The sequence below is a fragment of the Brienomyrus brachyistius genome, chromosome 8 (assembly GCF_023856365.1).
Source record: "Brienomyrus brachyistius isolate T26 chromosome 8, BBRACH_0.4, whole genome shotgun sequence".
In the NCBI taxonomy this organism is placed as follows: Eukaryota; Metazoa; Chordata; class Actinopteri; order Osteoglossiformes; family Mormyridae; genus Brienomyrus; species Brienomyrus brachyistius.
In genome coordinates, this window is record NC_064540.1 from 17,552,792 (window position 1) to 17,674,687 (window position 121,896).

The 121,896-nt window shown below is 40.6% G+C and overlaps 6 protein-coding genes and 2 long non-coding RNA genes across 19 annotated transcripts in view; 2 read left to right on the forward strand and 6 right to left on the reverse strand.

Annotated features, from left to right (window-relative positions):
• Nucleotides 1-4,197, forward strand: part of ptpn11b (protein tyrosine phosphatase non-receptor type 11b) — a 33,443-nt gene extending 29,246 nt beyond the window's left edge. For 2 of the 4 annotated variants that reach the window (XM_049022971.1, XM_049022973.1), the window contains 2 exons: nt 269-393; nt 1,300-4,197. In XM_049022971.1, coding sequence (XP_048878928.1) covers nt 269-353 — 85 coding nt within the window. In that variant the 3' untranslated portion in view covers nt 354-393; nt 1,300-4,197. Of the gene's footprint in view, nt 1-268; nt 394-1,024; nt 1,058-1,299 lie in introns of all 4 variants that reach the window. The other 2 variants (XR_007399340.1, XM_049022972.1) reach the window with 2 other exon arrangements.
• A 3,378-nt stretch (nt 4,198-7,575) lies between these two features.
• LOC125747606 (RING finger protein 223-like) lies at nt 7,576-10,480 on the reverse strand. Of its 4 annotated transcripts, none has more exons than XM_049022995.1 (3): nt 10,293-10,480; nt 9,648-9,711; nt 7,576-9,289 (listed from the first exon to the last, which is right to left on the reverse strand). In XM_049022995.1, the coding sequence occupies exons 2-3, from the start codon at nt 9,682-9,684 to the stop codon at nt 8,538-8,540; spliced, it is 789 nt and encodes a 262-aa protein (XP_048878952.1). In that variant the 5' UTR covers nt 9,685-9,711; nt 10,293-10,480; the 3' UTR covers nt 7,576-8,537. The 4 variants fall into 4 exon arrangements, with proteins under 4 accessions (XP_048878952.1, XP_048878951.1, XP_048878953.1 ...); XM_049022994.1 differs by having other exon boundaries at nt 9,648-9,746; XM_049022996.1 differs by lacking the exon at nt 9,648-9,711.
• Nucleotides 10,481-17,756: 7,276 nt separating this feature from the next.
• Nucleotides 17,757-27,217, reverse strand: c8h1orf159 (chromosome 8 C1orf159 homolog). 2 transcript variants are annotated; one of them, XM_049023001.1, is made up of 9 exons: nt 27,061-27,217; nt 26,129-26,214; nt 24,983-25,067; nt 24,514-24,609; nt 24,214-24,270; nt 23,871-24,005; nt 23,562-23,587; nt 23,424-23,454; nt 17,757-19,506 (listed from the first exon to the last, which is right to left on the reverse strand). In XM_049023001.1, the coding sequence occupies exons 2-9, from the start codon at nt 26,195-26,197 to the stop codon at nt 19,403-19,405; spliced, it is 603 nt and encodes a 200-aa protein (XP_048878958.1). In that variant the 5' UTR covers nt 26,198-26,214; nt 27,061-27,217; the 3' UTR covers nt 17,757-19,402. The 2 variants fall into 2 exon arrangements, with proteins under 2 accessions (XP_048878958.1, XP_048878959.1); XM_049023002.1 differs by lacking the exon at nt 24,514-24,609.
• Nucleotides 27,218-56,023: 28,806 nt separating this feature from the next.
• Nucleotides 56,024-65,237, reverse strand: LOC125747611 (uncharacterized). Of its 2 annotated transcripts, none has more exons than XR_007399343.1 (3): nt 64,997-65,237; nt 60,578-60,724; nt 56,024-57,488 (listed from the first exon to the last, which is right to left on the reverse strand). It is a non-coding gene; the product is annotated as an uncharacterized LOC125747611 (long non-coding RNA). The 2 variants fall into 2 exon arrangements; XR_007399342.1 differs by lacking the exon at nt 64,997-65,237 and adding an exon at nt 60,906-61,102.
• Nucleotides 65,238-70,587: 5,350 nt separating this feature from the next.
• LOC125747605 (tumor necrosis factor receptor superfamily member 9-like) lies at nt 70,588-76,191 on the reverse strand. The gene is made up of 7 exons (XM_049022993.1): nt 75,379-76,191; nt 74,923-75,042; nt 74,690-74,824; nt 74,292-74,379; nt 74,051-74,112; nt 73,322-73,459; nt 70,588-73,071 (listed from the first exon to the last, which is right to left on the reverse strand). Exons 1-7 carry the CDS (start codon nt 75,515-75,517, stop codon nt 72,935-72,937), a joined length of 819 nt encoding a protein of 272 aa, XP_048878950.1. The 5' UTR covers nt 75,518-76,191; the 3' UTR covers nt 70,588-72,934.
• Nucleotides 76,192-84,085: 7,894 nt separating this feature from the next.
• On the reverse strand, nt 84,086-89,667 carry si:ch73-361p23.3 (tumor necrosis factor receptor superfamily member 10D). Of its 3 annotated transcripts, XM_049022991.1 has the most exons (8): nt 89,179-89,664; nt 87,755-89,097; nt 87,523-87,633; nt 87,205-87,333; nt 86,866-86,944; nt 86,499-86,755; nt 86,272-86,385; nt 84,086-86,169 (listed from the first exon to the last, which is right to left on the reverse strand). In XM_049022991.1, the coding sequence occupies exons 2-8, from the start codon at nt 87,831-87,833 to the stop codon at nt 86,087-86,089; spliced, it is 852 nt and encodes a 283-aa protein (XP_048878948.1). In that variant the 5' UTR covers nt 87,834-89,097; nt 89,179-89,664; the 3' UTR covers nt 84,086-86,086. The 3 variants fall into 3 exon arrangements, with proteins under 3 accessions (XP_048878948.1, XP_048878949.1, XP_048878947.1); XM_049022992.1 differs by having other exon boundaries at nt 86,272-86,337; nt 87,755-89,667; XM_049022990.1 differs by having other exon boundaries at nt 87,755-89,664.
• Nucleotides 89,668-95,945: 6,278 nt separating this feature from the next.
• Nucleotides 95,946-119,808, reverse strand: arhgef19 (Rho guanine nucleotide exchange factor (GEF) 19). 2 transcript variants are annotated; one of them, XM_049022967.1, is made up of 16 exons: nt 119,174-119,808; nt 107,633-108,237; nt 107,055-107,492; nt 106,768-106,894; nt 106,015-106,100; nt 105,263-105,519; nt 104,570-104,730; nt 102,493-102,645; nt 102,210-102,339; nt 101,812-101,886; nt 101,402-101,491; nt 98,882-99,024; nt 98,163-98,321; nt 97,823-97,902; nt 97,047-97,151; nt 95,946-96,951 (listed from the first exon to the last, which is right to left on the reverse strand). In XM_049022967.1, the coding sequence occupies exons 1-16, from the start codon at nt 119,176-119,178 to the stop codon at nt 96,794-96,796; spliced, it is 2,772 nt and encodes a 923-aa protein (XP_048878924.1). In that variant the 5' UTR covers nt 119,179-119,808; the 3' UTR covers nt 95,946-96,793. The 2 variants fall into 2 exon arrangements, with proteins under 2 accessions (XP_048878924.1, XP_048878923.1); XM_049022966.1 differs by having other exon boundaries at nt 98,882-99,045.
• Nucleotides 100,157-101,788, forward strand: LOC125747612 (uncharacterized). The gene is made up of 2 exons (XR_007399344.1): nt 100,157-100,273; nt 100,480-101,788. It is a non-coding gene; the product is annotated as an uncharacterized LOC125747612 (long non-coding RNA).
• Nucleotides 119,809-121,896: the final 2,088 nt, after the last annotated feature.

The window sequence follows — 121,896 nt, forward strand, 5'->3', positions numbered from 1 at the left end:
CCTGCGCATATGCTGACACAGAAACAGGACGTGACTCTGCTACTGTAGGGCCCCTTTGAACTGAGCGTGCAGTTAGTGGCTGAGCTCCGAGGGTGTTTTTGTCTGGGAGCTTAACTTTTAAACCCTAAGTGTATCTGACGGTCATTTTCAAAGACTTAAAGCAAATATCTGCCCATAATATTGATTAGAACCTGCATTGTTTTCTTTGATGTGTTTCATCCACCAGCAGTTTGACAAAGGAGATTGTCTCCCATGTTTATTTGTGCAGGATGAATGACAGTCCATCGGGAGTATATGAGAACCTGAATATTAAAAACCCAAAGGCCACTGGGCACATCAGTACCCGGAGATAAGACACATGACTGCTGTCCATCTCACGCCCTTACAGCGCTTGTGAGTATTCTCTTATAGGCAGTTATATGCCCTTATAGGCAGTTATATGCTCTTATAGGCAGTTATATGCCCTTATAGGCAGTTATATGCTCTTATAGGCAGTTATATGCCCTTATAGGCAGTTATATGCTCTTATAGGCAGTTATATACCATTATAGGCAGTTATATGCTCTTATAGGCAGTTATATGCCCTTATAGGCAGTTATATGCTCTTATAGGCAGTGTACAGGATAAGATGGCAGGAAACAGGGGCTTAGCTACTGTAGGGCAAAAAGGAGGAATATAAGGTTTGTCAGTTATGTTACCCCACAGTGTGAGGTCATGGTATGGGGCATCATGTTATTCAGTGAGCTAAACCTCTGTGGTTGTGATTGGAAGGTTGCCGACTGGAGGCCGGACTCTGCAGAATAGCTGTATCTGTGGGCCATTCAACAAGGCTCTTAATCTACAGGGACCGCTGCAGGTGGTTGCCCTTCACTGCCAAGCTCGCTCTCACCTGCATATGTGTCATGGAGAGCAAGACGGGGGAGGCAAACAGAGAGTATCCCTACAGGGGATCGATAAAGTGTCATTATCGTTATATCAGGTGCAGTGAGTGTATGGTTATGCTGACAGTGTACTGTATTTGCAGCTCCACTGCTCAGAACTAACTGGTTGTACTTAGGTATGTATGTGATTTATATGGGCTTTATTCACTGGGAAATGAATCCCAGCCTTGCTAACAGTTTGCACATGGAAACATGGTTTAATTTTTTAAACATTATTTCACGTAGCATTATTAATATAATAAACATTTAGAGCATACCTTGCTTGTTTTCTGGAAAAAAATATAATATTCTAGCTAATAAATCCACAATGTGCGCAGTGAATTAATTTTTAATAAGGTGTGTGTGACTGTGTGTTCAGCGTAGGTGCTGGTGCTTGTCACAGTGATGGATTCCTCACATGATGGATGATGGTGCCTGTTCTCTGACCTCCAATATCGCTGTGATTTGGAAGAGGAGCAGAGGGTATCGCGCTGCCCCCTGGTCAATCATGGAAAACAAACAAGATTTCGTCCAACTCAGTCCCTCGCTGTCGCTTTTCTGTTGGTGCCTCACACCATTGTTAGTGCTGTAACTGGCTTTTAAATGCAAATTAAGTGCCTCTCCGAGCAAAGTTCTAACGACCTTGACCTCATTCTAGTCCACTCTGATCGCACCTGTTTCTCCAGCCTGACTCTCACGTCCTCACTGGGTCAGGAGTGGCTTACTGGAATCAGGAAGATGTGTTACTGACCACCAACATTTCATGGACGGCTACTGGCTTTACTGGTCATTCTTTTCTTGCTGAATTTACTACTGTCTAAATGTATGAATATTTTTGTGTTTATGTTGAGTTTGAATATATTTTTAATGTCGATAGTTTATCTACGGGAAGCAAAAGGAGTAGCAGACTTCTTCCGCTTTGTCTGCTTGGCCTCCTGGACAGATCTGCCATAACCAAAGACCTCAGACTTGATGGACTTCCAAATATTGCGTAGGATGTCTGTGTGGAATCACAGTTTTGCACTTTTTGTGGGATGAATATTGTTGTATTGATAGAGCGTAATGAAGATATTTGTCATTTTATTTTGTAACCCTGTAAGGCACTGTAGACATCGGAGTTTTTGTGTCTTGCCTCACCAATATCTCGGCCCCCACAGTGATATCCTGTTGCACTCACTGCCTTTGTCACTGAAGCCGTCTTTCTGCACCACTGACACCGACTTCCTGTGCCCCCCCCCCCCCGTGTTTTCAACTTCCTTCCTCTGTGTCATTGACACTGATTCACTGTGCAGTACACACCTTCCATTTGTGTCACTGATGTAGACTTCCTGATGTAGACTTCCTGATGTAGACTTCCTGATGCAGACTTTCTGCACCACTGGCACATTCTCCTTTTGGCACCAAATGCCGGATTCACTTTTTCTTCTACGGAGAAAGTGTAATCTTTCCAGAAGGGCCTTAATGAAACTTCCTTGAATGCATTCTCTTCTGGACGTTCCCCGTTAGCTCAGCATATAAACAGGCTCAGAAATCTGAATTAATTCAGTAATAGAGAAAATGGATGAAAGCTACGTCATAATAGCAATGGAAATATTGAAAATAATTCAGCATTTTAAACATCCAATGGAAAGCTTGGAAATTATTGTAGCTTTGCTACTAAGAGTCCTGCATACTGAGCAGTAGGGGTCCAATGAGAGAGCAGGAAATACTGTCTAATGCCTAAAATATGTTACTGCTACAGGAAACCTGGCGAGGGCTGTTTATCTCTGAACTTTTGATGTTGTCGTTCAGAGCCCCATTCATAGGAATGGCACATAATGGATTATGTCATAATGCTGCAAATTATTTATTAATCTGCATTACTTTACATCATAGTTGCATAATTTCAAATGTGATATATGGCTGACAATATGCAGGTTGTATTATTTATTTAAAGGATGAAAAATATATATGATCCGTGTTAGAGAAAATTGTTTTATTTATTAATTTATGAATGAATAGAGTAATATTGGAGACGACTGCAGCAGTTTTCATTGCTGGGTGTTTTATGATCTTGCTTCCTGCCACAGGAAGATTAAAATGCTATGCTTACATTTTTGAATATGTATTTTTATATAGCTCCATTTAACTTGGTTTTATTTCTATATCGGAAAGGTTGTTTTTTCACAGTGTCCAGGGGATGTTGCTGAGCAGTGACTATAGACGTGTGCAAAGGAGCAGGCATCCATTCTTGTACATTGAGAAGATCTTGTAGGGCAGACTTGCATTCAAACAGACTTGCCCTCTCTATAAATGGATAGCATGACAATGTGAATTCTCTGCTGTCAGAAATGAACTCTACAGACATGAATGTCTGGAAGACTTGGAGAGCCGTGATGGATGCCGGCCCTCCTAGTTTACATTGATTTGACAATGATGGAGTACTGGCTAGGGTGGAGGCTGAGTATTGGTTGTGGGTGGAAGTGACAGGTAGTGATGGGGAGGGCAGTATTGCACTATAACTGAGACACACAGGGGCTTTTTCTGTGTACTGAAGTCTTTGGGTAAAATAGTGTATAATGAGCACTGTGAGTGAAAGGCAGAGGATTTTCTACCTCTGTCACGGAGGAAGAGCTTATCAGAATTTTTTTTTTTTGAATTTTTTTTTTGTTTGAAAACTTCGTATTTTTGTACTTAATCTCTGGAATAATATGGCTCTGGTGGTAAATGTGGAAAAACCATAAATACTTGAAATGCTGTTTGTATGGAGCTGTTCAGAAATATCTGCGATATAATAACCTTTAGTGACCAGAATGGCAGTGTTTACCATGAAAGAGCAATCTGAGTAATCTACTTGGTATTTGCTTGCCAGTGTCAATTTTTAGATAACATTTGTTACATTGTTACGAACAAATGTTCATTGAGTAGTAAATTAACATTTTTGTATTCTTTAGCAATGTTTTGACTCCATCCCTGTTTTTATTGTTATTACTATGATCATCATTTTGTTGTTATTATTATTATGTTTGACAGGGACACTGCATCTAGTTCAGGTACAGTGTCATTGAAGCTATCAGTATGCAATGCAATCAGATGCATTTCTTTACTGCATTTCCTTAAAGTTTAATGGCATAATGTTTTTGTCTTGCCCTTACCTGTGGTTACCATGTGTCTATTCTGCACCGGGTTATGCCAGTTGTCCTGTTCAACTGTCTGGCTCAGTCCACCATGCCGTCATGACTAAAACTGCAGTGTTACAGGTCATGAAAGATTATATTAAATAAGTAACATCAATTAATCTTTTGTCTAATTTTGTCTGATTTTTTTTCGATAATGGCAGACAATTTTCCAGTAGAATTTTAGTAACATTAAAATATGAGGGCGCTGGGTGTGATATCGACATGTTCTCATGTTATTTCCATAGATTTCCTTCAGTTTTCTGTTACAATCCAAGGAATTCTATTCAAGCTGTATTTTAAGTACCTGGGGCTTTATAATGGCTCATTGACTGGTATTATTTAATCAAGGATAATCTGTAAAGCCCTAACAACAAAGGTAGTGCTTATCACATACTACTGCTAAGTTATTTTATTGGCTAAATAGTCCACAAAGAGTAACCAGAAATAAATACCAAGTAAACAATCAAACATGAAGCGGCTGTGTGGCCACATTTTGTCTGGGTTTTTTGCATAGGATGGATTACCCCTCTGATCACAGCACTGTTGTGTTGGTGTCCTATTGATGGATGGTATTTGAAGACATTATTTCATAGTAATAGGTTCAGAGCTGCTTGTCTCTTGCTTGACTCCTGATTTAGTTCCCAGACCAATGCCTAGACTTCACAGCTGAAAGTTGCAGTTACGTCATGCATCACCTCAGTCATTGTTTTTTTGTCGCCATTGTATTTTATCACGTCCTGCCAGTCATGACCCAATAATCAGCCACTCTTCTTCTAACCATGGTAACCAAAATAAAGGAAACACTTTCATGACTGAAACGTATGACTGAAGCACATATACCTGGAAACCTGCATTTCATTATACAGTGCGCCCCCCGCCGTATCCATGGATGGTACGTTCCAAGACCTACTGCAGACAGCCAAAACTAACGATCTGCGGACCCTAAATATAATGTGACTTTTGTCTACCTGGTTAAATGATAACTAGATTATCCACAGCATAATATTAAAACATTACATACAGTAATAATAGAGTACATTATGCATTATTATGCGATACTGTTAGCCTTCTCTCTGTCTAATGAAAGGGATTCTGACATTTTAGCCTAATTCTCGAGAGACAATAGAGCAATGATAAAGTTCTCTCACGTTCTCAAGGGATGAGAGTAATGAAAATCATGCTTTTTATACCCCTCAAAGGATGAAGGAACAATGAAAAAACATATAGTTACACATTTTACAATTATTTTTTTGCAGTTACAGAAACTGTTGATATGGGCGGACTGCTGTATTTTATGCTCATAATTTTTCACGTTTTTTTCTTTATTTTGAAAGTTATCCTGAGGATGACTAAGAACTCTAAGGAAAACATTGATATTTTCTCACATTGTTACTACAAAATATACAAATAAATCAACATGGAGCACAGACTTACATTTATTCTTGTCTATGCTCTATAAGATATGGGATAAATATAAAAACTTTATACCTGAAGGTAAATTAAATATATTACTTGTATCATTACTGAACAAAACATTTTCAAACAATATCTATTAATGCATATAGAAGTGTTTCCAAATTATTTGTCTTGCATACATTTTCTTCTCTTAAATTCTTCAGCTGTTAATTACTGTATATTGCTAAGTTATCATTTATAAACAAGTGACACCTAATTTCATCACTGACCAGTAAGCTGATCAATCATTGTGGACAAAATATATGTGATATGTGACATAGCGTGCCTTAAAGGATGATAAATGCCATCGCTAATGCAAATTCTTCAGGGTAATAAGCACAGAAATTTCTTATACTTGTGTTTGCCTAATATAACATAATATTATTCAGTAAACATATAACATTACTACTGTTATTTCCTGCAATGTTTTACTTTGTGGAGATATTTCTTGTTCCATACAAAGTTAAACTTGATAAAAATCTGTGACTGCAATCAAAAAACTAAAAGTGCCAAAAGTCTTTTGTTTGGTTACTTATGGTGAAGGTTCGGGCTGGATTGGGGTTAAGGTGTCATGTTGGGATTAGTGTTTTCACAAATTGCAAACCTCTGTGTATGTGTGTGATAATATTACTTTCCATCGCTAGAGAGTAGTTCTCCTTAATTAAGAACTGATTTATTCCCTGAATCAATTTCCAACTCATTGCATCAGGATTTATTTTAAGACCTAAAACCTTTTGATCTCAAATTCTGTGCTCTACTCTGTTCTACTAGTAGAGGAGATTTCTTACCACCAGGAGAAACTTATTAATTGTGTTCTTTAGAATTTATGCCTCTGAACGAGACACTTTTGCTCATAGTATAAATTAAACAATGAGATATATGATGTAACCTTCTTTTGAATCTGGCAAATAAGAAAAATCCTTGCATCCTATTGCTGACTGGTGCATACAGTAAGTACCTCATTCACAGCTGTTCCTTCCTATTTTTGCTTACTTGATGGGCACGCTTAGCTTCACACATCAACATGAGCTCTATTTTTCAATCAAATACTTACTGCTCAACACCAGCACTCTTCCTGGGTCAGGTCCTACAACATCCTGTCTCAGGTATTTCCTTCATAACATCCACACGATGACTATTTACTTTCAGATATACTACTTTTTATTACTTTTTGGCCTTTTGTTTTCTTATAAAGAACATTATGTTTTAAATCAGGATCAGTTTAATACTCTCAATGTGCAGCACATCCACTCATGAGTACCAAATAGCTTTTTCTGTCGCTGTCCAAACCATGAAGTGTTACACACGAGGGCTGGTTTTGGACCTGAAATTCAGAAGAAACTTAAAACATATCAAACCAATAAATGTGTTGCTTGTTGCTTTGTTTGTTATTATTAATCTGGCTATGCAGCATACAAGAACAAGCCTAAAACACCTTTACAAATTCAATATGATAATAATACATTTATTTTGCACAACAATGTGTGTCAACTTGTATTAAATTTTAGCTATCAGGAAATTAAGGAGGAGATGTTAGTGTATAATTCTCTTACACATTTCTTCTGGTTTCTAGTGAGCATAAGCATTTCATACTTAATTAAATGCATAACAAATTAGTATTTAAAACCATTATGAAATATGATATGGAACTGTTACCAAATATTAGATTTTTTTACAATAATAATTTACTATTCAAAGTTACTCATATTAAATGCAGACTGTCTGAAAATAACTAGGGGATACTTTAAAGATATGGGTTTAAATTACTGTATATACGAGTTTACAAATTTTCCCAGACAGCACAGACCCCGTGGGAAACACTGGATAGCATTCCAGTCCTGGCAGACATTATGTACAACTTGGCCACTAATTAAACTACATTTCAGGAGGAAACCTGCACAAACAGATTTAGTGAAGCAATCAGACCAGCAGACTTGAACCTACACTGTTACCCTTTGAGCTATTAAGTGTGGAACAAAACTGCTCTGTCCCTTTTATTTGCCACTGGACGTTAATTTGAAATGCCGAAGATGGAAGCAAAATTCCAGAATTCAAATTTATTTGTTCTACTGTTGCAGACTATACATACACAACGTAAAATAGATGCAAACGTATATATCTTTCAATAGAATGTTTTTAAAAATTAGTACTTTGATTTTGGTCATGGAAAACAGTTTCCTATTTGTATCATTGTTCCATATACAAAACAGTCTTAGAATTTATTAAACAAACACGTAACATGAATATATTTGTTTGATAGTTTCAAAGTCAAAGATTTATTAAGTGAGCACAGTTTAGGTTTAGTAGGTTTGTTCTTGGTTTGTAGTCAGTATGGTACTGATGTTAGTGAAAAAGAATTGTGGCGGTTATTAGATTTATCATGTAAGTTTTATGTTTGCTATACATGTGCAGTTCATTTTATTGCAGGCAAACGAACAGCACAACAGTCTTGAATTTAGTGTATACTGAACTAGTGTCAAAACCCTACCATTGTAGGTGGATATTCACAGATCAGTTAATTACTTTACTGTAGTTTGTCTGCAGCTGCATGTATGCGTTCTCAGATCAGTCTGTTAGTATGAGCTACCATATCCCCTTGGATCACAGATGGGTGTTTGCATATACACTATCAGATCCTTACTATAATGTACCATACTTACATACGTACTTATAATGCAGGGCTGCCAACTCTTTCATCTGGTGTGACACTTACGCTTTCATGCTCATGCAAGACATTTTCAGAAAATCTATATTATTCCGGTATAAACATAAAATTAGCTACATCAAAATTGTTAGGGGAGTTTTCAAACCGTATGGACTATAAACAAAGTAATAAAACTGTTATACATGTAAATGCGTGTGCAAATTTGTCTCAAATTGAAAATCTCATGCCAGCCAGCTGACCAAAGTTAGCAACCCTGATAATGTGTTCGACAACCTGAGAGTTCGAAGGTCGACATACGTGTTCCCAGATCACTTAGTGCTGGCCATACAATGTCTGTTTTCAGTTGGATGTATGTGGTCTCTGAAGGACGTGCGTAATTGGAGGTATTGTGGTAGGGTCATCAAATGGGGAATCATCTTCGGATACGCAGCTCAGTGAGCCAGTGAACAGCACGCAGTGCATTGGCCACAGGACAATGCATAGCACTACCATTATCAGCAAGATTAGAAGCACCAAACGCTTCCAGTGTTTGTGCAGCCTCAGTGGATCTGGAAGTCCATTCTGCATCGAGCCTGGAGACTGTTCCTGCTCCTGTTCTGGCTTATCAGCGCCAATGTCAATGCAGATGCGACTGACAGTATGTCCAGTGTCAGGAGGCCTGTAGTAGCAGAGCTTCTTACCTTCCAACCACACACGCTCTTCCTGCTGCTGGTGGGCAGGCAGCTTGTCCAGGACTTCCTGGCTTGTAGCCAGAGCTGGTGGACCCCTATCTGGTATGGAAGTAGTAAGTCGGCAGAAGGGACAGGGAATCTGGCCATATTCTCTGCTTGGAGACTGGGCCATGAGGCGGGACATGCACTCTAAGCACAGGGTGTGGGTGCAGTCTAGCAGCTTTGGTGTTTTGAAAACATTGTCATAGGTGCTGAAGCAGATGCTGCACTCGGGTCCCTCCGTAGTGTCTTCATGCTCCTTGGGGGGCGTGGCCTGTGTGTGCCATACCTGTGTCGTCTGCGTCATCTTTAAACAAGGCAAAGGGAGGCGGAGCTCCGGTTTATCTTCTTCCTTTGTGCTTTTTTTTTCTGTAGCAAGTACTAAAAAGCAGATACATAGAAAAAAAATTGATCTGTTGACAAAAGGCAAGACAAACTTCAGTCTAAAAAGCATGGCTCACAGAGTTATGTGCTAAGCATCCATCCCTTATCCCTTGACATTAAAAGACATGTATAATAAAGAGCTTTGAGGATATTCAGACAAAAAGCCATTCAAGTGTTCGCTCTCAGTTTTTAAATTAGCTTCATGAACACTCAATTTTGAAAAAAATATGCTATATATGCTATTTAACTTTTACAATGGAAAATGTATAATATCTAATATGTATATAAAAGGTTATATGCAAACTTTATTTGGAAATAATCCTGTGTTTGCCTGATGAGAATTGTACAAACAGACCTTGGAGAGCTAAGCTTTGCTTTATGGTGTCCTTCATGGTCCATTTCAGGGGACATCTTTACATCTTTATAGGCAAAGTGTCAGATTCTGTCAACATCTCTGCTGACCAACATGAAAATGTTGGCAAAACATTAAAAATGACACCCGGTTAAAGTGCAATGAAATACACTGTAGTATTGTGTCCAGCCGTGCACTTAATTAATGCCATTCACAGCTTTCCCTCATCTGTAGTATGTCCTGTTAGCGACACATCAAAATTCAGCCATTTTACACGCCTAAAAATGCAGAATGTTTGTGTGCTTGTTGCATTTTAATTTTTAATGCTGTGAATTTAGTTTAAAATTCTTTAGATATATTTCACAGTAAATTGAGAAACTGTACAATCACTAATACTAGTCAAATCTTAACAATTGTTAGTGTAACATTTGAAGAACACTAAATGACTATGTAGGGTAATAATGCTACAAATGTGCTACTTACCATGCACTTATCTTATATCTTACATTTATGTTTTATATTCATTCATTTAGTGAACACTTTAGTCCAAAGTGAGTTACAGGTACAATAAGTCAGCAGGATGTGAGCTTAATGAAGGCTGTTACACAGATGCTCTAAAGTACTAAAGAATAAAGAATTTTTTGGTACCTGTGCTGCTGCTGGATACAAATTCCCCCTCTTGCAGTGTGATTTCCCAGTTCTTCAATCAACAGCAGATCTTGCCTCCCAGGTGGATGTGAATGGAGTTTCTGTTGGTTATTTACATTCCCTATAACTCAGAGAGTCAGAGTAGATGTTGTCTCATTAGCCTGCTGTGGGGTCTAAAAGTGTGTTGGCCTTCTCCATGTAAATTACGGTAATAGGAAGGACACAGACTTTTAAGAGTGGATTGGAGGGCGGGGACAAAGAAGGAAACAGAAATAAAATATGCTTCCTTAAAGCCCTCATGTATGTTGTATTTTAGCAAGTCATTCTGTATTTACGGCTCTGCATTTCACAAGCGGGCTACTGTATGATGTCATAATTCCACGATGGACGTGGTGTTGTCTACTGTCTCCATGCTGATGGATGTTTGACATGGCTCATCATTTTAAAATGATTCGTCAGCCTGTTTTAATGGGAATACGTGATGTTATGCCCACTACACCATTATCCTATTAAAATAGGTTTTATATTTCACAAAATGTTTACATAGCACTAACCTGCTGAAGTAGCTCATAAATTCTATACAATTAGTGAACTTATCACACTGGTGATGTGATGCATAGTGCCTCCATACAAAAGTCTGAGAAAACTGTATTATGGCAATACTTATGAAGATATAGAAATGTTAGTCAAGTCAGGTTTAATAGTAGTTTTAAAAGCAGGGGTAGACAGTTTTACTCAGAAAGGGTCGCTGTGTATGCAGGTTTTCACTGCAACTGCCTAATTAGATTACTAATTAAAAGACTAATTGGCTGAAGAGTCCTCACACCTGGGTTTGAACAGCTGAGCTAAAGGTTATCCCAAAAACCGGCATACACCCTGGCCTTTTGCGGACAAGAGATGCATACTGATTGTACATAGGATATCTGTGTTCAGGTTGACTCAATCCACTGCCATTTCCTTGTTTGATTAGCAACAGCTACTGAAATTACCAGTGCTGGTACCATGTGATTATTCAGAAAGAGTATAATATAAACAAGGAAAGAATCTGTAAACAAAGAAAGTGCTTCCTCTTTTCTCCTGCGGGAATAATTAAGAGGGGTGTGATCGTGGGACACATGCTTAACGTGCATCTTTTAGATATAACTCACACGGATAAGCAATGAGTGCATGAGTTCTTCCATGGATGGACACTGTTAAATGAGCATGCGGCCCGTTTAGTCAGATCTACAGTAGCTGGATACACGGTCCTGTTTACCAGCAGACTGCCTTTGCCAAGCAAAAATGTGCCCTTGACAATGGAGGCCAACATAAAGTCTATAGTCACAGCTGCATAGCTACAAGCCAACGCTTTAGAAAAAAGATTAAATAGGCAACGATCACCACTTTCTCTGATAATAGTTAACACATTGCTTTTAGCAGCATCGTGTATAATTTGTGGAAGAGCTAAGCAATAATCCCATGGTCTCAGCACTCCATGTGAGAGGGAATTTCATTCATAATGACTGAGACAGAGGTGTAGGTGCTCGGTCTGGGGAATGGTATCTGATGTCCATTCGGTATAAGGCATTTTTTACACTACCAACATTCCGAGTAGAATTATGTGACATCATTTGTTTCCTTTATTCTGTGTTGCAGCACATTTTCTCTTTGATATTTGGCATCGAGCCACAATCCTGCTTCATCCAGGCCAAAGAAGTTTAATTTTTCTATTCAAAATTTGAAATACCTAAAATTTTATATTGCAATAAATTTTGTAAAAATGTATTTGTTTAGTTATTAAAAAAAGTTAAATAGTGTGGCTGTTAGAGATCAATGGGAAAATGTATCAGAAAGTGATTGGAGACTGAGCTGAGGGGTGTAGCAGGATAGGGCCTTAACCCAAACCTTGTATCACAGCTCCAAATCAGATGGTCCATTGATGCAAACAATCATGTTGAGTACAGTGATATACAGCTTTGGAAAAAATTACGAGTTGGCTCTATATTTTTCAAAAATTTATATTCTTAAATCCTGGTTTAATCCTGGATCTGCTGGCAGAAGGTTACACTGTGCGGCAGGCTGCTTCCAGGCTCAAGGTTTCTAAGACAGAAGAACAAGATGAAGCAGGAGACACTGGCAATGACCAAAAACCAGCCAAGTTAAGGGCAGAAGCAACTCATAAATCAGAGGATGACCTCAAGTGACCTTCAAAAGGAATGGGAAACGATAAGTGCAGGTGTGAAGTGCACTGCTAGGACAATTCATAACAGGCTCCTAGAAGCAAGACTGAAGACGCATAAAGCAAGGAAGAAGAGCTTCATTAATGAGAAAAAGGAAAGAGCCAGGCTGGAGTTTGCAAAAAATTGTATACCCAGTTTCATCCAGGTGGTTACCCATAAATTGAGAAATGAGTGAAACTGAAAGTGTTGCTGTGGTCGCTAAATTTCTGGAGCTATAAATTCCTTACTTGTTTATAGATTGTTATTGATATCAGCTGTTCTACTATGTATTATCTATTTTTACAACAAAAATTTACACATGCATTATCCTTTTAAAGTATTTCCCGTGCAGTGAAAATAATAAATATTATGCACTCCCTTTCCAGTAACAGATATATCAGTAAAGCTCAAAGGTCTCTTTTACTATTTTATTGCTGAAGTATAACAATTTCAATGGTCACAACACAGGAGTAGTAAAAACAAGGATCATAATATATGTGTGCAGCTTGATTGATTTCACTAATGCATAACAAATATGCCGCTTATAGATTTTTGCCTAGATGTTATGAATTTTAAAAGGTTGAAGCTGTTTTAAGCTATCGAGATTTACAAAGCACATAGGCCATTTGCCAATCTCAAAACGTAAAAGCATTTGGTAACACTTTAAGGTAATTTTTTAGTAATTTATAAACATGTTTATAACAAATAATAATGAATTCATAAAGCATTATAAACATGGCTAAAATATTTATAAAAAAGCATAACACGCAGCCATGTTTATTATGCATTGTTAATTACAAATGCTCTATGAAGCTGTCTTCTATAATGCACTATAAGTACCTTTATAATGCATTATAATGGTCGGTATAAGAATTAAGGATGCTTTATACTGCATTATGAAGGCATTCAGAATGCATTATAGATAAGACCTTCATAGAGTATTCATAATTCAAGCAAACACCCACTTTTTTCAAGCCGAAAGTCCTCAGAGTATAGTGTTAATACGGGTATTTTAAAATGACTTATTTGATGGATAACTCCACATCAGTTCATGCTGACGAGGTCCTGCTGGATTGTGTGTATGTATGTGTTTGTATACAAAATTATATATATATATATCTTCAGTCTACTGGGTGAAATTTGCTGATGACACCAAGGTGGGTGGTGTAGCAGATACTGAATTAGCGGCTCAGCAGCTACAGTGGGATCTTGATTTAATTAGTGACTGGGCCGATACCTGGCAGATGAAATTTAACATAGACAAATGTAAGGTACTCCATCTAGGGAGCAGAAATATAAAGTACAGGTATTTCATGGGTGTCACTGAAATAAAGGTAGCTGATCATGAGAAAGACCTTGGTGTGTATGTTGATGCTTCCATGTCCCATTCTCGCCAGTGTGGGGAAGCAATAAAAAAGGCCAATAGGATGTTGGGGTATATCTCCAGGTGTGTGGAGTATAAATCAAGGGAGATAATGCTAAGATTATACAATTCCTTGGTGAGACCTCACCTAGAATATTGTGTGCAGGTTTGGTCACCATATCTTAAAAAGGACATTGTGGCCTTAGAAAAGGTGCAGCGTAGGGCCACAAAAATGATTCCTGGTCTTAGAGGAATGTCATACGAGGAAAGGTTACTTGAGCTAAATCTGTTCAGTATCAAGCAAAGGAGACTGAGGGGGGACATGATCCAGGTATATAAGATTCTAACAGGTTTGGATGCTGTTCAACCAAATAGTTACTTCAGCATTAGTTCAAATACACAAACTCGTGGCCATAGGTGGAAATTAGCGGGAGAACATTTCAAACTGGATTTAAGGAAGCACTTCTTTACACAGCGTGTAGTCAGAGTATGGAATAGTCTTCCTAGTAATTCCTAGCTTCCTTGCAAGCTGAATCCTTGGGTTCCTTTAAATCAGAGCTAGATAAGATTTTAACTCTGAGCTATTAGTTAAGCTCGCTTGGGGAGAACTTGATGGGCCGAATGGCCTCCTCTCGTTTGTATAGTTCTTATGTTCTTAATGCATAATAAACATGGCTATATGTCACACCTCTTTATAAATATTTTAGCCGTTTATAATACTTTATGACTGATTATAAATTTCAAAATCATGGACGCAAGTGTTACCAAGAATTTCTTTTCTTTTGCACGGTTCACAAGTCAATATTGCAAATAATTATTTATAATGAAGTATTGTTTTAAGATCTTTCAATAAAGTTATCCCACTGCTGTGCAGAAAAAGAGCATGCATCATGATTATAAATAATGTCGTATCAGAGAACAGTAAATAAACACAACAGTCCTGTAAACTGAAACAATCAAGTGTCCAGGGCGGGAGGGGGAATGGATATTTTTAGGCTTAGTTATGGAGGCCAGCAAGGTTTTGAGTGTCCTGACAGCCTTAGGGGGGGGAAGCTATTGAAGCTGGCAGAACAGGCTCAGACATGGCAGTACATCCTGCCAGACGGGAGCAGGACAGAGTCCATGGGAAGGGCAGACTGCAGCATGAGGAAGATGGGAGGCAGGACCAGGCATTTTCCTGAATGCAGTGCCCGGGACTTGCCATATCAGTATACAACAGTGAGGTAGCCGATCAGAACATTCTCCATGGTGCCCAGTAGATTTCAGTTAGGACAGCGGTGGTGAACTTGCATTTCTCAGTCACTGTAGGAAATGAAGATGCCTCTCTGCCTTCTTGGCTAGGGAGGATGGAGTGAGAGTTAAACCTTCCACCAAATGTGAAACCTGGAGCTCCTCACTATCTCCACTGCAGATCCCGCTAATAAATTTCAGTTAATAGGGCAAAGTTGTGTAATGAATGCTTACAAAGCCTAAGCTGCAGTGGACAACCCCAAACACAATAGAAATGACAATATATACTTGCATCGTGTCTCTTTCCCACCTCTTCAGCTATTGAGTGTGTCCCATTGCATGAAAAAAAAAATCCCTGCACACTTGGGCTCTACAAATACACTTTGTGTCTTACATCAACATACGTCAAAGTGTTATGAGCACTTCAGACAGGCTCAATACGTAGTCCAAGAGGGAAAAGGGACCAGACATAAGAGATTAGGCTAAAGAGAACCTAAACATCTTGTCCAGGAAGAACACCAGCACAGAGCCAAGTGATAATCGGGACAATTTTTGGGAGAAAACTCCCCTACTCCACAATTGGAACACAATAAAGGGCCAAGCCAAACAAGTCATCTGCGCCTAACTAACTACACTGATATCTACACCAGACAAAAAAAAATTAAATTAGTGCAACACCTCTCCCAACATCTAAATAACACAAGGATCTCAAAGCACACCCCTAAAAAACCAGTCATTCATGACTCTTAGGGTTCACAAGCAAACCAACAGCAAAAAGAGAGAGTCCTTACTGTGTGGGCTATTTAAAGCCACAGAAGGTGGAGTCAGCCATGAGGGTGATTAATTCCGGCTGTAGTTAATCAACCAAATTAGAACAACTGACACAGCAACCCAACTTAAACAAGAGAAATAAAAACACATAGGTGAAGGACTGTAACGTTTCTTCATTCCCAGAAGAACATTTTACATGCTAAAATGGATAAAAACTTACCAAGACCTTAACAAAGAATCAGCTAGGGTGGTATCAGACCCCTTTTTATGCTTAATCTCAATACTGTACTTCTATAGCCCATCTCATTAGTCTTTGGCTATGATTGTCCATCCATCCATCCATTTTCCAAACTGCTTAGCCTACTGGGTCGCAGGGGGTCCGGAGTCTATCCCGGAAGCAATGGGCACGAGGCAGGGAACAACCCAGGATGGGGGGCCAGCCCATCGCAGGGCACACTCACACACCATTCACTCACACATGCACACCTACGGGCAATTTAGCAACTCCAATTAGCCTCAGCATGTTTTTGGACTGTGGGGGGAAACCGGAGTACCCGGAGGAAACCTCACGACGACATGGGGAGAACATGCAAACTCCACACACATGTGACCCTGGCGGAGATTCAAACCGGGGTATGATTGTACATGTGATTTAAAATCACTAATGGATTATGATCTGTGCATAGAACAGCTGGAGAAGAACTGCCGTTAACATAAACATCAAAATGTTGAAGAGAAGCCAATCATGCAAGGCTCCCTTTTCTATAATAATTATTTTATTATATTATATTTAAGTTAATTAGTGTGGCTGTTAGAGGTCAATGGGTAAGTGGATCTGCAAGTGAATGGAGACTGAGCAGAGGGGTGTAATAGGGTCGGTATTTTTATCATTTATAATAATGATAAATTATTAAAAAAAACATTTTTGCTGTTTATTAAATTTGCTTGTATAATAACATACAGGACGACTCACACCGTCTTGGTCTTCTTGTACAATAACATCTCCAATACCAATAGCACTGACATCCACTTCTATTTTCAATGGCCTGGAAAATTCAGGGGCAGAAATAATATCCCACCTTCCCTAGAAATGTTCTCAGCTACTGCTTGGTCTTTGGCACTGGAAATCGAGACACAGTAGATACCTTTTCTGGAACAGGTTACGCCTCTCCCTGTACTACAATTTTTCCCCAAGTATGTTACTATGTCTTTAGGAAAATCATATTTCAATAGTGAAGTGTCTCAGTGATCTTGCCTTTTAGTGGGGTAAATGGAACAAAGCCAAGTGTCAAGCAGACAACATGGACCTTCCTGAAGTCAATATTCATCTTTGTTTTTTCCCTGTTGTTCCACCTCCAGTCTGTATGCTTACTCATCATGGTTTCTGGTGAGACGCACCACTGTTCTGTTGTCAGCAATCTTGGTGATTGTGTCTGAGCTGTATTTTGCTGAGCAGTCATGAGTCAGCAGGGTGAACAGGAGTGGGCTGTGCACTGAGACTTGAAACTTGAGCCCTGGGGAGCTTCATTGCTCAGTGTGGTGGTGCTGCTGGCAATGTAAAGATGTTGTTGCCTATGAGGAATGTCTCTCAGTCCAGGAGTGTCCCTGGAGCTATTGGGGTTAAGGGCCTTACTCGTAACAGTGAAATCACTTTACCAACCACAGGATTTGAACTGGTGACCTTCTGGTTATGGCCGTTTTTTTCACTAAGAGCAGTGGCCTTCACAGCAACTGTGTCACTCAGTGCAGAGGAGCAGACCCTGCACTGTGACCCCCCCCAAGCCATGGAAAGCAAGATGGAGTCAGCAAAGAGAAGCATTCCAATATGCACGTACTTGTGCAAATGGCAGCTAAAGCATGCTTGCTTGTTACTCAAAATTCCAGTTACACAGTAATAACAAATTCATATGCAAAATGTCACTTTATTTGAAAGAACTTCCTTCACCTTTTAAATTATACAAACCCATACAACCAAGACTTTTTACATATTTGTACACAACAGCATTTCTCATACAAAGTCCATACATTTTTGTAGAAAAACTATATACAAATGTACAGGTTGCTGCAGCTGATATATTACAAACATAATAAATTAATGTGCTTGGATTTCAAGCCTAGATCTGTTTCTTGAGTTCATTATTATGACAACTGCTCAGTTTGAACTGTAAATATCTACATTTGTCTTCTGCACCTGTTCAACTGCTTCACAATTACTCGCCATGAATTAGACAGCAGGTGTACAACAGTCACAATTATTATGAAATACCATTTTTAATTTTTGGAAAATGTTTAATTTAATACACAAAAAGCATATAAAACTATTCACATCCTTGGAGACTAGTCACAACTAGTTAAACCACAGGCTGGCCGACTATCACCAGAATCCTTTTTACTAGGCACTAAAAGACATTCATTTCATGTGCAATGATTTTCTTTGGCAAAGAATGACAAATATATCTGCCAATAAGTACATTCCTGTGGAACATGAATACAAGCAAAAAAAAAACAAACAAACCTGCAAGGGACATTTAATCCACAACCTTCAACTTTACAGCATTAACATACAGTATGTTCCATAAATACATCATCACTGGAAAGTACAAATGTTCCTCTAGACGGGAATAAACTGATTACTTAAAACAAAGGAAAACTGCTGGTATTTTGTATACTAATACATATATTATTACAGATAATTACTTTGTATTTACACCTGTAACATATTTTTTACAAACTCGGCACATTTATGCACACCCATAGCTGGAATAGGGAGGAAAATTTCATTAGATATTTATGTTGAGCTAAACGTTGAGCTAAATACACAATGTAACCCAAGCCCTGCAATACTTTCAGCAATTTTTCCAACATTAAGACAATTCTGTTGAACTTGTGGATTTGCTTTTGTCCCATTAATATTAAAACGTTATGGGTTCTAGAGGAAAAACGTGTAATTACAATGTTCAATTTGGTTCATGGCTCAAAACACCACATTTTTTTTTTTTTATCTCAAAATCAAATAAAAACAAACAAAGCATAAATGCAAAATTAGAAAGCCCAAAATGTAAAAAAAAATGTTTTAGAGATAGTGCTACGAAGATCAGAAGGCACAACTCACTTCAGTCAACCCAATTGTGCTTGGTCCTTGACCACCAACAAATTGCTTTCTCTGAACAATTGCACATTTTTACTGATGGAAAATATTTTTCTTAATGTTTACTAAAATCAATAAATCAAAGAAAGCTTCACAAACAAAAATTTGGCACCAAGTCTTCAACCAGCATAATCACATAATTCATATTTGGCTATATATCAAAAATGAACAGGAATATCGGTCTAGAGAGGTACAGAAGCAAAAGAGAGCCTTTGCCCATGCAGGTATTGTTGGCCAGACTGCAGGAAAATTACACAGAAGTTATTAAAACTTACTAATGAACGACCACCTCTGGTCGTGTGAAGCAAGCACCTCCAAGACCACCGGCTCAGTCAAACTCTCCGTCACAGAAAATGGTCACTCTTTTGGCACCAGTTTCGGCTTGTTCATGAGTTGCTCCTCATACATTGCTGACCTTGGTTATGGCTGTCGTAGAGATGGTGACAGCGGTTGATGCTGTCGTCACAGAGGGCCTCTCTCTTCTGACGTATCTAGGTTTGCGCCCTTCAGACACACATAAAGAAACCATGCTGGACCACCAAAACACTGGACCATCAGAATACTGATATCTCCACAAGTACTGAACAACTACTGCAAGGTACAGCATTCATATTACAAACAAATTAAAACAGAACGTCCCTCTGATTTTCCTGCATTATGTTTAACAAATGGCCTTTGCATCATCATTTCTGATGTTATTCGAATTTGACATGTGAATTACCTTGTGCACAGAAGATATTTATCGAGCACACTTCTGTGAAAAGTAAAATTCTACTTCACTCTTAGAATGTCATTCTTGTGACACCGTGATAAAGTTAGCCTCATATTTGATATTCAGTTTTCTAGGTAGTTTTTAATCACAGATCCTTGATGCACAGACAACAAGGTACACCAATCATGTTTGTGATTCAAGAACTTCCACCATTTGTGATTAATCTTGTTAATAGCTACGAAAATAATCTATTCCAGCTGTAACCAAGATGTGGGTTCAGCATTTAGACTTAAGGGCAACTCTTGCACACCACTTGTGTTTCCAGATAAGGGCAAAGTTACTTAAAAAATTTGAATGAATTTTTGAGTGTTGGCATGTGCACTTCACATTCACTTAGGTACCCAGAGTGTCCATTCATAGCACAAATGGTGTAGTAACTGTTCTAATAACTCTAAAACAACATGACAGAGACATCTAGTAAAGTGTGCCTGGAACCGCTGACTTTGTCACACCAATGCACACCCATTGGATTTTCAGATTATGTATTTACACATGTAATTATTACTAATTACACTGTATATTCAGTGGGCACTGGAATAATTAATGGGCTAATTACTCTAAAACTAAATAAGACATTCATGTAAAGAATACTGTGCTTTAAGCAGTTCCTAATGGGACAGTGCACAAAATTAAAAGGTCAATGCATCTTCAAGAGCAGAGTTGGTGACCATTGCTTTAATGTTTGGATAATTTCTTGTGCGCACAAGAAAAACTTTTTTGTGACTTTGCGGGCTCTATACTTACATGACATAAGCATTTGAAAAGTGTAGATATTTAAGAAAGAAAGAAAGAAAGAAAGAAATGCTACTTTTGAGCCTCAAAAAAGGCTGGGGGTCACTTTATTCAAGAGAAAGTACTCTTTGCATGCTTTCAAATGAAAAAACTTTGTGCTGATATTCAAAGGGGCATAGGGGTTACAAGGCTAAGAAAAAAAAAAAACGCACTGACACAAAACACTGATCCACCTCTTTCATAAAAACAGCTCAAAATATACCTAAAATGTAGCCTAAAGCATGTACATTATTTTTGGGGAACGTTTCAGAGAATTTATTCTTTGTTGTGCAACATGACGTCCGGGCAGATTACTGGTCAGGTTCACAGGCCACATAACACAAGTTTACTGTCTACTGGAAAGAGAAGCGGAGACCCAAACGCACAGTTTCCGTTTCATTACTGACTCTCTTGGCCACACCATCACGTTCTATTCCTTTCAGCAAACCCTCACTGATAAGATGAACTCAGATCATCCCGGCTTTACCAAAACAGTTTATTTTTCGGATGTCTCAGCAGCACAAAGTAAAAACAGGAAAAACTCATGTCACCCGGAGCAGGACTTTGGGATAAAAGCAGAGCGGCATTTTGTGCGACTCCCCATGGAAAGAGTCCCGTGTGATGGGACAGGAGGTTCACTGAAAATGGTTATCAGGTTGGCTAACTTGCCATGATCTTTAAGTTACCAGATATCTTAAGGGTCTACTGTGATTCTGAACCACCTAACAAATCCACACCGAGTCACCCAAGTTGGTTCTGTCAGGGGGAGAGGTAAGGAGCGTGCACTGATTACACTGCATTGTCATGCCCACCACATGACAAACCACGTCAGGGATGAGAACCTGAGTACAGCCATGTGGCAGATGATACCTCAGCACCACACCAGTCCAAATGGAGCAGTGTGAGGTTTTTTCCAGAGGGTGAGGTGTAAATGTATGTTTTTTTTTCCTTTTTTCTGTAGACTAAAAATCACTTTTTTAATTTTTACTTCTGTAGCAGGATCGAGAATTATCATACATGCAGGAAATATAATCTGCAAGTATAGTGTGTTTACATATTCACCACCTACAGTAACCTGGAAAATTCTGACTTTCAATTAGGGTGTGTTGGAAAGTCTTCTCTATCTTCTTAATTTTCCAAAGAACAACACAAGAGAAATGTTATTCCATGTATCTGATTAGAGCAAAAAACTTTTACATATCAGTAGGAGTAAAGAAGAGGTGTGATATGGCCTGTGAACCTGGACATTGTAACACAAAGTAGTTACAAATTCTGTAAGAAGTCTCCCAAAACATTTACGCACTTTAGGCCACACTTTAGGCACCTTTTTGGATATTTTATAAAAGAAATTAAGAGAAAGATTAAGCTGTAGTTTCAGTGATTTTTTGTCAGAGCCTCATAATTGCCACACCCTTTGCATTTGAAATTTCACTCAGTGAAGTGAAAAAATTTTTACCCCAACACCCCATGTCTTTTTTGAGGCCCAAAACTAGCTTTTTTCTAACTTGTACACTTTCAGGGAGCTTAAGTCATGATGGGGACCAAGAAAAGGCACACGTATGTATGTATGTGTGAATGTATGTGTGTTTGTGTTTATAAAAAAAAAAAAAATAATGACTTGAAATTCTGAGCACTTCAGTGTTTTTTAATAATCAAATGTAGTATAAAAAACAAACTTTGCCTTTGAAAAGAGTGAAATTTATCCAATACAGTAGTTGAATTGTAACTGTAATAGTGAAAAAATAAAAGTTACAGCTCATAAGAAAACTCTGAATTGCCATTATCTTGCTACCCACAGGGTAAAAAAAAACTTGCTATATCACAAAAGGAATAAAAAATAAATTTAAAAAAAACATTACTGAACTTGGGAATGTCCGTGTAATTCACATGTCAAATTTCAAAATCAAAACATATGAAGCAAAAACGTTTTTGAATATTTGTTGAATGGAAATGGAATGACCCCACAGACACTGAAAGACTTGTGTCCCTCTTTTTCTTAATCATTACTTCAGTAAGTGGAAGCACTCGGATCAGCAGAAAAAAATGACAGTTAGCTGATATGCCAGTTTAGCAAGTTGGACGGGGCATGAGATTGGAAAACAGATAGCAAATAAAATGAATACCTAAAGTCTAAGGACATACTATGTATGTCAGCTTCCTCTAGCAAATAACCATACATGAACACCCTATTAATATTTCATGAAAAAAGTATCATTTACATTTATCTACACTGCTTATGTAATTATCACGGCACTTAGTGTATGTAAAAAAACTGGTGATCTCGCGCATGACTTCCCATGCATAGCTGGCCTGGGTACAGTTACTGATTGTCATCTTCTACGATGGCCGCTGCTCAGCTGTCAGGCTCACAGATCATTTTAATATAAACTGCAGCCAGCATTCTTTAACCCATCACGAATTTAACAGAAAATAAGACTTCACTGAGGGGGAGCCGTTGCTGCCTAACAGCATCGTAAAAGCTGCTTACCGAAATCCTAGCAAAATACTCTCCACGAAAACAAACAAATTAAGGAAAATTATAGTACAATGCAAGTGGCAAACATGGAATAAAGCACATTTTAATTACTAAAAGCTAAGCAAGAGACTGTTCCGTCACTCGTCAGATTAACCAAGCTGCATGGAGCAGCCTGATAAAATACCCTGTTCCCATATGTCTCTCTCTCATAAGAAAGAAAAAAAAAACGAAACAACGCATAAATTTCAAGGTCCTGTTCAAAATCATTAAATGACAACTTGAATCAAGAAACTATGCTATTCAGAACAATTTCTATTGCAGAGAAACACCTTGCATACAGGTGTTAGATAGCAACATTTATTCAGCAGAACACAAAGAAGCAAAAGCAATATTTATTCTTACCAGATGATGCAGGGCTAGGTATCATGACAGCCTGAGGGAAAAAAAAAAAACTATAATACACCGTGTACTAAAGGTAATTCCTATTACCTGATCATTAAATGTAGCAAAGTTTAAAACACTCAATTTGAAAGAACTTACCGTCTCACTTGGCTGGAATATAAAAGCTGGGGAAAAAACAGAAGAGAAATATTTCATCTCTATAAACAATAATAAAACCAAATGTTTCATATATTGGCAGAGTTATTTGCCTTATTGCAAAAAATTACATTTCCCTCTATACCATAAAATATATATTTTGAATCCAGGAATCCATTCATTCATTCTAACAATTTCTCATTCTGTAACTAAACCACAGCAGTCTGGACTTATATAAAGTAATATGGTCAGAACTGAATAAACAGTACAGCTGATCAAAAACAAACAAAACGAGAGCATGAATTCTAGTACCTTTATTGCGTCTATAGAAAAGGCCAGGGAGTCGGTTGGAGCGTTTGAGGTAGAAGAAGGAGGCAACAGACAGGATGAGGAGCAAACTGAGCAGCAGGGTCCCCAAGAGGAGGGAGGCCGCAACCCCAGGGCCACCTGTTCACACAGAACCACCACAAGTTCCACCTTCTGTTATCGCCAAACGGCAAAAACGAACGGGTGGGCTCACGCTAGACATCAAATCAAATACAGACTACAACAAATTCATGGAAAATGTATAGCACAATGCAAGTGCAACTTTAAAAAAATGATAAGTGCATACTGTATGTAAGATATTAAATTTATCAATTGACCGATTATTTACCAATTTTGGGCCCAACGGTCGCTAACATGGTTAGATTGACTTCTGGCGGAATGTGTGCTGCAAGGAAGAAACACAAGAAACAGCAGCAGCATACGTTAATTGGAGGTCAGCTGAAATTTAGAACTAATTTGTGCACACAATGTCATATTATCCAGCTTCAAAATGACAAAGACAATAGTTGTTCTCATCAGCATCTCATACAATAAAAAAAAAACAAAGCATTAAGATGATAAAAAGACAATCAGTACAGCAGTTAAAAAACAAAGCAGTGTGCATATTAGTGTCAACCAACAAACTCACAGTAGTTGCAGGTGGTTAAGTTTTCATGTCTGAAGACCACAGTGTCACACTGCACACACAAAGCTGAGGCATTCTCCAAAATTTGCAGAGAGCACCCTGAGAAAAGCATATTTACTCATTTAAAACTTTAGCTTCTGTGGAAATAAATGCTTTTGAACGTTGGATCATGTAACTGCAAATTTTACTTTTTAAAAGAATATACAAGGACCGGGAACCAATTTAAATGCACTCTCCCCAAGTTATGTAATGCTTTATGATCGAATCAGGACTATTGTTCAGGTGGCGCACCCACAGAATAAATGATTTCTTTCCGATGCAGGAGTTAAGGATGATTGGTTGAGGGCTGCCTCAACTACCAGCACACAGCTCCAAATTCTACAGCTGACCAGACACTAAACGCCGTGCTACAACACAAGGTGAGTATCGCTGTGTCTACCTCCTGGTGGAACGGGGTAAGATCTCTCACTACCTGGGGGACACCAAGTGCTGTTGAAACAGGTTCCATTTCTTGGCACGGCCTCTCCACCATTATCACTGGGAGCCAGCATAAAAGTCTGAAATAATATGGCAGAAATTCAAACACTGCAGTACTCAGAGTGGTCATACAGTACAGCAGTTATAACAATATATAGAGATAAAATACAGAAATACTTTATTAATTGAAGCTATACTAAGGAATATGTTTCTTAAATACATCTACTTAATAAGAAACTGACAAATGTCCAATTTGATTTGGAATACAAAAAAACAAAAAATCCAGACACTATTCTGGGGATTTTGTAGAACGTGAACATCAGGTTTCCCAAGCTGTCATTACAGTACTAACGGCATTTTGAAACAAGTTACATACGGATCCACACTGTTGACCTTAGCTATTATATGATGTTTAACTAATGGGGAAGAAAAAAGTTACCCTTGAAAAATAAAAAATAACTGATATGAACACTTCAGCAACAGATAGGATGCATTAAACAGACTAGTGACTTTCTGTGATCACTACCATCGTAAGACAAAACTAACCTAAAACACAAGTAAAAAAAAAAAAAAATCTATTCTGATACCACATTACTTAGTTGTCTCTGAATTCATTAAATACTGAAAAGAGTGCCAAAAATATTTAGCTACCTTTCACATAGGGGAAAGTTTAAATCCAAATGATTAAACAGAAAAAGAATGAAACCGGAAGCCCTTTTCCAGTAAAAATATCGTCTTCTGTAAATTATGATTTAAGATTGGGAAAATGCATCCATGTTAATAACTATGTGTGTGATGGCAATATCGTTACACCATGAACAACATACACTAGACTTGTTTTAAACAGCTCGGACCTGTTGAATATCTATCAACAGCTATGCAAACCACATAAAATATCAGGTAAGAATATTACATAAAACATACATTTTAAAATGTAATACAGATGGAACCATAGCAACAAGGTCTGAATTCAAAGTGGATAGCCACATTATTTGAGGAAGTATGCCCTCTCCTGGTGTACAGTGGCCAGGCCAAAGCGTTTTTATTTCACTAATTCGAATAATCCATGTTAATACATACAGAACATGAAATACCGCAACGTGAAATAACGACGATGCATTACTCATCAAACTATATATACCTTGTTTACTGAAGTTTCACAGACAACTTGAAGCAAGGCTCCTGTGAAGACCAAGTATGGCAAAGCCATAACAAGCCCCAGCTCCCCTAGAATAATCAACAGTGCAGTAACATCATTAGTTTTTTCACAAGAACAGACGTAAATGCTTTCTAGAAATGTTGGAAAAGTATATATTTTTAGAAATAACTTTAGTGGTGTAAAACGTGCATGTAGAATGTTAAAATTATACTGCTTTTCACATTAATCTCTATATCTCGTCGTTGTACAATACGACATAAAAATAATCACTTGGGCGATTTATTCCTTTCAGTTATTTCTCTGGTGTGTCCAATAAGAACTTTAAATGTATTTCATTTTACTGTCAACAATATTTACGAAGGCAAAGGTACAATTGTTTCAAAGACTGATCAGCAGACCTACCCGACTAGCCAGGGATTTTAATAGGGTTAGTGAAAAGTGCTTACTATATAATAAATAACTAAGATATGTGTTTAAAATCTTAACATTTCACGAATGAAACATTGTTCAGTTTAGAAGCTTTTAGTTGCTATAGACTGGTTTCGCTGTAAACTGTACAATCAAAATCCGGGTGCGTCACGGTTTATATATCACTACTACTTGGACTTATAGTTTTTTGTTAGACTTTTCATACACGATTGCACGACACATATCATAAAAAACTAGCTAAATATATAAAACGTGTTATTAAGAGAACGCCAGCTATGTAACGTTAAGCATCACCGGTAGCTAGCTCTCTAGTTAGCTACAACAAGGCTAATACAACAAACTAAGCGCTCACGCCTGATCGCTCGCAAATAAATTAAACAGTTAAATTAAAACCTCTGTTGCTATATCTGATACGCAACAGTAAGTCGTGTTTTTGTTAGTTATATTTTTGAAGCAGTTCAGTTCCATCAAAGGTAGCGTCTTACCTGACCATAAGGAAGTGATGTTACGCCGCTAAGGCACTCGGCCGATGCAGTGTCACACTGTAGCGAAAGCAGCGCCAGGCCCAGTTGGTCGTGAGGCTGACAGCAGCCCTCCAGTGCAGGGAGAATCAACACCCTGAGCACGCGCCTGACCCATACATACTGCGCTTTTATCCTATTAAATTATACGTTACTTTTATTTATTACTATTTAAATAAACATATATTATAAATTGAATATACAACAAAAACATCAAGAACGCTATCAAAAGCAGAATTTGTTTTATTTACTATGTTGTCTGTTCAAAATATTCGCAAACTCCACCTCATATTATTTTTCAACTAATATACTTGTCGCAACCCTGACCAAAACAAACAGTTTGATGGCGGATGGAACAGAAATACAGTACTAACTCAACACTAATAACGCGACAAGCAAAATAAATATTACTGCCAAGCGTATAGGCGTAAGTTATTAAATTACTGAACACTTGCAAAAAAAATTCATTTTGATTTCTAATTAAATAGCTAATTTTGGATTGATTTATTTGACAGTGCATAACCTAAACCTTTACGCACTGACATTTGTACGTAAATATGTATGTATCACTGTGTAACACCGTGGCTTCAAGCGCACATGGGTCTGATGGACTGGCATCCCGTCTGTTTTTCTTGGGATAGATTCCAAGCTTTTCCTCACCCTGTATTCCATAAGTTCATCTGTCTGTTCATCCATTCATCCGTCCTCCAACAATTTATCCAGAAACATCTGGGAGGAGGGCAAACACACACTGGCACGTACTGGGCAATTTGAGGCAGCGGGCCCTTGAACTATGGAAGGTGAGAATTGGGGTATGTGTTGCATAAGTGGTTATGGAAAACTGGCAATGATGCAAGGCCGTGAGTATTGCTCACCGGGGTAAGGCACTGTGTCTATCGCTGGAAGATCATAGGTTTGAATTCTGTGGCTGGCAGCATAACCAAATTACTATTGGGCACCTGAGCAAATCTTTTAATCCCACCGAGGGGTGCTGGATACTGGCTGACTCTGCCCTCTGTCCACAGACGTCTATCACGTGTATACCAATTTGGACATAAATAACTGCTAAATAAATTAATGGACATGTACAAGGGCGTAACTTTGACTGGAACATTGGGGGGGAAACATGATTAGTGGGGGTGGGGTGGGGGGGGGGGGTTGTATTAGCTGGTTTTGATTTATTGGGGGGGCTACAACTCCCAGATCCCCCACGTAATTTACGCCCATAGACATGTACATATAAAAAAATAACTTTTAAGCAGACCACTAGAGGGAGCTAGTATCATTTGTGCAGAAATCAACAAGTAAGGAGAAAATAGACTATTTATTTTAAATCTTCAGTTTTATATCTGGAAAAAAAAGATATAATGTAAAGAAAGTTTTTTTGTTGCAGGGGAACATCATGTGCCAAGGTGCATTATGGTGTGGTTAGTTCAGGTCCACCAGGGAGGATGCAGTCTGGCCTGTTCTTGTTTTCTCCATACTGCGTGTCCCAACAGGGCTTAGCAGAGTTTCTCCACAGTCAGGCCAGGGGCCTCTGTGGTGCAGTGTTTCCTGGTTTCATTCATTCCCAGCAGATTGGGGCTCCGTGTGTTGAGGTCTCATGGGGCTATTATGCTAACCCTGTGTTCCTCATCGAGTGTCATCATTTTCAGTGATGTATACATGTACATTTCTGCCAGAATCATGTTTAGCTGAAGTCAGTCCTAATTCACCATTTTCTTTCCTGGTATGATTAACTGTCATAAAGTCCAATTTAGTTTTGATCCCTGTTTGAAAAAGTAATTAGCAAAATAATAATTACTTATTACTTAACTATTACTTACATTTATATAAAATACTGTTAGATATTCAAACAATCTTAAATAATCTCGTAATTTCACTGATTGTTGGAAGTACATAACCATAAAATATGAAACCAATACTAAAACTTCACAACAATTGGGTCCAATCCTCGAATATCTGCCTGGATCTCTACCTATGACAGAGGGACAAACAATGGGTCCAATCCCCAAGTCTCTGCCTGGATCTCCACCTATGACAGATAGACAAAGAATGGGTCCAATCCTCACGTCTCTGCCTGGATCTCCACCTATGAGAGAGGGCCAAAGAATGGGTCAAATCCTCAAGAATCTGCCTGGATCTCCACCTATGAGAGAGGGAAAAAGAATGGGTCCAATCCCCAAGTCTCTGCCTGGATCTCCACCTATGAGAGAGGGACAAAGAATGAGTCCAATCCCCAAGAATCCTCCTGGGTCTCCACCTATGAGAGAGGAACAAAGAATGGGTCCAGTCCCCAAGAATATGCCTGGATCTCCACCTATGAGAGAGGGCCAAAGAATGGGTCAAATCCTCAAGAATCTGCCTGGATCTCCACCTATGAGAGAGGGAAAAAGAATGGGTCCAATCCCCAAGTCTCTGCCTGGATCTCCACCTATGAGAGAGGGACAAAGAATGGGTCAAATCCTCAAGAATCTGCCTGGGTCTCTACCTATGAGAGAGGGACAAAGAATGGGGTTCAATCCCCGAGTCTCTGCCTGGATCTCTACCTATGAAAGACGGACAAAGAATGGGTTCAATCCACAAGAATCCTCCTAGGTCCCCACCTCTTAACAGAAAAATGCTTTTGACCTCTTTGTTTCTTTGGACCATCTGGTTGTTTCCTCATCTACAGGTGAGCCTAATTAACAAGATCCCCAAATAATCATCTGCTTAATTAACCCTTTTAGGAATCAGTCAGGAGTGAAAAGGCAGGTAGTTATAACAGCAGAAGGTCTGTCCTGTCTGCCCCAAAGCCCGTCTTTCCTCAGCCCATCTGTCTCCTCAGTGTATCACTTCATTATTTTGTATTGAACTCATATATTTATTGTAAATTCATATTATGCTAATCTAAGAAATATGTCATATATATTGTATTAATCTAAATACTATCCAGTCAATATTAATCAAAGTTCCTTTTCAGAAATGAATATTAAAAATACTGTGTTCCATGAACATATCAGCATAGGCACATTCAGTAGATCTTTGTCGAAGCCTCATTCTGTGTGGCAATTAGTGCCGGTTTCAGATACTTAGCTGAAGCCAGACTTTATGGCCATATGTCGTAATCCTGCACAATAAGCCCTGTCTGTACCTAGCTTTAATGCCTTTCTCCTCCCAGATTCTGCATTTGCAGAAGAGGGGGAGGTAATTTTAGATTATACAATGATCTTGCCTCACTGTATTTAAAAATGAACAGCAGTGGATATTACTTGTCATTGTACCACAATAATAAGATTTTCTCTAACTATTACAGATGTAAAGCTAAGCAACACTCCAGCTGGGAACTTTGCTGGGTCGTCATGTGGAGGACTGCTCAGGCCAAACTGACATAGGTCACCTGTTGCAACTTGTGCCACTGCACTGGTGTCATGCCTATGTGTAAGATGTGCTTATGCAGGAGTCGGATGAGATACCAATTCTCCTTCTTAAACACCCCTCTACCAACGGAAAGGTGCAAGTTATGCATGTTGAAACAGTGGATTGATGTAATTCAGCCTAAAAAAATAGCTAAACAGCAGCTTGCGTCGGGGCCTGCTGTACTGAGGCATAATTGGCTGTTTTGATGTGGAACAGGTGGGGCTCGATGTCCCAGCTGTGCTGTCTGTCTGCCTCCAGGTTTGCCTGGGCTGCTGGCAGGTCGCAATACCCTGTAGTCTCACATGTTCTTTGGCAGACACTGTAATGAGGGTTGAGACACAAGAAAACATGTACGTGTGCTGTGTAAATACAAAGCCTGGTTTAAATTGCAGGCATGTAAAAACCAGGAGGCCTCTGAGGACTGTCTCACGATTGCCCCAGCATTGCATTATCTTTGGCTTTTTATGCATATTTAACATTTTAAGCACATGACTTGCATAACTGAGGGAATTTAATTTTACTTTATTAAAAAATAGAATTAATGACTAGGGGATTAAATTAGGGATTGGTGAATCATCGCTCATTGTAGCTAGTTAGAAAACACAATCATTTTTAACCAGCCAAAGCATCCATCTTCAGTTTCAAAGACATTCAATCCACATATCGTTCAAACTCCCCCATACAGTTAAATGAAACTTTCTGGTATTGAATATAGTTCTGCTGCTTTTAATTTGGAATTTCATGTATTAATTCTAACTGTTTAAGCAACACAGGGAGATAACTTCTTAAATACCATGTCAGGAATTAATTACTCACTGTTCAAAATTAAAATGAATTCCTAAATTATAAATTAATGTAAGTGTTAAAAATATATATTGGCAGGTTGTCCCTCTCTCTCTCTCTCTCTCTCTCTCTCTCTCTCTCTCTCTCTATATATATATATATATATATATATATATATATATATATATATATATAAAATTTGATGTTAACTGAGCTATCTGAGATAAAGTTAAGCTTATACATTAGCAGGTATATTAATGTCTGTAGCTATGGTTGGAAACAGAATAGTTTAATCAAAATGTAAAGTGGTTTAATTAAATATGGAAAGGATATCAAATGCTATACACTGATTTCCCTGCGAGGCAAATTGAGCAGTGATCATTTCCCCAACAGCAGCTGTTGAAGCCTGAGTTCACAGCTGTGATACATAGATCAATTTGGAAACATTTGCAACCAGTTAAAACAGGGAAATGTAGGCAGTTTGAAAGGAAAGTTCAATGCAAATCCCCAGATGCCCACCTGTGACAGCCTAAGGTGAAGCAGAGTGGAGCAAAGTGCTCACAGCAAGCAGAGCACAAGTACTTCATAGTAGCTCAGCTATTACTGAAGTACGAATCATGAACAAATGTAGCAGCTACTTGAGATAAAAGATGCATCATGATTCATTAATGATGAGCAAACATGATAGCTTTTCACTTGCGTTATTCATTACTTGTTCCTTCAGTATTTCCTTCCTTTAGTAGTGTTGTAGTTTATTTGTGGTTGAGTAGTAACTGGGTGTGAATAGTGTACTGTATGTGTATGTGTGTGTGTGTGTGTGAGCGGGTATACTTATCCTTATGGGGACACAATGTCCCCATAATGTGATAAATATCCGTTTTTTCCGTTGAATCCGTTGAATCCGTTGTTTCCCGGTCCCCATAAGGGAAAACTCTATTTTATATAAATCAGTGACTGCTATGAAAAAACTAAACATGCAAAAACCCGTTAAGGTTATCATAGTTAGCATTTTTCCCATAGAAATGAATGAGTGGCCCCCATAAGGATAGGTATACCCTACATGTGTCTGTGTGTGTGTGTGTGTGTGTGTGTGCCCGCCATGGGTTGGTGCCCCATCGTGGATTGTTCCCTGCCTTTTGCCCGTAGATCCTGAATAGGACAAGCAGTTACAGAAGATGGATGGATGGATGGATGGATGGATGGATAGTAACTATGTTACCCTCTCAAATAAAGTGCTACCAATAGTAAGCACCAATTCTATTTAACCCCACCTGGAAAGGAACAAAGGCCAAATTCATAAGGTGTAATAGTATGAAAAATTATGAACCTGAATTCAGTGAATAACCTATTGTGTTTAAACCTGTATAACTGTATTATTCCATACTGCCTTCCAACAGAACATTTGACTTATATTCCAGGTCAAAATCTGATCTTTTTATGAGGAAAACAGGGCATGTGTCTTTGTTGATCCGCTGCTGTGTCCGTCTGACTGAAAGCTCATTAGGTGACTCTCCCCCCAGCTTCTGAAGGACAGCAGCTCAGGCAGGCCCCCATTATGGAGGCCAAGCATACAGTTTTCAGAGTTTCTGCTTTTAAATACAAGGAGCCAGAGGTAGAAATCCTTTGCCATTAAAATGTGAAGGTACATCAGAACAGCGGCGTTCACATGTTTGTCTTACTTGATCCAAATAACACTGAAAATGAATATTCTACATTTAATAAAATTTACTTGAATAAGTCAAACAGAATTGAACCCGCTTTGTTGTTTTGTAATTCGTGCTGCAAGTTTTTGAATGAACTTGGCCTGGAAATTGTGCCAAAAGTTGTTATACAGTTTAAACTGATATAATCAAAATGATTTAAAAATGGACCGCCGCACCGTCCAGGCTGATCCCTGCCTTGTGCTCCCGTGCTTTCAGCTCACTGCAGTATTGTTTTAACCAGGCTGGTATTATGTTTATTGCTGGTTTTAATACAGTTAGATCATTCCAGCATTTTGTGTTATGGTTTTGTGTTATAATTAATACAGTGCTATTTTAGACGGCACGGTGGTGCAGTGGTTAGCACTCACGCCTCTGGGACCAGCATTTGAGCCTCTGCCAGGGTTCAATGTGTGTGCAGTTTCATATTAGTTTGGTTTAGTTTTCAGGATTAGGGTGAAATCTTTCATTAAGGTAGAAACTTGGAAAGAGCAGTACAGGAGTTCTAACTGAATGGCGTGCTAACGTAAACTGTGAAAACTTAAAAAATACAGTTCGTATACACAGAATTAATAGTTTTTGAAAACAGCATAATGCAACACTGTCAAAAATACTAACCTTAATCTAACCCTAACTAAAAATATGACAATTAATACAGTAGTTCTTGCCACTAATGGGAATCAGTACAGTATGTGAGAAACATTCAAGAAAGACTGTTCCATGTTTTTGAATAGACAACGGGTGTAAGAAATTAATAATAATTAAGATGAATCCAGAACATCAAATGCAGTGAAGTCACTGGTTTACAAGAAAAGATATTTTGCATATATTTTAATAATGAGTCTTTATTTACAAAGCAGTTGGGCAGAACAGAGGCATGTATGTGTGTGTGTGTTTGGCGGGGGGTGTAATGTATATGTTACATTGTGAGGACCTAACATCCGCACAATGTGGTAAAACACAAGGGGAAACTCACTTTTTATAAAAATCTGTGTAGGGAGTACAAAACTAAAAATGCCAAAAGTCTTGTATTTTGTTTGGTTACTTATGGTTAAGCTTAAGGTTATCATTGTTGGGAATAAGGTTTTCCCATAAAAATAAATGGACAGTCCCTACAAAGATATGATTAAAGGTCAGTGTGTGTCTGTCTGTCTGTCTGTCTGTCTGTCTGTCTGTCTGTCTGTCTGTCTGTGACAAAGAGAAAGACAGGGATAAAATGCATTCTACCAAAGTCGGGCAGGCATTGGACTGTAAGACTTTTGTTTGCTGATTTGTCTCTGTTGACGAATTCTCATTTTCTGTTTGCTCATCTGTGCAATAGAGGCAGCAGAAGCTTGTGCATCTATACTGCTCATGTCCTATACAAAAACAAAAGACAACTTATAACAGTGAGTCTCCCAATGGTTTCTCACTCCTCTAACTAAAATTCCAACGCAGCCATAAGCAACCTATAATGTTGATTTTTGTTTCTACCAGAATCAATTGGTCATAATGATAAGGGTCCTCGCGTGGAATGCTTGTAAAGAATTTACATGGGTAAAATAGCTGAAATGATAAGGAAAATATTTAAGTCATTTGGAAATCATATCTCAGAATTTTTCATACCATTTAAGGGCCCAATTTTAGCTAATTTGATTTCAATGCCTTTTGATATTTTTAAGGGCCATGGGTAGCCTGGTACAGAAACGAAAAGAATGCCAGAGATATGCTAGCAGAAAGCTCTCCGTTACGCTGTTGTTTGGTAAAATATAAGGCAACGGTCACGTGTAACTGGCCTTTCTCCATCATGGTATGATCATGATAAATCAGTTTGCCATTTTTAAGCCTAATGACATTACCCAACTTTTTAGACTCGACAGTAGAAGCAGGAATATCCTGCAGGATAAGCAGGCTCCCTACTTTACAGGGGCCCTTGAATACATAAAAATAACATGTTAAATAATATGTAAAAATGTACGTAAAATTGGGTGGGGCGGAGGGGCAAGGTAACATTTCATCAGGGGACCCAGAATTCCTAGCAGTGCCTCCTGATAAGGACACACACTTTTGTCACAAACCAGCTCATCGCTTAATGCAGTGGTTCTCAAAGTCGGTCCTCGGGCCCCACTGCCCCGCTTGTTTTCCTGCCATCCCTGCCCCACACACAAGTCCCAGCTGTCTTTCAGCTTCTGATTGACTGAACACACCTGATCCAGGTAATCAGCAGTGTGTAGGGCAGGGATAGCTGGGAAACAAGCAGGGCAGTGGGGCCTGAGGACTGACTTAAGCGATTCCAAACAGGACTCTGTTAGTTTTGTATTTTTCTGTAGTTTTGCTGTCTGTTTATTTATCACCATCAGCTTTAATACTTCAGCCACACTGGAGGCACACATTCTTAAAGGGCCATCCTTTATTTAATGCTTATAACTAAAGACATTCTTCTCCACAACTCTATTTCGTTTGCATTCCTGCTACGTTTCGTTTCATTTTAGTTCTTTTGAAAAATGTTACCTTTACTTTTGTTTTCCCTGCCTTTGTTTTTGTGCTCTTTGTGTTTTTATGAAAAATAACTTTTTATCTATATTTCAATCCATATCTATGTTCCAATATCTGTATTTCAATAGAGTTCATGAGTATGATTTCTAGTATGATGACAGCCAGGAAAAAATAACCTAGTTTTTCTATTAGATGGTCAGCAGCAGATTCAGAAAACCGATCATGAGAGTGAGGTAATTAAGACAATTTCAAAAAATAGGTAAATATTTTTTTAGCTGAATCTTATGGAAAAATCGGCACTCGACTAATATTTTGCCAGACGTTATCTACACTTAATGCCAATATCAAGAACATCCCAGAGTCGTGCTTATCTATGCTTACGTATGTCTTTCTGTGTTTCTTGTTGTTTGGATCTTCTCAGCTAATAACTGTGTGAAGGTCTGTGCATCCTGAGTATACAGGCTTGTTTTCTATTAGACACATTTGTACATCTGTGGTTCACCTCTTGCTTATTGCAGGACTATCTTGCTTCTTTAAGAATGCAGACACAATCACTGTTTTGACTAAAACATATTATCTTGGCCCCTACGGAAAAAAAAATGTCTAAAAATAGTTAGTTTCAAGAAAAATGCATAGAGAACGTGTGAGATGGTTGTCTTCCCCCAGCCCATATGTGTGATATGAGCTTGTGGAGCTTAGGAGTCGCTCTGGGCCGGATTCCTGGCCCATGTGCAGTTGCATGGGGGGGTCACGCTGTACCAGGCAAAGGTTTTCACCGGGCTGTTCTTGCATAACCCCCGAGTGATAAATGCTGGGTGTTCTTCCTGCAGGCGTGTTGCCTTCTGCATGCTGATACTCACTCTCCACCTCTCAGAGCCTCTCACATGGACCAGGGTTTCCTCGGTAGGCTGAGAATCTGCCAGGGAATTGGTTCCATAATAGACACAGGAAGAACATTTTTAAAAGAGCAACGCTACAGGAAATGTAATTTTTTATTTATTTGTTGGATTGGGTACTGCATTGGTGTCTGGCAGCTTGGGACCAAGATTCTTAGACTTCCTGCTGAGAAACCTTTCTGCAGACCAGAGGTAGGTCATCTCAGGTTAACAGATGTTCACGCTTCCCTGTGGTGCAAACTGGTGTGCCGTATTCTTATGTATTTATATGCATTTATATGCACTGCTGGACAATTATTCAACTTCTTAAATATATCGATAAACAAAATCTGAATTATGCAGGGGCAGCATGGTGGTGCAGTGGTTAGCACTGTTGCCGCACACCTCTGGGACCCAGGTTCGAGTCTCCGCTTGGGTTACAAGTGGGTGGAGTTTGCATGTAACCGGGTAAAACATGCTGAGGCTAATTGGACTTGCTAAATTGCCCGTAGAAGTGCATGTGTGAGTGAATGGTGTGTGAGTGTGCCCTGCGATGGGCTGGCCCCCCGTCCTGGGTTGTTCCCTGCCTCGTGCCCATTGCTTCCGGGATAGGCTCCGGATGCCCCCACCGCGACCCAGTGGGATAAGCGGTTTGGAAAATGGATGGATGGATGGATGGATGAATTATACAGAAACACAAATGGAATGTAATTGTATACTATTAAAACCAGATTAATGTTCATTATAATGTGACTGGTGGGATGGAGTGGTAACTCTGAGGTTAGAGATCTGTGCCAGCAACTAGAAGCAAATCCCATGAATGCCCAGAGTGATTCTACTTCATTGGGCCCTTGAGCAAGGCCCTTAACATGCAATTGCTTAGTCATGGGTCTGACGTTAATCTTCATCCAGCCCTATAAGGAGGTCCTCCCACTTACAGGGAATAACTTGGGGGTTGGTGGCAGGATTGGCTCTCCAACCACCGGAAAAAAATTCACACTGGTCCATTTGGACTGGTGTGGTGCTGAGGTATCACCTGCCACATGGCTGTACTCAGGTTCTCATCCCCAAGGTGGTCTGTCGTGTGGTGGGACGCTCCTTACCTCATACTGTGAATCAATCTGAATTGTTTTGTTGTTACATCAGTAATATAATTCATCCTTTTGCTGTATCAAATGGTGAAAGCAGCATTGAAGCTCCACTGAACTGGAACTGCAGCCCAAAATTCATTACTGATTTTGAATGGAGACATTCATTGTTTTAATTGTTTATAGCATTTATGTGATTGATTTTAATGTCATTCAGATAAAAATATCCAAATATTATCATTGTTTCGATATCCAGCTGGTGAGTTCGCATGTTGGTATCAATATTAATTGGGTATAGAAAAAAAGTGAAATTGTGTGTTTGCATGCATGAGGGTTTGCTGGTGTCTTCATCTCAGAAGCAAATTGATTCTCTAACCATAATCAAGGATGAGTTATTGTCATTAATCTTTTAGTTACTTATTTACCACTGAATTTTAAGAAAGCTGTGAGAAATGTAACATCAAGGGTTGTGATTTCATCCTAGTCGGAGAATAAAGTGCATTTTATAATGTACAAAGTAAAAGATCAATTATGAACAAGAGACAAAAGGTCACATCTCAGTAGACAAACACTGAGTATTTCTGTGTGGCAGGTGCTGTATGACTTGTTTGGGAAGGTTAGACGAAAGCAAAACATCTGTAGTAGATCTTCAGTGTTGACACAGGAACGTCCCTAAGGTGTGTTTGTGAACTTGTTTCACTGAATACCTCTGAATGTGTTCATTTAGTATGCTTGCGTATGGAACACATAGTATCGTACAAATTAGGCAACAAACCACGCTGTTCCTCAAGCCTGACCTCAGCTGTCATGCTTGTATTCTTCTCGCCACTGTCAGTTTGAGCTGATGGAACGGATTGGAAACCTCACAGCATTCTGATTAATATTTTTTTGGGAAGGTGCTGGTGGTTCAGTTACTCTGAATGGGATTAACTTGCTTTCATACTTTGTTAGATACAATGCTAGATACATAACGGAGAATACCACTGGTAACGTGTGCAAAAGCAGACCGATGAGAAATGCAGCCTGGTTTTTGGATTCTGTCTAATGAAAATGTTTGGTGAGGGTTGGCCAATATTTAATTGTCCGAAATTATACAAAGCCAGAAGGTGAGAACTACGTGTCGTGTTGTAATGAAGTAACATAATCATTATTAATTTAACAAGGTCAAACATTTGTTAAAAAAGAAAATTGATTAGTGGTACACAAAGTCTGATTTAGATTTAGACATAGTAGACTTATAAACTCAGAAACCTGTGCCTTGCTACTTAGCAATCTGCTGTTGGCAACGACGCCAAGCCGAGAAGGTGTAACAGGCGAACCTCAGCCTTGTGTGAACTCCAGGTGCTGCTTAACCAGAATATCCGGTTTTCTCCCACGTGTGGAGAAACATCCACCTCTGCGGCTGTTCCGAGCTCCTCGGGCTGGCTTAGATACCACTGTCGCCGGGATGATGTCATTCGGTGTGCACGCCAAAAGAAAAACATTGCTGCCCCAGTGACGCAGTTGTAGTGGGTGGATACCCCTTTGTGGAATTCGGCAACTGGAGATCCCGACACTATCCATTCAAGGAAGTCTATCCAAAGTCTGTATCCACCTACACACTTTTAAATCTAGCAGCTGGGTCGGTGATTTACATTTTCCATTTGGTCTTTTCCCTTCGTTGATGAGTAACAACTCGATATTTATTTTTTACCCCCTCATTAGGCTTCTTAAAAAGAGTGACCAAATAAGAAAAAGAAATCTTATTACTGCTTGATTTCTGTGGGCCAGCCAGACCAATAGGCGAGACTGCGGTTCAGGCTAATTCTGAGCATGACATCTGGCGCTAAAAGTTAATCTCTATCAATGTAGAGCCAACAGGTGTGAGACCCCCTGCAAAATGGCAGCATGTTAAACATAAGTGACAGCAAGAATGTCTGATAAACAGAGTCTGCCGAAGATTAATTCCCATTACAAGAGTAAATAACAGAGGCCATGAAAGCATTACCCTGAAATATTACATCCTGTATTACAAATTACATCTATAAAGTGACACATTAGTCTGCATATTGAAAATTAATTTACATGGTGCTTTCAAACTAAACACCTGACCAGTTTGGTTGTGTTCAGTCTGTATAATTTAATTTTGATGTTTGGTATGGCTGTCATTTTCTGCACTTCTATAAAACCAACTGTGTGAAGCAGAATCTGTTGATATTTATATAGGTTATGCTGGTTGTTGGTATGCATTAGCAGTCATTATTTCTAGTCTTTTGAAGGGACTCACAGGGTTGTGGGTTCAGTTCCAGATCCTGGATCTACATGTATTGGGTTTGCATCTTCTCACTGTGTCTCTGTAGACCTGTTTCCTCCAGTAGCTCCAGTTTCCACCCACAGGTTAGGTTTAAGTAGGCTGAGTTCTCCAAATTTCCTGTGCTGTGTGTCCTACACTGGCATCCACTCCACGGTGTTCCCAGCCTTGTACGCTGAGCTTCGTAGCTCATTACAACCCTGTCAGTGGTGGACAGGTCAGGTCCAGAAAGTAAGAATCCCAAGATTTTGTTTGAACCAACCAGATGAGTATAAATAGTCACAGTCACAGAGTACTCATCTGGTTGGTTCAAACAATGTCTTGGTCTAGATTATTACTTTCTGGACCTGAACAAACCATCTCAAGACACTGTACTGGAAAAGGATTTATGTAAAGTGAACGTAAATCTATATAATTATTAATGTGTAAGTTCGTAATCAGTTTAGTTTATGTACTTCAATATAAATTCATACATGATTGAAATATAAGTTCCTAAATTAGCCACGGTACTTTGGATATCGGCTATAATGATATGTGGTAGAATTAGAGCGAATGTTTTCGTGCAGCTTTTTGTCCTGCCAACGCGGCCCCATGAGAGGTGGACGCCTCGTCAGGTTCCATCGGGCCATGTTACCCAGGAGACCTCATATCACACACATGTTGCATCATTAGAACCCTGCTTAAAAGTAATCGGACAGTGTTTACAGTGGAAGATATTGCATTGCTTCAGTAATTTTTAAGCAAGTTCAAATAAATTTACCACTTCTGCTTAAAAACTGTCTTCCCATCGTAATGTTATATGCATTAATGCTTATGTTGAATATCGTGTGAGAGACACCATTCTGTGGAAGAGTAAAATGCTTTAGTAATTCAGAATAGGTCCATTTACAGTGATATTTAACTACTACCAATCTAGTTTGGATTTTTCTGGGCTGCTTAAATTTTTATAAAATTTTCATTCTAAAGAGTATTTTTTGTATTCTATTTGTTTTTAATCATTATTGATATTAACATTGTGTAAATTACCTGGAAAAAGAGACGGACCTGAACTAATAGGAAGCAAGCTTGTAATGAATCTATATTGTTAAAAAAATCCATACACAGTAAAAATAAACAATACTCAGAATATTAAAATACATATGGAACATGAAACCACATAAGCCTATTTACATATATGCTTTACGGAATAGGAAGCCTTAATGGGAACACCGCTTAGAAAGGCACAATGGTAAAGGAGATCTAGAGGTCAACTTTCATCTGTGTTTCCCAAACAAACTGCGCTGTCGTTGTGTCTTCCCTCTATTACCGAAACGCTACACAAAACGAGCCCAGGTGTGTTTGGCCATTTGTTTGGAGGCTGCCTCTAGTAGGAAGGGTATGTTTGTGGCGTGCATAATGCTGACAATAAGGGTATAATCAAGAGATGTACGATGAAGAGGAGCTCTTGTGTACCCGGATGATTGAAGCGTATAGGGCATATTCGGAGTTCTTGCACTATTGATCAATACAGAGAGCTAAGACAAACAAATGATGTTGCTGTTCAGCCTATGCCAGACAACATTGGGCAAAAGGCAGGGTACACCCTCAATGGGATGCCAGCCAATCACAGGGGACATGTATACACACTACAGGCAATTCAGAGACCCCAGTTCGCAGGAAGTAGCTCACACAATATGGAGAAATAAAGCCAATTCCAAACATAAAACAGAACATTTCAACCCAAAGGTATGAGGCATGAACGCTACCAGCAAAGGCACCGTGTTAGCCCCATGCGAAGTAACGCGAAACGCTAAAAACATGTTTGTCCACCTCTAGTAATTCTCAATTTAATAACAGTATAGTTAGCAGACATCTTTAATGACTCAAAGCCAAACATTGGTGAATAAACTGCCACTGAGGAGGCTGTTTTTAAGCTGATGAGCTGCACAGTGAGGCCCCAGCTTAGTTAATTTCACCAAAACCAATGAACACATCGGGCTATTATGCTCATAAACTTTTATGTAGTTGGGAAACCAGTTAGCATTACAGAATGTGAAGTCACTCGCACGAGAGTTCAGACTGATGAATTTAGCTACAATATACACCAGAACAAACCTCAATACTCAAGAAGGTTTAACAGAAAAATGAATCATCAAGCTTATTGAGAAAGATTAATGCAATTTAATCGCAAAATGTTTTATACCAGATTTACCATTGATCTTGGGCTAATGTATAATATAAAATAAATATCCATCACAGAAGAAAATAAAAATAATTATTCAGTTTCCTTGGATGGAGAGATGATGGTATATTTTCTACATTTGACCCCCACCTCTAGCCTCCTTAAAGCTCCCTCACGGGACTCGTGTACCGTCCCTGACTCCCCTCACTACGTTACCCACAACACAGCCACGCTTGCCTCCTGGGCACCAATTACTTGAGGGTGCAAGTCAGAGCACGGACTCGGTTGCTAAGATGCTTCCGCACCCTGCCACCTCATTGTCCCTTGGTGAACAATCAGCCAGTGGAACCCACCCCCCCCCCAAACCGAACAAAGGAAAAGATCCACAGAAATTAGCATGAAACATACGTTTACCAGCTATACAGTATATATGATTTCACAAATTGTTTCTGAATCTTACACTGTATTTCCCATTATAATATAAAGGTTATGTATTGTGTTTTATTATTGTGGATCTGTTGGTCAACTTAGTTACAAGTTTTCCTGGACTGTGATTGTTTACAGCGTTTAATGAAATTAGTTGTTTGGTAAATATGGAATTCATAAGCTAGGAGATGTTTATCTACATTTTGTGTATTCGCTGAGAACAGGGGCAGGGCAATACACATTCACCACTTGCTGTCTTCCATAGGCAATGTTTACTTCAAAAATGACACCAGTTAATGTCATGACATAGCAGTAGTACTGGCAGGTTCACAAAATGACAGATGACTTTATCTTTCATTCAAGTTATACATAATATTGTAAAATAATTAATACCAAAATACAACTATAGATGTGTTTTTTTTTCTGGCACCTCCTTGGTACATAATTTTACATAATTGAATGTGTGTAAAGTTTCTGTATGTTTTATGTAGCTAAACAGACACAGGACAGAACACACATCTCCTGTTTTCCTAGGGCTAAAATCCTTCGCATTCTTTCATTGTTAACTGAAATCGGGTTAAAATATGCATTATTGCTTTGAGGATACAGTGTATCTTTCCTCCATGAAACCCTTTTCCAGGCATTATGAGACCTGAACGTGTACAGCATCACAGTTTGAATTCAACATTTGACATCATCAAGGTATTAATAAACATACGACTTCTGGAAAAACATTTTACTGACGAAATAATGTTTACTGACGAAATAATGATACTTTCACAAGTATGGATATTGTATTTATTTTGCATAAATTTGACTGGATGCTATGTGAGATGCTGCAGAGAGACTGCATGGAGGAACACAAGAATTTCATTGTACTTGTACCCGTACTTGTACAAATGACAATAAAGTTTTGAACTAAACTGAAAAAGATCTGTTAGAATTTTATGAGCTGAATGAATTGGGTTTTTGCCTGGTAATGATTAGATCGTGTGTTTCATTGTCATTTCCATTCAAACAGCAAATGCAAATTCTCAACAGAACACCAAATTATATCGTTTTACATGTCTAGATATGAAGAAGGTGTCACAGATTACCAGTACTGTACATTAATGAGAATTCCTTTTAATGTTTGCCTTTGTGACTCAGCCTCTGCACTGCACTGGAACATTAGAATGTAAATGTAACTAATAGTGTGGTACTAACAGGAAGAATGAAGTAAAGGAGGAAGAGTGGAACACCAAACAAAAAGGCGATAAAAAATGCTGTATGAATGGGCTGAAATACTGATCACAGAACAGGTTGAGTCAGTAACGGCTGTCTGGGAGCTTACTGGCCTATAATGACTTCCTTTGGGAGGAACAATTTCACTCTCAGCTTTTTGTCTGGCGAATTTCCCTTCTACCAGCTGCATGCGCGTCTGCTCCGTACCTGAAATGTGTGATATAGTCCTTTCTGTCCGTAACTGTTACAGTTATCATGGAACGAGGTCAATTTGCTGCCCTGGAGAGGTTATGGCTTTGTGGGAGGTACAATTTAAAAACAAAAAGAATAACAAACAAGCATTTACTGGAAAATTAATGAATGTTAACATAACCGGATTTGCAAGTATTGTGCTGAAGGGTGGTGCAGGCATGTCATGCCAGGGATTTGAACTGATAACAGTCACATAAGCCTCAGGACTATCATAGAGGCTACAGCCATGAGGTGACTCATTCACCTGTTAGTCCAACATTTACAGCAAGGTTCCCCAACTCTGGTCCTGGAACGCAAGTCTGCAACACAGTTTGTAGATTTCCCTCCTCAAACACACCTACTAAACCTAGTCACTAGCTGGTGAGCTGAACAAGGTGTGCTTCAGCAGGGAAACCTGCAAACTGCGTTGCAGACTGGCCCTCCGGGACCAGATTTGAGGAACCCAGACGTACAGTGAAATTAGTGAACCATCACGCATCCTTCACCATGTTATCTTACCCTTATGAAAGTCATGATTTGTTTTAGGAATCATTTTTTTAGAATTATCCATCCATCCATCCATCCATTTTCCAAACCGCTTATCCTACTGGGTCGCGGGGGGTCCAGGGCCTATCCCGGAAGCAATGGGCACGAGGCAGGGAACAACCCAGGATGGAGGGCCAGCCCATCGCAGGGCACACTCACACACCATTCACACATACATGCACACCTACGGGCAATTTAGGAACTCCAATTAGCCTCAGCATGTCTTTGGACTGCGGGGGGAAACCGGAGTTTTTTAGAATTATTTTAAGAACAATTCGAAAATTGACTAAACATTTTTTATAGTATCTTAGAGTTAAAGTACAAATGGAGTTTAAAATGAAGCACATGGAACTACTGTCTCCATGAAGTGATGATGTATTCTCCATAATCTGCCCTACATCCAACCTTCATAAACACTTAAAGTGCCTTCAGATGAAATTCATTCCTTTGTGCTTATCGTAAAAAGAACTAACGAAGCTTGAGAAAACATGTCTGACTCCCTCAATTTGCACTCTAAGGACAGAATTCAAATTAAAGGCTGCGTTCTAGGATTTCATTTTATCTAGCGTCTCTCTGCTTAGCCTTATTAGCAGAAAACCCTTGGTGTGTGTTTTGCTCATGGAAACCAGGGAGCAGGTGGAGGAACCTGCCCTTACTATTCTACACATGTGAGCTTCTCCAGATAGTCATCATTATTCAAATGAGTCAGGGGTCGGCCCCGGCGCTCATTTGGCATGCAAATTGGCTCCACCAAACAAAGCATTCCTTTCAAGTAGGGTTCTGGGTCTGCCTGAAGTCATCAAGCCCAGAACATCCTCCCCCCCCCCCAACACAACACCTTGAGCACAGAACTCAGGCCAGTCACCCATTAAATGGAAACATCCCACTGCACAGTCAATGGGTGCAGCTCCTTTCTGCTGTGTTAGGAGCAGAAGCTCTCGGCCCGGGGCTGAATGACTAATCCTGGTTTAGCCTTCGTAAACATTTCTTTCAGTCTCTAGACGGCCAAATCATAAATCGCCATAGCATTCAGTTCTGCTGTTTACCAAACCATCTAGAATTAAAACAGGGGATCCATGCTTACCATGAATAAGTGTGTGGAGAGAAGAACTTAGAAAAAAGAAGATACTTTAAAGTGATTATTATGTAGGGTGAGCTCTAGAGAAACAGACTGGGCTAAGGAGCAAAAGTGCCAATGATTTACAAAAAGTAGTTGTTTATATTTACTTGCCATGAGTACAGCAAGAGGTGCACCCCCCCCCAGGCATTTAGCTGGATATAGCAGAGACAGGTGAATTTATATGGTATATACGTTTATTTTGTGCTGTTTTTGCTGGTCAGGACAGTGTCAAGGCACTTTGCTATATAAGAGACACAGAAATGACTGTCCCTCCCTGGATTATGGCTCCAGCAAAGGCACTTTGTCCTGAAACATATGCAGTGTGGTTTACGCAGAAGGGAGGGGTGGCGCCTGAACACAGCTCACACAAAACTTAACACGCTAGTTCAAAAAAAAAAAACTGACTTACGTCAGTTGTGTCAGTTGTCACTTGTGAAACAAAAATTTGAACACAGAACCGGCACTGGCAGTGAACACAGAAACTGGCTGGAGAAACACATAAAAACACACATTTTTTTTTCCAACTCTGTATCGTATAAAAAATGTGTAATTTTTAGAAGAAATTTGGCCTTTGCATTTGTTCTCTTGTGTGAACCCTCTGTCAGAGAATTCTAACTGTATTCTGGCAGAAATGCAAGAATAATTACTGTCACCCTGATTTTTAAACAATATTTCAAAATTTGAACTAAAACCAACAATAAATAAATAAAGACAATAGTTCCTACTCTTAGGAGCTGTTGGCCATCAGAGGTTCAGACTATCGGTGATGTGTCTGTCATTGATATTTCTGTAGCGCCCTCTTCTTAAAATAATTACTTCTTACTCATTTGTTCACTTTTTCTCTGTTCGATTTCCTTTCAGCATTGATCTTAGATCCCTGAAGGGCATCGCTGACTTGAAGTTTTGCATTATGGAGCGTGAACAAAACAGACCTTTTAAACGTCTGGCATACGGTTAACAGAAATTCTTTGGTGACATTATATGTCAGTTCATGAAGTGGATTTAGCAGCAAACATTTACACAGAAAGACTGGAGACAAAAAAGGAGAGACATGTAGACTCTTTAGAATTCCCAGTTTTAACTGGAATGGCGTTTTATGGCTGTGTGACGCTCTTGATTGTTGTTCTGATGAGGTTGTGTGTTCACAAGAAAAAAAAAACAGAAGAAAAACCCTTAGGCTAAGGGGCCTAGATTAGCTTCCCAGCAACCCACCCTCTACCTGCCCCCACAAAACACCCCCTCAGTCTGTTTCTTCATCCCGTACACCTCCCTCTCTTAAAATGGCGTGTGGATTAGACATTGTCCACATTGTCGTGACGGAGCGGCCCTCTTGTGTCAGGACATGCCTGGCTATACAAAGGAGCTCCCCGTGCTCCCCTAAAGCTCTGTACTGATTCACCCAGACAGACAGCTGCTACGCATTAAACTGCAGAGGAAAAAACAATAACTGTTCATCATCCTCATTATTACTGCTCTTATTATTGTCATTATTGTTATTGCTGTTGTTGCTACATGTTAGCTATTTATTTGCAAGGGTGTAATTACGATTAAATGTCTAACTTGATTACCCAAAAGGTGTTCTTTTTGATACCTTCGATACTCTCTATGTCATGTGACCCCAATGTGATCTCAATGGTGTTCGCCTATCCCTCTGCTCGCACAGTAACCGTTGTCCAACGTGGCGTGTTCCTCCGCTCAACACTGTATGAGAAAGACAGCGCAAAGTATTTCAGTTCGGTTATTGCAGTTGCCACTGCCCACAAGAAGGAAGAATCGTAGGACTGTGTGCTTTTGTATACCGTGGGTTTATTTATTTATGTTTGTTAAGCTTCAATTTTAAAAAAAGGCAGGTGTATTTCAGTTGAGGGGGGGAAGTCGGGCGGGGTAGGAAGAGGAGGGGTGAGGGCATTCACGAAAGGTAGAGCTGACATCATACACATATGCACACATGACCCGGGGGGAGATAGAAGGAACACTACCTTACTGGCCAATGGCAGAACACCTGCTAAAGCTAGGACTGAGAGCGGATTGGCTGGGCGGCGACATGTACACCTGAGAAGGAAGGGCTGCAGGGGATACATGTAAAGCAAGCCCATTACACATTCTGTCTCTTCACATTAAGAGCTTAAGCAGGTAGCTTCGCCAGCAGCTCACCAAGGACGGACGACTTTGAAGTTTTCAAGTGTTCCCTGTCCTCGACTCGTTTCACCTTCTTTTGTCGATTTGTTGTCTGTCGGTGGCTCAGGTGCCGAGCTCCCAAACCGTCCAGACTCCTGTCTTTCGAAGCTGACAAGTCATCCCTCCTTCGGCAACTGGATGGAAGAGGAAGTCGAGCCCCGCAAGCCGTGAGCCCTCAGCACAATGGTGCCACTTGTCCCCAACTGCTTGGCTGACCGATTCCTTCGGGTAAAGATAAGGGTAACTTACCGCATGAAATTTTTATTTTCCGCAACTTTGAAACTTTATGTTTTGTTTTCTTTTGTTTTAACCGCCTCTTTGTTTCCTACCTACTGCGTGCAGCTATTTCCACAACTTTTTCAAACAGGAGGTACTAGCCAAAATGTTTGCTTAGTACAATTCAATGAGTTGAGTTACAAACAAATGCTGTTTACCTGAAAAAAAACTAAGGGATTGTCTGCTTTTTGTTGACTCAACCTTGCAGAAAAAAAGTACTGCTATTAAAATCAAAATCCAGTCCGTCTAAAGAAGAATAGGGAGAACTGATGCAAATGTTAATTATTTTACCGGACAGACCAGTTAGTGCGGATAATAGAAACCATCCATTTTGTCAGTGGCTATAAAGGATAAAGCTTTGTGCTTTGGATCTAAGCACTTGAATGGAATGATGGGCAGGTATTGAATCATATACAAAGACGAAAGTTCATTCTATGTCATATTTTCTCAGCTTGCATTTTCAACATGTCGTGACACCATCCTGTAAAGTATTAACTAAAACGAAATTAATATAACTTTTGCCTAAGAAATGTAAGACATGTTTCAAAATAGCTTTTGCCTCATTTTCCCAGCATTTTGGTGCTCGTGTAATAGACATACAGAAATTCTTGGAATGGCCTGTCCTTACTTGTCCTTTCTTGTACGATTAGAAAGGATTCAGACAAAATAACCACAGTTTTCCTGTTGTTTGATGTCAGAAAAATGTGGGAACTTCAAGAAAGGTTCCAAGCGAGACGTAAAATGTCTGCTCGTCCGTTTTCCTTCCTGCTTTTGTAGCTACCGTGGACCGTAGCCGTTTGACCTCTCCGGTCTTCCCCGAAGCCGATGGGATCTATTTCTTATCATTTGATATCTGTTTATCATAGACAGAGTTTGCATGGATGAAAGTGTGTCTTTCGTAGCATTTTGATCTGTGGAACAGAAAAATTAATCAGCTTCTGAGTGGGAGATTAGTCAGCTTTTTAAGCTAGCTTAATACGATATCGGACAGGAACATTTCTTCTGTGCAAGTTTACCTTCTTAATTTAATAAGCGATAGTTTATGTCATACATGTATTTCTAGATTTAAATGTGTTCATATAATATAAAGAATATGGGTACTTAAGGTACTGCCTCTGGGGAGGAGTCGCTTTTTTAAGCCTCTCGTTTGTATATATTGCAATATCGCAGTACAATCATGGGTTTCATAAGTCTGTTCCTTAAAGCCAATACTTTGCGAGTAAGATTGACTCTTTTTCTTTTTTTTCCCTTGCGAAATTAGTGACAGGAAAAGTCAGAATTAATTGCTTGTTTCTGGTGAGAGGTCAGCCAAGTGCATTGGCTGAGGTTTCTCCGTTAAGGACAGCCATTTTGTCAGTATGACTAAGCACCCTCTGCCATTCTTTATTCCTTTTTTTCCCAATAAGTATATTATCTTTGTGTTTTGGATTTAATTATTTTTTTTGCAACCTCGAATTTTTGTCAGTGTTTCTGTGCAGAATTATTTATGCATTGCAGGTGCACTGTGAATGTGCAGAATGGAGGAAAGAATAACATCTTTGTGTCAGTATTATGGTTAAGTAAGGTAGTAAACAGATGTAAGCTTTAGGTGCGAAATGGGAACCTGCAGCAATTAATGGCTGTGGTCGAAATCTTTACTCTTTGTACATTGTCATTGACGTTTTTTTTTTTTTTTTTAATAATACATTCTAAGTAATGTGACGGAAGTAGTTTAAATACCTCTAAAAAGTATAAAAGTACATATAATTAAAGCGTTAAAGAATTTTAACTGGATGAATAGTATATGTTAATGGCAGTGACGTACAAAAATACTGTATTTGTTTTTTATAAATGCATTTTTTTTTTGCAAACAACAATACTCAGGACAGCACAGGCACACTGCGTAGTACAACAATGACAGGAGACTGATAGGATAATTGTCAAATTTGGCATTTATTTTTTATTTTTTTTTTACAAAAAAAGCAAGAAAGAAAGAAAATGAAATGAAAAGCGGACGATTCATTACTGCAGCGACAGGGATTAGGGTATGCGAGATAAGATCCCGCCTCAGAAAGGGTTTTGGGTTTCCCGCCATTGTTCCCCACACAACCGCATATTGATTAAGGTGCAGGCTGGTTTAACCAACAGGTCGCTTGTGTCAGTGCAGACTCACATTCCTGCAAAGGGGCTTGGGTTACCCGACCGGGGCCTGCTCACGCTACGCACCGCATGTAGATGGTCGAGAACAGTCATTGGGGGGGGGGGGGGGGGGGGCTGTGGCCTCACCTCAGTGGTATTTTGAAGAGATGTTGCACAAAAAAACAGGAAGAAGCGGAGGTGAACCAAGGCAATGTATTTGATGAGGGTGAGGAGGTAGATTCAGGTAATACCTGTAGTTCTTTTAGAAGAAGAGGGGGAGCCGGAATTCATTTTCTGGCTCCTGCATTTAGCTTGTCCCCTTCTCCGCATTCTCCCCCTCTTGTCCCCTCTCCCTCCCCTCTCCTTCCGAAGGCCTGCTGCATTGGTTTATATTGCTGATGATTAACTAAATGGAGGCACCCGTCTAGAAGAGCAGGTCTGCTGCAGGTTTTGCCTTTCACGAATCGTGACTGACCGGGTGGAAGCTGGAACCTTCTCAAGCACTTGGGAGAAATTTGAGATATTTTTCTCTTTCTTTCCCTCACCCTGCCCGGCGTACATTTTAATGCTCTTTTCAGCACGGTAAGGTTACAGGTGCTCTTTTTACTTAGAACATATTTTTCTTTCGGCCGTTCTTCTTCCTTGTTCCCTCTTTCCATTTGCGTCGCTCACCCTCTCTCTTTTTGTCAAGGTCTGCTGAAAAAGTAAACAAGGAAAATACTTTATTCCCATGGCTGAAAATTATGTTAGAGGATTATTGTTGTAATTCTTTATATTCCTAGAAATAAATAAACAAACAAATAAATAAATAAATAACTTCTAGCTGATAAATAAGCTGAATGATTTTTTTAACTACAGGATGTTTTAAAACATTTACAGTGGGTTTTGATAGGGGGCAAAATGTATTGTTTTAATAAGAACAACTACTTATTAAATAATAAATATAATAGATGGTTAATATAATCATTAATATTTGATTAATGTTTCTTTGTGTGTTTTACATATTTTGTTGATTGTTTTATATATCGTGCCCCTGATTAATTTGACTTATTTCTTGCTTATGCGAGACTAGCCTGTAAGATTTGAAAGCGTATTGAGCGTCTTCTACCTCTGGACTGGAAAGCGCTTCCAAAATGGGTGTGAAGTTGCCTCTTGCACCTGTGAACAACTGCAGTTATTGAGTAAACTCCTGGGGACCAAGTGACCTTCTGTCTACAGAAACGAGTCAGAGGTCAGTTCAGTCCACCATTCCAGTGGGGACTGGATCAACAAAACCCTGAACTGGGAAATCTAGTACTAAATTGAGTACCTAGAGTAGACAAAGTAACTGCTAACTGTTAATAATATTGTTTCAAGAACCTGTTTACTTTTTTTTAGCAAGTTTCTGAAAACTGCATGGTTACTGTGGTAAATTTTCTCTTTTTTCCCACAATGTAAGGTTGTATGTAGAATGCAGATGGAGGTATAACCAAGGTTGTGCAGGTTGACCAGTTTTACGCTCTTCGGGGAGAATAAACAGGGTCTGGAATCCTTTGAAATCCTTTGTAGCTGCTGTCGGTTGTGAGGCGCCCTGCCATTTCGGTTCAGCCGACGGTGCCGTAAACCAGACCAGTCAGAACAGGTACAGCAAATCATTAACAAGCAGGCAGGGTGGGCCGCACTTCTGTGACAGCTCAGCTGACCGCGGGCGCGACAGCTTTGGGCCTCTGTCTGCTGGAAAACCCTCCTACATCTCGTCAGGAGCTGCAGGGTCACGTGAGGTTAGCGTTCTCCTAACATTCTGACATTCTATTTCTTCTACTTTTGTTCCAAGATGGAGGAAACCGTGGAACTTTGCGGAATAGGCTCATTACTTTCGGAGAACCCTGGTGGAGCTGAATATATAGTTGATATATGTTTATTTGTTAAATCATTTTTTATAAATAGGTGCTGGTGGGGGAGGGGGTAGGAATAAGGGGCAAGTACTTGGGGGAGAATGTATATGGTTCCATTCAAGTTCAATTCCATCGGTTCCATAGGGTGCAAATACGCTAAAAACTGTAGCAGTTGTTAGGAGTTTCGCAGTAAGAACTATATCGATGAATTATTTGTGGGGGATTCATTTCTGACAAGGATTCATGTTTTCCCTCCTAGTCCTGTTTGGGAAGGCCATCTCCATCTTACGAGGCAGTCTTGGATGTCATGGCTCTCTCTAATACTGCCTGGTAATGATGATGATGGTTCTCCGCTGGCATCACGGAACCACAGGGGCGCCACGCTGCTCCGTGCAGCCCGGTGATAAGCATGATGTCCTGTTAAGGTCATTCAGGAGCCTGGAGACACAGACAGCCACGCTGCTTATTTTCTGACTTGACCTGGTTTTACAGGCCAGCTTTGGTGATCCACGTTGATTCTTGCTGTAATGCCATTGCTATTTAATAACCTGCTCAACTCCCTGCCTAGAATGGATGTCTAGCATTCATCTTACCTGACAGTGCTGGACTGTGCACCTGTGCTCTAACACTGTCTGGTAACGATGTATGCTGGCCATCGACTTGCACTATTGCAGAGGAACCATAGCCTAGAAACTACTACAAGACTTGATATAGTTATATTAGCGTATGGGAACCCCTACAATGTAATCACAATTACAATTATCTTACCTATTACATAGTAAAAACTATTTATTGCATATATTTCCCTTTGTAGTTATGATATTTATAGAAGTGGTGTCAAGTAAATGACTTTGTTATTCAATCTATTGTGTAAACAAGGACTGACCTCTTTCAGGCCTGGTAACCCGGAATCTGTATAGCATGCAGGAAAAGCACCTTCAGACTTTAACCGGGAAACCGCGACCAGATCCAGCCTCCACAGTTTGTTCCTCCTGTGTCTTACATCTGTACTGTTTAATTGGCATCAGTTTAAAGGCTGAGAATGATTCACTGAGATGTATGATCAGCCGCTAACTGAAAAGCCTCTGTTTGGAATAAAAACCATTCGAACCCTTTATCTTTTTAAGTTGGTAGCTGCTTGCTGGGAATACACATACATTTCATGAATCATATTATATTAAGGTACAATAATATTAATGTTGAAGGAAGTTATAATAAGAAAAAAATTGAAGTTTTGTTTCTTATTCTCCAGATACATTCAGCATACTTCTTTTTAATTGTTTCATAAATGAATATATTTCCAGAGAGCAGAGCTCAATGCGCACTAAAAAGCATTCGCGTTTTGGATAGACTCAACCAAATGGAATGGCCAGAATCATACAAAGACTCAGAGTCAGTTTCTGTGCGTGTAGCTTAGCTGCATGTAGGCGTGAGAGCTCTTTTGTCTCCTGGTTCATTTACTTCCCGTCTCTTTGTGTAGCTATTCCGTCCCGCCCAGCCAGAGTCAAAGAATACCGGTCCGTCGACTGTTACAACAGTCCCGCTGACAGGTGATGTAAGTCACCGTGTGCATGAAGGGGTGAAGAGAGGCTCGCAGCTTCCTCTTCCCCTCCCCCAGCACCAACGTTTTTTGCTGGCAGGCTGTTATTGGTCGAAATTGCCTCACCTGTGCTGCATCGGCTGACACCTGAGCTGGGCAGGTAGCAAAAATAGACAGAGTGACATCCTTCACCATTCCCTTCTGTAGCAGAGGGAAGGCCGGCCCTGTTTCCGCCATCCATGTGACTTTCCGTTGTCACAACTTAGCTTGTCAGCTGACTAAATTGATTGAGCTGAAAATAGGTTTATCATTGAAATAAAAATAATGCAGCCTGGCTATAATGATTTTTAGCTTTTTTCATTATAATTTCTGAAAGTTGCACAAAATACATGCGGAGAACTTTATAACCGGAGAACTTTTTCTTATAAACAATAATCTATGAAATTCAGATACTGTAGCAGCATTAAAAGTAACTCTACGTTCATACTCAGGGTCTTGCCTTGTATGACTTGCTATGTGTGTGATTGAGATGTAAATGAAAATTAATTGTCCAGTACAGTGGCTCTTTGGGTAGAGGTGGTACTTCACAGTTCCTGGCTTGGGAGCCTAAATCTTGCCTCCGCTTTGCGTGTGAGGAGTTTTCACATCTCTGTCCATGCTGTGCAGGTTCCCTCCATGAACTTCAGCAGTTCGGTGAAATGGCATTTCTAAATTGTCTGCAGTGAGTGATTTTGTACATGAGTGTATAGATGTATTTTCTCTGCAATGGAATGGCATCCTGGATAACATCCGGGCCCTACACAGCCCCGTCCAGAATAAGTAGTTGCAAGATGGATGGATGCAAATTTAGTGGTCATGTAATTTTTCACAATATCTGAAGCTAGATAGAAATACACTTACAACCCTTCTAACCAGTAACCTAGTAATGTCAGGAAAAAAAGATATATACAGTATATATAATTACTTAAACAGGTAATGAACACCACTTCAATTTCTGTATAATAACAGTATTTACAATCACATATTGTAATCATATTGTGAGCACTAATAAAACCAGGAATACAGTACAAAAATTACGCCATTGGTAGAAAAATATAAATGTCTTATTTTGTCAGGAATTTATTTTATTATTATTATTATTATTATTATTATTATTATTATTATTAGTCTATGTCACCTTTGTCCTTTAGCCAGATCTTGTTCAAAATCAAGCCAGTGATACTTGTAAATGACATAGAGCCCCAAGGACAGTAAGTGCCAGCACTGTTTACATTGGGATGTTTGTTAAAGGCAGGACTTTCTTAATAAGTTCTACTGGACTTTAGACTTCCCCATCAAATAGTGAGTCACGCCTTTGTTTGCTGAACCGGCAACGTTTGTCATTAAACATTTTATAAGATCATACAAATCGGCCTTTTTCTTCCCTTTCATGAAGCATGCTCGCCCACCAGCAATGACATCACAAGCTTTTATTAGAGGATCTAGAAGGTTCTAAGGAGGATGGAATTGCTATGTCTGTTACAAACAGTATTTGTATCATTTTCGTTTTATTGTTACATTTATGTCGCCCATGTGACTGATAGCCACATTGCATGCCTATTTTTTCTCACCATTTTTTCCTGCTTAATTCTTGGCCATTCTTACTTTGAATGTATCAGTTTTTATTACATTAACCTTTTGCTGAATTAAATGATGTGGAATTTAAAACAATGTAACCAGTTTATAGGTTTGTTCCTTTGTCTCTTTCCATGTCTGACTTCAGGGTCTAGGCCAAATGTCAGAGAATCAGCTGTGGCCAAGCCTATCGATTGGCGTCTTACCAGACAAGGTTAGATCTAGTTATCTGTGTCTAATACTGTCTGGTAATGCCGTCCATTGCAAGGCATACCCTCTCCACTGTGTCTGTCTGGGCCTTCTTCTTGCCTTAGAACCGGGCCTTCTTCTTGCTGTAGAACCAGCAGGTAATCAGGAGATGAGTAAACTGGCAGGAGTAATTTGTTTCCCTCTATGACTGTAATGTGCAGACGATGTGTAAACTAGGAACCTTGTGCTGGAGAGTGTTGTGGTCTATGCAGCCCTTCCCATGCACCTGGTACCAAAGTTTGCTCTCCACTGGAACATGATTTTATGCTTGTAAGTCATCTCTCAATCTGAATTTATGAAGGAAAAAAGAGTAACCTTCTCTTCCCATGTGGCATCAATCAGCATTAGATCTAGTTTAAATTACTATTACCTTCATATCTACTTAGTGTCATTTTGCAGTCAGTATTATTTCTGCATTTCTCTCATCTTTACATCTAACCGTTGTCTGTCTTTTTTTAACAATCTGGTTTTGTGTATTATCTCATAATTACCGCAAATGTTAACACCTTACATTGCACCTGTAGATTTTGTACACGAGGAGTCATTTTAGTGTGATCAGTTTGTCATTGTAATGCTGCTGATACTTGCAAACAATAAAAACATTATTAAGATGTGTGTCTGTCTGTTCTGTGTTTCTTTGGTGTTAAGCAAAATCAGAATAAAAAAAAAGGTATTTTCAAACTGAGCATTTATATTTTGGAATACATTATAACAATTTTTTTCCATGTGAGTACAACCAAAAAACCTCTATGGTACTAATAATTAAATTAATGATCATACATGATTTTAATTGTATGCGATATTGTTTTCAATAAAATGACATTGCAGACTAGTAAAACATTGCTTTGGACTGGAATTATTTAAATGGACTTGTTCGTCATTTCTGTTACTTTGGAAAATGCATAATCACGAATTCCACAGGTAAAATAGGGAATTGAACTCAATTAAAATATTTGTTATACCAGATACATGTATAGAAAGGTGAAGAATCACACAAAGCCACCATTTCAGTCTTTAGCTGCTTCCTATGAACACGTAGCACCATAGTGTGTGAGCAATGGATGTCTGTATTTGGCTGGCTGAAGATTTAGTTACTCAGAAACAGTGCTTCCTTTTAAATGCCCCCCATTTACCCCCAGGTCCCCCTCTGCCACCAAAACCTCATTGTGTTTCAGCACAAAGCAGCCCCAATCAGTAGCTGCAACGTTAGCCTACTCTCGCTGAACTCAAAATCATTTTCCTCTCATGTGATGAGAGCAGAGACGTCTCTCTGTTCTGAAATACTAATTTAATACTCATGAAATAGTACCAATTGTATCAAATATCTTGTATATTGGCCTACAGAATCGAACTGTCATGTTAGCATAGATTTAGTACATAAATCAATATCTGAACCCACAAACAATGGACTTAATGGTTATATTATGATTCGATATGACAAAGAAAAACCATCACTATGATCCCACAGTATGAAGGCTGACATATAGATCGTCTGGTCTTGAGCTCCACATAAACACAAGGAATGAAGAGCTGGCACCAACGTGCGGACATTGTAGTCCTGGTCAGACATGCATAGTAATGATAATATAAAAGACACGCCTAAATGTTTCATCAGTCACACCAACAGCCCAAACAGCCTGCCTATAATTTTATTTTATTCATCAAATTAAAAAAAAAAAAAAACTTAATTTCATTGAATAATTATGAGTCAAGGAAGTTCCTCAACAGTACCTATAGTATTACCAAATAACGTAGTTTAGACATCCGGGGGTTAGAATTGTGAAATATGAACATGTAATTAGAAATCAGAAAATACAGCGTGTGAGAGAGAGGTTGTTTGAGCAGTGTATTCAGTTATTACATTAGTTACATTCCAAATAAATGGTCAACGTACGCAAAGAAAGTTGCATTAGGTTATATTTACTGGAGAATTCATGTTAAGGTGGCTATTACACTACAGTGGTTTCGCTATTTGCGGCTGAACTGCCATGCTGCAGTAACCACACGGAAGAAGTGTGCAAAGCAGGTGGGAGTGCGGGTAGGCTGAAGGACATCATCCTAGCATGTGACATGTGACGTCACAGTGCAAGTCCGGCCCGGGAACCGGTTCACCTGGCAGTCCCACCCAACTGGATTGCTGCTGGCTGCGGGTGGGAGGGAGCCAACTTTACCGCCATTGTGCTGTTGGACAGGAAGTATGGCGGTTGCTCGGAAACAGTCGTTATCTGTATGGGAGGCATGGTAAACGGTATGAAATACATGTGCCTAGAGACAACTCTTGGAGTATTGTATTGTAAAAGCATTTTTAACTCTCCAGTTAGCTGTAACAGATAGATAAATAATAACGTTTTCTTCCAAACCATGCGTAGTTCAACTAAGGTATTTTGTCAGACTGTTAAACAGAGCCTCAGTTTTCATAAAATATGCAACTTGAGTGTTCTGCCTATAAATGGCAAAATATTACTCATTTAAAGGAAATAGTCTTAAAAGAGTTTTGCATTTCTGTTGCTGTAGATTTTCTATGACTATTGACAGTGAGTTGTTGTGTGTGATTGTGTGCTCTAGTAATTCTTTCAAAGCAATTTGCAATACAGAGAATTTTTATACTGCCGTTTCTATGCTCAAAGGTCATCGCTGTATTTGTCAGGAGTTATATGACCCTCCTTCTCAAAGGAACATTATTCGGTGGGGCAGGGGCCTGACTAGGCTTGCTGGCACGTAGAGGCCGGTAATAAAGCGTGGAACACAAACAGTCTGCAGGTCATACATGCACAGAATACACACAGATGCGGAACAATATCTGCTGAGCAAATGCACTGCCCGAGGGGGGGGGGGGGGGGGGGGGCTGCCTTTTCTTTTTTTTCAGGTTACACCAAAAGAAGCTTTCTAGAGCAGGTTACCCTTCATACGCATTTCTCTCTTGAAACATCTACAGGTACAGGAACACTGTATCAGATTTGATATGCACTAGTGTAGTAATAAGTTATACAGGCGACAGAATGAAAACACAGAACGTGGATGTTCAGGGTCAGCTGCACATGAGACCAGGATCCTGGATGTGAAAACTCATAAAATTCATGTTATGTTCTCAGAACCCAAAGTGGAAGCATCAACAGAAAAAGGATGTTTCCTTTTCACAATAGTCATGCTAGTTGTGTAGAAATTCTGTCCATGATTCAGCTGAGTTCATTCAAAGAATTATGCACAAAAACTAAAACTGACAAAACATTCATTTAACATGTACTGTAGGGAAATCTGATTTGCATTTTATACGAATAAAAGAGATACGGTATATGACTAATGACATACATTTAATATGGGTTGTGTCACATAAAGAGCTTATATGATTTGGGTAAAAGGCATAAAAGTCATATATGTTTTTTTAAAGCTCCAGTAACTGCTATGAAAGTCCAAATGGAAAGTGTCATAAAAAACACCAAACTGAAATAAGGAAATAAAATTTTATCGGTATTGATTAATTGTTTCGTTATTTTTATTGGATTGTTTATTTATTTAATATATAAGGACCTAGGATAAGTTGTAAACGTGCCTAGATAAATATGCATAATGATAAATATAATGATAATCACACACATGTAATAGACACATCCAGATTATTAATGACAGAAGTGAGGCTTTAAAACTGCACAATAGCTGAGACACTGACAGTCACTATCTGGTGTAAACCAGCGTTAAATACACAGCAAACACATCTAATAAAATGTTTTTTAGAAGCCTCAGTTCTCAATTCTTCCTGAGACAAATGCAAATATATATACACAGAAACTCAAACTTTACATAAACTTTCTAAATTTTGTAATGCAATGACTGTAATTTTTGCGCAGCCGTGATCATCATGAGGGGGTTGGACCTGAGGCTATTTAACACATCACAGCAGCCGGGAGCAGCAGAGACAGGGAAGGACAACACCGGCTAAGTCCTGCTGGAGACTGTTTTTATGTATGAGCACCAGCCCAAACAGCAACAGAGATTTGTTGTCATTAGCGTAATGAACGCCTGCATGAAAGGTTATCAGGCTGGACGGAGAACACGTCATAAGAGAACTTTTGAATCACAGTATCTTTAAATCTATAACACCATTTTTTTTTTCTATCTGCGCTCTTGCAAAATTGAAAAACTTTTTGTTTCCATTGTTAGTGTAATAGGTGGCTGGGATCTGGTGGAAAAACCGGCCTAATGTACTTGGTTCTTTGTTGGGGGGTGGTGGGCAGACGAGATAAAGATTATGGGTAATCATCAGCCGTGCAGAGGTGGATCCTTTGATTAAGGAGATGTTACGTAATTGAATGTCACATGGGGGAAGGAAACATCCATGGGTCAAGAAAAAATATATTTATAACTTATTTTGCTTAGAGATATTGCTGGCTTTTACAGAGGAGGCAGTTTTTAGTTATGTAGCCACACACTACATTATAAGGTCCTACCTGTTCCATAAAAATAAAACAGAGACCAAAAGCAGATCTTTCCTTTTCCAGAGGAAAGGAAGATTCACTACCAACACAGCAGATCTCCGCGTTTTTCCACCGAAGGACCGAGGCCTTACCATTCAGTGTGCCACGATGGCCGTCCTGGTTCTGAATAAGCAAACTGGAAAACTGATAAGATTTAACCATTTCAATGACTTTTCTTGTCATTATAAATATGTACCGTAAACCCCATTTTGAAACAAAAATCCATATACTTTTCAACAAATGACTGCGAAAAACCTAGTTCTTTTATTACAACAAATAGATACTGAGGAGAGGTTTTTGGAGGAAGGAAGGGGGAATGTTTTGGGAAACTGTATGGTGTGACAGGTAAGTTAGAAGAACGTGTCACCCTCCCTAAAACCTCCACACCATTCCCTGTTAAGTAGTGACATTATATACGTTTTACAAATAAGATGTCTAAAAGGTTACAGATTGCCATCCACCTATCCATCCATCCATCCATCCATCCATCCATCCTTCTTTCAGCTGTATATCCAGTACTGGTTACATTTGTTTTTCTGACCAATGCTGCTAATACAACACCCCACAATCAAAGTTAGAACTGCAATAATAACAGGAATGGATGAACTCCTTTAAATGAATGCTGAGTGGGTGCATGTTTACAGCTCTCCGTGACACGCCTGATGCAGTAAACAATTTTACAAATCAATGCACAACCGGCAACTGTTGCCAAGGCCACTGTGTGCATGGCAACCAGCAGTTGTTTACGTTGTTGCAAGGATTTTGTTTCCTTTTTTGCCAGGAGCCGAGAAAGCACCCTAAAAGGCAAAGACAGCATATTCTGTTCGTATACCAGAACTTACATATACCAGTTTGCCTGGGACATGGTCCATTTCTCTTTCATGGTTTAGCACTGGGCTGTTACTGGGCACGTCTCTGATCCCACGTCTGCATGCTGCATATCTTTCCCATGTTCGTCTGAGTTTCTTCCAAGTACTCCATTGCCCTCCCTGGCAAGGGATATCAAGAGAATGCCATAGATGACGTTAATTAGGGTTCAGAACCTTAAAAAATGACCTACTATGACAGGATGAAGTTTTACAGGTTCATGACAATGTGTTTCAAGTTATAAACCTTACAAATGTATGCAGCAGTAAACATATTAAAGGTGTTATCATGAAATCTTTGTACCTGATAATCAGGTTTGTAACCACCTCTCCGTCTGCTGATGATCAGGCCCAAACAGAAGCTGGCAGCCATTTTCTGTGGATACTACCATAGTCTCTGTGAATTACATCCCTTATGTCCCTGTGGTTTCTGCAGCTGGGCAAATAGCATCTGAAGTTTCCTTTTATTTGACAAAACCAAGACGAACAAAACCGAATGTCTTGTTTATCCCTCATTGAGGAGTGGTAATTAGGGGCTTTTGTTAGGCACAGTTGTTCTCTATCCAAGGTAACCTCAGCTTGAACAGGGCAATGACAACAAAGCCAGCAACAAAAAGCAGTGTATTAAAAATTGCTGTGTCATTGTGCCACAGTGTAAACACTGACACAAGCGAAGCGGGATGCACGTGAACTTGAATTCCAAAGAGGGGCACGCTGTGTTTTTACAAAGCTTCCTGTCATTACTGTCTATTTTAAAAGGGGTCTATTTTCACGTTTTAAGAGGACTTCCATGTCATGAAATCTGGAACAGAAACAGATATCGGATAAAATTAATAAAACTAAATGCCAGAAATCCACAGAGATGAATTTCTCCAACAGGTCTGAAGGATTCTTCAGTGGGCGTGCTTCTCTACACTGGTATAACACATCTGCCAAATCCAAAAAACTGTTTCCTAACTCAGGCAATGTGAGATGCTTCTGCTAGTGCCCCCTGCTGGATAACCATTCAACCAGCATTGACAGTTACCACGGGCAACAGTTTTGACCTAACACTGTTGTCATGGTGAACTGTTTCAGTGTCTGAATTGTTTATATACATATACAGAAATAGGCTGGCACAACATTTCTCTAAACAAAGGCAAAATATTTTATGCAATATGGACAAAAGTGTCATAGATTAAAAAGAAAAACCCTTGTTAAATTTTGAAAGCATAAACGCCGTGCATCATTAATTTAACGGTGCAATTTATGGCGTGAAATTAAGTGAAATTAAGGTAAGAATAGCTGAACTATTAGGAAATATAAAGAGTTGTTTTGTTTTTTTCTTGTGAAGCCCCCTTGATTCTTCTGTTCTGCGTCTGTGTAAAAGTCATACGTCTCTATAAAACACAAGAATGAAGGGTCTGTATGCACATACCGTACAGTATGTTCCAATATTCAGAGTTATGCCCGAGTCACCACTACCACAGAAATAAAATCAGATGCCAACAAAAACACCAATAAAGTATACCAAATGCCATACTCAGTGTATATTGGTATTTAATTTATATACAAATATATCAGTATTGTTTTTATCTGCGGGGGACAATAATTTCATTAATCTGCACCATGCTTTGTGTTCTGTTCATATCTATTCATTGATTCTTACAGTTTTTATTTACCGACATATGTCGCCTTCTTCACTGCTCTAAAACTAAACAATCAATCCCAGTGACTGGCCTGGATATATGAAACCAGAGTCAGTTAGGGATTACAAAGAGAGGACAGGTGTTCTCTCCTTTGTGCAGTCCTACAGCTTGGCTTCCCGGGCTTTCACTCGGAGAAACGCCTCCCTTCACCTCTGGGCTTATGAAACATCTCTGTGCCTAGCTTTAGTCCAATGGGACGTCCCCAAAGCACTTGTTATTACTGTGTGGGTTCTGGTTAACGATCCTGAGCGGGAGTAGTTGTGTATCATGAAAAGCTTAAGGTGTCCATGTGCTTGCAGAGCTTTGGCCTGTGACATGGCCAAACTGATGTGGGTGGACAGAAAGCCACGTGTCACCTGCAGATCTAAGCTGTCTAGGAATAATAGATTAACCATTGTCCTCTGGACTAGAGAGGCATGGATTTGGATCCCTGCCCAAGAAACCAGTGTTGGTCAAAATCCTTTGGCAATCTCGCTGAACGATGTCTGAACAATGTGAAATCATCATCTTGCTTAGGAGGATTCTAATGCAAGCAAAGTGTTTCGGAGTTCGGTGTCACGTATAAGAAGAGAGAAGATGAGCTTCATTCTGCTTTTGTTCTGTATTTAAATCATACGTTAAAAATCAGCAGGTCAAAAATGTACTTCACATCCGGAGTTTCTAAAACACCACCGAGTTTCTCACAGCCTCCATCTCAAATTGATCACGTGACTTATAATAAATATTGCATGTGTTTTTGCAGCTGCTTTTCCGCTAGAACTTAATTGTGCCACTGGGGAAGGTAACTGCAAAAGAGCTGCCTATTAGTGCATGCTTAATTTTGAGCTGAAAGATGTTGCAGTGAAGTGAATACGCAAGTTGTGACAGACACACACAGATGCATCTACTTATGTTAGAATGTGTTAAAGGCTGCAGAAGGCAGTATGAGACTTCGGTGACAAGCAGGAAAACAAGCACCAGCATAGTAATAAATACCAGCAGCAAAACAAAAGCAAAGAAAAACTGGAAAGGCCTAAATAAATCAGACGGGTTTAATGAAACACTAATGTCTGGGCACTCGCACCAACAGACAGTTTGGCAAATCCAGTTCACTTTACCATGTTTTAGACTGTGAGGTCTGGGGGGAGGAAGGGAATGAAAGCCCACAGCGACATGGGAGAACATGCAAACTCCACACACATAAGCCAGGACAGAGAACCTTGGTCTCAAGAGGCGTGGAGTAACCATGCCAACCACTACATCACTGTGCCACCCATTCAGTTCGGTTAGATTTTTAATGCCCATTTCACTGTCCACAATTACATAGTGACAAAGAAATGTTTGGTCACTGCACTTCATATAACACAAATGACAGTTTGTCCTTCGAAGGATGTGGTCTATGAAGCCTTAGGAGGCTGTGTCTTATGAACAGTGTGGTCTGTGAAGCCGTAGTAGGCTGCATCCTTCGAAAGTTTGCTCAATGAATCTTGAGATCTGGGCAAAAGTATAACACATGTCCAGGCTGCGTGTGAAGGAGCCTTTGAAATGGGACAGCCTTGTCATGTCGCTGTGACAATTCTGTCTTCAAATGCAACCTTAAAAGGATGCAGCACCTGAATTCAGACACAGCCAGAGTCACAGTCACAGAGGACTCAAACAAAATCTTGACCTGGATTTGTGCTTTCTGGACCTGAACTATGCATCTATAAAAACAGCAGTGAAATGCAAGGTGTCGTGCGAAACAATAAAACAATGAAACACAGTTTAATCAGTGGTTGGTCTGAGGTAGATGGACCAGATTTCAAGTATTGATAGAGAACCATAGATATGCAATCAAGCTATAGTTCTGTGTTCATTGGTGGGGTGTCTGGTGTCAATGTACCAAATGCTTTGCTACGGTGCTATAAAAAAAAACAAACAATGAAAGATAGATAGATTAGCCTATTATATTAGCACATCTGGTCATCAGATTAGTTGCTTCAGAGAAAAAAAGTCCATGGTGTGTGTTGGGTCATGATCCCGTCTCTCACCACTTCTTTACTGTTGCAAAAGTCATGTGTGTGGGAGTGAACATCCAGTGAAGAACTGGGCTGTTTTTGGAGCCTACAGTGCCAGTGAATAAAACAGCAGGATTGTATGTTGCGTATTGTGCATGTACAGAAGTTGATGAATATCCTGTGGGTCGTGCTTCCTGTATCCTGTGTCAGTAACACTTTACTTGACGGGGCACAAATACAAAGAAATAACTCAGTAACTACTGAAGTACAAATCATTAACAAATCACGAACAAATATAGTCCACCTGAGATAAAAGATGCTTAAATACAGTAACTGCTTAAAATACAGTAAATAAAATAACTGCTCAAAATACAGATGCACAAATACAGTACCTGATAAAAGTTGCATCATGATTCCTTAATGGTGAACAAATATGAGATCAGTATTTCTTCTGTTGTTAATTTGATTTGATTTGCTCTTTCAACAGTTCCTACAAAGGTTCACAAAGGCTTACAGAACTAACAAATATAGTAACAAATTTAATAACTGCCTGAGATGAAAGAAGATATGATTCATTAACATGAGATCAATATGTAACTAATACTTAGTCTGGGCCTAATTAATATATAAGTAATAGCATAATGCCATGTTACTCATGCCCCATCAAGAAAAAGTGTTACTGGTGAGTCTTCAAGCGATACGGATAGTGAAAGCACAGCTGTCGTCTTTACCAGAGAATATAACCTGCTTTCCATTAGATGCTGGAACACTGCTGGTGGGATTTGCTGCCATTCAGGTCGGGTAACTTTGCCGCCGAATCTGCTCCCAGATATTTCCATTTCACAATTAACTTTCGTGCGGCCGACTGGGGCAGCTCTTGACGGAAATGTGGAGAGTCGACTTGTTGGAAAGGTGTCCAATGGTGTCCCGTGTCAGTAATAGGTTGACTAATTCAGTATGACCACCCGTTCTGCTGCCATTGTTTGACGCTGGAGATTGCCTGGCTGTGTGCTTAATTATAGACCTGTGTGTCGGCAATGAGTTTGGCTCTTGTGGCCATTTCCTGTAATTACCACTACCACTACTTTTGCCCATCCACATTTTTGCTCCCTACGAGCTCCCTGTCAGACAGTTCACATTTTTGTTCACTAGTACGAGCTAGGAGGGAGCAAAAATGTGGACCATCTAGGGGTCCGCGAGGACTGGTTTGAGAAACACTGACATGAAGTTCATGAACCAGAAGGAAATCAGCTGCAGCTTTAAAGATATACCTGGAGTAAGTGAAAAGGGCCTGAAACGTCAGACACTTAGCAGTTTTCAGCGTCCCTTTGTGGTGGAGCTTGTCATTGTTTATTTTTATATCATGAGCACATAAGGCCCCCTGTTATTCTGCCTGTTTTACTAGTAAGTCTAGTTATGCATTATGAGTTTGAAGAATAGTGTTAAAACTCATCAACACTAGTAAACATCTTTGTGACAAATTCATTCAAAAGCATAAATGAGAACAGGTCTGTAATTTTGATGTATCTCACTGTATAATCCTTCATTAAGATCAATACTTTAGTTTCATTAATTTAACATTATTAATATTTGATACCCAACAGCAAACATTTATCTGAACTATAATGTCTGTATCCTTCCATGACTCCACCGCAAATGCTGCTTCATTTGTCATTTTGATAAGCAACCTGTCCATGGAATGTAGCTGCCACCCCAATCAGTCTGAAAAGTTCACAAACTTGGCTGAAAGACGTAGAAAGGGCTGATTTGTATTTAGACTCCAGAACCTAAGCAAACTAGCTAATGCAGCAACTCACAAATTCTTGACATTATAATGTGCAAATATAATGTGTAAACCTTTTAGAAACTTCTGTAGTTTTCATTAAATTCAACAAGCTCATCCGGTTATAGGAAATGTTAGTCAGATTCTCTCAGAATACTTTTTCCTTTGTTCACGTGTCCCTTACAGTCTCACTTTCACCCCTAGGAAAAATATTATGCAAAACATTATGACAACAACTCTCCTTTGGAGAATCTCAGTCATATACAGGCATTCAGCCTTAGACTGTTTTCTTACTGAGGTGACAACCTGCTTTTCATTGATATTGACCAAACATTAGGGCTGACATTATATATTGGGTTGCGCCTCCATTTTTCCTCAGAGCAGCTTTGATTTGCTGGCATATGGACTCCATAAGTGTTCCACATAGATACTGGATCTTAATGGAGCGACAGCTGAGTTAGATAGGAGTATCGTCCATCCATTTTCTGTAACTACTGGCCCGGTTCAGGGTCTTGGGGACCTGGAGCTTCTCCCAGAGGCTATAGGTACAAGGAACAAGCCAGGGAACAACTCAGTATGGGGCGACGACAGGGTGCTCTCACACACCATTTACTCACACATGCATATCTAACGGGCAATTTGGTAACTCCAGTTAACCTTAGTGTGCTTTTTGGAACGTTGGGGGGGGGACTATGGAGGAAACCCCATGTCGACATGGGGAGAACATGTAAACTCCACACACATGGAGGCATGGTGGAGACGCGAACTCGCAACCTGGTCCCACAGGTGTGAGGCAACAGTGCTAACCCATGCTTCACTCTGCCGCCCCTAGGTGGCAGTGTGGTAGCTAACTAAATTTCATAATGTCTACTTTGCCTTTCATACAGAACAGTCCAGTCTATTAGCATACAAATCACCATATTCTGGTCATATTGTTGGTCTGCAAACAGACCAACAAGCCCCCTGACTGGAACTCTAACAGTCCAGGATTTGGTTCATGTACGTTAGGTGGGTGTTTTGTTGATAAAACATGCTGAATACATTCCATAAATAAGTAATTAGGTATTTAAGAAAGTAAAGATTAATACTAAATAATAATTTTAGAATTAGGAGAAATTAAATGAAATTCCCTATCAGAAACTGAGTGGTGCTTTGTCTTTGGACATCTGAGCGAATCACAGTTTATCCGTAACAAACAACATGTTCAAGTGTGATCAAAAGTGTTCATAAGTGTGATCAATGATCAATTTTGTAATCATATCGTCAGATCTGCCACTGTATGACTTGGACACTCTGGTGAAGAGAGGGGCTGAGCTGTCAACTGATCACCACCTAGTGGTGAGTTTGATTGATGGTGGGGAAAATGCTAGATAGACCTACTAGACCCGAACGCATAGTGAGGGTGTGCTGGGAGAATCTGACCAGGGCTTCTGTCTGCGTGATTTAAAACTTGCAACTCCAACAGAACTTTTCTTGCATTCTGAGGGAGGCTGGAGTCCAAATGCTGACATGCCTCTTCAACAGTGCATGGAGATTGGGGACAGTACCTTTGGATTGGCAGACTGGGGTGGTGGTCCCAATCTTTAAGGAAGGGGACTGGAGGATGTGTTCCAGATTCAGGGGGATCACACTCTTCAGCCTCCCTGGGAGGGTCCATGTCTGGGTACTGGACAGGAGGGTCCGCTGTTGGATGAACCTCAGATCCAGAGCAGCAGTGTGGATCTTGTCCTAGCTGTGGAACATTGGACCCGCTCTTTACCCTCACAAGGATACTGAACTGTTCATGGCAGTTTGCCCAACCAATCTGTGTGTGTTTTCTGGACTTGGGGAAAAAAAAAGAAAAAAATTGGGAGGAGCTGAAAGCACAGTCTCTGCTCCTCTGCATCAAAAGGAGCCAGCCAAGGAGGTGTGGGCATCTATCCAGGATGCCTCCTGGACACCCCCTGGGCAGGTGAATCAGACATGTCCAACTGCGAGGAGACCATGGCGCAGACCAAGGGCACGCTGGTCTCTCGGCTGGCCTGGGAACGCCTTGGGATTCCCCCGGAGGAGGTGGAGAGTGAAAGGGAAGTCTGGGAATCTCTGCTTAGACTGCAACCCCGCAACCCCATCCCAGATAAGTGGCAGAGAATGCAGTGGCATGCAAATATTTCTTTAACATAAACCTGTTTTATTCACTCTTAATAAAGAAGAATAACTTACAAAAGAAAATTAAATAAGTACTTCTTAACAACCTTTAATGTTTTCCTAAAGCAGGCAAACCTGTATTTATTGCCAGTTGAAATCAAGTAACTTTAACCTTGTTTCACATCATAGTGGTACTTAACAATAAGAATTAACAATGGGGTCGGGTTGTGGGGGCGGGCTGTGATATTTATGAGCAATAAATTTGGATATTTGCTTGTGCATAGAAATCCCCCACCCACCAGAATCCCTAGAATGCCAAAGCATGACAGAGCTCGACCATCAGCAGGTGGCTTTCTGTCACACGCAGATTCTCGGGGCTTAAGGGTGGTGAACGTTGAACTGTGGTCACATTAGCTACATTGAGCTCGAAGCAAAAGCTGTTGCTTGCATTATGTGACACTCAATCACAGAATTGTGTGGTTTTCTTTTGATGTTAAGCTTCTGTTTTACCTTTTTTAATTGAAGTGATGTACTTGCACAAAACAAGCTTCTTTGATATCAGCAGGAATTGATTTTTTCTTTAGGCAACACTTTAAGGGGCACAAGTAACTTAGTTACTCAGTTACTACTCAAGAACAAATCATGAACTAACACAGTTCCTGCATGAAATACATGAGCCATCATGATTGATTAATGATGAACAAACACAGCATCAGTACATAACTAACACTTAGTTCCTGGTTAATTAATACATTTAGTAAGAGTAATCATGCACCCTCAAGTAAAGCATTACCATTTTTTAAAACAGGTTATGTACCTGCAGATTAACTGCGAGATTAGAAGCCGTTGTTTTTTCATTCTTTTAAAATACCCCAAGTATTAATAATATCCTCATGGGAGGCTATTTAGAGAAGGGGATTCACAAAGCAACGGAACAAAATTGTAATGGATTAACCACACTATCAAAACATGAAACCTACACACAGTACTGAAGGAAAGAAACCTTTATTCACCTTCATACTGTAGGCTGTCAGATAACCTATCAGAGGCACACAGCCGAAAGATGCATACAGCATAGAGACAACACAAAAAAGACATATAAATTTCATAGGTTACTGCTACACATCACCTTCTCATCAACTACAGCTGATGAATTGGGCATCAGTTCCCAGATTGATGCCCCCAGTAAAATAAATAAATGAAAATAAAATAATGAATAAATGTACATATGATATAAGTGGCTTTCATGACTATAACAAGTTTTTCGGCCTTGTCACAGTGCAACATCATCATTCACCATTTAAATAGTCCCTTCGTTCTTTGTTCCATCTTACAGTCTAACATCAAAACTCATTACAGGCGTCTTTTTCGACTTTCTTTACACATTTTGCCTTACAACACTCAAGTAACAAAAATTCTGAAAAGAGAAAAACAGGCCTGTAAAAGTGATGAGTTTCCTGATTTAATACTCAATAGAGTACCCTTCTGCTTTAATTACAGCCATCGGTATATTTGGATGTCTGTACCAGCTTTGTGCATCTACATTTTGCAATATTTGTTCATTCTTCCTTGCAGAATTGTGTGAGGTCAGTCAGATTTCGTGGTGAGCAGTGATGGGCTGCTCTGTTCAAGTCCATTCTCAGATTTCCTGTCGATTCAGGCCAGGGGTCCGACTGTTGGTTTGCAGGCTGTGTTTATGGTCATTGTTGTGCTGGAAGGTGAATCACCTGCCCAGCTTCAGCTGTCTAGTAAAGAGCTACAGGTTATCCTCAAGAATTTGGATGTGCATAGCAGCGTCCATTTTCCCATCAGTTCTGACCAGGCCCTGCTGAAGAGAAACACCCCCACAATATAATGCTACCACCACCACACTTCACAGTAGGCATGGTGTTTTAAGTGTTGTGTTGATTTTTGCTTTTTGCCAAACATTATGCTTGAAGTTTAATCCAAAAAGTTCAGTCTTCTTCTCATCTGACTGTAAATTCTTTTGCCACATGGAACCAGAATCTTCCAAGTGTTTTTTATCTTGCAAAGCATAAATGTGATTCAGTGTGGCATTTTTTTCTTGCCACCTTGCCATAGAGGCCAACTTTGTGCTGAGTTGGGTAATTCAGGTCCAGGGAGTAAAAGTCCAGACTGGGATTTTGCTTCAACCAACCAGTTCAGTACTCTGTGACTATGACTCTTTTGAAACAAAATCTTGGTTGAACTTGTCTTGCAAAATTGCCAGTGGCCTCTTATTGGCTTCCCTGATCAATTTCCCCCTATTGTAGTCATCGAGTTTGGAAGAGTGACCAAATTTAGGCATGGTGTTGGTGGTGCCATACCGGGGAGGGTTGTCAATTTTAGTCAGCTGGCTGGAGTGAGATTTTCAATTCAGGACACGTTTGTACACATATGCGCACACATTTACATGTATGTAACAGTTTTATTACCTTGTAAATAGTTTGTAGGGTTTGCAAACTACCCCAAAGCTATGCTTTGGGTTTATGATGGAATAATATAGATTTGCATGAGCGTGAGAGTCTGAAAGCGTCACGCTAAATGCATGAGAGTCGGCCAACCTGCCATGTGCTTTCCAGTTCTGTTTTGTTTTGTTCAAGGAGTTTTTATTAATATAATCTGGTTACAACAAACACAAAACAAAGGACAAACAGCAAATAAATCAAAACCATCATCAACCCCATCTTCCACCCCCCCTAGCCCATCCCGGGTAGCCCCAGAATCCCCGCACCTCAGACCAAAAGGATAACTAAGGGCAAGTCCCTAAGTTTCTATAACAGTTAAAGGCCTGATAAGAAGGGCGGCCTCGTCCCAAAACTCAGTACTCAGTCTTAGCCCTAAGCAGCGGACAATTCTATCACGACAGCGTCCTGAAAGCACCATAACCACATTGTTAGGGAAAGATTGTGAGGTGTAATCCATCTCTGAGCAATTCATTTTTTGGGGGCTTTTTTTCCTGTTGTCAAGCCCACCAACAACAGACAACACTGTGCTTTGTTCAATACTTACATCTGCAGCCTCCGGCAAAAGTAGCGACTTGGGATGCAAAGGAATCTTTTTCCTAATAAATTTAGACAAAACACCTGCTATCTTTTTTAAAAAAAAAAAAAAAAAAATAGACAGGAGTTCATTCCCAAAACATACATTTGTAAGAGACCAGAGACCCCTAGGAAGAGAGGCCAGAAATAGTGCTTGATATTAAGCCCACCGTATACATTAATAAGTTCAATAAAATCTATGGCATAATTTTTATTGAATCAATGATAATTTGGATTCTAAGATGAGTTATATATTCTATACACCCCGTCCCAATTAATTATTTTATCACCTGACAATATATTCCTCTTCTACAGTATTCTACAGATCTGGCTGATGAACTCAGACAGGAAAATTTAGGTGACACAAAGCCTCTTAGGTGTGATTTTAAATTACGAGGTATAGTAGGGCGCGGTATAGTAGGGCGAGGTATAGTAGGGCGAGGTATAGCAGTCCTATCCCTCATCCCGATGGGACACCATTGGCAAGAATAGAAGACTTTAGTAGGTCCTGAAATTCTTTCCAGTTCTTAGAAATACACCTAATGGTACTCAGAGAGATAGTCACAGCCTTTCCTTAACTTTATCCCGAGTATTTTCTAACTACCAGGATGTAATGTGGCAAAAGTTAAGGGTTTTCACAAGATACGCTGATTTTGTACAGATACTGTATATAATGTCAATTTACACAAATCCGTACATCTCTTACTTAAGAACACCCACTATATAACTGCCATTAATAATGATGGAACAATAATAATTAATAATATGAATCAGAAACATTATTGTTTCGTGATAGTTGAAAACAAGACAAAATAACACAAATAAAACCTTTTAAAAATCCCCTTAGAAAAGATCAGGGTACTATTTTTGACCTTATAAAGGGTTTGCATTCTGACATTACACTAGCATTAGAAAAATCAAGTAATAAGAAATTCAGAAGTATTTTATATGTACACCACATAAGTAAAACAGCAAATTTCTACCACACACATGAGCTCAGAATTACCATCTGGAAGATGGATGGATAGTTGGGTGGGTTGATTTGATGGATGAAGATATGTAGTTTGATGCAGAAGACCAAAGACTGTTACACATTCCTGTCTAGGTTGCAGAGTATTACTGTACTGACGTAGGAAAGGAAAATATGCTGATTTCTGAGTGGGAGTAACACAGAAGTCGTCAGACACCAACAAACTTTCCAAGTGAGTTATAAAAGCGCAGCACCCATGCCACGGCGGAGCCAGAATATTTTATGTGGGGGGGGGTCTGGATGGGACTGAGGTCATTTTGGGGGTGACCAATAAATCTAAATATGAATATAAGGCACGTAGAAAAAGGTACCTAAATGCTATAAGTGTACATTGTTTATATTTCAGACAGTGGTGGAATTATCAAATACACATGTAATATATGAATTTCGTGTAGTTAAGGTAACAAGCTTACATTAATGCCACAAAAATGTAAATATGACAGGGGGGGAATGGGCTGGTCAGGTTTCAGTCTAGGGTGGCCACGCCCACCCCTTGCCAGCCACCCCAGATCAGCATCATGGCTGGAGTTTCTTAAAAACTTTAATGGTGGAAATGTAAGATAACCTCTGTGGTTGGTTGGCTTTTTCTCACTGCTTTTTCATCACTTGTTCCGGTAACAGATTGTCATTATAATGACAATCTCTGACCTTTTCATCCCAGACGATTCTCAAGAAAGGAGTTGAGAATTCACACGATGACATTGAGACCCTGCTCCATGCTGGACGGCTGGCTTGTTTTGCTGTCCAGTGCCTGGATTGGAAGGTCACCCTTTTCTTCCTTTGATAATGGGCAGCTCAGCATGTTTTCAATTTGGTTCATGGTCGCTGTGGTGGTAGGAGAGAGCAGCATGGCACTTCAGCCCAGTAAGCAGCACATCGCCCACAAAGAGTTAACTTTCAATTGACAGTAAGCAAAACACCTCCCTTCATTAATCAGGCAGAGTACACAATGAGGATGCACGTCTCAAAGGTGTTATCACACTGATAAGAATAACTATCCCCAAAGGCTCGACACTGCTGATCTTTTTAAAACAAAATATATTTTCTAAAAGAAAGCTCAGAAATTAACACTCACTGGGCGTAATATACTTTATTTTCCTCTTCCATAAGCAGCTGATCAAGAAGATGAGGAGGAGAAGGGGTGTGACAATGATGACACTGAGGTAAGGTGCTAAATTCTCAGGATTGCCAGGGGGGGGTGATGCAATAGGGCCTGTAGACAAAGAAGAAAAGGTATTAACCACTAACATATAAAAGGTTATAAATATGTGATGTGCACTAGTGATGAGGTTGGCCAATCAATATTAATTTAAAAAGAAAAAAAAAATTAAGCTTGTCCATCCCTGTCATGACACACGGTGAACACAGCGGGAGAGAAATGCTGGAGCCCAGGAGTTTGCGTAAAACTCAGGATTTAATGACGGAATCATACAATCGGGAGCACGAGAAATCACTAGCGATCAAAACGTCAGTGACAAGACGGGGGAAAGACTGACAGGGAAGCACTTAAATACAGACACGTAATCAGACAAGATTAGGAACAGCTGGTAACATGGGGATTCCACACGTGGTTAACGAGGGGGCATGGCACACGGGGGGGAGCGGCACGATCGGGACGTGACAATTGCAGCGGACATACAAACGAAAACTCAGCATGAGCTCTCCTGTGGTCAGTCCAAATACTCATTTTTTGGTACAAATGGCAATCCTAATCGTTAGTTTAAAGTTCATTTTCATTTGAAAGGTGTAATCACTTTCAGAGAAATATGAAAATTAAAAAGAAAATAATATTGTTAGTATTTACCACATATTGTATTGTGGGTGCTGTTGCCCGAGGATATTTCCTTCTTACCAAGCTTCTCACACCTGGATAATGTGAACAGAATGCAGATGGATTAAACAATGCCGCAAAATCTGAAATGCATAACTGCAATTCTACACTGTATATAACAAATTTAGCTTTTTTTGTAATTCACTGGAAATATGATAAAGCTTTAAAGTAATATATGTCTTAAAATATGTAAATGACAAAATTCTGATCTTACACTGTTAGATTCTGACACCTTCCGCCTTCAGTGTCTGAGTATGTATTTGTGGGGCAATTCTTGCATTGGTATATATAATCAAAATCCCCTGAAATTGAAATATCGCTTTAAGCACAGCACTTTATCACAATTCTGACACTTGTAATTACATGTCTTTTTAGGTATATTTTTCATTTACAGTGTTGTCCGGTTTGGCCTTTAACTAATTGCATGGCACTTTACTTAATGGAGTCGACACTAGTGAATACACAGGCGTAAGCAGTCCTTCATTCACTTGGTTTGCAGGTTTTCATTAATGTATATTCTACATGGCTTTGTTTTTTTATTGCTTGCAAAGTAGCTTATTTAAACCAAAAGGACTATTGAATGATGCATCAGGGACCGAGGCCTTCGCTCACCAAGCTTCTCCAGCTCCTTGCCTCTGGGACACACTAAGTGTTCGACACACTTGGTACACTTTCTATTGGCACACAGGTAGCCATCCTTGCATGTGCATTGAGTATCAGTTGTGGTGGTACATTCTTTAACCACAACTATAAATGAAGAGACAAATGAGCCTTTAACATGCAGCCATTACTCTTGAATAGATTACGGAGAATCGTTTAACAGTGTAAGGCCGAACGATGCTGACCTTGCTCACATTTGGTGCAATTTACGCAGAATATATCTGCTACATGGGAGTACAAGCCAGGAGGGCAAGGCTCACAGACTGTGTCATGCCCCACACTGCATTCCATTTTCATATGTTCGCCTGTCAGACAGGACACAATTATGATCATATTTATAATGAATCTCCATGGCAATTATTATTAATTATGGTCCCTGATCCCAGTCATCAATGCCTCTTGTTTCCCTCCTCTGAATTTGTCAGTAGCCTATCTTCAATCATAGTGAAAAATAAGTATATGGTATTTTTTCAAACGATGAATACTGAAAATTGCAAAAGCAGTCAAAAAACAACAGATACCCACAGAAGGAATAAAAACAAAAAATGTTCAGTACAACTCTTAGATTAACTTAAATTTCCTGTATATTTGTCTGCTTTATAATATTTTACATAAGAAATGCACAAAAGAAAGACTCCTACCTGGATGACAGAGTTTACAGCAATGTCCATTTTTACTTTTAAAATTTTTATCTTTTTCACAGGTACTAAGAAGTGATGCCTGGACATATAAGAGGTACTTTAGTGTCACATAAATACTGCAGTAACGAAGCTGATTCATGATCAGAAAACTCTCTTCTACTCTTCTACTGTAAGACCACTTACAGTACTGATGTTCTCAAAGTCGCAAGATGATGAAAGTCAACTGCAAACTGCTATGGAACGACCAGGTTTTATTCTGGTGGGCGTCAACTGTACTGTGAACATCTGAAGCCTCTGTTTCTTTCCATGCTACAGTACTACATTTCGCTGTTTGCTATCCAGCTCTATATCTTCAAAACCCTCTGGGGAATACAATAATATAGACTACTATTAAGAGAAATGTTATCTTTCTATTTCATTTTTGGTAACACAGTGGCTCAACTCCAGTGTCTCTAGTGCAGTGGCTCTTTACACTATCCTATACATAATTTATTAGGTCTTCTTTAGGTAGTTAAGTATCCAGCTCACAGGATCCTCATTGCTGACGACCTGAGCAGTTGGTCCAGCCCAAGGAGACACGTAACACCTGGCTGTGGCAGATCGATGGTCATTTCCAGAGGATGTGACAGGACCATGTGTTGGCCTGGACGGTCGCCAGCTAGGATCCCGAGATGTTTTATGTGGTGTGTGCAGCAGCGTGCTGTGTCAGTGCATGCCCCCCTTCCTGACCTGACCTGATTTTTTTAAAACATATTTTCATTGAATAACTGCTAATGCATATAATGCCAATTTTTCGGTATACTAGACTCATGGACCCTATAAACTAGCAAGCATACGCATGGAACAGACATGACTCATTGTGGTTTTAACAAAAAAAAAAAAAACAGAGGTAAAGATTAAACGTATTTTCCCAGTTTGAGAGTTTCAGTGGAACAAAGGAAAAAAAATAGATGGAACCAATTTTCAGTTAGAGATCAGTGTTCCCCAAGACACACTGTGGGCCAAATTCACGCCACAACAGTTGAATGTCTGGCCCATGCAGACCACCTCAGGGAAAATGGAACAAACACCCTCCCTATTTGCTTGGCAAATGTCATCATCAGAGGCAGCTCATCCATAGAGGTAGGTAGTACCTCCCTGATGTTTTAGAATAAATTGTGACACAATTGATATTGAATTGATTGTGCGCCCTTTATTAAGTACACATACAGTGTACTTGTCACGGGTCGTGGTGCGCGAGCGCGGCGGAGAGCAGCGATCGTGCGGAAGGAGCAGGCAGGCAAGCGGGATACGGGGAAAACGGGGTTTTAATCAAGAACGGGGATCTCACGCGAACAAACATCAAAGAACATCAATGACGGACAAAGGACTTGGGTAAGACACGGACTGAAATACACAGGACTGATTGAAAATAATCAGACACAGCTGGGTACAATCCGGGAAACACACGTGGGTAGGCAGGGGGCGTGGCACACAGGAGGAGCCGACTAGCAGGGCATGACAGAACCCCCCCCCCAAAGGCGCGCTTCACCGGGCGCGCCAGGGAGGAGGCGACAGACGGGACACGGGAACTGGAGCAAAAACAGAACCATCAACAAGAGACGGGAAACAGGACCGAGGCACAAAACAGGGCAAGCGACAGGACGTGAGACAGGAGCTGACAAAGGGACGGGAAGGCAGAGAGACAAATCAGGAAGGGAGAAACAGAGGGAACAGGCGGAACAAAAGGAGCGGGAGTGACGGGAGGGAACGACGGGAAACCAGGAACAGAGCGGGGCAGAACAAAGGGACCAGGAACAGAGGACGGCGGGACAAAGGCAGGAGGAGGAACAAAGACAGGCGGGACAGAGACAGGAAAGAAGGGAGAGAAGGAGGAGGAAGGAAGGGGAGCCCGTGGGAGCCCCAGCGGGCGACGGGAGGCAGCCGGAGGGGCCGCAGGCGGCCGGGAGGCCGGAGCCGGAGGGGACCACGGAGGGGCAGAGGAGACAGGGCGAGGGACCCGCGGAGGGGCCAGGGAGGGAGCAGGAGGGAGCACCAGGGAAGGGGACGAGGGAGCTGGAAGGGGCCAGGGCGAAGGCAAGGCGAGGGGGGGAGCCGCCGCAGGCGGCGACGTCCTCCGACGGGCCGCAGGTAGGGGCCCCGCAGGCGACCGACCAGGCACCGGAGGGGGGAGCGAGGCAGGGCGACGAGGCACCGGAGAGGGACCCGCAGGCGACAGCCGACCCGGAGGGCCAGGACCCGCAGGCGCCAACCGAGCCCCAGCGCAGGCGAGGCAGGGGGCAGGGTGGGCGGGACCCCAGCGTCTGTGTCCCCTCCCTTTACGGGACACAGACATGACCCCAGGTCGGGGGACTAGTTCGCCGGGGCGAGGGAGAAACCGTCACAGGGGGAGAAGGGACAGGAGCGCGGTCAGGACTTGGAGCGCGGTCAGGAACAGGAGGTGGCTGCTGTGGGGGCGCCGGCCCGGGAGCTGCAGGTTGCTGCAGTGGGGGCGCCGGCCCGGGAGCTGCAGCAGGCAGCGAAGGCGGCTGCGCAGGCGGCGGCAGCGAAGGCGGTTGCGAAGGCGGCGGCAGCACGGGAGCGGGGTCCGCCGGCAATGGCGGCAGCACGGGAGCGGGGTCCGCCGGCAATGGCGGCTGCACGGGAGCGGGCCTCCGCCGGCAATGGCGGCTGCACGGGAGCGGGGTCCGCAGCCCTCTGGAGCTGGAGGAGCTGCCGAACCCCCTCTGCCATTTTCTCCAGATCCCCCCGGTCGGAGGCGGGAGTAAACGCGGCAAAGTCCTTCTGGAGCCGCGTTATAATGTCCTCTGCCTCCGGACTCACTGGAGTGCCCAGTCCCTCCCAGATCCTCCAGAATAGCCCCTGGAGGGCTAAGAACTGGGAGATGCAGTCGGCCGTCTTCCCTGGTTGAGGCGCGGACGGCGCCTCCGAGGTGGCTGCTGCAGGGGGGATGAGCAGTGGGTCCGGGTATTCGATGGACCCCTCCTTGCTCTTCTGGCGCCTGGTGGCAGCGGGAGGTGGCGCGATGTCTGCAAACACAGACGGCGAAAACACCGGCTCCCGCTCCAGGTAAGGGAAGAGGAAGGGCTCTTCCTCCTCGTCCTCACTCGAGGGCCAGAACATGGAGACTGGGCAGGTACCTCGCTGGAGCGGCCCCCGGGCTGGAGACCGGACGGGTACCTTTTCCTCCGGAGCGATCCAAAGCCTGGAGAGCGAGCAGGCTCCCAGGCGGATCGGCTCCTCCGGGATCCTCCTTCCTCTCCGCTTACTTTTCTTTTTCGGGTCCGTCATTCTGTCACGGGTCGTGGTGCGCGAGCGCGGCGGAGAGCGGCGATCGTGCGGAAGGAGCAGGCAGGCAAGCGGGATACGGGGAAAACGGGGTTTTAATCAAGAACGGGGATCTCACGCGAACAAACATCAAAGAACATCAATGACGGACAAAGGACTCGGGTAAGACACGGACTGAAATACACAGGACTGATTGAAAATAATCAGACACAGCTGGGTACAATCCGGGAAACACACGTGGGTAGGCAGGGGGCGTGGCACACAGGAGGAGCCGACGAGCAGGGCATGACAGTACTCTTGATCAGTGTGTCTGTGAAGAGTTTTGCCCATTCATCTTGAGTGGACAAACGTGTTCAATGGGGTTGAGGACAGGGCTTTGTGTGTGCCAGTCAAGTTCTTCAACACCAAACTCACCTAAAACAATTTGGACAATTCTATGCTTCCAACTTTGTGGGATCACTTTGGGGAAGGCCCTCTTCTGTTCCAGCTTGACTGTGCCTCAGTGCACAAAGCAAGGTCCACAAAGACATGGTTGGGTGAGTTTGGTGTGGAAGAACTTCACTGGGCCACACAGAGCCCTGACCTCAATCCCATCAAACACCTTTGGGATGAACTAGAATGGAGGTTGCAAGCCAGACCTTCATGTCCAACATCAGTGCCTGATGATTATAAATACTCTTCTGGATAAATGGGCAAAAAACTCCAAAATCTTGTAGAAATCCTTCCCAGAAGAGAGGCAGCTGTTATAGCTGCAAAGGGAGGACCAGCTCTATATTGATGCCTATGGATTTTGAATGGGATGTCATGTTCCTCTAGGTCACCCAATACTTTTATAGTGTAGGTTGGCACTTTTACTTAGCTACTCCACGCTATGCAAGCTATTCTTTGGTAGCTCTGGGCTTATGTTTTGGATCTTTGTCCTGTCGAAGTACGAATTTCTAACCCATTTTCAGTATTTCTGCAGACTTCATCAGCTGCTTATAGCATGCATGCATAGAATGGAGTTGTTTTGATTTTGGGCTCCATTTGCTTTCTCCAGATATTTGGCATTATACTTTTGGTGAGAGTTAAAGGTGGAGTATTCATTGTCTATCCTACGTACTTCTTACTGATAAGGATTCATTTGTGCTTCTAGAACAGCCTGGAGTATTTGAGACGTGGGTTCAACAAGGTACTGGAAACATACCTGCAGACAAGACAAGATGGATCCATAAATTGAGACTATTTAGAATGGTTCCCTTAGAACGCAAAAGAAAGTGAGAGAACAAAACAGTTAGTTTAAAGCAGCAGAATTACAGTCATTCATTCTCAGGTCAAGTGGGCTTTAATGTTGTGCCACATACTGTTCAGTGGCAGGAAATAACATTCCCTGAAAACCACGGGGCAACATACCAACACAAAGCTGCAGAGGGAGCAAGGGGACAAAAACAGGACACAATGAAACCAGGACACGGGTACAACAGATTGATATAGATAGAGCAATGTGTATGTGAACAATAAATAACAGAGCAGCATAAGGCATGAAATAAATATAGTGACTTGACCACCAATAAATAATAATAAGTTAAAGTGAGTAGTGGCAGTGGGGGGAAGGTGGAGAGCAGGGGAAGAACATTAAGGATGTAACTGATGCAAAACCTTACAGAACTGCTTTGGCTGCCCTTATGGCAATTTGCAGTGACCCGACGTGCAGTTCCTCTTGTTAAGAAAGAACAATTATCTTACTTATTTAAAGTTATATAATTAGACTTTATGTTATATAGCATGGTCTTGGATGATGATAGAACAAATCCTAGCACACAGCCTCCTCTAGTGTCCAATTTGTTAACAATGTGTCATGCAACTTCTTTCGACAACCCATCACATTAGCAGTTAGAATTATGTTCATAATTCATTTGCTTCAAATATACTTTCAGAATTGATATGGTAAAACTAGTTTCAAAGAAGTGCAATGCGACGTATCTCCCACCATTTGGTAAATTGCGCTGTTGTTACCTTCTTACTAGAATATAAACGACTGATGATTCTGGAAGGTTCAGTGCAGAGGGTGTTTACACGCTGGATGGCCCAGTCACAAGCTGTCTTACAAGAAACACTGGGAGATGCGGAAATGATGACATTAATGTGGTTTGGCAGCTCATTCCACCGTCGGGTAATCAGTTTGAGAAATGTTGCAGACTTAAAAAAAAATGTTGGTGTTGGCGAGTAAATGGAACGTCTATGCTTGCTCTGAAGCAAACCACAAAACTACAGCTACGAAGCATGTCAGCAAATCAGTCACACGGAGCACCGTCACTTTCTCGGAACATGACGTGGACAAACATAGAAGAACGCGTCATTCTGAAGAACTCAATGACTTTGAGCGTGGCATAAACTATAGGATGCTACCATAGCAACAAATCAGTTTATTAAATTTCTACTCTGTTAAACCTGCCCTGGTCAATGGTTAGTTCTGTTATGGTAAAGTGGAAGCATCTAGGAGCAACTAGAGCACAGCCAACAAAAGGTAAGCCGTGCAAGGTGACAGCAGAACCACAGAGTGCTGAAGCAGGTGACAAATGAAAATCGACATTCCTCAGTTGAGACACTAACTGTAAAGTTTCAGTCAGTCTCAGGAAGCACAATCAGTGCAAGATCTATCCGTCGGGAGCTTTATGGACAGAGTGTCCATCGCCTAGCAACTACATACAAACCCAACATTTCTGCGTGCAATGCCAAGTCACGTTGCCATTGGACTGTGGAAACACGTTTTTTTTCGAGTGCTGAATCATGCTTCACTATTGGGCAGTCTGATGGATGAATTTGGGTTTGTTGGGCACCAGGAGAATGCTACCTACCTGAATGCACAGTGCCAACTGTTAAGTTTAGCAGAGAGGCCGTAATGGTTGGGGCTGTCTTTCCTGGATTGCCTAGGCCTCTTACTTCCAGTGAATGGTACTCTTAATTTGTCAATAGTGCTTCCAATCATGTTTCAGCAAGACTACCCCCCGTGTATAAATCGAAACCCATAAATCCATGGTTTGCTGAGGCTGGTGAGGATGAACTTGACTGTCTTGCACAGAGCCCTGTTTTCAATCTCACTGAGCACCTTTGGGATGAATTAAAATGCTGATTGCAGGGTAGGCCTTCTCTGTCCTGCACAGAGCCCTGTCCTCAATCCCACTGAGCACCTTTGGGATGAATTAAAATGCTGATTACAGGGTAGGCCTTCTCTGTCCTGCACAGAGCACTGTCCTCAATCCCACTGAGCACCTTTGAGATGAATTAAAATGCTGATTGCAGGGTAGGCCTTCTCTGTCCTGCACAGAGCCCTGTCCTCAATCCCACTGAGCACCTTTGGGATGAATTAAAATGCTGATTACAGGGTAGGCCTTCTCTGTCCTGCACAGAGCCCTGTCCTCAATCCCACTGAGCACCTTTGGGATGAATTAAAATGCTGATTACAGGGTAGGCCTTCTCTGTCCTACACAGAGCACAGTCCTCAATCCCACTGAGCACCTTTGGGATGAATTAAAATGCTGATTGCAGGGTAGGCCTTCTCTGTCCTGCACAGAGCCCTGTCCTCAATCCCACTGAGCACCTTTGGGATGAATTAAAATGCTGATTACAGGGTAGGCCTTCTCTGTCTTGCACGGAGCCCTGTCCTCAATCCCACTGAGCACCTTTGGGATGAATTAGAATGCAGATTGCAGTGTAGGCCTTCTTGCCTGGTATCAATAGAAGGCCTCGCTAATGCTCTTGTGGCTGAGTGGGCACAAATTCCTCCACTCCAAACTTTAGCAGACAACCATCCCAAAAGAGTGGAGGCTGTTATAATGGCAAAAGGGGAACCAACTCCATACAAGTGCCCATGGTTTTGGAATAGAATATTCAACAAGCACATATACTGTAGGTGTGATAAGGTATCCACATGCTTATACCCAAGTAGTGTATTCAACTCATCACTTTCCCAAGGGAGGATACTAATATGTTTTATAAAGTCCACCATTATTCTTGTCCCCAAAAAACTTCACCCAGCATGTCCAAATGACTTACCTCAAGCGTCATGATGAATACCATCTATCTTGAGATAGATGGTATTCATAGCCTGGGTCCTTATTGAGCTAGTATCGGAAAAATTCATTGCAGAGTCTCAAAGCACTTATGTAAGTCGTTCTGGCTAAGGGCATCTGCCAAATACTGTAAATGTAAATGTAAATGCCATGAACTGCTTCGAAAGGCCTCCCAAAGTTTACACCTGCTCCACACTTCCCCACAAACTGGAGCCACTACTATACAAGAGATATCTCCTAGATGTACTGGGACGCATCCTCAGCGATGTATACTGAGGTCATTCGGGTCTCATAACATCATACACCCTCGCCCAGACATGCTCCACACTGCCCAATAAACTGGAGCCACTACGATTTGCTTACTGCCCAAAGAGATCCATGGATGATGCACCGGCTCTCCTCCTGCACACTTCTCTCGAGCACTTGGACGACAGGACGGGGAACTATGCGCAGTTCCTGCTTATAAATTATGGCTCTGTGTTTAATACAACAATCTCCACCAACCAAATCAGTAAACTGAAGGATTTGGGGCTGAACATCACTCTAGATACTTTCACCCTCCCAGAATAATAAATCGGTATATACCAGTTCATTTTTGCAAACAGCAGGGGGCAAAATTGTAATATACAAAGATCCAAGACCCCGTAGAGGGTAAGTGATGAGGTAATGTAGAGATGGCTGTACAAACGTGAATGGAAAGAAAGAACAATACAGGACTAAGGAAATTTCCCTTGCATATTCAGCGAAACCAGATCACAACTTTCATCTAAACTCAGACTGAGAATAAATGAGTGTAACATGTAAAGTGTAAAGCTGCTAGTACTTAAAATAAGTTACGTTAAGGGAAAGGAAATGAGACTTATTTGCGTGGAAAAGGTGGATCCCTAGCTAAGGGAAACATTTACATTTGCAACTAGATGAAATGAGTCCACGCCTACTACATTCAGAAAGCTGTGACGTCACCCGCAAAGCTCATTTCCAGTGGCTAAGGTTTGAACTTTAAACAAAAAAAAAAAGCAACGTTTCATTACTGCTGAAGAATAGAGACATGAGGGCATTAATGACTCACAAAGGTCAAGAGCTTTCATTACTGTTTCCAGTTGTACAGTCCTTGGAACCAGCGGGGAATTTCTTGGTTGGGTTTCAGAAGCAAGTGACTTGTGTTTCACACAGTGAAACTAGAAAGGAATGATCTTTTGTTTAAAAAGCAGGCCATGGTGGGAAAATCCCTGTTTCATGAGAGGGAGGCCCAGAGAATATATCTGTTTGTGAAATGACTGACTACCTGCATAATAATTATAATGGTAATATATCAGTTCGCTTCAGATTAATTAACTGTTTTAGCATGAGAAGCATCACTAGTCATACAAATTTAAATCATTTATTTAGTAATGAAACAAAGAGCATTCACGTTCAGTGCACGTACAAAACCAGATAAAAGATGAAACCTGCCTTTAAAGTCTGCGCAGCTGACTAGTTATAAGGTTAATGATTGCCTTTTGATTTCTGAATTTACATTTTTATGAACATTAATTTGATATAAGGCATTATTTTTTAACACTTGGGTAGCTGTTTTAGAAAATGTACCATATGCTGAACATAGACAGTTACAGGAAAAACACTGCACTGGCTACATCCCAAAAACATACAATAATCTGTGTATCTATCATAACAACAAAATAATAATGGTTAGACCTACTGCTGTGTATGGGGTCGACCAAGGTTTGGCTTTTTTTTTGGTCACTTCTTATACTGTTCACAAATAAAGCTAGTGCACTGGTCTGTTTCAGACTGACACTGTATTTGCTATTGAAGATTAAGAATTATCACTGCAAGTGCAGTATTGTAAATGAGATTCAGAATAAAGTGCTTCCAACTGAACAATTAAAAAGTAACATACAGGGGTTGGACAATGAAACTGAACCACCTGGTTTTAAACCAGAGTAATTTATTAGTATGGTGCAAGGCCTCCTTTTGTGGCCAGTACTGAGAAAGACAGACACGTCCTGCACAGCAGCCAGAGGGTTTTTGAGCCAGTCTTCTTGAGGAACGGTGGCCTGGTCACTATGTGATGCTAGTGGAGGAAAACGTTTCCTGACTCTCTTCCAAAACACCCCAAAGCGGCTCAATAACATTCCAATCTGGTGACTGTGCAGGCCATGGGAGATGTTCAACTTCACTTTCATCTTCATCAAACCTCTCTGTCACCAGTCTGTGTGTATTGGTGCATTATCATCCTGACACATTGCACCACCATCAGGGTACAATGTTTGAACCATTGGGTGAACATGGTCCTACAGAATGGTTCAGCAGTCCTTGGCTGTGACGCACCCATCTAGAACAAGTAGTGGGCCTAGGGAATGTCATGATATTGCAGCCCAAACCATCACTAATCTAGCCCTGTGCTGCACTCAGGGTACATAACAGTCTGGGTGATAAGCCCCTTTGGGGCTTCTCCATACCCCAACTCTTCCTGAGAAAGACAGTGAAGGTGGACTCATCAGACAACAATACATGTTTCACATTGTCCACAGCCCAAGGTTTGCACTGCTGGCACCATTAAAACCGACGTTTAGCTCTGGCACGAGTGACCAAAGGCTTGGCTGTAGCAGCCCGACCATGAATACTGACCCTGTTGAGCTCTTGAACAGTTTTGGTGGAAACAGGTGAGTCAAGGAGCCGGTTTAATTCCGCAGTGAGCTGGGCAGCTGTGGTTTTATGTTTTTTGGATATAATCCGGGTTAGTGCCCGGACATCCCTTTCAGACAGCTTCCTCTTGTGTCAACAGTTACTCCTGCTGGATGTGCTTGGTCCTTTGCAGTGATATGCTGATATTACCCTGGACCACACAGACTTGCTGTCCTGGTCATAGATGTGGCAGCGAAACGCGTACCAGCAGATTGTCCTCATTTGAGCACTGATATGTCTCCCATTATTGCAGAATTTGATGTACAGCTGTACTATTGCTCTGCTAATTCAACCTTCACACTTGGCTCTTACAGATGGAACATGCAGTCAGTGAAGACTGACCACCAGGCTGCGCATACATAGGCAGGAAACCTCAAACACATTTTTAGCCAGTGCTTCAGTTTCATTGTCCAACACCTGAAGATAGCAAATTATTATTATTTGAGTAAAAATATATAGTCAAACATTGACTGTATGTATTTGTGTAGAAACGTTATGCTGTCATTTGATATTTCAGCTCTGGAGCCTACTATAATCAATACATATACTGATTACATTAATCTAAAAATTAGATTGTTTCAGTTTTTTTTTTTGCTTGTTATTTCTTTTTTGGTGGAAAAAAAATACACAAAAGGTTTTTTTTTTTTTTTTTAAAAAAAAAAAAAAAAAAAAAAACATTATTACAGTAGCCCCTGGCTGGACTTTACCAGAGAAGATCGACTTATGTCCCCGCACTCTTCCACAGGCCTTCGGCAGGCGCCATCTACAGGTAGAGAGGCAGTGGTGTCACATCAGGATATACACTTGTAGGCAGGTCATGAAATGATCCCAGGACTTCCCAGGATGTTACAAACTCAGTATCCACCTGTTTTGTTCATTTTCTTCATATGCCTCTTCATGCATGGAATGATGACTTGTTTGCAGGACACAGCTGAGAGAGGGATCAGCAGAATGAGGCTCAGGACATACAAAATTAAGCCTTTAAAAGAGGAAAAGAAAGCAAAAATTGTCTACTGTTCCACATCCCTGTGTAAGAATTGACAATAATTTGACACCGTGAATGTAACATGTGACACAAGAGAAGCAGCTCACCAGACCCGTAGTTGGTTTCATTTTCACTTTTTGTTGTTGTTGTTGTTGTTGTTGTTGTTGTTTGGCTTAGGGGGGGTACGAGGGTCGAGCTGCTAGTAGCGGTTGTGGGGAACGTCTCTGCACTTGTCGGCCTGCTGCGACTGTAGTTCAGGATTATTGCAGTGCTAAGTACGCCAGCCTGTGTAACCTCTGAACCATTATTACAAACGATATCTGAGGTTTTTGAACCGCTGGACTTCACTCCCCACGGTGCACAGCTGGGGAAAGACGCAAAACGGTTTCACATTGTTTTTCCTCTAGTTAACCAGTACAGCTGACAATAAACGGATGAATGTCAGAAGAAACTGAAATATATGACATTACGTACTCTTTCCATTTCACACACATCATGTCAGGTTTGCTGGTGAAATATCCATAACCGCATTCTTGACACTGCATACCTGAATCTGAAAGAAATTTTTAAAAAAGCATTTTTTTCTTTGTTCTATAAACTGCATTTGCAGTAAACTTTCATACTAAATATTTTACTAAAAAAAATTTTCTAACAGTGTTGAGTTGTCATTTTATTTCAGGAATTAATTTTGATTTATCATATCAATAACCTTTCTGTTCCAGAAAACATACATGTAGCCCACTCTGAGTAGTATGTTTAGACATAACCCTTAGCATTTTAATAACAGATACAAAAAGATTCACATTTAAATACCTGTCAGCCCAGATCCTTCAGGACACTGGCACAAGTCATTCCTCTCATCTACGGGGATGAATCCATCACGGCAACGACACTGTACATCAGCTGTCTTAGTGCATTGCTGAACATACTCACTTCCACTGTCTAGACATCAAAATAGCAAATAATAGGGTCCAGAGTTATGGAGTAATATGTACATAAGTAAAAACAGCAGTACAGTGATTTATTTTCCAGTGCATTAGAGCAGTACTAAATTATTACATTATTCTAGTGCTCACAACATTTTCATTAATGATACTAGTAAAACTTTACCCCTCTCCAAAATATACTTACCAACATAACAAACACTGCAAAGAGCACAGAATATATCGTTAGATGCCACTGGCTGGAAATGTCCCTCTTCGCAGGGTTCACACGTCTCTTTAAGATACACTTTCTTCTGTCCTGTACATATTACACAGAACTTAAGCAATTAGCATAAATGTTAATGTCATACACACTTATTCTGTTGTGACGGCACACTTCAGTGACGCTTCTTTAATCAAAGAGTCAGTTTTTACTGTACCTGGTGCACAGATGATGCCCAAGCATGGCAGGAAAAAGCAGTGACACAGAAGAAGGAGCTGAAGTTGCAGAGATTCCATCCCAGAACAGACGTCCAACTGGGAGTACTTTTGTATTTCAAGCTATATGTGGCTACCTGCACTGAAGAATTCAGATGCCAAGGAGCCAGAAGCCAAGAGTTTTTTCTTCTCAGTGAAAGAACATTTGTAGTGAAGAACTCATGCCGTTTGCCAGGCGTGTTGATTTCTATTGGAGCAGCCGAGGGGGCGGGTACTTAACTGGAGGGCAAGATTCTCAGGGGAGGCTGTACTTAACCAGCCATGGGTAAATAAACACCAAAATATACGCACAAAGTATTTCATTTAGTTTTTTTATATTTTTGCATTCACGTATATACTTTAATACTTGAGTATCTGTCTTGCTTGTTATTAGCAGTCTGAGATTAATGTAATATCAGTCCTTCGTGTGTCCTGTACATGTGGCAGAATTAACAAGGACTTTCGACTTCTGACTGATTATGACCTACTGAATTAAAAACAGCTATTGTCACATTGTCGCTGTCAGTGGTTTGGCTTCTAAAAACATTCACATTATAAGAGAGCAGTAATACAAATAATAAATCTTTATTGAAACTGAATATCTAGGAAAAACATGTGAAAATGCACAATGTATATTTTTGAAATATAAAAAAAATACATTTAACCTACTTCTATACCAGTGATGACGCTTCACAAGCTGCTTAATGAGATAATACATTTCATTTTACTTTTATATGGTGCCTTTCACAACAGAGTCGTCCCAAAGTGCTTCACAGGGATGAGTTGCGACAGAACAGTACAGTGCCACCTCAGTGTGACACCCCAGCATCAAAGAGGAAAAGCCTGTGCAGATCCAGCCATGTACAGAAAGATCCCACGTACAAAGATAAGGGGAGGGTAGCAGCTGGTATCCACCACCCAAGATACATTACTAAACTTAGCTCTGTGCTGCTTCCCGAAACTGCAACACGGAAAGTGAGCAGACACCTGCTGGTACCACCAGCAAGTGTGTGAATGGTAACATAACAGAAAGCCCTGCGGCACACTTCACTATTTAGCCAGTGTTCCAGGATGACAGGTGTGTAGATGTCTGTTGCTGGGATCGAGAGAATTTGCAGTTGCTTTATTTTTGAATAGCCACTGGCTGCGTTGCATCCTGGTTTTAGCCCATAGCGGCAACCAGGGCAACTAATAAAAGAAAGCCAAAACCCTATCAAATAACCCTAAAACAGTGGCTGGTCTGGTCCTTCGCAGGAGTGCTTAATGCCCTCGCAGCACAGTAACACCAAGAGGAAGCGTTCCAATGCTACAGGTACAAAGAAACATAATCAACATCAAAAGAAACAAACATAGACCCTTTTAAATCCCACAGTATAACCCAAGTTACCAGAGCCTCAGTGTCTGTAGCCCAGCAGCTCGTAGGGGATCACGTCAAATGATAAAATTCCAAACAGTCACCTCTGTGTCCTCCATGAAGAGTTACATGCTGCTAGCAGTCACCCAGGTAAAATTAAAATTAAACAAACATTCAAGTTCTCAAACAAGCCCTCTCCTCCTTTCCTTACCCACAGGGAAGAAGAACCCATCCCATGTCCAGTTGTAAAACACAGCAGCAAGAGAATGAGATTCCATCTTGGCAGCCTTTTATAACTTCCTGGTGGGTCATATGACCTGGCTCAAGTGGTTACCAATATGGTGTGATTACCAGTGCCATGCAACCTCTGCCGCCTGCCCTTTCAGATCCCCGCACTGCATTAATAAATTGTAGGGAATTTCTATCATTTAGGTGTCGTGTCCTAATTCTCTTCTCTGCCATAGTCAAGGAGGGTGGCTCAGTCACAAAGGTGATTAGGTGTATAGTCAGAGAAGGATTTATTCAATGGACAGATCCTGTGTTTGATTATCTCTGTCCGAGCTGGAAGTCAGATAAAAACATCATGAAAAACGTCACTTCCTGTCAGAAACACGCCTCCTTTTCGTTGCACGAGAGTCCCCTGTGTTGTCATTTCAACATGGCGGCTTACACAGTCAACAGTAATTCTATTTTATAAATGTTTATTTTGTTAAATGTATTAATAGTTATAAATGCAATCGCGCATGGTCGATTTAGAGAATATCGCGATCGTAAACAGTATCCTAGCATGCAGCATCAGATTTTTACCAGATTTGTTAGTGTCTTTGGTTCATTTGTAGTTTGCCTGCCTCCCATAAATAGAAAATCGCTATGAATGTACTAAAATATTATAAATATTATAATGAGGTTTGACTAGTTCATGTTTCTTGTTTGTTTACTCCAAATCTGCTAAAATGTAAAGCAACAATTCACAACAACAGTGTGTTCATGGAGGCAGCCATGCTTTCTGAAATGTGTAGCTCAAACGAGAGATTGGTTGGATGTGACGGAATTTATATCTTCGGAGATATAATCGAACGCACCAAAACATACATGATGAGCATATACTCCGTTAGTAATAACCAAGTCAGGTGTATGACTGGGAACATGTCTTGGTCCCGTTACATGTTGGTGACTTTCAACAGTCCAGGAGGGACAAGAACCTTTTGCTGAAGGCATCAGTCTCTATGTCCACATGTATATTGAAGTCTCTAAGTATTATAATATTCTCTTTAATCATTAAGTTAATTATTAAGTTACAGACAAGCTCCTCGAATTCTGTCAGAAACTAATTGTATGATCCTGATGATCTGTATACTGTAAGAATATAGATGGGTGGGTGGGTCGAATGTGGGCTTCAAATGTTGTAAAAGTCTTTGATAATATTGGCTTCAATTTAGTTACAAATAGCTGGCAGGCCGCCTCCACACCCAGAACCACGTGGTTTCTGTACGAAACTAAACCCATCAGGTGAGGCTTCAACAAGAGGAATAGTGTCTGTGGGTCTCAGTCAGGTTTCAGTTAAAAAGCACAGGTTTGCACCAGTGTCCAGCACCATATCATTAGCAAGAAGTGATTTACTTCCTAAAGATGATGTCCAAAAGTTCACATTTTATGGAAGGTTTATGTTGTGATTCATTCAATCTTATTAAAGGGATTGATATTAAGTTATCCGCACAGGAGCCCCCAGTGGAACATGTAGGTCTAAGTTTTGGTCTAATAATGCTTACAATATTCTTTCTATGTTCACTCAACTCTATTCCTAAAAAGTTGTTAGATTTAGGGAACACTACGTGATGGATCACCTGGGTCAAGGCCGAACATGATCTAATGGTGGGAGAATAAACAACCTTCGATTTAAGATCACAAGGCTGAGGCCTGGCTGGTGCTCTCAGTCAAGCAGGTAATTTACTCTACAAATTATTTGACAAAACTGCTTCTTTTTTTGTACGACAGATGCAAATAACTCAAAACAGAGATTTAAATGAAAAAATTACAATTTAAATGCTTCACTCGGTAACATCTTAAAAACTTGAAATACAAATATGCCTGAACAGAGCTTGCTATTCTGTTGGTTCAACCCAAGTGATAAACCACTGGCACTAATAACCATTCATTAAAATGTCTGAAAATACCAAACTCCCTACTCTATTTTGCACACATGACATCATCATGCACACATTATGGTGGGGCCAGCAGGTTATCCCATCCTGTGGTCTGTGTGGATTCCAGTGCCCCAGTGCAGTGACGGGGACACTGGCCAGCAGGTTATAGTAGGGGGTCCTGATGTCCTGGCTATTACTGCGCACTGTGGCCCTATCAAATCTGGCCTCCTAATCATCCCTTATATCTAACTGGTGATTTCTCTCCTGCCCCTTCACCACCTTAGCTACTGTGTGGTCAATGTACTGGTGCAGAATGGCAGTGAGGCATCATTCAGGTGGGGGCTGCACAGTGGGGGCTGAAGTGGCTCCCCATTGGTTCTGTAAAGTGCTCTGGATGTCTTGAAAAGTGTTATATAAGTGTAACATTCTTTCATTCATTCATTCATTCATATCAGAAATGTGTTTCTTGTATTTTCCAAATATAAAAATACTGAACATCAAATTATTTCGATGCAAATTACATAATCATTTTTACTGAGTTAAATACAAATTCCTAAATACAAATTAGTATTTAAAATATTTTTTGTTTAAATACATAATGCTGCCCATCCCTGCTGGTAACCATGGTTTCCACACCAACGACCTTAGGAAGTGATAAGGGCGATGACTGCTGAGAGACTTTAACTCCAGTCGGGCTGAAACGGTCTCCTGGTCAGGCCTGAAGCCCATGCGGGGAGGAGCAGGAGAGGAGCGGGTACACATGCCTGTCCTTGCAGGCGGGGGCAACTGCAGACCCCTTTTTTGGTGCAGTGTTCCTTCATGTTCCACAACGAACCTTGCTCCTTCAGGAACTCTTGTCTGCCCCCAGTGTGTCCCCAGTCTCCAAGCCCTGTGGCAAGTGGAAGGAAAGCACTTCAGGATTATGTTATTAGTCTAACCTGGGGGGGGGGCTTCATTTTCACTATAACTCTCCAGTGTTTCCTGTCATACTTCAGAATTTTATTAATGACAGCCCCAGGTGCCGAGTTGACTATAAAGATTGCAATTTAAAAAGAAATGGTTCAGTGTACATGGCAAGTCGAAATGATACAAGAGGGACTCCTCAGTTCTCTCAGCATGAGGTATAACTTCATCAAAATCACAGCCAAAAATGTGCTGGTTCCAGAGAGCTGATTACAGGTGGCACCAAGAATTAAGCCAAAGCTCATGGGATTCTAACCAGCCTTTTTTTTCACAAACTTGCTGCACCTCTGACACCCATGATAAATAGTGATTGAATTCATTATTTAAGCTCCGTGGGTCTTACGGGGAGTGCTGGTCCACACAGCACCTGCTGCTCATACTGTATGCGCCTTTTGCTGTCCTCACACTGCACATCATTTTACCTTCCTTGGTCACAATAACATGGTCATGCAGCCTAACACTCACACGAATAGAACAGCTACGCATTTACATGTTACCTTCTTAACCTTGATTCAGCTTTTAAAGTTTATGTCTGCCAGCTCAATAAGTTATTTTTTCCTTGCATTATTCCGTAAGGTTTACTTATTAGATTTGTAATAACTTCTCTTACACAATTAATTGATTCAACAGCCAAAACAAATTATTTCATTAATGATACCTCTATCCATCCATCCATCCATCCATCTTCCACACCATAATCCAGTACCGACTCACTGAGGTTATACTTATCATTCTTTTTAGATGATTTAATCATATTCATTGCATATTTGCACTGCATTATTATTATTATGTATTGTATATGAAAACTTTTAAACTGAATAACATTTCCTCTGATATCTACCACATCACATGCAAAATTTCACGATGACTAATCACCTATGAAACTGAAAATTATTTTATAATGATGATGAAGATGAAGATTGTTATTATTGTTATATATTTTTTTTATTATATGGCTTTGTGTAATTACGGGGATATGCAGTGAGGTGGGAGTTTCGATGAGGCTCCATGATTTTGAAATAACCTGAATGAATATCGCCAAGAAGTCTGTACTATATATTTAAATGAGTCAACTTGCTGTGAAGGTTCAAAAAGATAAATTCATGTAAATTTCATCTAACCCTGAGTGGGCAAGAATCACACTCAATCAGTTTTTTTCAGTCATCTTAATGTGAAGATTGTCTTAATTAGAGAATGTACGACAGGTTTCTGGGTCAAATCAGATTAGTTCAGGTTAGTGAGCATCAGCACCATACAAAGAAATACCTCGGGATCCCGGCCAGTGACCCCCCAGGCAGACACATGGTCCAGTCCCACCCTCTGGAAATGGCCATCGATCTGCTGAAGCCAGGTGTTACATGGGTGTCCCCTTGGCCTGGTTCAGCCGCTCAGACCCTCAGCAATGAGGATCCTGCGAGCCGGATCACCCTCAGGGAAACGCGCCACATGGCCGTACTGCCGTAACTGATGCTCCCTCACAATGCAGGTAATGTGCCACATTTGGGCTCCTCTAGCAACTGCTCCTTCGACACAAAGTCAAACCAGCGGTACCCAAGGATTCTCTAAAGAGACACAGTACTGAAGGAGTCCAGTCTTCATCTCAGCTATTGGATAGTGTCCATGTCTCACTGCCATACAGCAAGACAGGGAGAACAAGGACTCTAAAGACCTAGACCTTCATCCTCTGGTAAAGACAGCAGGAGCACCACACACTCCTTTCCAGCGACCTCATGACCCCTCATACTCTTCCAGTCCACCTAATGACAAAAGAAGAGGGCATTGTAGACCAAAGATTTTGTCTAGATTTAAAATCCCCCTCCCCGCAAATGAAAGCTTTAAACAAATGTTTCCCTCATTCATAGTGATGCAGTTTCATTCCCAAACCTGATTCAGTGTACTGCAGCCACAAAGTTGAGTGTCTTTAAGGGCTAGAGAGAAAGAATAGAAGTTCACCAAGCTATTTTGATCTTAATCAGCACCTTTTTCCACTAATTTGCCATTTTTAACATAGAAATTGAAATTGATTAGAGAAAATAAAGACATGTCTCTTACTGCAGAAATTTCCACAAATCGACATCATTTCCTCCTCGCTGCATTTCCTTTGTTGCTGCTACCTGAGATATCATCACTATTGTGAAGATCAAAGAAGGTTCCGATGATGCAGGTTGCTATTTTCCCACATAAATACATATTTTTACCTGCATGATAAACCGAGAAGGGTGGTTTTGTTTAATGTTATCTTAAACTAACCACATTGCAGATGAATTTCTTTGCTACGGATGAGGTTTTCTTAATCAATTCACTAATTTCATTTCAATAACCACAAAATTAATTGGAGACACAGTTCTCTAATACCTGTCCAACAAATCATCGAACTTGGGGCTCGTTACACCCTGGATGGGATGCTGCTTCATTAAAGGGCTTCGTTAGCTATTCAGTCACAGCAGTGCTTCCATTTCACCAAAAAATAATCTTCTGACTGCAGCAAGAAAACAGACTACTCACTGAAAAACTGGTTTTATCATCTAATTCAACCTGCTTTTTGGGTCTCAAGAGGCATGCCCTACATGTTTTATGTTTTATTATATCTTTTTGGAAGAACGATTGAGGCTCACACCAAGTAACACGTTCACTTTCGTAATAAATGAATGTTAGATATATCCATAGATCTGCCATAGGTGCTCAAGTACATGGTCATTTAATCTACGTTAGACAGATAAAAATGTAATAATTATCCACAAGCCAAATGAATGCTTTGCAACAGTTAATGGTAAAATTGCCCACTTAGTCACTGCAGTTTTCCCTGGAATGGACATTCTATCTGGTTAATATTAAATTCACCAGATCCCCAGTGAAGTACAGAAAGTGCACTGGAACATTACTTTATTCCCAGAATAGTTTCTAAACTAACACCTTTTAGGATAATAAGAAATTTCAAACTTTTGTCATATATCCCTTCAAAGCTGTGGTACTTAATTTTTTTTTTTTATGCGTAAAATCACATTAGCATAATGTTAAAATGTACTACAAAGAGATGCTAAGTATGCTAAGAATGTAAGTCCTTGTAAGATGTCTTCACTTTGTAGGTCATTATAAAAAAAAAAGGGGGGGGGGGGGGGGGGGGAGAGAACAACTCGTCTGTACGGGAACCGGAAACTCTCTGCCTATAAAATCTGTGGAGGCTGAGTTTAAAAATGCTTGCAGGAAGGTGGAAATTACGTGTTTTCTATGCCCTGCAAACCCACACAAAAGCTGGCTTCCATTCATGAAGCATTACCTTGCGCATTATTTTACTAGTGCTGTATTAAATATTGCAGGTTTACAGCTAAATGATATGTTACACCAATAAGTGCAGGTTTCCTTGCCCTAATACACCTCTAATCCAGTGCCTTTTTTCATGAATAGTGTCATAGTGTAAGATTCTGGCAGAATCAAAAGCCTACTTCTTTATTTACTTACATGTACCATATACTGTTCTCTGTGTTTGGTGAATCTACGTAGTATGTTTGCATTTGTCTTGTGGCAAAAATTAAGCTCCTCCATAATTCATCAGACTGCCTATCATGGCAAAACCCTTTTGTACAGGCATGCTGCAGGGTGACACGTATAAGGAAGATAAACATACTGAAAGGGTTCATGGTTTCATTTGTCTACTAGCATTTCACAGTTATTTAAATGATTCACACGAGTACATTTTGCAGTAATGGAAATAATTTTGTTTTTATAATTTTATAAAAATCATTGCTGTTCCAAGTCATGATAGTATTGTTTTAAATGATTCTTCTCATGGGATTTGAAAGATCTGGACCAGAAAGTAATAAGGTGTAAAAGGTTTCACTTTTTTAAAAAGTTTTGTATTCAAATTGGGATAATTTGAAATGATCTGTACGATCTAAACTTTTAAAGCAGGAAAAGATTCATTAACATATGCTAAATCAAAACAACATTTTTAGACAAAAGACAACATTATCTTTTCTCATGGAAAATATTTTGATAAATATTTGACTTATTCTTCAAGCATAATTTAATTTCGCATTGTAACTTTAATGAACAACAAGATTTAATAGTTAGAACCCATACTTCAGCGATGAAGCATACTTTAACATAAAAGGACTTCTGTATCTCTAAGGAAATACAAATCATTTAATTTAGAAACAAAATATAATAAATCCATCCATCTTCCAGCTGCTTATCCTGAGCAGGGTTGTGTGGGGAACCAGGGCCCTGACCCGGGCATTCTGGGGCACAAGGCTTGGGTACACCCTGCATGGGATGCTAGTCCATGTCAAGGTATATTTAAAGATGCCCATTAGCTTAAATGCATGTCTTGGGACAGCTGAAAGAAACAAGAGTGCATGAAGAGAACCCAAACTGTGTGGAAGTGTGTGGCAATAGTGCTACCCACTGTCCCACCCCCCATTACATACTACAGCCACATAGAAGGCCTTGTAGTGCTGACATTGCTGATGAGTAATTGCATAGGTTGGTCATAAAGGTAAGGGGGAAGCCGCTTTTGAGTATTTCGAGTTTCACATGCAATTTTAAAGCATTTCTTCTTCCAGTTTCTGCGTGGCACACTTGATGCGGCTGTTCTCTCGCAGGTTACGCAGGCGAGCGTTGCGACTTGTTATCTCTTCTACGTAAGTTAAGGGGAACCAGCCCTGCTCTCCGTCACATAACCGAATCCCCTCAACCCAGCCTAGGAAAAAAAATACACATATGTAAAACCAGTGATCCCCAGAAATACATAAAAAACTGTGGTCATATAGTGTTTAGGTAGTATTGTTGTGCTACCATCACTCGTGATATTCTTTGCTTGTAAAACGTCCGCCTTCTCCAGTGAAAGCTCATCATGTTCCAGAGCTTGGTAGCTCTTGATACATTGCACTTGAGCAATATCTGTAGGTAAGACAGAAACAGAGTTCCAAGAACTACAGCAGGATGTCAAGATGCCTTATCTGTTCCTTTGCAACATTAGCAATGTGTTGCACGTGGTGCCGAAATGTGTGTGTGTGTTGGGGGGTGGGGGTGACTACAGTTCATTGCATTGAACAGGCATGTATGTCACTTGTTCCCCTTATAATTAATATATTGTGATTTTTTCTAATTGCCTCCAGTAAATCAGACCACATGGATGCTAAACACCAGTAGCTATGCACTTTGATTTGTCCCTAAAAACCCTTTTGTGTTCACTGCAATAACATTTTAATAATATTAAGATGCCATTTGTTTTGTGCTACTCCTGTTTTTTCCCCCCGCCCACTTCATCCTGAAAAGGAAAACTTCAGTGACCAATTCATTCTCCTTGCTCAGTCCCAGTGACCTGCCATTCTGCCCAGCAGCTGAAGTGTTTCTCAAATCAGTGAAATACACTGACATAAAGGATAACATGGCATCATCACTCACTGAATGCTATTGAAGAACCAAAGGAGAAACATGCTTCTTGAGAAGGTCCTTTAGAATGTACTTTTTAAATAGATGGAGGCAGGACGGGCTGAGGGTTTTTTTGAGGATGTAGGTGGAAGGAGCTGTCATGGATCATGCGTCACCATTTATTACCACATACTCACCTCCATTCTCGCTAATCTGATCTCCACTTGTCTCTGGATTTGAAGGGACCATGGCCGTGATCCAGCGTTGCTTTTCACTCCTAAGGGGATACAAAATTAGACCAGATGTCAGGTTTTCCTTTTGCATTCTGCCCCAGCATGAACTTCTCATGAACTCCTCATTTTCCCTTTAGTTTCGTAAGAGCAAAACTTTCTGTAATGACCGACCAAGAATTTTCGAATTACTTAGAAACTTGAATGAAAAACGCCGTTCAAAGCAAAAAAAGTAGCATGCAAGTTCATCCGGCTGCAGGTGTAGGCTTTAGCAGACGTAAAGAGAAGGCTGTCGTTCCTGACTCACTCTGTGCGAGCCTTCAGCAGGATCTGGTGTTTAAGCAGCTGCCCCTCACACAGCTGTAGGTGGAAGATATACCCTGAGATGCCCTGTAGCTTCTGGCTGATGTCCTGAACTTTCAGCTCTGTGATTTTGGCATGCACGAAGACCATGAATTTCCACATGCTGTGACAGAGCAAACAGGCAAAGTAAATATATTCATAGGTCCAGGTGAATCTAGGCCATGTACAGTTCCAGTCAAACATTTATACACACCACTGGTTTTTACCACTTTTCTATTTATTTAATAAAATAAAGATTGGGAGGCATTGGGAAGTTCAATGAACATCTATAAATGAAAATATAAGTCGAATAAAGCAAGTCTCCTTTATATCATGGAAAGAGTATATAACAGTGCATGTCTGACATCCTATTAACTGGTTGTGTGGTGATGGCAGAGTCAAATTCTAGGCTGTCCTTTAATTTTAAATGCCCCAGTTAACAGTTTCCTCCTATGAAAAAGTGTGGTATTTAATGTCCCTTGTAGAAAGAACGCCTTAAATTTTTTCTGCTATTATAACTGCTAGAGGAGGTTAGTTTGATGAATAGAATGAAGAATGTTGAGTAGTAAATGTTAAGTGAGTAGCCTGCAAATGCAGCAACTGGCAGTGTATTTTGGAGAAAAAAAAACGATGTTTTATTAATGTATATAAATAGAACAGGCATAGCCGTCTTCCAGCACTCACTCTTTTCTTCGTGACAGCAAAAGGCAGTCATTAAACAGATGCAGGTAGACTGGCCGGGTCGGCAACTTGAACTTGGACCCAGAAATGCTCATAGTCTGCGTGTCCACTTCTAGTAACTCTCCATGTTTCACCAACCAGCGGGACTGAGAAATAAGGGGGAAAATCTGAAGACAAGAAATAGTGATACTTGTGAATATGCAGCAATTTTGTATTAGATATCCAGAAAATAAATACTTATGGAAATATCCATCCATTTTCCAAACCACTTATCCTTCTGGGTCATGGGTATGAGGCAGGGAACAACCCAGGATGGGGGGCCAGCCCATCGCAGGGCACACTCACACACCATTCACTCACACATGCACTCCTATGGACAATTTAGCAAGTCCAATTAGCCTCAGCATGTTTTTGGACTGTGGGGGGAAACCGGAGTACCTGGAGGAAACCCCACGACAACATGGGGAGAACGTGCAAACTCCACACACATGTGACCCAGGCGGAGACTTGAACCCGGGTTCCAGAGGCGTAAGGCAACAGTGCTAACCACTGCACTACCAGGCTGCCCCCCTTATGGAAACATTTCATGTCAAAATGAATGAGATCAATGGGTATCTTTGAATTTTCTGAATACATACAGTGCATACCATGTTCTGGATCAGTCTAGCATATGAATCTTAAAACAGGAGTGTTATACACCTTTCATGGGTGGCTATATAGGGTAGGGGTATCAAAATGTGCTGGCCAGCTGCATTTCTGTTTCAACATGCTCCTTCAAGTACTTCAAAAAACGGGGAAATGAGCTGGAATGAAAACCGGCAGATACATGTCATTCCAGGAACTGACTCTCATCTACTGGCGACAGAAGCAGAGGTACTGTACGCTACCAGTGAAAAGTTTGAGTACACTTGTTGAATATTAGGTTATTTCATAATTTTTCGTCATACAGTTTTTCATAAAACTTTCGAATAAAGAGATACAATTTGCATGACAAAACATAAGGAGTATTCAAGGAAAATGAAAATTGTCTCCAGATCTTGGATTCCTCGAAATAGCCAGACTTCATAAATATATAGCAATAGGTTACACCAGGAAATCATTTGAGATGCCTCCCAAGCTTCTCAGCGGAAATTCCCAGAGATGTATTGTGCTTTTGGGTGGTTTTGCCTTGACTCTTCTCTCCAAGTTGTCTTATGCCGGTCATAGACCCTTCACCGAGGAGAGGCGGGGCCAAGGGCGGGGGCCCAGCTGAGGCCGACAAACCAAGTAAAGGGAATCATTTTGCCTGCCGCTGCTTGGTCACTGTAACGCAGACGCAGCTATGCTGAGGAGTAATAGCTTACTGATTGCTGACAGTCTACAGCGTGACCTTTCCGGACTAGCTAGCACCAAACGGTAAGTGTCTGATTTAACAAAACCCAATGTACGCTTTTTTTGCAAATTGTAAAGGCTTTTTAGTAAAATTAATTAAAAAACCAAAACTCTAATATCATAATGATCATAATGAACTAAATCTTGTGTTCTCTATTACCCAGTACGGCCAAATATCTGTAGCGATAAACACCCCTATAGCTGTAGCTATTCTCTGTCTTTGAATTCAGGGGCTGCATCCTTCAAAGATCATAGTCTGCACAGCCATCTTGGATTCTGAGCTTGGGGCTTCTGATGTTTCTCGGACTTTTGGAGTCAGAATTCCGACGTCGGAGGGCGTACCAGTTGAAATTTCCAACTGGGAACTCAGAATTTCTTACTTCCGAGTTCTAAAGGAACACAGCAGTAGTTACGAACTGATCCCATGTTCGTTTATCACTAATTGATCATAATGATTCATGTATTTTATGCAGGAATTATATTAGTGTGTGATTTGTTTTTGAATAGTAATTGAGTAACTAATGTATTTGTTTAAATAAAGTGTTATCTGTGAAACTCGTGAGCTCATCATCTCAGGGTTTGACAAATACATGGCCGTTGGATCCATATATTTAAAGTTTTGTCTTAATAGTCCATAATACCAAATTCCTTCCTGTTAATAGACGATGATTTATGGTTTAAGACATAAGAAGTTATGGCTTCAAACAAGTGCACTCAAACTTTTGAATGGTACTATCAGTAATGGCAAAGTTTATCATTTTGTAATATAGCCCTGTCACTTCACAGCAATGCCTCAAAAATAATATATTAATATTTTTATTAGTATGAACGTTAAAAATAAAAATGAGCTTGTGGACATTGTTCTCTAACATCAATTCCCTAATTATGCATGATTTCATGGCTATCATTTAAAGTTATACCAATAACACTTCACAATAATATCACAATGTAATAGTTTGCTATATTCACAGTATTATTTGTATTACATTTAGCTTGCTACTTTGTCTTTTTAAATATTTTAGCTATATTTTGTGACATATTCTGACGTCTGAATGTATTCCTATTCGTCAAGTTTTGACAGTTCTGATTCCTGCATAGGATTCACATTGATTTTGAAAACAGTTTTTCCTGGAAAGAAATATCTTCCCCTACCTTGCCTTCAAAGTGGATTTTCTTATTCAGGTGAATGAGCTCTTCTGTTCTCTTCATTGATTGGACACTGGAGTTACACTCTTTTATTATCTTTAAAATTTGAGAAAATGGACATGATTTGTTTTCAGTGGAATAACTGCTGTCCACTAATGCAATACATTTACTTAGGCCTATATTTTGCATGTAAGAAACTATTTCACTGCCCAAGAAATTATAAAGGAATGTGTAAATGATTGTGTAAATTATAATTGATTATAAGCAGGCATTTAAATGTTAATAGTGTGTGATTCAGATGGAATATACTATGAATACCTGTTCTGCTATAGCATGGGAGATTCACTGCGAATCAGGCACAATAAAAGTCCCTTTATACCTGCTCGGAAGTAATTTATCTCTATTTGATGAGGTACCTTTTTGAGCTCATTAAAGGCCTTTGTGGCAGTATCTTCATCTCGAGACCCTGGCGTGGTTCGTTTTAGGATATTCTGGAGAAAAATGAAAATATGAAGAATATTTTTGCCGTGGTGGAAGTTCACGACAATTTTTACTGTCAACATCAATGACTAATAAAAATAGGGCATCGTAATATGTACATATAAGATGCTTCTGTAATTGTAATTCATTAGTATACAGTATAAGTGTTTTATCCAGTCCGGTTAATGTAAATTTGAAGCTTTAATTTGCTACTTGGTTTTGATTTTACCTGCCTTAAGGTTTATTTTGACTGCTTCTTGGTGTCAAAAGAAAAGCATTGAAAATGAAAGGTGTTTTAATCTTATTTAGTTATTAATTATCAAAACAACTCTACCTCCACCAGCATTTTGAGGCGTGTAATCCTCTGAAAAGGAAGGATGAGGAATGAAGTGAGGGGGAGTCGCTGACAGGTGGGATGTTCCTCTAGACGGGCCAAGATGCTGGGGAAGCGAGGATTCTCCTGTCTGGAACAGAGGGCGGGGTCATAGGTGGGATTTGGATGGTGCAGAAGGCATCATGTGCTGGGACCATGCAGAGAGCTAATGGCAACAATGACACCTCAGACACACCACTGCCTTTATAAAAAGCCGCCCTACATGTAAACTCTATGTTCTCACAGAAGACGTTGGTAGGTCTGCTCCTGATAGGCCTGGTTGGTGACGTAGGGCAAGTAGACCCTGCGCAGGGCCGGGCAGTGTGCAAGAACGATGTCACACACGTCAAAGCGTAAAATATCCTCCTCCAGACGTTGCTCCAGGTCCTGCAGAAACCTGAAAAGGGTGGCTGACATCACAATCACAATGGTCACAAAATAAAGGAGCTTCTCTCTCAGCCTGTCCTGAGCTAACATGGTGTGGAAGAGCCTGTTGCTGCATCCTTCACTTTTCTAGGGAGAAGCTCCTTCATAAATTCACTGTTGTGAACATCTTTGTTAAATCGACCATTTAGGGCTAAGAGTGATCGCTCTATGATCGGATATGACACTCAAACAATTAACCAAGATAATGAAATGTTGGAAGGATGTGAAGCTGACAGGGGAGCTGCACGGACATGCAGTGGCACCAGGGTTAAGACTGGGAGTTTTCTGCTCAAGACCAGCCCATTTTGTCTTCATTCGCTTTGAGGAATGATGCCAGCAGTTCAAGTTTTATTAACCCAATAAATTCATTAGTGATGTTTCAAGAAGAAAATAAATACAACCCCAAATCAGAAAAAGTTGGGACGGTATGTAAAATGAAAATCAAACTGAAAATAGTACTTTGTTAAATTATCTTTGACCTGTATTACATTGAAAACAATACAAAAGCACATTATTTAATGTGTTCCTCACGAATTTTATTGTTTTTCTCAAAATAAACACATATTTCAATTTCGGTTCTTGTAACACATTTAAAAAAAAGTTGGGACAGTAAAGTATTCACCACTTTGTAATGTTGCCATTCCTTTTCATGACACTTAAAAGACGTTTAGAGACTGAAGACACCAAGTGATGAAGTGTTTCAGGTGTAATTCTTCCTGCAAACAAGTCTTAAGGTGGGCAACAGTACGGATTCTTCATTGTCGCATTTTGCGCTTCAAAATGCGCCACACATTCTCTATTGGAGACAGGTCGGGACTGCAGGCAGGCAGTCAAGTACCCAAACCCTCTTCCTCCGCAGCCAGGACTTTGTAATGTGTACAGAATGTGGTTTTGCATTGTCTTGTTGAAATATGTATGGGCGTCCCTGGAGAAGATGTCTTCTTTTGGAGCATATTGTGCTCCAAAATCTCTATGTACTTTTCAGCATTAATGGTGCCATCACAGAACTGCAAGTTACCTTTGCCAAGGGCACTGACACAACCCCATACCATGACAGACCCTGGCTTTTGGACTTGTTGCTGGTAACAGTCTGGGTGATCCTTTTCTTCTTTGGTCCGGAGCACACGGCATCCATTTCTCCCAAAAAATACCGATTCATCTGACCACAGTACACATTTCCACTGTGTGATGGTCCAACCCAGATGCCTCCAAGCCCAGAGAAGTCGGCGGCACTTCTGGACACTGTTAACATGGGGCTTCCTTTTGGCACAGTACAGTTTTTAACTGGCATTTGTGGATGTAACTACATATTGTGGTACTTGACAAAGGTTTGCCAAAGTAGTCCTGAGCCCATGTGGTCATATCGCTTATAGATGACTGACGATTCTTGATGCAGGGCCGCCTGAGGGATCGGAGATCATGGTTGTTCAGCTTAGGCTTGCGCCCTTGTCCTTTACGCACTGAAATTCCTCCAGATTCCTTGAATCTTTTAATCTTGAATCACCTGTTGACATCACCTGCTTCAAATCACATCATTATTTACCCAATTTACCTCACTACTGGCCCTAAATTGCTCCAGTCCCAACTTTTTTTTAAATGTGTTGGAAGAACCAAAATTGGAATATGTGTTTATTTTGAGAAAAACAATAAAATTCATGAGGAACACATTAAATAATGTGCTGTTGTATTGTTTTCAATGTAATACAGGTCAAAGATAACTTAACAAAGTACTGTTTTCAGTTTGATTTTCATTTTACATTTGGGATTGTAATAACTGTCTATTTTACATTGTGGGGACCGAATGTCCCCCACAATGTAATAAAACCTGTTTTTTTGACATTGTGGGGACAATTTTGTGGGGACTATTCCACACTCACACGCACACACTGCTATACCTCTCACTGACGTCCTTCACTTCGGGTAGCTTGGAGAAGAGCCAGTGCCTGTCCTGGGCACTGAGGCACTCCGCCAGCTCACGGGACATCATGAAGTGGTCCACAACGATCGTCAGGCTGCGGGCGTAGGAGGCTTCAGATGTCACCAGCTCAAATTTGGCCTGCCATGGTAGAAGAAACAGCCTCTCTGCATTTTAACCTATCAGTTATTCCATCGCACTTCTTGTAGAATACCACCCATTACTTAAAATTCATTACCGCGCAGTACTTAAATTGTATTAGATTGATTCTGTTTTAATAAAAGATGTTCACACTGACCAAGAGCTTGAAAAGCATAGGATTCGTGCACCAAAGCATCTGCCTAACAGCTCTATGGATCAATGGTTCTCAGCCAGGTCCTTGGGGAACATGGAACGTCTGGGGGTCCCCGAGGACCGTGCTGAGAAACCCTGGTATAGATTATAAGAGGAACCTGGTATACCTGAAAAAAGAAGATTATTGGAAGAAGGAATGTCTGCAAAAGCAATGAACGGGGGCCACATTAAAGCCAAAACCCTGAAGGTGCCCATCACTGATCTGCTCTGTCTACAACCCAACAATGGCAATTTTGTATTGGAAATTGCTTAGACTTTATTTGTTATTTCAATTATCACTGTCTTATTCGTCATCTTCACCCTTGCTGTTCCCTCTCACCTCCTGAAGTTTGCGCTCCTCGTTGCTGAAAGTGTCCAGTGTCCCACTAGTGCGGACGTCTGGAATGTCCTGCCACAAGGAGAAGGCTGAGCCCCATGAGGAGCGGAACGAGCTGGCTGGAGATAGGTTACCAGGGGGCGTGGCTTCTCCTGCCACTTCTTCTCCTAGCCCCTCCTCTTCACCCCCAGGCTCCGCCCCCTGTTGTCTCTGGATTTCTCTGTTGATGGCGACGTCACTGTACTCCTGGTACAGTAGCACTGAAAGGAAGAGAGGTGCATGATGTAAACATGAGGTGATGATGGTTTGAGTTAATCCAGTTTGACAATGGCAAAGTAATTCAGTCTAAAAGGGGATGCATATGCGTGGTTCTTGTTTGTCAACAAGCTAAGCATTTGTCTTTAACTTATAATATGAGGAAGAAATGCATAGCAATTTTTGGGGTATAAAAATTTCAAACATTTTGTTTGTTTCGGTTTATTATTATTAATAGACCAATCGCTGTTGGTCCCCAAATGTATGTCTGTGTCATTTTATTGGTCTTGTACATATTTACTGCCTTAATAAGCAGCACAGAAAGCTTATTGTTATCATTTTAAATGGTAACATCACACTAGAGATCAGCTCTTTTCCATCTGATTAATTTTCTATCTCGATAAAAATGTTGCAACCAGGACAGAATAATAAAGTGTAGCAACAGAGTGGTTGTGTTGTTTAAAGAGTTTTCAGATGTCAGAGGTAGTAAAAAATCCTACAATTGGGCAGGAAACGTGAGAGACGCTTGGGACAGCTGGAACTGGACAGACTGCAGGCCTCCTCCTCTATGGAGTTCTTCCTCATGCTGAGAAAGGTGACAAATAAGAACAGTCAAGGATTTTTGCTACTGTTTTACATTTCTAACAATAAAATCACTTGTATTCACCGAGTACCAATATGCTGTACTACTGTTAAGTCGAATGTAGTGGCTCTGAGGCTAGAGATCTGTGCCAGCGACTGGAAGGTTGCTGGTTCAAGTCCCATGAATGCCCAGAGTGATTCTACTCCGTTGGACCCTAGAGCAAGGCCCTTAGCCTGCAATTGCTTCATGCAGGGTATGACATTAATCTACATCCAGCCCTATAAGGAGGTCCTCCAACTTACAGGGAAAGACTTAGGGGTTGGTGGCAGGATTGGCTCTCCAACCATAGGAAAAAACCTCACACTGGTCCATTTGGACTGGTGTGGTGCTGAGGTATCACCTGCCACATGGCTGCACTCAGGTTCTCATCCCTGAGGTGGTTTATCATGTGGTGGGCGTGACAATGCAGTGTAATCACTGCAAGCTCCTTACCTCTGTTAACTCTGTTAGAACCTCTTAACCCTAATGTGTCTTGTATGTATTCCATTTGCAAACATTATTAACTGTTTGGAGGTGCAAAGGTGTTTCTGTTACTAAGCTGATGGAGCTAGTAAACTGGCCACTGAATGTAAATTAAAAATATTGTGACAGTTGTAATTTTTGAGGTCACCTCAGTCTGATACTGCCTCTGTTAGCTGTCTTATCCATGGAGGGAAGTACTGGCCCTGAGCCCATCGGGCTGTTGGGGGCGCTGTTGCTGGTCCCCCCTAGGTAATAGTCCTTTGAGTGAGGTTTACCTAGGAAAAATGGTCAGTGATTTGTACCAGTTGGCATTTCTGAGATACATTGCACTATATCCTGTAGCGTATTTGACAAGGTGCATATTTTTCATGCGGCACTGTAGACGTCGAGAGCATGCTGGGAATCTAGCACATGCTGCAGTGGCGTTCGACTTACCACTGGGACTGAGACTGCGAGAGAACTGGCGGTCGCGCGAGGCAATGCGGGCCGAGAGGGACTTGCCCAGCTTCAGCGTAAAGGAGCTCTTCCTCTGCGACAGCTGGAGCCTGGAGATGAGCTCTGATGCTGAGAAGCGCCGGCGCTCCTGATCTGAAGGTCTGGGGACGACAACTCCTGGGGGAGGATACTCTACCGCAGCTGGCTCCACACATTCCAGTGATTCCGGGCACCTTCTATCCTCCAAGGGCAGAATATAATGGATTCTGGGTTGTAAGTCTTTGGCTTCTGACGATGGTGAGGTAGGACAAGGTGCCATGAGTAACTCCTGGTCTTCCTGCAGCGAGGCTTTGGAGAACAGGTACTCGGACTCCAAAGTAGGCGTGCTCAAGGACTCATCACTTAAGATCTCAGGAGAGTACACCTTTATTTTACGGCCTGTAAAATAAATTGAATAAATTATTCAGATACATGTTACATGAGGGATTTTCTTTAAAGCCTAACATCACAAGCAGTTTTGCCACTGGAAATGTTTAAACACAATGTGTATTAAGGAAGACAATTCAGTTATCATTTACGTATAGATTTCTCCTTGAAGGATCCATCTGAGATCCGTCTCTGTGGGCCAGACAGGTCTGGACTGTGGACCCCAGAGTCCAGTGAGCTGGAGTTTATTTGGGCCTTAGATGCGTTGTCTTCCAAGGAAGACAAAGGGCGTGGAAAGTCAGTTGAATGAGGGGTTGTGTAAAGTGGTTCAGGCCTGTTTGATTTGCTGCTGCTGTCGGCCTTTCGCAGTTTGGTCTGACTCAGAACATCCTGCTGCCCTTGTCCTCCAAAATATTGGTCTTCCTCTAGGTAACTATTGCCATTAACAGTTGGTGTAATGTTATTGTCGTCGCATGTCTGGGGCCAAGGGCATTGTAGAGAACCTGGGCCTTCAGCACCAGGTGGGTGGAGCTCGATGAATGCTAATGTCTCCTGCTGGCACACAGCAATATGGTGACTGTGCTGGCCTGGGAAGGCCCTGTCTTTTCCGGCCTCACTTAAAGCCTGGGCCTCGGCTGATCCTGGGATCCACATGTCTGGGCTCTCTCCTCGGCAGTGGAAAGTGTGGAAATGGAGCTGGAAGTCAGGGAGAGGAGGAAATCCACATCCAGGGATCATGATTGGAGAGCACCATGAGCTGGTAAAGAGACAATAGAAATTACAAGCAAATCCACACATTAACTCAAGCATGACCATGACTGAAAGATTCACAAATACAGATATCTAAATAAAATTATTGGAATGTTTGTTTACAGATATGCATATTTTCTTAGCGATTCCAAGCAACACTGGGCATTAGGGCTGGCCGATATAACAATAACGATATTGACTCATTGTCACATAAAGTTTACACGATAAGAAAATGAGAAACTTCGATGAACTGTAGATAAGCAACACTGCTTGACAGAATGTATCAGCCAATCACGTCACAAAAACAAACACAATTCCAAACGATCATATGCTAGTCGTTTAACAGACAACCTTTGCCTATCAAGCACACAGTAAGATAGATTGAATTAGCCCCTGAAAAAAAAGAGTCAAACCATACTGTCTGCATTTTCTAGTGTTACTCTCTATGTCAAAAAAGCTTATTTTTGTATGATTTATGTATTAAAATTAGATTTCAATTTTCAGGACATTAAATTTGTCACACTTTTTATTGTTCGGAGTCTGTTTCCTGTGGGAATTTTAGCCAGAAATCAAATGCTGAAGTAAAGAAGCAACAGCGTGAATTACATCATGATAATTATCACTATTTACTGATATGAAAAAAATGATTGTGATAAATTTTGTGATACTGCCCAGTTCTACTGGGCACAAGTAAGAGGTACTAGTTTATTTGATGGCGCTGCATGACAGGGTGCACACACACCATCACACAAGTCAGCTAGACCCAAAAGCCCAAACGGTATTTGAGTCCTGGGGATCAAAAATGGTGTCAGTGAGATACATTTATGGACAAATGTTGCATTAACCCTCACAGACATTCAAATAGGTTTGATGCAGGAGTTATAAAAAAAAAATTCCTTAGTAGCTTCTGGGTCAGAGTCAAAACAAGACACAGAGAAACTTCCAGCACAGGAAATAGTTTTCTGAGAAGATTATTGTATTCCAGGGTTAAATTACACAGGAAGAAGGTTTAGCTGTATAGCTTCTTGGTTTAATTTCCTTTGAGATTTTTTTCTTGGCCACACAGTGTCTGACTGCTAATTAGCCAGTTAAACAGCGGCCCTTACCTCAAAGCAAGGTGCTATTTAAGCACATTAGCACGGTCCCCTTCTGGCTAAGTAAAGAAAGCTATCATTTTGTATTAGTCCTATTCATTTATATTTTTCAGCAGTCTTTTCACAAAAAATTGCATTTACTCTTTGAATGGTTCATGTTACAAATTATTAGGCATGGAAGCATGTTGCACAAGCATCTATTATTCTGTTTTGTATGTCAGCCAGAGTTAAAACAGGCCGAAATCATCACAGGTGATTTCAGGGACTTTCATTTCAATCGAAATCGTTGTGCCACACGGCACACATAAACATCCCGTTGACTTATACAGTAGTATCTAGTACGATTTATCATGTTTTGCACCATTTTTCCCAGTTAGCAAGGAAGCTAACTTTAAAGGATACCTAATATCCGGTATTTTTGTGAAGCAGCTGGCTGCACTCATATTTCACACTGTGTTTAACTGAGGTCTCACGGCAAATTGCTCTGCTGCTCTAGCATCCAGGGACAGAAAGCTCTTTGTTATACACCAGTTAACAACGTTGACTTTCAGTTTCCATGGAATATTAACTAACCTACCAGAGCATCCTGTGCCTCTGATTTAAAGTGTGTGCTAGTGTGTTTTCATATGTGTGTGACTGTGTGCTCATTGTTATGGACTGACATCCCATCCAAGATATCCCCCTGCTTTGTGCCATGTGTTTACTTACATAGCCTCCTGATTCACTGCAATATTGTATTGAATAAGTGGATGCAGGGGTGCCATAAAGGGGGGGGGGGGTTGATTTAAAGCACCACCCGAGTGGATTGAAGATGGGTGGGTAATTAGCTTTATACAGAATAGTATTCAACTATACTTGAGAAAGATTCCCCAGTGCCCTTCAAAAGTATAAAAATACAATTTATCTCATTACTGTTTATTGCATTATTTCTTCATTGTCTTGTACTTTAATTTACAGAGAAGCATACAGATACCTAAAAGGAAAAGTAATAAAAAAAATCTGAGATTAAAGTGTAAAGTTTTGTGGTTAAATTTGAATTTTCGATGGATAGTTTCTCCTTCATTTAGGGCGGAATAAACCCAGAAAGCAGCAGAATGTGAGGCATTTGCTTGCCGTCGTTATGTACGACAATTCACCGGCTACGGACAGCTCACAGTCACTGACCGGTTTCTGCTGGTTAACTTTCAGCTTTCTTTTACTTAAGTCTCAGACTTCTGACAATATCAAAACTTCAGATTTCTCAAAATATCTTTTTTTCCCTTTTAGGTGGAACTAATATCTTCCATTTTTTTGTTACTGCGTTTGTGTGAAAAACAAAAAGTTCCTATTTTTCACTGTTTCTTGTTCATCAAATCACTAGAATGGTTTGTTTAGTGCTTCTGGCTCATGTGTGAGTATCACTGACAGCCAGTTGTTATATACAGTTATCAGTTACTAATAAATGGCTTGGACAAGCAAACACGAAGAGATTTAAAAATATCTGTTTACAGGGGCGCCGCTAAGGGGGGGAAAGTTGGGACAATTCTAAGGGCCCACGCCCTTTAGGGGCCCCCAGAGATCTGAATGGGTGTGGTAGGGGGGCCCAACCTCATATTTTGTCATAGGGCCCAAAATTGCTAGCGGCGCCCCTGTCTGTTTATGTGGGAAAGGCGGAAAATTTTCCTTCGGAAATTGAATATATACTTACAATTTACTGTTCTTTTCCATGTGTGCACTTTATTGTGGGTTAACATGGGTTAGTGCTTTTGATCAGAAGGTTGCCGTTCCATTTGCAATGGGCCCTTGACCAAAACGCTTGACCCTGCTTTCCCTACTGCACGATACTTTTGATTAAAGCATCTGATGAATAAATGTAAATGTAAACAATTAGTATTGATGTGCCCTGTGATGGCTTGGTGCCCCATCCTGGGTTGTTCCCTGCCTTGTGCCCTGCCATGGGTTGGTGCCCCATCCTAGGTCGTTCCCTGCCTTGTGCCCTGTGATGGCTTGGTGCCCCATCCTGGGTTGTTCCTTGCCTTGTGCCCTGTGGTAGATTGGTGCCCCATCCTGGGTTGTTCCCTGCCTTGTGCCCTGTGATAGGTTGGTGCCCCATCCTGGGTTGTTCCCTGCCTTCCACCCGCAGTCTCTGCCATAGGCTCCGGACCCACTGCAACCCCGAATAGGACAGGCAGTTACAGAAGATTGATGAATGGATGGATGGATGACTGGATGGATTATTATTGAGATTTCCTTTCAGGTAACAAAAAATTGCATAAACATGAACAAAAAACAGGCCACTGGAACATCTGCAACATTTTCTAGTAGAAAATCTTGTTATTTTAGTTTCCACTTTTTAAAGTTCAACTTTGCCCTAGGACCTAAAGGTCATTAAAGGGTCAAAGGTCAATTAGACATAAATGCAACTCAAATGAGACACCTGTCAGCCTTTGCTGCATAAATCCATTGTCAGACTAACCATGCATCACTGTAATGATTCTAATTCTCACGCTACTTCTTTGGGAATATATCACAGTTTTCGTTAAAAGTTAAAATGCAAATTAATAATGCATAAGTGAGTTCCTCAAGTAAAAGTTACATTGAACACTTGTTTATTGCTCCAAATACTAATGTCATCCATCCATCTTCCAATCGTTTTATTTCAGCATGGGAATACAGGGGGCGGAGCCTGTTACAGGACACATGGTAGGGGTACAGCTAGTACAGCAGTTCACCTTAGGACACATCTACAATGACACACTATGAGCAAGTCAGATAAAGTTCCTGCATATTAGTAGTAAATCTGTATCGCAAACCTAATTTCACAAAAACACAAAGATTACACATGTTTTGTAATAATTTTATCTTCTTTTTTTCTGCTTCAGTTAAATAGGTTTCTGGATCATTATCCATTTAGAGTGTATGACACCTTCTGAATAACCAGGTGTCTGTTTAAATAAACTAAGCCCCCTTTTCATCCCTTAATGGGCATTAGTGATTCACTCCAGACCCCCACTTCATTTTTTCCACAAAAAAGCGAAGTGACACCCTGTGCAGAGGAAATTCAATGATATAGTCAGAATCCTTGAAAGGCACGTGCAGATATGGAAAACGCCTCCCCAGCCAAACAAGGGCATATTTATCCAAAAAGCTACAATTAAAAGAGATCTGATGAGACTCCTAAGTAAAATAGAAGAGCACAAAGACTTTTCTGTGACTTCTACATATTTACAGACACATTTTACACTATTTATTGGTAATAAGTTATCAACTGACAATACACAACCCCAAATAGTCATCCTACAAATAATGACTGATCTTGAAGGACTTTCTGTAAGTCATTCTTGCAGAACAGTGCTAGCTTACCCAATTTGACCATAAGGCACAAGGTCAGAAGTCACTGCATGCAAGTTATCATTTTCATTGATAAATGTCAAGAATAGAAGTTTTTCTTCAATACAGGTTGTGGCTTTGTCAGGATTTTGGATTTATTGTGGACTTATTTTGGAAGTGTATTTGAAAGCTGTATTTGTCGGTCATCCTTAACTGCTGATCCAATGGAGGGTCACACTGACACTAGATCCATTTCTAGGAAGCAAAGGCCACATCCGTGATTGGATGTCATTCCATCACACAAGTATTCACTCACTCACTCACTCACTCATTCACTTACTTGCTTACTCGCTATCTCCATCAAACACTCCCTCATTAACTCACTCCATCACACAAGTAGTTACTCACTCACTCACTTGCTAACTCCATCAAACACTCACTCATTCACTCACTCCATCACACAAGTACTCACTCACTCATTCACTTACTTGCTTACTCGCTATCTCCATCAAACAAACACTCACTCATTCACTCACTCCATCACACAAGTACTCACTTACTAACACACTATGTTGGTATTAACGTATTACAAAGTAACATGTTATTGTAGCCACACTACCAATCCCAGGCTGTCACTGTAAATAAGAAACAGTTCTTAATGCTTTGCTTGGTAAAATAAAGGTTACTCACTCACTCACATACTCGGTAACTCCATCAAACACTCACTCATTCACTCACTCCATCACACAAGTACTTACTCACTCACTCACTCACTTACTCGCTAACTCTATCAAACACTCACTAATTCACTCACTCATCACACAAGTACTTACTCACTCACTCATTCACTCACTCCATCACACAAGTACTCACTCACTCACTAACTTACTCGTTAACTCCATCAAACAAACTCTCATTCACTCACTCCATCACACAAGCACTCACTTACTAACGCACTATGTTGGTATTAACGTATTACAAAGTAACATGTTAACTGGTAAAATAAAGGTTAATGAATGAATAATGAATTACTTTTAGCGGTAACATGTAATGTAACTAATTACCTATTCAAATTAAATAATGCGATTAAAGGTACTGAAATTTTAATGGGGCTTGTTACTCATAACTTTTGTCTTGCATGAAAATATTAATAGACAAATGCAGCCAATTCCCCTAATGTACTGCAGATCTAACATCATCCAACCTTACAGTGAAGCAATGAATGAGTGATATTAGGTAAAGCGATAAAGTTTGATAGTTGTATTCTCTCACAATCTCACAACAGCAACACAAAAACAATATTGCTAGATAGATAGATAGATAGATAGATAGATAGATAGATAGATAGATAGATAGATAGATAGATAGATATTTGTCTGCAGACCCACACATCTATGTTGCTCTCTGTCTCATGGAGAAGGGCAGCCTGCGTGGTGATTTTGTTTGCGTGTTAAAGGCAGCCCAATCACACTCTAGCTCTAACTACCAGACCACATTCCAGGCCCTGTGCTGAACATGTGGCTCACACGTTCAAATCAGCGGGGCAAAGCTCACAGGCCGCAAGGCAGCTACATATTATCCTACCAGAGACAGCAGTCAGATATAGAAACTGCGGAGGTAGAATCACTTTTCGTTTTCCACTAGTACAGAGTTCCCTGATTATTTTTCCCTGCGGGCCAAATACTGAGTGCTGACAAAAAACTTTGCTGGGTGTGTGTGGATCGGGGTGGGGGGGGTGGGTGTTTCTGACAATAACACCACAAGTGGGGGGTGTGCACTGATAGCGTTAGCCAAACTTGAGCCCAGTTAAAATATAACCATAATCTGCTACTGGATACAACACATTTATCCCACGCCTCCTTGACAAGAGTCCTGTTAGTGAGTGCTTTTAAAATGAAACCTATGACAGCGGTATCATTGAAAGACCTGAAAACTCTTTTGTATGGGACACAGTGGATCATAATAGCCCTGTCAGAGAGCTAATTCAAAGTAAGGTGCAGAAGCTACACCAGCAAAGGTAAGTCTCCCTAGGGGTCTGACCGCAGTAACCTTGTCTGTTTACCTGCACTCTGCAGACATCTTAACCTCTCACTCTGCCCTGGGGATTCCTGTCCTGAGACACTGAAAGACTGATAGGCAGCCTGAGCAGTGGCCAAACAGACAAATTCACATATAAATCTTTACAGACAGGTGAGCAGACAAGGGGTGTGACGACAAAAATGGAGATAATTGCAGAGAAGAAATGGCCGGCTCAGACTTCGCCGTTCTTATCAAAAGAAACTTAAACAGAAAAGAAAAGAAACGTGAAAGACTATGACAATTCATTTATAGAAAATCTAGACAATTAACAATGGAAAAAGCATTTGCACCTTTCAATGTTGAACTATTCTGCTAAACACCATGAGTATTTGGGTGAATCCAAGTTACGCAGGAAAATTTCTCCCTTAAAACTACTGATCCTGTTTAACACTTGTCCCCAGTCTCCCTCAACTAAGAACTGAAAATATGGAACATCTCTCGAAAGGTCAACAACACCTTTCCTGTGTGTCCAGCCTTCATGATTTGAAACAAAAGTCAACCAGGAATAAGTGCTACAGTATTACCGTTTTAATTGAATACATCTGAAATCAGGAAGGCCTTTGCAAAGACCAGAAAAGTGGCAGCCTGTTTACCCAGGATAAGTGAGGCTGACGTTAACAATTTAACGAGGTAAAGACAAACACTGGCCGAGATGCAGGGAAATCTCAGGTAAACACTAACACATCTGCCTGGCGACCTCAATCTAAAGCCAAACCGACACCAACACATCCTGCCCAGAATAAACCACACAGGAGCAACGTGGTCACAGACAACCTAGACGGAAATGCAGAATTTCCAAATTTAAAGCAGAACTCAGGAAGTGCCATTTTACTTCTGAAGAAATTGAAAAGTTTATAAAGGACTTTAGAATGATGGATCTTTGAGGACAGAAGAATGCCCGGATTAAAAACTTAATCGTTAAAACAAACCTATAATTTTGTAGAAAAAACATGGTAAGACTTAGATAATTCACTGCTTTTCCTTTAATCCTTCATAGCATCATATACAGTAACCTACTTTAGCCAGACTGCTGAATCATCAGTTGTACATTCACTGAGGTCTGCGTTCTCTCTCCTGGCTGTAGAACAAGCAGGTTAAAAAAGAGAACGTTCTGCTTTCTTATAACCCATGCAAGTGAGGACATGCCTGTCATAGACGCTTGTTTTGAAATATGATCGGAGAAAGAAAATTCCCTGGAACTGACCGAACACTAAGGCTTCTAGGCCTGTAACTGCCTCAGATCCAGCCCTTTGTCCCCGTGATTCCACCTTTGACAAAGGTTGGTTTGTGACATGCCTAATCTCTTGGAAACAGCACATTTGCTAGTGACACTGTTGGGATTATCTAAAATAGGCATCTCAGATAAAGTTCCTCAGAACACTGCAAAACAAAATTAAATAAAACTTTAAAAGGCAATAGCTAAATAAGTGGCCAGTGACTTGATTATTGTCGTTACTAGATATGGTAACATACTGTAGATATATACTAAACCCCTGTCATCTTTGTTTTCTTAGGGTGAGATGCAAGTATTCTACAGTTCTGCAAAACATGTCTCTGATCAATGAATGAAAAAGACCTCAGTAGATATACAACTAAATAAATAGGTAAAATGGAAGGAGAGCGTGTTATCACAATAATTAATGTTAAAGAATAATTTGTGTCATACTTTGCCTGAAGAAAATAGATGTAAACTTGACATTTTATGTAACATTAAATTCTGACCTACTACAACAAATGAGCTTGATTTCTCTGCAGGGCCAAATTTGCGCTGTCAAACCACACAAGTCAATCCAATACTTTATTAATAGGAAAGAGGGCTGTACACTTACTTATATTGAATATTAATCAGAATAGGGTCAACCGAACGAAAGAAAAGTATCATTTGTTGAGAAAATTATAATAAAATATTGACATTTTTTTCCTGGAACCAAAGTACCAATAGAAAACCATTTCTACAAATTATATTTTATTCATACCTTTTGCTTGTCTAAAAGAATGAGTTTGAATTATGGGAATTACAGCCAGAGTGAGATAAACCCATTAATGACATAAACAATATATCAAACCATTGTGTGTCCAGGCTACACTCATGACTGCACGGTCACAGCAAGAAAAGGCCACAGCCTTACAGACTGGCCAGACCCCCCCCCCCCCCCCCCCATACACACACACACACACACACACACACACATGCCCTGCGGCCACAGCTTAGCTGCTGACTGTTGGGGGGGTGGAATTACATGGACTGTCCGGCAGGGAGCTGAGAGGGAACAAAAACGTGGACCGTCTGTGTGCCCCCGGGGACCGGCTGGGAAACACTGCCGTGAATTCTTTTGAAACCAGGGGAAAACCTTTAGCAGTCAAAAAGAAGAAGAATCCGCTGTGCCAACCTGGGTGGTTTAGGGTAAGAATTTAAAAAGTCCAGCCCCTTTACATTCCACTCAGCATTTCAAAATGCCACCTTAGGAAACAATATTAAGCATTGTATTAGAAATGGGGATTAACAAGGTTCATTACCTTGGAATTCTATGTATGTGCAATGAGGACACGCTGAATGGCCAAATACAACATAACTTAAGGTAGGCTGAGAAGGGCAGCCCACTTAGGGTCTTGTGTACTGGGAGTAGCAAGTTCACTTTCATGGCCCCCAACCATCCCTAAAGACTGAGCTCCTGTAACGGGCAAAGGAGGGTGTCCACATTCCCCTAATAGCTGGGCATGTGTCATTCCACTGAAATTGCTTTTAAAGCTTCTGCGAGAATGAGGCAGCGAGAAGCAGGGCCCCGAGGCAAAGAAAGTGGGTTTGTTTGAACACAGAGCAAAACAGCAGAACTTCGAGTGTCACTGGGCCCACATTGCCCTTCAAACCACATAATTCGCAGCGTACCAGGCCGCCTTCCGATCATTTCAACGGTACGTTGCATTTTCACTTACGTTTTATAAGTGGCTGTTAGAGAGGAGTGGCTCAAAGACTTGATGTAATGCCCTTCGGCCCGACTTTGTTTTTATTGACAGCTATAAAGCCATTTGCAGTGAAGTGTTTTTTGTTCTTTTTGCTGTTGAACTTATATCTCTAAGATTCCCCTGGAATTCCTTTCATAACATACAAACCGACGAACGAATGAACGAACCGCTGAAACTCAACACAAAATGGTGTGTCTCAGAGACCAATCAGCTATTCAAAGCAAATGCTAATGTACGGTATGAGTTTATACTTAAATGCACGATGCACAGAAAGATAAAATGATTGATGGTAGAAAAAAATGCCAAAATTCTGACGATGCTTGTCACACAGACACAAATAAAATGTTGCCTTAATGAACAGCCATTTTTTTATTAGGCTTATTGCAGATTGTATCCCTGCCAAATACTGGGTCCTCATTCATGTCACCCCTACTCAATGATGTGCTTTCAGCTTTTTATCACAGAGGTAAGAAAGTATTCCCACAAAAAACAACCCTTTCTTCACAGGAATAGATTGCCGTGTAATATATGCCAATTGGCCCAGATGAGAGACCAAAACCATCAGTACAACACTGTTATTAATCCAGGTGACCAGACAGAGCCCAGGTACATACAAAAAACATGCTAGAAAAATATGGAAATATTCTGCAAACTGCAGTCTTGTTGGATCAGGTACTATACAGGTAGCAAAAAAACAGTATTGAGAAATTCTCTGAATAAAGAATAATTTATGTTATGATATGATATAGATAAAAGTCAACGTAGGGTAATGCCTTAGGGTAATTGAGGAATAATTGAATTTCACATCTCCAGGCTTATTATTACTTAATTTTCACGTTGTAATATGAGTCACATGGTCAATGCTCCTTCAGGCCATGCAGTAATTGCTCTGACACTGTACACACGTGTGGCACAGCTGGCTTTCCACTGGTTGTAGTAAGAACAGTATCACAGTTTAACCCCAAGAGTAAATAAAACATCCTCATACCATACTAGGGTTGCCCCTTATATTGAAGGTAACTGATAGCACAGGCCGCTGACTGCTTCTTGAATGATTGTGTACGTGTCAGCTGTGTACATTCGTCTTTGGAGTTGCTAATCTGTGTTATTCTCCCTATGGTTAAGAAGGTCTTCCCACATGCAAGAAACAGTGTAAACCTCTTTCTGGGGCAAATGAGCCCAGTGCAATTGAGAGTACATTCTGTCTAAGCACTTTGTACCAGTGGACATTGTAAACAAGTGCACTGACATGCCGACGCACAAGCAACAAACGCTCAAGAAACAGTGATGGATTCTTCACATTTAGATATGAGTGCATACAATTCTATGCGAATAAGTTGTGGTTAGTGACGCCGCAAGGGATGGACACTAGATACCAGACAAGTAGTAGAAATTAGACAGCAGAGATGCTGATGCATTGGTCTCCCTTGTCTATGAAGCAGTGAATCCAGATCAATAACAGCAACAAAGGCAGCTTGTCAGTGCCGGGCAGCGTACCTCATTGAGAACAGCTACTCCTGGGCAGGGCACAGACCAACCACAGTGTAGGAGTCCAGCTCATAAGAAGGTGCGGCTGGGGTGCTGAGGTATCCATGACTGGCGTGCACTGCCTTGCTCTCCCAGTCTCCCTTAGATATTCCTCCCCACTCTTTCCTTCAAGATTGCCACCAGAATAGCCCTTCCGTCAATATCAGCGTGAGAAGCTCCAGCTTCCAAACCCTCAGTTGGCTCCTGTCTCCTTCCACCTCTCCTCCCCCGCGGGGGGAAAAAAAAAAAAGGCTAAAACTGAAATCACTGTCTGGGCTGTCCACTCACAAGCCAGATCTTTTTCCTGCCATTTCTCTCCTTCTCCTCATTTTCCTCGTCACTCTATCTCCGTCTCCTGCTCCCTCTCAGCGTTTCCAGCAGAAAAGGTCAACTCGTCGCCTGCGCCTCTTCCCCAAAGTGTTATTTACTGTCTCGTCCGTGTCACCTGCCATCGGAGGGGAGCGAGGAAAGAGCTGCCGTCTGGCACGGACGCGGAGATCCGTGCGAGTGTGTGTGCTCGCCTGTGCAGAGGTCTGGATTCTCGTGTTTCTGCAGCGCTGCACTACAGGCATGCAGGTACCAAGGGAGAGGAGGGGAAAAGGATGAGTGAGTGTCTTTGTAAGTATCTGTTTGGAGAAAGCGAGTCATTGCTAAGACATGCCCAAGCCGACCAAGCACCCCTAGCACCTCCACCCCCAGGATCCCCACCCCCCTCTCTCTCTCTAAGATCCTCAAGGACTGAATGTTCAACAAAAGATGCATCCTTAAAATGAACAAACAGGATATTTAACTAGTATTTCTAAATAAATTTAAAGAAAACATGCATATATATTATCATTTGTATATATTATCATTTGCAGTTTAGGTAAATTGCTGCATTAAATCCTTAAAATCAAAGAGCTGAAAATAATGAAATATCTACTTAAGTGGCTTTACTTCTTAGACACCAAGTATTTGTTTTGCATGGTACAGTTATGGTCAGCAGCATAAGATGTTTGTAATACAGACAATTCACGCACCTACCTCTGGTCTCTCTTCAGTTGGCCAAGGGCAGTTTCTGTGGAAATTAACAACAATGCAGAAGGAATAAAAAAATAAGTAAAAATGACCCTGCACAGGACATAGGATGCATTATATATTGCAATTATTAATTTTTTTTTTTTGTAAAATAATTCCCATTTCATGTATTAAATCCTGTTATTAATCAAACATACCCAACAAAAAACATATTTTCACACCATTCCAATTCTGAAAAAATGTACAGAAGTGACAAGTTTAATGACAGACAGGCTCTAAGATAAGTAACTAAAACATTGTGCTTTTCAGTGAACTTTGAATCATTGTCACTCTGCAAGTGGACATATAAAATATTGATATAGATTGTAGCAAGATAAAAGGTGATTACAGAAAAGCATTGAGTAAGTGGGTGGGGGCTCTTTGAGGTATCGTAAGGCCAAGCAGAGGCTCAGGTATCGACATCCCTGCATGCCCTTGTTTTGATACAGTTTGCGGAGGGGAGGCATGGACTACGCCAAATCGACTGGCTGCCAGATCGCTGTCCTCCGCCCAAGGCTTCCTCATGTAGATACGCCACTCCCCCCCTCAATCTGGCAGGGTGGGTGATAGGCGCACTGAACACCGCCGGAGCCACTGCCGACGCAGCAAGTCTCGGCGTCCTGACATGTATGAACGCACATTTCCTGCAGGGTGGGGCAGGGGTAATACGTGGCCCGGCAGCAGGGGGGCGGAGTCAGGGCCACAGTACAACTGCCAGGGGCAAAAGAGATAAAAAGCAAAGTATTATATAGAACACCTGCCTGACTCCTAATAAATCTTTATTTATTTTTTTTCTGGAAAAGGTTTTCAGTTTCCAGCAAAGATATCAAACAAATGGGTTGCGAACAGTGAACAGACAAAAAAAAAACTCAAATGTCCATGTAGGGTTAAATGAAAAATATTATTTTTTAATCCAAAAGAAGAATTAAAAAAATTCTGAACCCCTCTACAACTCCATTACATGTGGATAATATGTACTTTAACTTGGTTTTAAAAAGCTAAACTTTTTTTTAAAAAGTCAGGGTTATGGTTATGGTTAGGAATCAGGAATAAAACTTCTCTTTAGTATGAATACTATAGTAAACCATTTAGATTTTATAACATATATTAGCATTTTAAAATGTCTATTATTATCCTAATTAATTCATTCAAACTTTATGATAGTAATATATCACTGGTCAGCTAATAAATTGTACTCCCCAATCAGGAAAGACAAGCCCATGCCCCCCCCCCCCCCTCCTGCATTTCTGCCCCTGAATAGTTAAGGGAATTATTAAGGATCATCGCTGGTCTCGCATTCCAGCATAGGAGCTGTCTGCACACAGCTGGGGGTGTGGCTCTGGCTGTCAGGGTAATGTCGGAATCACTCTTTACTCAGAGTGTTCACCGTTACGTCCCTGAAAGCCACAAAAACACACAAGCATCAGCTTTTCTGCCTTGTTGTGTCCACACTGTCAGAAAAAATGGGTCCAGCCCTGGTACAGTTTTCTTTCTCACAAAAAAAGTACAAAAAAACATTAATGTCTCCCAAATGGTACACAAATGTGTAGCCACAGCTAGGACACCACTGGCAGACCTGTCAGGGTACAGCCCCAGTCATTTGACCCTCAAAGGTACAATTTGGTGCTGTTTTTTTT

Coding starts and splice junctions, on each gene's coding strand:
- LOC125747605 (XM_049022993.1), bottom strand. CDS start 75,517: ATGAATCAGCTTCGTTACTGCAGTATTTATGTGACACTAAAGTACCTC. Junction 74,113..74,291: donor AGGTGTCAGAATCTAACAGT/GTAAGATCAGAA, acceptor CACATTATCCAG/GTGTGAGAAGCTTGGTAAGA. Junction 73,460..74,050: donor CACCCACAATACAATATGTG/GTAAATACTAAC, acceptor CTTTGTCTACAG/GCCCTATTGCATCACCCCCC.
- c8h1orf159 (XM_049023001.1), bottom strand. CDS start 26,197: ATGGCTTTGCCATACTTGGTCTTCACAGGAGCCTTGCTTCAAGTTGTC. Junction 25,068..26,128: donor GTGAAACTTCAGTAAACAAG/GTATATATAGTT, acceptor ATATTATTTCAG/ACTTTTATGCTGGCTCCCAG. Junction 24,006..24,213: donor GACCGTTGGGCCCAAAATTG/GTAAATAATCGG, acceptor CTGTGTGAACAG/GTGGCCCTGGGGTTGCGGCC.
- arhgef19 (XM_049022966.1), bottom strand. Junction 106,101..106,767: donor AGAGGCAGTATCAGACTGAG/GTGACCTCAAAA, acceptor CACCTTTCTCAG/CATGAGGAAGAACTCCATAG. Junction 96,952..97,046: donor AAAGAATATCACGAGTGATG/GTAGCACAACAA, acceptor TTTTTTTCCTAG/GCTGGGTTGAGGGGATTCGG.
- si:ch73-361p23.3 (XM_049022991.1), bottom strand. CDS start 87,833: ATGGAATCTCTGCAACTTCAGCTCCTTCTTCTGTGTCACTGCTTTTTC. Junction 86,386..86,498: donor TGAAACCAACTACGGGTCTG/GTGAGCTGCTTC, acceptor CCTCTTTTAAAG/GCTTAATTTTGTATGTCCTG. Junction 86,170..86,271: donor GAAGAAAATGAACAAAACAG/GTGGATACTGAG, acceptor CTCTACCTGTAG/ATGGCGCCTGCCGAAGGCCT.
- LOC125747606 (XM_049022995.1), bottom strand. CDS start 9,684: ATGAAGGACACCATAAAGCAAAGCTTAGCTCTCCAAG. Junction 9,290..9,647: donor GCAAAGCTTAGCTCTCCAAG/GTCTGTTTGTAC, acceptor TCTGCTTTTTAG/TACTTGCTACAGAAAAAAAA.